Genomic DNA, 118,585 nt, shown 5'->3' on the forward strand with positions numbered 1-118,585 from the left:
CTCGTGTTATGTGCCCACCCACCCATCGTTGTGACTTCTAGAGAAGTACCCCTTAGCTTTATATAATCCATTATTTATTTAGTTTCCCTTTACTACATTTTATTTACAACTCTTTCACAATCTTCGTAAAATCAATCTTTGCCGTGTTAGCCCAGTGTACAAAGGCCTTATGCCAGTCTCTTTTAAACTCTTCTACATCATTTCCATGTAGACTATTAGTTAATTTGGCCATTTGTACAAAATAAAATATTTTACCTCTCCAGTCCTTTAAAAGAAGCCTAGTTTCTCCCTTCCAGGTTTTAGCTATTATTATTTTTGCAGCCGCAAAACTATAATGACAAATTATCTTATCTGCCTTCTCCATTCCTTTTGGTAATAGGCCTATTAGGCAGGGTTCCGGTTCCAGTTTTATGTTCCCGTAAATCAAATTGTTAGTTTCTCTTATAACCTTTTTCCAAATTTTTTAAACTAAATTACAGGTCCACCAAGCATGGAAAAATGTGCCTTTTTGTTCTTTACATCTCCAACATTTATCAGAAATAGATTTGTCAATTTTGGCCAATATCTCTGGGGTTATATACCATCTGTAAAACATCTTATACATATTCTCTCTTATACTACTAGCAATTGTAAATTAAATTTTTTTCCCAAAGTCTTTCCCAGTCTTCCAGATGAATATTATGTCCTAAATCTGTTGCCCACCCTATCATAACCTTCTTAACTCTCTCTTGTTCTAGGTTATAGCCTAATATCAGTTGATACATTTTGGAGATCAAACCTTTATTTTCCGATTCTAATATTACCTCCACAGTTGATTTATTTTCTATAAACCCTAACCTTTGATCTTTTTGAAATATAGAATTTAATTGGAAATTAAATATATATTTCCAATTAAATATACCCCTCTTTTTCTCTACCTTTAAGGAATCTCAAATCGGCTTACAATTGCTTTCCCTTCCCTTTCCCACAACAGACACCTTGTGAGGTAGGTGGGGCTGAGAGAGTCCTGAGATAACTGTGACTAGCCCAAGGTCACCCGGCAGGCTTTATGTGTAGGAGTGGGGGAAAACCCCGGTTCACCAGATTAGAGTCTGCCACTTACGTGGAGGTGTGGGTAATCAAACCCGCTCTTAACCACTACACCACGCTGGCTCTCTAAAGGCTAAAGATTACTGGCATAGAACATTTGCTGTGTAGACTACATGACAAATTACAGTGGTTATGAATAATACAGTGACAAACTCTATGTTTTTGTTTTACAATGCAATCCTAAACAGAGTTGCACATTTCTAAGTTCACGGAAGTCAACAGGCTTACAAGGGTGTAACTCTACCTTGAACTCCACTGTTACTGTGCAATCCTAAGAAAACCTTCCTGGGAGTATGTCCCATTGAGCAGGATTCTAAGTAGACCTGCTTACGATGGCGCTGTAAGTGTACTGTTATAATCACCAATACAAGCATTGTGGGCAAAATGCTTCTTGCAAAGGAAGCCAACAAGATAGTTAAAACTGGTAACACAACTCTTGCTTTACATTCTACCTCTCTAAAGCCTTATCTAGTTTGGTTGGTCTAAAATGGACATCGCCACCAGCACGTATACATTTTGCACATAATGCTGAATGCTGAAAAGAATGTGATCGTGACTAGCTGAGGCCAATAATACTTCTGTATATGAGCATGTAGACATGTCAGTTAATGGAGAAGATGGAGCTTACGAAGGAGTTGCACGCTGGCATTTGAACTCTGGCACAAAGGCAAGACACCTGTACAAGTTATAATCTGCTTTCTCTCCACCCGTTACATTACATGTAGACTGCAGTACCTCTAGTGAAGTATCTGCAACCTATTTATGAGAATTTTGCAATTAACTGGCAAAACAAACAGCAGTTAGCTGTCTGCCCAGAAACTACGTAATCAAAAAGGATGAATAGTGTTGTAAAAAGCAACGTTTGAACAACAACAACACCAGGCTAAAGAATGGAACAATAGGTAATGAATTAGACAAGAAACATGCACAAAATACTACAATGTATCGCAATCTATATAGTGTCTAGGCACACATGTAAACAAACATTACAGTCCAACCTCACGCGGGGGTTAATAAGACAGAAATGCAACAAGTCATGAAGAATACTAGTGGTCAGGTAAGTGTGGATGCTGAACAATGATCCAAAATGGATCAAAAAGGTCCAAAGGAGAGCAAAGAAGGAGACGGTCGCTCCAGATACAAATTAGGTGTAAAGTGCGATGCTTTGAATCTGATATGGCAAGAGGCTTAAATGTCCTATGAAAGAATTGAATACTGTGCACAGACTCTTCCGAGATCAAATGACTGATGAAGCCTTTGGCAGAAACGGATAACAAGAGACATAGAAATAGGGTTCCCTCTGGCAGTATCCGCTTGCTGTTACTGAGTAGAGACTAATTACTAGACCAGCATAAAAATAGCCTTTGATATTTAGCCTTATGGAGAAAAAAAAAGTGTTTCTGAAGTCTGATATGTCAATATTTAATAATTAGTGGAGCTGCAGAAGGAGAAAGTAAGCTTGTCTGAGCCTTTGTCGCCAAAATTTAAAATCATTACAATTGGAAATATAAGGTGGCTTTTCTGTCTTCTTCTGTAGCACTGGTATAAACCCCAGTCCTACACACGGCTTCTCCACCCCAGCCTGAATAAGGTTTAGCATAATAACGACTCCTCTCCTTTCAGACACAACACCTCTACTGGATGTCCCACGGCATCCAAATCAAGTCCCATGCCACTCTAGGCTCCTATGACAACCAGAGCCTCTGTTTCCACTTGGCGCCTTATAGGACAACCTATCAGTTGTGAGTAGCCCAAATGGCTTCACCACACTGCCCCCCGTTTCCCCAGAAGTATCTGTCTAGGCAGGACACCGCTTGAGCTATCTGCCATGTGTTGACGGCACTTTTCTACAATGCTCAAAGTCACTGATGTTGGGACCAATTCACACATTACAAAATCCTTGTGGATGCCACAGAAACTTACAATCAGACATGCTCAGGCAGTTCCCTGTAGGGAACTTAATTCCTGGGCATGCGTGAGGCCTCATTTGGATTGGGACCTTGGCAGGTCTTAAACTTCCCACATGCACCATTTTCCCATCTTGAAATGGCCATTTGGAGCCACTACGTATCCCACTGGGAAACTCCTCCCTCCCCCCCAGCAGCATCCTGGGGCCATTTCAGATTGAGAAATGGCATAAGGAGAAGGATTAAAGTCCCTTTTCCCCACACACCACAGTCCTGATCCAAATTTAACGTGCATACACTGGGAGTTAAGTTCCCAGCAAAGAGGCTCCAGAGCATGTCTGACAAAAGTCCACGGGTGGTGGTGGTGGGGGAACAGGCAGACTCTGTAACCAGTGCATTGGCCCTTGGACTTTATAGCATCATAGGGACTGTCTTCTTGGCAATCTTATTCTTTTTAACGTTTTTTCTTGCATATTACCAAACAGACCTCAAGGAGGCTTACACAAAAGAGTACAATTAACACAAAGGGTCAGAAGACGAAGCGGTCGAGCAGGAAGCCGTTGAGGTCCGGGAACTCGCAGAACTGGGACGCCTGGTGCAGGGCGGCGAGGTAGTTGGCAGCAGACTCGCCCGGCTCCTGGTCTCGGAGGTGGAATGGCAGGCGGCGAGCGAGGCATGTTGGCTTGGGCGTGAAATGGTTGCCCAGTGCAGCCATTATCTTGGCGAAGGGTGCCTCGATCACCTTGGTGGGGGCCAGCAGGGACTGAGCGAGCTGGAAGGTCCGTGGCCCACACATGCTGAGGAACAGCGAGCGCTTCTTGCCGGCGTCCTCAATGTCGTTGGCATCCAGGAAGCATGTAACTTGGTCCGCGTAGCTCTCCCACTCGCTGGGGTTGGCAGAGTCGAAAGCTTCCAGGGATCCTCGGATGGCCATAGTAGCGAGGTGTTTCGTCTCAAGTTTGTCGAAAGGATTTCAGCAAGGCGAGCCGGACTGCCTAGCGGGCACCGTGAGGTCGCAGAGAATCGACGGGGATTTCAGCGAGAGTGAATTCGGTAGCAAGCTGGACTGCCTACCAGCCTTCGTCGCCACGGTTAAGTCCGCGTGGGGAGGACACAAGAGGTCGAGACGGAGTTCCAATAACAACGCTTTATTGTAGAACAGAACAGAACTGGAGAACATAGTGCAAACGGCCCTGCTTATATGCTCCCTTGGCCGCCCACGGCCACTCCCCCCCTGATCCGTGATAGGGGGGAAACAACCCAGGGTTACCAATGGCACGTGCCGGCTTAGGGCCAATGGCACGTGCCGGTTTGGACCAATGGCGCATGCAGGACTTAGGATCCTTCGTCCAGGACTCAAGCTCCTAAGTTCCCCCTGCATATTGCCTAACTATACATACATAACAGTCAAGATGCATGCTAAGGATGCCTCGTATAAGCAGTTGCTGAATTGCAGTGGCTTTCACCGTGACTCTTCTGTATCCAGCATTTCATGATGCAGATCTGATTGTACATGGCTAAGGTGGGAGGGAGGAGGTCCTGGCAAACTGCCCTGTGGCTGGAGGGCGGCAGCGACATTTACAGGTGTTGTTAAGTTAATGTTTGTCTCTGCTGCTGTTGTGCTCCTGGTTATGCTGACAGCTTAGCAAAGGATCGTGACTGCATGATATTGGCCTAAGCCTCAGCATATTGGCTCCCAAGCATACTCTACCATGTTCTCCCCCTCTGCTTTATCATCACAACAACCCTGTGAGGTAGGTTAGGCTGCAAGAGAGTGGCTGGACCAAGCCTTTCAGCGAAATTCATGGTTGAACTTTCAGCGAAGTTCATGGGTGTGAATGTGGGTCTCCCAACACTTCAACCCCCACATCACAAAAGGAAGAGAATTATCCAAGTGTCTGATTTACAAAATGTACTGCTCATGTTAACTTTTACACCTGAGGTTGCACTGTATGTTGTTTGGCAAAAATGCAAAGCTGTGAATGAGAAGCAGCAGTCCTTATGCTCACTTTTCTTTTTTGTGGCTGCAATAAAAGCCCCTCTGCTGTTCTCTCCAAGGGAACTGTCTGTCTGCCTGAAAAGTTCTGCCAATTTTGGCCCTGGAGGCTGAACCCCATCTGTCAAACTCATTCAAAGTGTTATCTCTGTTCACACATGGAATTTTAATGAAGTTAACTGAAATCTATTCTGTCCCCAAGCAGCTTTGATCAACTTCCTGGACTGCACTCTAAGAATATCAATATTCAGTGATCAGGATAGATTCATCAGGAGGTGGAAATATCAAGTATAAGGCTGAGTTTTTAACAGGTGACTGCTAACTTGAGCTAGCTTACTTGTTCTGAAACATCTCTTGTTCAGAACAGTGGTTCTCTACCTTTGCCACATTGTCAAGACAAGAAAAAAAGTTTAAAAACAGGCTGCTGCCTGACAGCCTCCCCCCCCTTCTCTCTTTGTTGTAGTGACTAAGAACGGTGGGTTTGGAGCTGTGGACTCTGATCTGGAGAACCAGGTTGGATTCCCCACTCCTCCACATGAGCAGCGGACGCTAACCTGGTGAACTGGATTTGTTTCCCCACCCCTACACATGAAGCCAGCTGGGTGATCTTGGGCAAGTCACTCTCTCTCAACCCCACCTACCTCACAGGGTGTCTGTTGTGAGGAGGGGAAGGGAAGATGATTGTAAGCCAGTTTGATTCTCCCTTAAGTCAGCATATAAAAACCAACTCCTCCTCCTCCTCTCTTCATAGTGAAGAGATATAGAAGCCAGACTCAGGCCCAGGCCCTCCACTGCCGCTTGGGAGACGCATTCCCAACGGCCCTACCCCAATGACAGAGAGCGTGACACCCTCCCGAACAACATAGGACCCATACCTGGAACTACAACTCCAGATGTAGGTGGAAAAACCACCCTGGGGCCCAACATGGGAGTAGGCAGAGAAGATGGCAGCCTCCACAGCCTCAGCAAAAGCCAGGTTGGACCGGACCGACCTGCACAAAGGCAAGCCAGGATAGAACCCAGGGTGGGGCCAGAGAACCAGGCACAAGGGCAAGTAATACACCCCAAAGCAAGGAAAGGCCAGGGGGAAGCAGGGGCAAGGACTGAGGGCTGGCAGGCTATCCCATCCAAACCCTGGGATAACCATTACGGCAGGAAGGAGGGCAACTGGGGGTTGTCCTTTATTCTTCAGGTGTGTGATGCTTTCAGAAGCCAAAAAACCTGATGCTTTCAGAAGCCAAGCTCCCATGTGAAACGGATCGGCCTCTGAACATCACCGGACACTGAGCAGTTGTTGATCGCCAGCAATCCATCACAACTGGATTGGTTTGTCTACAGAGCAAGATCCAGCTGTAAATTAGTGCCATAGGGGCAGTGCAGCATCCACCACTGTGTGGGCGCACCTTTACGTGTAACTTTGCTTCTCACCTACTTCACAGAGCACAAGCGCTTTCCCTTTCAGCCACCCTCCTGCTCTACAGTCAAGCATTACATTTTGAACGTGGGGCAAATGGATAATTCCCAGAGGATACTGTTAGATAATCAGCAGCAGTCATGAAATTTCCTTATTCAAACAGGGTTATATGAGTGGTATTCGCAGGTGAGAAGCAGCCTGCAAGAGGGTGTGTGTGCAAATGGTGCAAAATACTGCCCTCTTGGAGCAGCTACACTGGATATCAATACACCATGTCCATTTCAAGGTGCTGGTCATGACCTTTAAAGCCCTACACTGTCTGGGACCAGCTTATCTAAAGGACTGTCTCTCCAGTTGTAGAAAAGAGCAAGAGTCCAGCAGCACCTTAAAGACTAACAACATTTCTGGCAAGGTATGAGCTTTCGTGAGTCACGCTGTGACTCACAAAAGCTCATAGCCTGCCAGAAATGTTGTTAGTCTTTAAGGTGCTGCTGAACTCTTGCTCTTTTCTACTGCTACAGACAGACTAATATGGCTACCCATCATGATCTGTCTCTCCAGTTCACCATCTGAGATCTTCTCCTGGTTGGGCCCTCCCTTCAAACTGTCAGATTGGCTGCAATGTTGGACTCATGGTTTCTCAGTGGTTAAGCCCCAGCAATGTGCAATGCTTCCCTTAAGGAGGTGCATAAGGCGTCCATGCTTACCGTTTTAAATTAAAAAAGTAACATGATTATTTTCAGATTAGTATTTGCCAGGTAATTTTATTGACAGACTTGCCTTGTGAGAAAGTTGTACTTTTAAATTTTTTTTAATGTTGGTTTACTTGCTTCCTATAGGTTAGCTTCTTGTAATCTGCCTCGACCCACCATGACTGGTAGGGAAAGGGAGCATATACGTGTTTAAACAAACAAATAGACATTTCACCCTCCTCTCCCTTCACTTTTCCCCGACTCTGGTTCTGAGACAGGAGCACTAGGCAGTTGTTAAATTGTACATACACTGATGGCGTGACACCTGTTAGCCCCTCCACCTCCACCACCCTGAAGGTCTGCACCAAGTCCAACACATGCAGACTTTCCCACTCAGTCACGAATGCGACATCCCCAGTCGTAAAGAGGAGGCTACATCATGCACCTCATGCACATAGATATTAGGGTTCCTGGTTAGGCAACAACAAACTGGTTCACCTTCCTTTCCTTTTCCAGCTCCCATGACCCAAAGGTCTTGAGCAGTAAATGGGGAGCCTTTATTTCTTTAAGGAAAATATGGTGGAGAGATACTTGGCCACTGCCAATATTGTTCTTAGATCTCTATCCAAAGGGACTGTTTTATCTTTTGCTTAGGTGGCAGGTAATTTAATTAAAATACAGGTAATCCATTGATCCCAATAAACAAACTGTTCAAATGAAGTCCCTATCTTACAGCCTTATGTTCCTCACAGGGTTATGGAAAGGCTCAAAATACTCCCCCGAGTTAATCAGAGCCAAATGTACATACGTAGACAATGTGTTGAAGATATACTGTAGCTGAGTTTCCGCATTCTCTCTCTGAAAAGGGTATGTTATGTTTCCTACAGAGTTCTAAAATGCCCTCCGCTTTATAACTTTCTTTTATAAGTAAGAGAGGTCTTAGAGCAAAACTGATCTGATAACTATGGAACAGTAATTTATTTATTTATTTTAATTTATAGGCAGCAAATAGTAGTGATAGAAACCAGGGATACAAAGAATGAGTGTGATGCTCAGCCAAAGGGCTATACTTTAAAATGGCACAGAATGGGAAGGAGTCATATACTTAACACTCCCATTGAAATACCTGGGCTTTGTTGGGATGCTGCACAATATTTATAAATAAACCACAAGCAGAGTATTAAACCAAACTGCTTTGTCTTCACTTGACCAACAGCATACAGAGAATGGGAACAAATGGAATGAATAGTGGGTTGAGCAGGTTGCAACGCAGCCTTGTAGCTTTCAAATGCCTGAGTACGCAGCTGCAGTGTCTCCTGCCTGGGCTGTCTTCTCTTCCCCACCCCATAATCTGCAGGACTGCAGGTGTGGCAGGTAACAGGTAAGAGAGGAGTGCATGAAAGGAAAGCATGGGCAAGCGGTAGCTGTTTTGTCAGCCATCCTAACGTGACAGTGCCAGATCTCTGGTTCGCAACTTGACAACCCAGCAAAACAATCCTATCCCTTTAACACGCCTCTGCCTATGGCAAAGAATGCAGCTCAAGGAAGTCCATCAGCTCTGTACAGTGCCGAGAGCTACCAACATGACCGGAGATCCAGGCAGTGTAAATGCTCAGACTGTCAGAGCTCAGCAACCTCAAAGCCTTGACAGCAACAGCAACCGACCACGACCTCACCCTCTGCTGCTTACAATCTGCTGCTCTGCTTTCCACTTCGAAGGGCTGGATTTTTTTAGAGTGAGCCACACGGTGCTTGCATAAGAGTGGCAGCAGCTTGATAATGCATATGTTCCTGGCTGGATCTTGCTCACAAAGGAAGGTATTGCAGTGCCCAACAATCATGACAGTTGCTTCTGCAGAAGCCCACAAGCAAAGCCATGTATTTGCTTTTACAATATTAGTTATGAACCTGCCGATCCACCTAACCCACAAGAATCACATGCCCACCTTCTCTTTTCTTCTGCTATTGAGGCACACACAGGAGAACTTTGCTCCATAGTTTTAAACACGAATGATGCGCTCTACTGGGAAATCCCACCAGTTTACAGTTTCACCAAATTACAACTTCTATGCTATTGATTTTTTTTGTCTCTCTTTTTCAGGTTTTGACCCAGCTAAGTCATCTGCAGTTAAAAAATGCAAAAGTCCTGTGGTGCACCCGCCCCAATTCTGTAGCATGCAATTAACGATCCTACTTATTCAATGTTTACACTGGGGCAACACTGCCCTCTGCTGGAAAATGAGCAAAGGAGGCATACAAAAGAAATGTTGGGGGGATCTGCATTGATTACAGAAGACCACAACTTTCTCCTGTATTTCTTGAGTTATGCTATTCCTGATTACCTACTCTGACTTTATTGCATGGGAAACCAACTATTGTCCCATCATTCCACCATCTGCCTGTATCTGCAAGAAAGAGGACCGTTTTTGCACTATAATTGTTAATTCTTGTTCCATAATTATGCATTGTTAGAGCACTATAAGAACCGAAATGACTGAAAAGCACTAGTACTTGGACAAACACCATTCCCTTCACTTTTATATCCACTAATAGTTTCTGTAAAAAAATGCTGAAATCTTCTGAAGGGCTGAAAAATCATTACTGTCACATAAGAGTTCTGCATGGCCAGAAGAATTATTTGGGAAGGGGGTTAGGATAGACACATGCAAAAGAACTCTATTCAGACACAGGAATGAGCCAAAGGGAGGGTCAGAGCCATGAGCAGGATGGCCAGAAGGTTCCAGAAGCCTCTGACTTCTCAGCAGGCCTGCTTCTTGGCTGCACAATAACCTGAGACCAAAAAGCAGCCCCCCCCCCGCATCAGCCAGGGTTACACATAAGCTTTGCCTCCCATTCCCAGCCAGTGGCGCTGCTTAAAGTGAACATGAGAAGAGCCCTGCTGGATCAGACTGGAGGTTTGTCTAGTCAAACCTCCTGTTTCACACGGTGGCCAACCAGTGAGCTGGAGGTGGGGGAGATCTCAAATAATGAATGTTGGTAGATCACCATAATAAGATTGGTTCTTGTAGGTTATCCGGGCTGTGTAACCGTGGTCTTGGAATTTTCTTTCCTGACGTTTCGCCAGCAACTGTGGCAGGCATCTTCAGAGTAGTAACACTGAAGGACAATTGCCTTCGACAATACCATAATAAGATGTTTGGGGAAATGTGCGTTAAAAATACCCTAGGGGTATTACCTAAACTAGGAACTATGACATATCTAAGTAAATATGTGCCTTAACATATCTTCCACTTGCTAAGAAATTTGGGTTAACATTTGCTCTCTTTATAAAAAGGTAAAGGTCCCCTGTGCAAGAACCAGGTCATTCCTGACCCATGGGGTGACATCACATCCTGATGTTTACTAGGCAGACTTTGTTTATGGGGTGGTTTGCCAGTGCCTTCCCCAGTCATCTTCCCTTTACCCCCAGCAAGCTGGGTACTCTCTTTATAGATTCGCCTTTTTGGAGTCCATTTTCAGGTGAAAGAACTGCCGTACAGATGGCGTTAAGATGATGAAGGAAAACCCTAAAGAAGACAGTAGATGTTATTTTCTCCCCAGTCCACTTTCTCCTTGAAAAACAGTGAGCACAAAGCCCTGTTAACTTAGATGAAATCAGTTACTTTTAAGAATGTACACTTCTGCTGAACGAACTCCTGAGATTTTAAACTGGGTTAAGGTACAGCAGAATAAAGGGTAGGTTTAAAAACAAGAGCATAAAGTAACATTTGGAACCACAGATCATATGAACAACAATTGTCTATAAGAAACAATTCCATTAAAAATTAATGGTACTGAATAAAACAGTTTATTCTATGTGCAGGTTTACAGGAAAGTTTATGGATACACAGTAAATAAAACAAAATGGATTGATTAGCACTGAATATAGATGTTAGAGGAAAGGAAATCTAATTTTTGATATAATAGATTCTGTTGATCTGATAAGATTTTTAGGTATATGGCTGCTATATAATGTAACATATTTATCTGCAAATAATTGCATAAAATTGTGGAGCCCAATTAAAGAATTACATAGCTGGTGTGAAGTTCAACTATCTTGGTCTGGTAGGATAGCAAGCATAAAGATATTAAGTTATACAGCCAAAAACCTTTTTGTTTGATCCCATTTTCAATCCCAATGATGGTGCTACAAAATTGGCACCTATGTCCATTTGACTGAATTTTAAAAAATAGCATTTTGCACAGGAAGAAAAGTGATGGAGGTGCTCAATGTAGAGATTTGCACCAAAAAAAATGATATTTTTTTGGATCTGGGCATTGGGGAGGGCATAGTTATTGGCATTCTGGGTTATTTGCATCCCAAATAGCAGTTTGGGATCTGGTTTGGGGGGGATTCTGAAATTATCCGGGTCCATTATTCTCTATAGGGAATCTTTCCGGGGGGGGGGGGCTGGAGGGGATGTTTCTTGACAAAATGACATCAAAATTGCAGCGGAGGTAGTGCTGCCCTGTCCACTAAAGACCTGCCAAGTTTATAGTGGTCCCTGAACAAAGCATCCCCAGCCATCCTCCATTGTTTCCGATGGGGAAAAAATCCCATGCTTTCTCCAGGGCAAAGAATAACCAAACACACACAAGGAAGCAACCACTGGCCATGCAAACAGAACCAACAAGACCAAGCCTGCGAAATCTACAAAAAGCAACAAAAAACCCTCAAGTCTGGTGCTTTAAAACACCAGCCCTGGATATTCCCCAATATTTCCAGGAATATTTGGGATCAGGATATGGGTATTGACTAGGACTCTCTAAGGTGTATCTGGATCTCAAATATACCTGAAAAGTACTGGTAAGGTATTTTTGGATATATTTCCAGACTGGATATATCTAAGCGCTCATCCCTACTTCGGTGCCCTAATATTATGGTATATTATGAAATATCTAAATATTTGGATGGGATATCTAAATATCTAAATATTTGGATGGGAGACCACCAAGGAATACCAGGATTGCTGTGCAGAGGAAGGCACTGGCAAACCACCTCTGTTAGTCTCTTGCCATGAAACCCCCCCCAAAAGGGGTCGCCATAAGTCGGCTGCTTTACACACACACACATGAAATATCTAAACTGCAAATGACATTTCAATGGGTACATACTAGCAGATTCTGCCTATATTTATGAGAACAAGTTAGTTTTAAAATTCTACTTCATCACCCCTCTTGGTATATTATATCAACTAAAACCATATAAGCAAAAATGCACAGAATATATGGTATATGCAAACCCTTTTGTTGCTGGTATTTGGAAGTCTGGGCCAAATCTGTGTGTGTCCTAAGATATCACCATTATCATCTTTTGCCTATAGTGTTGAATCTAAAATACTAAATCCACCTCTCCACCTCAAGATGGTGAAATTATAGGATCTACATGTTTTATTAATGCCCAGCACAGAAGGCAGCATATAATCTTTTTAGAACTACAGGGTAAAATTCCATCAAGGCTTGGTTTCAATATTTTCAGTATTGAATACCTTCAGCATATCTCAAATAGTTAGAAATTACTAAATAAGTACTCTTTGTCCTTATGGGACATACACTTTAATTTTATAGAATCAAGGGGCTGATTGAGTTATTTGATAAGGACAAATCTGATCTTCTTAAACACTGGGAAGTGATATTGAATTGTGATACTGAATTTCTGAAGCAGAACAAGTTAATGCCTTTCCTTTATTCCATTCTTTATGCTTGTGGACCAACAGGTCATAAGCAAAACAAATTCAATACATTCTGTAATACATAAATAACCATACATACAAAAATATAATATCTAAACAGTACAGTTAAAAAGAGGTATAATTAAAAACCATAGATAAAAATTTTGCCACAGCGAGGGTTACATTTGGGTCAGTATCAGCCAATAACTTTGCCACTATATCTTGCTTTAGGGCAGGTCCCCACCTCTGAATGTATATTGTGATCCACTTGTCTCTGGTGAGATCATGCTTTTTACAATCTACAATGAGTCAATGCTTGTCACTTGCCCTGCAAAGGAATTGGGGCTAATATCTAAGGGGTTATAGATTACCTAGAGGTTGAGTCCCCTGGCTGAAGACAACTTCCCACAAATGCTGGAAGTGTGGTTTAAGGTTCACAGATTATTTGCACATGCAGAGGCTATGTCCAGTAGTAGACAAATTGAAGGGGAAAGTTATTACAGATGTCAATCATACGTTAAAACTTCAGTTCTCCCCAAATCCCAAGGTTGCAGTCTCTTGGGACTTGTATCTCATTATTGCAAAAAATGGGTTAATAACATTTGGCAGATCGCGAAGTGGTTAAAGCTAAGTGAGGATGTCCCCATGAGAGATGGCAGACAATGGAATCCTTGTTTCTCAGTAACACAAAAATGATTTTTAGCTTACTGGCAGAAAAAGAAAAAAAAGAGATTGAACTGTAATTAACTGTTATACTTTGTGAGGTGTTGCAATTTTTGTTGCTGTTACTATTTCTTTGTAAAGTTAGTTTTATTATATTATTTCATGTATGTAATTACAAAAATAAAACGTAAAAAAAGAATTAGTGGTGCTGGGGGGAATGTAGAGGCTGTTCACGCATGCAGGTTCATTATTTAATGACGATAACACGCAGTGGCAGCTGATATCTGCGAATGACCCATTACAGACTAAACAGTACAGATAAAGCTTTCACCTTGCCTCACAGCCCCCCCAAGCACAGCCCCCCTCAACAGCATCAGTTTTCGCCATCATCTGGTGATCAGCAAGTGTTGAGTAATCAAATGATACACATGAGCTTGTGAGCCCGACGGCCCTCTTCCTGACTTTATTACTTTATTAATTTTCTAATCCAATTAGGTTCCTAATGATAAAGAGAAAGAGATAGAGATCCCCCTTGGAGTTTACAGTTTTGACTTACACCTGGACATTTCCAGTGCCGCAATGCACTCTTTAACCAACCGAGTTGCCTCTTGGGCTGTACCTTGATGCACTGAAAAGCCACCACCGCTGTGCCCATAATTGTGGACAACATGTAGCTTTTCACTGCCTCGAACCAATACCTCTTTCTGCAGTCTGACAGCTGACCTGGACGGCCTCAGGCCTACCCTCACTTTTACATCCTTAGCTGTGTGAAGTGAAGGTTCAAGAGCACAACATCGGCCAAGGATGCCTTTGCTGGTATTGGGATCAGGGGAGAGGTTCCAGTTGTCTTTTTGTCTTGTCCCACCTAAAGTTACATCATGTATCCCTGGATAGATGTATGTTAATCCATCCCCATCACGAATGAAGTGTCTGATCCAAGGGGCATGAACTTTGAGAACCTGACCTCTGATGGGGTATATCTCCCGGTCACGAATGAGCTTCTGAGAGCCAAGGCCAGAGCAGTTCACTACGATGTCATAGTCACTGTGCAGTTCCCACAGGTCTTCAATTTTTCTAACATGCACATGGCCTCCATTTTCTTTCAGCCTGCAAAGAAAATACCAAAGGTTAAGCCATGGTAATGACCTGTTAATGTGAAATAACTTTTTAAATTAGAGTCTGAAGCATTTTTAAATAGTTTTAAATAGTTGGAACACTGACAAATATGCCAACAAGATATCCACAACACAGGCTACTTGAATTAACACATGCATACGAAGCTTCCTTATACTGAATCAGACCCCTGGTCCATCAGTCAATATTGTCTACTCAGGCTCTCCAGGGTCTCAGGCATCACCTACAACCTGATCCTTACTGGAGATGGCAGGGATTGAACCTGGGACCTTCTGCATGCCAAGCGGATGCTATACCACTGAGCCACGGCCCCATGGTGTTGGATCCATATTTCAGCTTCCAGTTTGGTCACCAGATAAAGAATCCATCCACACTGCTGGACGTCTCTGTTCCCGCCCTGAGCCTGGTCTTGGCCAGAGAGGCCGGGCTATAATTTTCAAAGTTTAAAGTTCATTTATTTACAGTCATTTGACCAGCAGAAATTTAAATAAATAAATAAATAAATAAAATAGTCCAGTTAGTGAAATAAAAATCGAAAAGCATATATTTTTTTCCAAAAGAACAATGCCCCTTCTTACAATTGAAAGAAGCCTGGTTTGGGGAAAATAAAGGGGGAGGTACTATGCCCTAAAAAATATATCCAGAAGTCACAGATTTTACAGCTACTGCTAAGATCTACCCTGATCTGCGGCATTGTATAATACAGGACAGTTTAATTTACTGTTTTAGAATGATGTCCAGCAAACACATACCTTAAGAGAGCTATGCCGGCATTCAAAGAATCTCATTAGTCTGGGGTTTCTTACGCTTCTGTTTCTTGAACGGCAGACTCTCGTGCTATATGGCAAGCTTTTGAAACTTAGGGGCAGCAGAATGAAAACACAGCAGGGGCTGGTCAAGAGCTCTGTTTGCAGGCCCTAACTGGAGATTAGGAAAGTACTTCAAGGGGGGGGGGAGGCTTCTGCTCTCACCCCACCACCACCACAATAAAAGAACTTTCTGCCAGTGAGGTTGCATTTCAGCAATGGCTCCTACTGCCATCACTAAGTGACCTTGATGTTTGCACTTGGAGCCAAGTATGGAACAGACACCAGCATGGAAGATGAAAAGAGAAAGAAGTAAAAAGAATTGATATTCAATGTGTGAGTTTAGGCATCATTAAAACAGTAGACTTGGAGACTGATCTCTGTCTCTTTTCTCTGAAGACAAGGAAGTAAGAAACCTCTATTGGGAAACGAAATTACAACTGTATTATTTGAAATACTTTTGTTTCTGCTTTGCCTATTGAATTTTAAAGCAATTTCCACACCTCTTAAGATGCCAATCCATATTAAACTTAATGAAGTACTTCATCATGTGGTTCGAGAAATCCTAATGAGCACAACAAGCACTGCTGATCTGTTGATTACAATCACTGAGGGAATTGGGCAATTTATTCTGTTAACTAAGGACTATGAAACAGTGCCTGTTTTTTGGTGTAGTCATATCCTCATCACTTAGCACTGCTGTTGTAAGAATGGTGTCATTATAAAGGCAATCCTACAACCTAAGCTGTTGTTTATAAATTGTATAATAGTTTTTTTCTATATGATGGGGCAGCACATTCTTTATAAGTGCAATTATAAGAACTGTGGAATCCTTATTCTCAGAGCATGCAAGTTTTATTGGGGAAGTCACTTTTTGATAACTTAGGGTAGCCAAAGTCCTAGGGTACATTTGCAGACCCAGAGCTACAGCAGCCTTACTGAAGCAGAACAGGTATTGGCCTGGCTGGAAGACCAACTCTGTCTTCAGTTCCCTGATGGAAGAAAAGTGTGGTGCACATAGAGGGTTGGCTCAGAAGGTGCATCACCCCTGGTGCCACAGCAGTTAAGCTAGTAAAATAGCACATCTGCTGGTGGAGGAGAGTAGTGTTTTGTGCTGAATGCCCCTCCCATTTCACCCCTCCTCCCATATTGTTCATTAGGGTTGTCCACTCTGGGTTGGGAAATACCTGGAGATTTTGTGGGTGGAGCCTGAAGAGGGTAGGGTTTGGAGAGGGACTTCAATGCCATAGTTGGCAATTGTCAAAGTGCAATTGTCAAAGTGGCCATTTTATCCAGGGGAACTGATCTGTCATCTAGACATCAGTTGCAATAGTGGGAGATCTCCAGCCACCACCTGGAGGTTGGTAACCCTACTGTTCATGGGAAAGGAAAGGCAGCATGGTATAGCCCAATCTCTTCAGATCTCAGAAGCTAAGCAGGGTTGGTCCTTGGATGGGTACCCATCAAGAAAGACTCTGCAGAGGAAGGCAATGGCAAACTACCTCTGCTTCGCATTTGCCTTGAAAGCCCCTTGATGGGGACACCATAAGTCAGTTGTGGCTTGACAGCACTTAGGTATGTACCATTTGTGGGGGTTCTCTAACTCCCAGGAGCAGAATTTCAGGAGATTCAGTGGGTTGTTGCCGGAGAGGGATGACAAGAATGTCCTTTTTTCCTTCCTTCACTCACCATATTTTGGATCCAACCCATAATAAATAATAATCAAGGTGGATCTGTTCTATCATTGCAATCATTCTATTGGGTCATGCAATATCAAAGCAAAGCAAGTATTGCAGGGATGCTGCTGTTCTTTATATAAAGCCTATGTTGAATTGAAGATAGGAATTCATAAGGGAACCATTTCTTTAGGGCACATTCACACAGCCCAAATAATGCACTTTCAATCCACTTTCAATGCACTTTGAAGGTGGATTTTACTATGTGAACTGGCAAAATCCCCTTGCAAACCATCGTTAAGGTGCACTGAAAGTGGATTGAAAGTGCATTATTTGGGCTGTGTGAAAGTAGTAACTGGGGGGAGTTTCAAAAAGAGTTTGGGATATAGCATGAAGGTCTGTGGTTTAAACAAAATGAGACCAAAATCGTACTGGGTGCATCCAAGCCTTTATTGCATGCCTAATGGAACACTTGGATCCCTGTACTGGTTCTTAAAATATAAGATTGACTTCTTGTACTCAAGTACTGAAACAACTTCCACTGGCTACCAATTTGTTTCCAGGCCCTGCTCAAAGTGCTGGCTCTTACCTTTCACACCCTAAAAGTTCTAGGACTAGAGTAGCTGAAGGACCACCTAGTCTCTTATGAACTTGACCAGTATGATGTAGTGGTTAGAAATCTGGGCTAGGGCCTGGGAGACCCAGGTTTGAATCTCCAGTCAGCTCGAAGCTTACTGGTGACCTCAGGCCAGTCACTCTCTCTCTCACTTTAATCTCCTTCACAGGACTGTTGTAAGGACAAAATAATCAGAGGATGAAGTTCCAGCATCCTAAGCTCCTTGAGTAGACAGAGAGACTGATAGATGATTCAAGCTTTGTGTGCCCCCCCCCCCAATATTTGGAGATGATGAGAGAGGCAAGATATAAGACTTTTTATTTTGTGATTATCTCATTTATGGAATTTCATTTCACAGTATGTCTGGCACCTAATGCAGAGGTTTTCATTTTCCAAGTTTCAGTTGATGGTTAATTATTTCTGCTGGTTTCTTCCCCTTAATTTGTGCTGCTGCAGCTTTAAATGATTTTACTGCTCTCACTGTTCATTGTTCTTGCTACAACTCTTACTAGGAATATTTGTATATATTTCATTAGTTGATATTTTATGCTCTTGGTCTTCCTTTTTGCATTACATGGTTTTATTGTGTTTTATAACAGGTTGTAAACTGCCCTGAGAGCTCTGTCTATGAGACGGGATGTGCAGTCAAATAATGAATAAAAAAGTGAGCTAAGCACGTTCTGCTCATTAACATCAGAAGTGTAACTGATCTGAATGAAACTGGTTTTGATTTTCAGACCTAAACTGACAAGGACATTTGTAGTAGCTTTCCCAACTATGCCATAACACCTGAGGGCACACTGCTTTCAGTTTCTACTTCTCCATGCTTTTTTGAAGTTTTTGTTTTCTGGGGGGGGGGGGTGCTAGAGCAAGGAAAGGGAAGCAAGAGTCTCTGCAGCTATGTGCTTGACAGGTACACTTACCAACCAGAACCCTTAGCCAATGTTAATGTCATCAAACTGACTGGAATTTCTATGCACAGAGTTTTCCCAAACACCAGTGCTCAACATGGGGTGGGATGTCATCTCAGCTTTTTTCAAGCAGACATAAAACCATCCTACTTCTTTTTCTATGGATGAAACCCCTCCTGGGATGGAGCAGAGTTAATCCATACTGCAAAAGAAAATCTCTCATTCTATCTAGGTTTGCCTAGGACACCGTTGTATGCAGACCTGGACCGGGCAGAGGCAGGCGCTTGGAGAGACAGCTTCCTCTTCCTCCCCAAACTGAAGACCCTCTCAAAAAGGACCACCTTCAGCAATTAAGGAGGAGGCCAGGATGAGGCAAACTTCCCTTAGGAGGACATCCTATGAGCAGCCAATGACCATTTAGTTGGCCCTCAAATTATAACGTGTCTGTACTCTACCAGAGCATTCTTACATGTTTTAAACATTTTTTCCTGTATTGGATATAATACATCAGCAGATCATATTAATGCACTCCCAGCTGCAATAAATTACCATCAAATATCAGGCTCACAGCGTTGGACCAAAACAGGTGATCCCTTAGAGGGGAAAATAGCACAGGGGACGCACTCTCAGTTTCAACTGAATACCCTTGGCCTGTGTCCAAATTTGTGCTATGCTTTATAATGACACCCCCACAGTGTATTTGACAGTACTCCCAGTGTTGCTAATGCAGCTGTCTCTGCTGTGTAATGTCCTGGGCTCAATTATGAACCAACACTAATGCTTCAAGTTGTGATGTGAACAATGCAGCGCTCCATCCCAAACCCTCATTTGTTACAGAGGTGGCTCATGAGTTATGGCCACGCGTTTATTACTGAGTTCGTTTGTTATTTGACTATCATAAGTAGTACTTAGGAGGTGCACTATAAGTGACCCGTTTAATGGACACTCTTTAAGATCCCTGTGGTGGAAAAAATCTGAATTGCTGATTTCCACAGCCTGGACTCCATCCTTCAAACCCATCTGTCAGCACAACCATCACTCCTTTCAGTGGAGTTTGTATCAATGTTATCACTCTGAGGATCAGGCTGTTCCACTGGGAAATTACAAGAGTGTAAAACAGAAACGAGGAGCGTCAGAGGCCTCTGCACAGGCAGTCTGACAGGTACTAAACAGATTCCTCAATTTAGCTGAACTCCAGCACCATTTTCAGTATTGTTTAAGAAATGAAACATGACAGGAGCTGTGTTCCCTTCAGACAGCTCTTGTGTCAGAGAGCACTGGAGGAATAAAGAGTACTTAGTCTAAGATTACTCTAAAGCAATAAATGTTAGCCCATGGCTTTAGCAGCTAAATTTCTTTAATTATCTTTCATTAGACTTTGCATTGCATCGCTCAGATTGCAACATTTCAATGTATGTAAAGGGAAATTCATCTCCCTAACTCATAATGCTACCCAGACCTGGATGGCCCTTTCTCATCAGATCTTGGAAGCTAAGCGGGGTCAGCCCTGGTTAGTACTTGGATGGGAGACCACCAAGGAAGCCCAGGGGTGCTACACAGAAGAAGGCAATGGCAAACCACCTCTGTTTGTCTCTTGAAAACCCTACGAGGTCACTATGAGTTGGCTGCGACTTGACAGCACTTTCTACCATCAACTCATAATGCCAGAAGATGGCCTCACCCACTGATGCTATGCTCAAGGCTAATGATAGTATGAAACATAAATAACATGTAATTCTCTACCACAAGGTGCAGTAAGGGCTACTAGCTTAGATTTCTTTGAAAAAAGATTAGACAAATTCGTGGAAGATATGTTTATCAATGGCTATGAACCACAACAGCTAAAGAGAACCTCCATTTACTGAGGCAGTGTACCTCTCAATACCAGGTGCTGGAGGCAAACCACAGGAGACTGCCATCACCATCACAACCAGAAACATCTGACTGGTTGCTTTTGGAAACTATATTGGGCTAGAGAGGCTTCAATCTAATCCAACAAGACAGTCCACAGATAATTTATGTTTTTATGGATTAGGAGCTGGACCCTAAGAATCTGTTCTGCTAGCAGCAGAGCCTTCTGGAACATGCCTCCTCCACCACAGCAGGACCAGCCAAAGGCTGCTTGCCCTGGAGGAAGAAGGCTCTGCCACCCTCAAAACAGATTCAGACGATTTACCCATATAGGTACATGTCTTATCATTAAGCAGAATGTCTTATCATGTAAAAAGTTCAGAAATGCAGTCAAAATCTGAATGCAGCCAAATAAAACCTAGAAAGGGCTGTTTTCTTTCAGGATTTAATGAGGAACCAGGTGTGAATGAAGCATTTCCGGACTAGACCAGATCAGATCAGGTAGTTCTACAAATGCTTAGAACTTTCATCTGCCAGGTCAGACTGAAACATGCCTGAGGTTCAAGATTCAGACCAAGCACACTTTAAAAACCGAAGATCCAACACAGGATGGACTGGGGTTGGATCTTACAAACCAACAGGGCTTGAGGAGACAGATCTTCCCTGCCTTCTCCTCCCTCCAGAAGCCTGCTGTGGCCTCTGAAAAGCCTATGCTGGAGGCTGTGGGGGCTTTATGAACAAAATGCTACACAGCATGGGGGGAGCTGCAGTAAAGAGGGTGAACTGGGTGAAAGCATCACTGTTGCATGGGTGGAAAGTCTGTTCTGCTGAGTTTCCTCAAACAGAAGAAATGGGGGGGCTATTTCACCTGATTCTCCCTCCTCAGGCGGCACAGCATTTTATCCATAAGGTGGCCCCAACTGCATACTTTCAAGGCATTTAAGGGACCTACTGGGAGAAGGAAGAGGAGATCCACTTCCACAAGTGCACTTGGAAGATCTAACCCACTATCAGTGGGCATGCTAGCCTAAAAATGGTAACCTTTCAGCCCATAACAGTCTCAAATAACTAACTTAAAACCACTTTAATTGTCCTGAATTCCATTCAAGGAACTTTGAGAACTATTGCTCTGTCAGGGTATTGAAAAGTTGTAGACAAAAACTTTCATACTAATGGGGAAGCTGTGACAGATAAAGCAATTTAAACAGATGTGTTTAGGAATTAAAATTTATTATTTCTTTACAGTAGTTTTAGCCCACCTTTCTGCCCTCATCAGTGCCACCATGGCAGCTAATAGATTAAAAACATACATAACAAAAATATGTCTTTAAACACCATTAAAGCCAAACAAAAACATCATTAAAACCATTTAAAAACGAGCTAAAATATACATAGAAAAACATAAAAACATTTAAAACATGAGTGAGGAAGGAGGGATCACTGGGGGAATGCCAAGTGAAACAAAGAAGTCTTGACCCACTGACGAAAGATGCCAGCAGAAGGGGACAGGTGAATCTCTCTGAGGAGAGTTCCAGAGTTTTGGTGCCATAACTGAGAAGGCCCTAATCTCAGAAGGCAAGGGCACCCAAAGATGGGCCTTGGAAGATTACTGCAGCAGTCGGGTAGGTTTGTAAGGGAGTAGGTGGTCCTCAAGTATGCTGATCCCAAACCATGTAGGACTTTGAATCCCTACGACCCATTCCAGTCAACATCCTGGCTGCAGCAATCTGCACCAACTGCAGCCCCACACAGCGTGAATTGCAGTAATCTAATCTAGGTGTAACCAGGCTACGTACCACAGTGGTCAGATCCTTTCTGCCCAGGCAAGGCACAGATGGCTAACCAATCAAAGCTGGTAAAAGACCCTCCTGGCCACAGCTGCCACCTGCTCATCCAGCAGTAGCTCTGGGTTCAAGATCACCCACAGACTATGGACCTATTCCTTCAATGGGAGTACAACCCCATCCAGAACAGGAGATACCTTAAGCCCTGGATCAGGCCTTCCACTCACCAGTACCACTTCCATCTTGTTGGGATTAAGCTTCAGTTTATTAGCCCACATCCACCTCCAAACTGCCTCCAGGCACTGGTTCTTGGTTTCTACAGCCTCTCTGGAATTGGCCAGAAGTGTGGGATAGAACTCAGCATCATTTGTATATTGCTGACAAGCCAGTCCAAATGTCCAGATGACCTCACCCAGCAGTTCCATGTAGATGTTGAAAAGCATAAGGGGACAAGATGGAGCCTGGTGGGACCACACAGGGCAAAAGCCCAGTTGCTGAGCATAAGTCCCCCAGCACCATCTTCTGAAACCTACCCTCCAGGTAGAACCAAACCACTGCCAAACAGTACCTCCTAGTCCCACCCTGGAAGGGTGGTCCAGAAGGATACCATGATTGATGGTACTGAAAGCTGCTGAGAGTCATGGTGTGAAGACGAGGGGAAAAGTGAGATCATGTTGCCCCATAGGCTGAAAACTCTGCCCCATTCAAGTTTAGGAGGTTGATGTAGCCTTTCCAACATGGTGTGATCCTTATTTGGAAACTAAGACTTGAAGGATTTCTATGCACAGGAAGGAAATCTTTTTTAAAAAGCAGGAATAAGGGACCTTTCCTGTATGATCATCAGAATATAGTAAAGTGCTCATCAAAGCATACATACCTTTTCTCTAACCAGAGCAGGTAGGGTGGGCAGTCACATTTGAGTGTAGTAAAGGCCTGACCACATTTGTGCTGTGGGAATTTCTTCATCTCCTTTTCAGTCATTGAGCGAAACCCCAGAACAACATCAGACCAGAACGGTGTCTCCTCCTTAGGAACAGTTTTAAAGATCTGCCAGCTCATATACATGGAAGAGAACAATTATATATAAAGCACAGTAAGTATTTTACTGTGTTAATTTTTCCTCCCAGCTTTAAAAATATTATTTAGGAACTGATTTAATTAGCATATCCAAACCATGTCATATGTTACACAGTAAAAAATGCCCCAGTAGTCAATCCTTATATATGCTAATTAAATCAGTGTATACATATGGGTACATCTTAAAAAGATATATGAACATCATCAGCATACTCAATGTTAAATATACTTTTTTTAAAAATGGCAAAAGAATAAAAGCTACAGCAAAACATAGAAATGGGGCTGATTCCTGTCGTCTGCCCTATGGATGATAAACATGGGGTTTTATACACCATGACCTATTGAAGACTGTGAAGAAGACAACAGAAACCAGGAAGCTGTTCTTGCCTTAGAGGCAGCTCATTTGACAGCTCTAGGGAGTCCTGGTCTGTCACTCTGGTTCCGGTAGGAGTAGTGGAACCTTCAGTGAGCTCCTTCCTTACCCAGATACCAAATGAATCCCGGCCTCTGAAGCCTGAGAGGAATTACAGATTTCCAAAAGGTAGTCAAAGGTCTCCCTAAACCACTGCTTCTGTTGATGAACTGGCGTGCCTGTACACAATAAACCAAATTTGAAATAAAAGGTTAACCAGAACTGGAACCTGTAGGAAAACAAATACATTCAAAACAACAAATATTAATACTCCATATGAGCAAAGTTGTATAACTGTAAAATTGGTTGCATTGAAATCAATAATTTTATACAGTGATTTGGGATGGGGCCATGGCTCAACAATAGAGCCTCTGCTTGGCATGCAGAAGGTCCCAGGTTCAATCCCCGGCATCTCCAGTTAAAGGGACTAGGCAAGTGAGTGTGTATAAAGTGCCTTCAAGTCGCAGCCGACTTATGGCGACCCCTTTTGGGGTTTTCATGGCAAGAGACTAACAGAAGTGGTTTGCCAGTGCCTTCCTCTACTAGGCAAGTAGGTGATGTGAAAGACCCCTGCCTGAGATCCTGGAGAGCCACTGCCGGTCTGAGTAGACAATTCTGACGTTGATGGACCGAGGGTTTGATTCAGTATAAGGCAGCTTCATGTGTTCATGTGTACTTTTATACAGACATGTAATAGCCAGATATGGTGATACTTGGGTATGCAATATGATGGTCACTTCTTCCTATAAAGTACTGGCTACCTTCAAAAGCAGCTTTACCTGATTCCGATAAAAGGTTTCGACAAATAGTTAAGAGTACACATAGAATCCAGAATAAGGGAGAGATCTTTGATTGTAGCAATAGATGCATAGAAGGAGGCACTATGTGCACAGTGTGCAAAGATCAGCCCCATCCTGTTAATCTTCCGTAGATAGCATGCAGATAGTTCACAGACTGGCTGAAGTATACAATCTACCAGATCTGAGTCCAAGGCTTTCACAAATGCAAGACAATCACCTTAACATTTGGAAGGAAAATGACGTATTTAAAATGTGTTAAATTTTTCTCATAGAAGTACGACCAAGTTCTCCTGAGGGAGAACTCCAGATATGTTTCTCCTGTCCTACACCCATGACCCTGGCATTACCTGACAAGCAACCAATTGATCAAGGATGAAATTTTAACACTAACTTAAGAATGCAAACAAAGGGAGGTTGATATTGCAGTTCCATATTTGGGGTCCAGTGACAACCGTCTGAATCGGTCCCAAGGAAAGGGAGGAGATGTGACACCCCTGGGTAAAGATCTCAGGTGTTGGGAAAGGTCTTTTTCTTCCTGAGGCACAGGAGAGGTGCTGCCAGTTGGCGTGGACAATACTGAGCTAGATGGGATCATCGGTTTGACTCAATACAAGGCAGTTTCATATGTTCACATGAAAGGAAGTGTCACAGCCCAGGACTCCTTGGCCCTGGGGGAGAAGGGGTGGGGAACAGGCACAGCCCCAAGGAAGGCAGCAGCCCAGTGGCAGGGCTGAGAAAAGAGCCAGGTGGGGCAGCAACAACAAGGGTGGCACTGTCAGAAGGGAAGCCCACCAGTATTAGCTCCTTGTGGAGCAGAGTACTTCTCGGGGGTAAAGACCTTGAGAAGAAAGGCTTACTCAGGAGGAGAGCAGAGAACTAGGAACTAGGAATGGCCCAAAGGAAGGAGGATAAAAGGCCCCAGCTGAGGGAGCTGATTGAAGCCTGAGAGAGGGCTGTAGGAAAGCAGTCCTGGGGCCTTTACAGATGGGAAGGTGCCATGCCTCCTGCAGTGTCAGAAGCTGCATTCCTGGTCCCAATGGCAGCCAGGAAGAAAGAAGCCCTGGCAGTGTGGTGTAAACCACCAGAGGCGAGGAAGCTTGAGCTGGCTGAGCCACAGGGTGGTGATTGACTTCTGCAGTTGGCAATGTAAAGGAACCAGCCATTAAAGTACCTACTTCACAGTTCTTGTGTACTGCCTCCTATCTCACAATGTGGGAAAAGATGGCCCCACCACAGGGGGATGCAGCCCCTGGTCTTGGGGACTTCACAGAGGGCTTAAATTGAGGGCACATCACCTTTCATCTTCATAGGTACTAGGGAAAATGCTTGCATACACACAAATGTTATTCATTTGACTATTTTTGTTACATGCATACATGTTAGAGCCCTGCTGCCAAAGACAACTTCCCAACATTTTTGGGAGTGGTGGGAATTGAACAAGTAATATGGGCAATGGCTACATGTTTCATGTTCGTTTGTTTTCTCAAAATCATCCCCCACCACCACACACACATATGCAAGCAGAGTGACATACATCAAGGATTAACCCTGACACTTACTTTGAAAAACATATAGGGAAAGCAGCATGTATGCAACGAAGCAGTTCCAAAGACTTAAGGGTACATGTATATCTTCTTAAGGAGTCGCTTGGTTGGGATCTACAGTGGAAGGAGGAATTTACAGAAATTGCCACCACCTCCCTAAGAAAACAAGTACCCTAAGTCTTCAGAATACGGTTGTATACAGGCCAGTGTCTCTGGCCATGTACAGAATATCAGCAGAAAAGAGCAAGAGTCCAGTAACACCTTAAAGACTAACAGAATTTCTGGCAGGGTATGAGCTTTCGTGAGCCACAGCTCACTTCTTCAGATACAGCTAGAATGTGAGCATCTATCCTTAAGTAGAGAAGAGTGAATTAGACACACAATGGCAACATAAATGTCAAAAGCAAGTAAATGACATTAGCAGGTGTGATTGGGTTAGGTGTGATATGCACAGGCGTGGAGAAATTAGCATTGGTAATTAGTAATTGATAATAAGATAGGAATCCCATATCTCTGTTCAATCCATGAGAAAGCATAGTCTTGAGTTTCATTATTAGTTGCAATTCAGCAATCTCTCTTTCTAATCTCCCTTTGAAATCTCCTTGTAAGAGAACTGCTACTCTTAAATCAGCAACTGAATGTCCTGGAATGTTAAAATGTTCCCCCACAGGTTTCTGAATGTTGTGGTTTCTAATGTCAGACTTATGTCCATTTAATCTTTGTCACAGGGACTTTGTCACAGGGACTGACAATATTGACAAACTAACACGGCTACCCATCGTGATTTATCTCCATGTACAGAACAGATTCTCTTCACTGCAGAGTAATGAGATCATATACCTAGGAACAGGACAGAGGCCGTCCAGATCAGAAACGTCAGGCACTCTGTGTGGCAAATACAACAACTGCACAAATCCATGAACCTGCAGCAATTATGTTTTCCATGGGGAATGTGGTGCCACAATATACCTTCTAGAAGCTGGATAACACTATCTTTCATTATAGAAAATAAGCACCAACCACTAAACCTTGTTGTTCAGCACATGCTGAATTCATGGGTCATTAAATCTGCCCTGAAGATCACACTTATTTCTTTTGGGAAACCATCTGGAGGGGAGGTGCACAGAAATAGTGAAAATCATAATTCACAACCTTTGCCTTCTGCACTTCAGAATGGAACTTTCACTTGCCTGGGAAAACATGTGGAATCAGCATCCCAGCTGCTACATCACTGGTCGTGTTGGGAGTAAATCTGTCAGCAATTACAGTCACAGTGCAGCTTGGAATAGAGTCTGAAATGCAGACGGCGGTGGAGAAGCCTATCAGCCCAGCACCAACAACTGCAATCTTGGCCTTGGTCATATTCTGCTATGAGAATGGGAAAGAAATGTCTAAAGGACAGATTAAAAATCCTAAACCAGCATTATTTTAAAACTTTTCTCTGCTGATTCTTGTTATCTATTTTACAAAGAAACAGCCCCGAGCGGTGTAAATTCTGGAGAGTTCTTAATTCATACATCCTTCTGCTCCTACATCATTCAAGCACCCCTGCACTTGACTGAACAGGCACTTTTGGGTAGAAAGAGGTGGCGCCAAGTGTCATTGTTTAAATACCAAGCAAACTAGCTCAATACATATTCTCTTCCCGGAATTAAAGCACAGCATCTGCAAAGAGAAAACAAGGGAGTCCAAAATCTACATCAACAAAACTTGTCTAATTTGTCACACTCTTGCATATCTATGCCAACCCAAACATCCAGAGATTTTTATTTATTTATGCATGCCATCAAGTCACAGCTGACTTATAGTGACCCCATAGGGTTTTCAAGGCAAGAGACATTAGGACAGGGTGGGGAACGTCAGGCCCGGGGGCCGTTTAAAGCCCGCAAAATCATTTGGTCTGGCCCTTTGTAGGTCCTGGCAGATCTCTAGCTCAGAAGGATCTAAGACTGGTGATCTACCCACTCCCATGGACAGGAATAGCCTCTATTCAAGGAGGATGTGAGTTTGTTTTGCTGAGAAAAGGAACCTTTTCCGCCCTTGTAGAAGAGTCGTTAGCTATGGAGCTGCTAGGACAGCCCAAGAAACTGTGTTATTTCTTTCCCACGCGGACCATGGAGAAATGTATTTCCTCTGTACAAGAGGGCTGGGGGCACAAGTGGCGACAATGAAGGGGTTAAAGGGGGCAGGGGCAGAATGCGTGGGGGGGGGAGTTCTTAGCCAGTGTGTCCTCATTTCATTCCTGCAGGCAGAGGTAGCAGGAACCGGCTATAGAATCCGGCCCCGACCATGAGGAGCAGGAGCAACTCGGGCGTGCGGCTGCACGGCTATGCCCGGCAGGTACAAATGATCATCCTGTGCCACCAGGTGGGCGGGTGCACCACCGGTTGGATGCCTGCCTGCTTGCCTGAGCGGGGGGGGGTCATCTGGGGCAGCTGCCTGCTTGGGGCTTGGTTGGCTAATTTTTAAGTTGATAATTTTGTATGGCCCGTGAATAATGTTATAAATATCCAAATGGCCCTTGGCGGGAAAAAGGTGTGCATTAGGAGGTGGATTGCCATTGCCTGCCTCCACGTCATGACCCTGGTATTCCTTCGAGGGCTCCCACCCAAATACTAGCCAGGGTCATGGCTGAGTGTGTGTGACTGGCCCAAGGTCACCCAGCAAGCTTCCATGGCGCGAGTGGGGATTTGAACCTGGGTTTCCACGGTCCTAGTCCGATACCTTAACCACTACACCACGCTGGCTCTCAGATTTTATACCGTTAGGTAATGGTAGAATTATTTATATTTAGTTTTCTAATTTGTGGCCAATTTCTTTTCCTAAACAAGTAAGCAGTTATAACATGCCGAAGCACACATGATGTTGGGAGAAGTTAACTGTTCTCCTAGTAATATTCCATATACAATAAGGCTAACTGGTTGTAAGGTAGCCCTGAAAGAAACAGGGTGCCCACGGCCAGTGTGAGACACTGTGAAGCCGCTCAACCTACGCCTGTTCTGAAGGTGGCCAGAAGAAGAGTCCAGTAGTCACACTGATATCTTGGTCCAAATATCAAGCTGAAGATAACTGCCCAAATTTATGACATGTGTACCACTCACATTAGGATAAGCTATATCAACCCGTGCTTCACCTCAAAATCACAATATCATACAGCTTTGTGGCGACATTACTTTAGTAGTCATTTGTTACACCTGAATCCTACCCTTTGCCAGGGGTAGCACTGATTGCGGTACCACATTTTATTATTACAGCAGCACTACAAGGTAGATTGGGCTGAGAGAATGACACCATCTAGAGCAGCGGGGACACCCTTGGGCGGTTACAAGATGGTTGAGGGCTAGCAAACTGAATCCAAACAAGACACATAGGTTGATGGCAGGCTGATTTGGAAACAAGGGGGCTGTGGGTTTGCCTTTCTCAGTGGGGCTGCACAGCCCCTGAAGAAGCAGGCTGGCAATGTGGGAGTGCTCCTTTACCCTGCAACTTGAATAGCAGTGACTACGAACTTAAACGGTTAGAGAGCTTCCTTTCTCATGGCAACCTGTCAGGCATCCATACTTTAGTTAAGTTTCCATTTGGACTACTAGAAGGAGCTTTATGTGGGGCTGCCTTTGCAGAAAGTTTGTAAGTCCCAGCTAGTACAGAATGCTACATTCTGGAGTGACCCAAGGGGTCAGGAAGCAATTTTCCTCCAGGCCCGATATCCTGGAGGAGTCCCCCCCCCCGCATCTTCTGGGCATGGAGAAGGGGTCAATTGGGGTGGGGGTGGGGAGATAGTTGTGAATTTCCTACATTGTGCAGGGGTTGGACTAAATGACCCTGGTGGTCCCTTCCAACTCTGATTCTATGATTGTGTCCCGTCCCCCACACACACACACTGTGTGTGGAATTTGTTTCCATGTCACATGGCTTCCTGACTCCCCACCTTTTATCTTTCTGCAAGAAACTACATCTTTAAGCCATTCTTTGTCAAGTTGCACTGTAGTATTATAGAATGGCTCAGGGAGGAAAGAGAAGGGAGAGGGGTGTTCTGGGCCACTGGGGGGCTTTTGGCCAGCCATGATGGAGAAAAGGGAGGAGAGCACAGGTGGGGGTCGCAGTAGCAGCAGCAAGCCAACTGAGAACAGGTGCACAGACCCTGCTCTCACCCATTTCTTCCCCATTTGCTGCTGTTGACACAGCAGGAGTACATGTTTACACCTCTGTGTAAATGCGGTCTTCGGTTGTTGGAGGGGTTTTTGGGGACACACCCCTTTATAACTTATTTTATAATTGCCTATTTTATTTTCTGTGCTATTTTGAGAGTTAGTTTGTTAGACAATGTGGCCTGTAATTATTTGAAATGTATACACATGTACATACAAAAATACTTAGAATTAGGATATAAGAGTACCCTTCTGGGTCCAGATCCAGCCCCTAGAGTGCTTTCATCATTGCCTTCAACAAGGATAGGGATGAAATGCATATTAGCTGTAGTTTAATTATCAACCAATTCGTTTTGTGAGCAAAAAAGGGCATCAACCTTTCCCCCCGCTGTACCCATTTCCAAAACAGCTTCGATTTTTCTCAGCACCTTTCAAGATTTATTTTCAAACAAGACTCGTTTTTGCTTCATAACAGCATACTTTCACTCCTTATTTTAGATTTAATCCCTGTTTACCATAACCTCACTGATACTGCATACCAATTTTATTTTTGGAAGGTCTTCCTGTTCTTTAGAGTTACACAATCTGTTGTGCAAGGGAGGAAAAGGGAAGAGAGGAAAACATGACACCTTTAGCCCTGCCTCAGATCTCTTAAGCATCCCCAGCACAGTTTGGGTACAACAGTTCCAAGAGTTCCCTCAATATGGACTGGCATTATGTTTCTTTTTTCAGATCTTTCTAAAAACTATACTTTCCCAAGCAAACAACAAGAGCAGAACAGTTAATTTTATAGAGAAATGATGAAGTGGCTTTGCACCAGAATTTTTGCTTTGGTTCAAAACTGAATCACTAAGACTCAGGAATAAAAAATGCAAGCACTAAGAATTAAGCAGATTTTTCCAGCCACGTGTTCACCTTCATAAATACCCTGTTCATACAAATCCTGTGCATTACAGTCATGTGAATTCAGCATACCAATTTGGAGTTACTATCTTGAATCAACAACACTGTGCCCACCCCCAGAAAGGAAATCCTAAGGAGTCCCAGTTTTGCATCTGGGGTTGAAGGATCATGGCTGACGCTGAAAACAGCAGCCCCACATCTCCTCCTCCTCCCCGCTTTCCCTGGTAACATGTAATGCTACAAAACATGTGATGTGATATCACCACAATGCCCAGTGTCCCTGCCCTATTCCACCTGTTATATGCTAAGCTAGAGAAACACATAGTCACGTCATAGCATGGGTGGTATAACACTCCATGTTGCCAGGGGAAAAAGAGGTGAGGCACTGCTGGTTTTAACTTGCCTCATACCACCCATAACATGTACCTCCTTCCAGCCTCAAGTCACTACTTGTGTGTGTGTAAAGTGCTGTCAAGTCACAGATGACTTATGGCGCCCCATATGGTTTTTCAAGCGAGAGACATTCAGAGGTGGTTTGCCATTGCCTGCCTCTGTGTAGTGTCCCTGGACTTCCTTGGTGGTCTCCCATCCAGATACCAACCAGGGCCGACCCTGCTTAGCTTCTGAGATCTGATGAGATCAGGCTAGCCTTGGCCATCCTGGTCAGGGACAAATCACTATTTGAACTAAATCCTTAAGCTAGCATTCCTCCTTGTTACAGTGATAATGGCCATGCTATTATCAATATGGTATCTTGACTCACACCAAAAAGTAAGTTATGAGCCCCTGACATCCTTGCGTTCAGCTTTTCACTAACTCTTTTGTTCTTATGAATATTTTATGATGATAAAATGCTCACACAGATGAGAAAACATACGAGGGAGCCAGCTCCCCCCGTGCAAGGTGAATTCTCTACATAATGGTTTGGTGTGTGATTGTTCAGGTCCAGGGATACTTAAATGACCTTTAACCCATTTTAAGGGCTGTTCTACACATGCATGCACATCACTTGACAAACATGTGAACACCATGGTCTACACTTGCTGGCAGCACCACCACCACTGATATGGATGCTCTGAGTACGATTTCTGGGCTCTCCCCAGGAGAAAGGAGGGGTAAAAGGAAGTCAGCACCTATCTTCAGACCAACAAACAATGAGGTGAACCTCAAAAGGTGTTGAAGAAAGCTGCTTCATTTACTTGTAGAAGCATTCCAGTGACTGTCATGCCACATACAGGGAGGCTAGAAAGAGATTCCAAAACTATGATTTAAACCAGTGGTTCCCAAAGTGGGGAGTACCACCCCCTGGGGGGGGATTACCTAGGGGGCGGTAAGAGGGCAGCAGGGGGGTGCTAGAGGTGGGCCCCTTCAACTGTGTTGTTCGCTAATTTACAATAGACCAAGCTATGGCATCATGCTGTCAAATTTGGTGGAAACTATCAGAATTTTCCCCCAGACTTTGAAGAGCTGATACCACTTTATCAAGTTCATCAGTTTTGTTGAATAAATTTCAACTAAAAAGTTTTAATTTGATTTTGAATAGATGTGCAATTAATTGTTGCTGTTTTGGAATTTTATTATTATTATTATCTTTAGTGAGTCATGCAAACCCCTATTTTGAATAATGCTTTGTATAGGATAGGGTAGGGGGCGCTGGGGTTGAGTTTGTGGAACTAAGGGGGCGGTGGCCCGAAAAGTTTGGGAACCACTGATTTAAAAACCTTCCCTGGAGGTTTTTAAGAAGAGGTTAGATGGCCATCTGTCAGCAATGCTGATTCTGTGACCTTAGGCAGATGATGAGAGGGAAGGCATCTTGGCCATCTTCTGGTCACTGGGGATGGGGGGGGGAGGTAGTTGTGAATGTCCTGCATTGTGCAGGGGGTTGGACTAGATGACCTTGGTGGTCCCTTCCAACTCTACAATTCTGATTCTATGAAACCATGTGTCATATCATTTAAAACATTATTAACATTACATCCAGCTTCTGTACATTGATGTATTTCATTTCCCTATTTGTTTTAAAGTTTTTGAAAAGTTTATACATGACACCATTATTAAACGTGGGGGGAGGGTAAAAGAATACTTTAGGGCTGCAATCCTAACAATACTTTCGGTGGAGCATGCCCCATTGGATGAAATGGGACCTACTTCTAAGTGGATCTGCTGAAGCTTGCTTCCTAAACAAAACCCTTTCCCCCCACCCCATTTTGATGTTTATCTTAACGTTTGTGGATCGCAGGATCTACCGTTGTGCTGGCTCTGCCTTGAAAACCGGGGTTTCACATAGGGTTCGGAAAACATCCCCTCTTCAGAGAACACCCGAAACCCCTTTTAATGTGTTTTAAAATGCATTACAATTTTTTGAGCTATAAGGATGGATAAATTCGATCGTTTCTCACGTTCATCCCTGACCCAAGACAGCGGCACCCCATTTCATCCTCAGGCAGCCGAGAAGACAGACATCAGCCGAAAGTAGAAAAGGGCAAGAGTCCAGTAGCACCTTAAAGACTAACAAAAATATTTTCTGGTAGGGTATGAGCTTTTGTAAGCTAGCTGTGGCTCACGAAAGCTCATACCCTACCAGAAAATATTTTTAGAAAAGAGCAAGAGTCCAGTAGCACCTTAAAGACTAACAAAAATATATTTTCTGGCAGGGTGTGAGCTTTCGTGAGCCACAGCTCACTTCTTCAGATACAGCTAGAATGTGAATCCATCTGTCTTTAAGTAGAGGAGAGTGAATTCAGACAAGCATTAGTATGTAAATGTTAACTGTATGTAAATGTGAATAGCAGGCGTGATGGGATTAGGTGTGGTATGCAGAAGAGTCTGTGATGTCCAGGGGAGAGATGGGTGTTGAGAAATCAGCATTGGTTATGAGCCATGAATGCAAGGTCTTTATTCAGCCCAGGTAAACGCATTGTCTTTAGTTTGAATATCAACTGTAATTCAGCAGTTTCTAACAAAAATATTCTTGTTAGTCTTTCAGGTGCTCCTGGACTCTTGCCCTTTTTTACTACTGCAGACAGGCGAACACGGCCACCCACTGGGAATTATCAGCCGAAAGAAAAAGGGAAAGCGCTGCAAAAGCAACCACAACAACACACCCAGCGGTGTACATTTCTGCTACAGTACTTAACTCGGGCTCGTGAGTCATCCACGAAGTTTGATATCCCCGTAAAGACCCCCCACCCACCCCCCGAGAGACCTAGAAGTACCTTTCTGAGCAAAAGAATCCGGGTTCTTTTGCTCCCGCCACAAGGCTGGGAAAGCAAGACAGGAAGCAGGACAAGCATCACGTGCCGCCACCCCACCCCTCGCCTCTGATTGGACGAAGCCGACGGGTTTGGGCGGCGCGCGAGTCGTCTCGCGGCGGACTTTGCCCGCGTGGGGCCGCGGGGGGGGGGAGGGGAGCGCCGGCTTCTCCGTTCTCGTCTGGGAGGCGGGGGGGGGGAGGCCGGCCCAATGACCCGGAGTGCCGTCGCACGCATGCGCAATAGAAACCGCCTCGTTAAACCGTCACCCGTAGGCTTGAGTCCCCCTCAGCGCCGGATTTCCCAATAGGCTTGGCAGGCTGAAGCCTGGGGCCTCAAAATCTCGGGGGGGGGGGGCCTCCGGCCAAAGGGTCTAATATATATTTTTTATAATATTTTTTTTTATTTTTATAACATAAACACATAAAACAAAACAAAAGCAGTAATAAAAAGGAAATACGAAAGAATATCAATTATATCATCTACTTAATATAATCAAAATTGCAAAAATTCATAATATCCTTTTGATCCACCACCCACCAAAAAAGTGACCCATCACCAGGCAGCTTAAACAGTTTTAAAATTACATTATTAACAGTAAAATAAAAAAAAAGTTAAACTTATTTCTTTTTTTTAATTATTTTTTATATATTTTTTAAAATATTTTTATTGGTTTATAATATTAAATAGGGATACAGGAGAAAAGAAAAGGGAAGGGGAAAACATCGAGAAAATACATATTTCTACCCCCTTATACGGTCCAAATTATCAATACTTGGTAGCATAATATATATAGTCCTCGTTTTAACTTTCATAACATTTATAAGATTTTATTGTTATTTTTTGGTTTTTATATATTCATAGAAGGCATACCATTTGTCTTTATTTACTCTGAGTATTTGTTTGCAATAAAAGTTAAACTTATTTCTATAACTCATTAACTAATATAGTAAAATCCACTTTTGCCAGTTTATCCCAATATGTGACGGCCTGCATCCATGTTTTTTTAAATTCTTCCATATCTTTTCCATGTAGGAATTCTGTTAATTTAACCATCCTCATATAAATCCATAATTTCTCTCAGGGTATAATATTTTTGACACTGTCATAGGCCTTTCTATTTTGGAAAGTTGCAGTGCTGTCACTGAGGCCCTCGGTCATTTGTGCGCCGATGCTAATAAGGGTGATACCAGGCTTCAAGCGAACAAGCTTTTGCAGAAAATGGAAGAACTGGAATTTGTGTTTATGCTGCATTTTTGGAACTGTGTGCTTGGTCATTTTCAAACAGTCTTCCATTCCCCCACCATCAGGGCTAGAGGAGGATGGAAGACTGTTTGAAAATGACCTAGCACACAGTTCCAAAAATGCAGCATAAACACAAATTCCAGTTCTTCCATTTTCTGCAAAAACTTGTTAGCTTGAAGCCTGGTATCACCCTTCTTATTAGCCCTAGGCCCTAGGGCCTCTCTTCATCTAAACCCGGCACTGGTCCCCCTCCGTAAATTGTGTGGGAAATTATTGTCGAAGGCTTTCACGGTCAGAGTTCATTGGTTCTCGTAGGTTATCCGGGCTGTGTAACCGTGGTCTTGGTATTTTCTTTCCTGACGTTTCGCCAGCAGCTGTGGCCGGCATCTTCAGAGGAGTAACACTGAAGGACAGTGTCACTGTCCTTCAGTGTTACTCCTCTGAAGATGCCGGCCACAGCTGCTGGCGAAACGTCAGGAAAGAAAATACCAAGACCACGGTTACACAGCCCGGATAACCTACGAGAACCAATGTGTGGGAAATTGTTTCATCATAGATTGCAGTAGGACATGGCCGAAATGCAGCATAAAAATAAGCAGAAAGAGCCTTCACTCTTTGTGTTCTTTCATTTATTCGTTGCATTATTTCTTTCTAATCTATGTTTGGGCCAAGCTCGGGAGGATGGGTGAGAATTAGAACAAATTTCTGCGTACAGTTCTCCTCGGCAGGTGGAAAATCCGGAGGAATACATTCTCCCCATCTATGGCTTTGAATTGTACATGCGATAGAAGGTACATGGACGCCCCCCCAAACACACACGCACACACAATTCTCTACTGTTCTCAGGCATTAAGTTTCAAGTGGGCTAACATCTTATTACCACTTGAAACTAAAAATCAGCAGAAGTCAAACACTTTTTAGTCAATAGCAAAGTCTTTGTAATAATGCCTTGCAAAATAACTACAGGAATCAAAGGGGGCATATAAACCTATGGATAGAATCTACTTAAAATGTCCCCTGTGCAACAGAAATGCTATTACCCCCCTCCCCCCAATCCTGTTAACCATCAGTGCTAGTGATCAAACATTGCTGTGCATTCAATACCAGCCCCGTGCCGGTGCAGCCTTAACTGCCTTCAGTTTGTTCGGAAATCTGAGTAGCCCTATGCTTGGGAAGTTTCTTAAGTACACTGAATAAATAAAAATTAACTCTTCTTTTGACATGTTCTGGGGCAAATAGATAAGTCTTGTCAGTGGAATGAGAATATTGGCCTTGCACCAGGCACTCTGATTGGCTTCACCAATGCCGTTTCAGCTGTGCACATAGGTATGTGTGTTGCTTCCCAGGGCTTTTATCGGGGAGCCTATAAAGGAATCTATGTAGTTCTCTTTCCCCATTTTTATCCTGATATCCGTTATGCTAAAATAGAGTGACTGACTAGCCCAAAGTCATCCAGTCAAGCAGCTGGGTGGGGTTCTGTGAGATTAAACCTTCTTCATATCTCTAAAACTAGAGAGACCTTATACCAGCCACTCTTTTTTAGCATCTTTGCCTCTCTCTACGGTGGCATCTCCAGCAGAGGAGGGGCTGTGGCTCAGCATCTGCTGGGCAGGCAGAATGTCCTAGGCCTTAACTCTGGCATCTCCAGTTGAAAGGATCAGATAGTAATGTGAGAGATCTCTACCTAAGACTCTGGAGATTCACTGCCAGCCTACACAATACTGAGTTCGATGGTCTGATTAAAAATAAGTTCGATGGTCTGATTAAAAATAAGGCAGCTTCCTGCATTCATGATAAGGCAAGCAGGCAGACAGGCTGGGGGACACAACTGCCCATACAGGTGCATGGTCTTTTGTGGCCTCCACCTTGTGGAATGGCCTACCTGATTAGGTCAGGAAGCCTCCCACTCTCCTGGATTTCCACAAACCATGCAAAACGGAATTACAAACGTAGTAAGGCTGTACTTTAATGAAATAGTTCAGATGCTTTGGTAAAGGGTTGGAGACTGTAGACTATACTACTGTGTACTGTCTGCTGCTGCAAGTATGGTCCTGTTGTGTAATTTCTACATTACTTAACATCTCATGTTTAAATGCTTATGCTTTGTTTCAGATTTCTGCAATACAAATCCTATTGGATGTTCATTGTAATGTCCCATCCTATTGATCATACGGACTTATATTGTATAAAATACCTTGAGTCTTATATTCAAGTGGCTACAAGAATTTGAAGGGTAGGGAGAAGATGGTAGTGGTATCTAGAAAGCCAGCATATTTGCAAAGGAGCTGGCTTCAGCTCAGTCCACCAGTTGCCAATCCCAACACGAGGTAAACTCAAATTACAGTAGGGTCAGGTCTGTGCCATCTCAGAAGAACACTGTAACATAGCATCCTGTTTGAGAAATAACTTATTATTTTGAGCACTCATGCAATTTAAATGAACCTCTTGCAAAACCATTTTTTTGTTTTTGTTGTATAGCACTGCATAAAATCTCTTTTGTTAGCTAGCATTAAGTTAGGCTGCTTCCTTCTCTACACAGTGAAACATCCATTAAAACCCTCACCTGGAAGTGGGATCAAATTGGTCGAGAAAAGTGGATAAAATTGATAAACTTTTTCTGTCTTGTACAAATGTATTGTAGAACTCCATATACCATATATTCCTCAACTGTAATGAGATCAGTTGCCCTGAAATGTTTCATACCCCTCCCAATACTTGTGGTTTTTAAATAAATTGCAGTTTATACTCTTAATAGTGCTGTAGGTCATTTTTAAAAAATCAATGGCATATATAGGATGAAGAATACATATATACATGGTATTTTCTTATTTTCTTCCTATTTTGCTGCTGTTCTATTCCTGTATTTTCAAAGAGAAAGAGTTTATAAAATGCTGATTTTTTTAATGGCAACTGATGCCATACTCAATGCAAACTCATATTTTTTAAAATTCCTATGACCCATTTTGGGTCTTTTTAACCTGCATACTAGATTAAGTAAAAGTGTACTTTTTATTCACAGTGAACAGTGCTATAAGTATTTGGAATCCACAAAGCCAGTCCCCACCCCAGCTGGAAAGCTAGGAGGAAACAGGAAGCTGATATCCTTACTACTGGGTAGGTGACCCAGGGAATGACCTTGTTGAACAGGTAGCACAAATTCCCTGAATGGTATCCATCTGAGAAGCTATAGCTATTCCAAGGCAAGAAAAGAGCAACAGGAAGTAGGCACCGTTGGGGAGCTACTGATAAAAGTAAAAGAAAGGGAGCGGCTCAAGAGGAACCCCTGCAGCTGTAGCCTGAACTGAAGGGGGAGGTGGTGGACAGAGGCTCTTTGCCAACTCGTTTCTTTCCATCTGAGACTACAGAGAACTGTTGTGAGAACCAGAGCTTAAGACAATAGCCGTAAATCCCCTCTGTGTCCTTCCCAAGCACAGCAGACGTAGCTGGTGTTGCCAGTGGAAACATACCAGTGGTGGGAGAAATGCAGAAGCCTCAAGTTAGGGCATTCGGCATCACAAATAGAATTCGAGAATAGACAACAGCAATTGTTTTAAAGTCTTCAGTCATATGAATACCTTAAAATGTAGATATGCAGAAAATATCCCACAGCTCTACAACATCAGTCATGGAAATGAAGACCTGTGATCTGGAGAGCCAGGTCCCTCTCTGCAAAGTGCTCTGGTGCATGCCTAATCTAACACATGCCACATTTCACATCTGTTTTAACTGAATGAAAAAAGCTGTTATTCATAAAGTCCTCCTATGGGTCTCTACATGTTTTAAGAGGTCTTTAGTCTCACAAATACAAGATTTTACTAAAGACTATGGGGTTGATTCCCGCCATCTGCAGTTATTTTCTTCATGTTCACCTTCTCCTAAAGAGCTGCTGGTGGTGGTCACGGTACTTACACAGAGAAAAAGCCATGCTGGTAGGGGGGCTGCAGTGAGGAGGAAGAATCTGGGAAACGGCCCTTCCTGCCTGCCTGCCTGTCTCTTCTGGCAGTGCAGCCTTGAAGCACCATGCGTGGGAGCGGCTGCTTTCACTCACCCCCCTCACCCAGCCTGCATGCCACTAAGGACCCCCATGACCTCCAGCATCAGCTGTTTGGTGGTCAAAATGGACTACTGAGGAAAGTGGAATGTGGAGAAAAGCTATGTCTTCCAGCACATTTTGTGCTGGAGGCTGATAGGATACCATCCAACAGGACTTATATGAATTCAGAGAATGTGTATTGTGGACCATTGATCAACTGTAATCAGCCGAGAGGAATGTCTGCAAATTTATTTCTAAGTATTTTCATGCCCCCTCCAAGACTTATAGACCTGTATCTCCAACCTGTATAAACTGTTTTTAAGACGTTAAGTGAAATGAAGGGAGGGGAAGAAAAGGCTGGTGGGACATCTTTTTAAGGCAGTCATTTTACCTGTGCTAAGCATATATGATTAAGACCAAAGTACAGTCAACATTCTGTTTGACTAACAGAATATCTCCTTTAATATTCAAAAAACATGAATACCATCTGCACATCCCACAAATGTAGGTTTCCATCAGACGTTGTAGCCCAGCTACTTAAATAACAATGCCTCTAAGAATGGGACAAAAGTGTAACTCTGTACCTATCACTAAGAGATCATTGCCCAATTTCAATAGCTTTTTCCTCCACTCTACAAGAACTGTCTCAATGCTTCAAGCACATGGAAGTACCATTTCACAATCCTGCCCTTGTTGTCAGTACAGGGTTTTTTAATGAGGTGACAAAAAAGACATAAGGATATAAAAGATAAAAGTGTTAAGTATTTTTTATGAATCTCACAAAAATACTTTTTAAAATAAACATTATTCACTCCAGATATTAACAAGATACTTCAGGGCCGCTCCAGAACATTTTCTACAAATCTCTGTTTTTATATCTCCTTTGCTGATATAGCAAGAGAATATATCGAGTACAGCACATGTGTTATCCATGTTGTTGGATAGTACCAGTAAAGGAGCTCAATACAATATACGGTAACAAAGATGAAAACAGAACTCTTATTCATCGATGCCACGTGTCTCCGGGCTCAGCATCTCAATCTTCTCTGATGCTCCACCACTCTGGGCTGGAGGAGGTTTTTCTGTGCTGCTGTTTTTGGCACCCAGTTCTATAGCTTCTGCCCAAGTATTTGTCAGTGGTTTTCCAAGAGTTTCTGGCAGCATCAGTGTTAATAATCCACTCAGAAAGGCCATGATTCCAACAATCATCTAAAAGAAAATAGAGTTAATGAAAACAATTGATGTGAACTGCAAAAAAGAGGGGGACTGGGTTGTTTCTTTGCTGTGGAGTACTCTGGTTTTGGTACTGCCTGATTCCTTAATCTCATGTTGCCTTTTAAAAGGTTAAATTTAAGGTGGTGGGTCTCAGTATATTTTGGGGAGGTAATGATTGTTTGCTGCAGGGTTTTTTTATTACTGATTACTATGTATTGTTTTTTATTGTTGTTGTTTCAAAATTATTAGCTTTATTGTAAGATGCCCTGAGTGCTTTTAAGTAGAAGAGTGGAGTATAAATTTTATAAATAAAGACACTGGGCACAGGTCTTTCCCAGCACTTTTAGCTACACACTACAGGGACTGAATCTGGATATTCTATACCCAGAATATACCTCTGAACTAGAAGCCCCTTCTATAAGAACCAAATGAACAGGACATTTTCTGAAACATCCATGAGTCAGGATAAATAACAATAGATGCATAAGTTAGCATAAGGGTAAACAAGTTAATGGTATTCTTCGGAACATTATAGGTGATGTACGTAGAAATAAAGTGTGCCTACTGTAAAAATTTGGTGCAGTATGGACTTCTCATTGTGTAATTGGTGTAAAGGTTCGCAAGATCCTGACTTCTATATATCTTGTCCATATATATGCTTATGCCTTTGTGTGAAAAGTTGTTAGCATCTTGATCTTTCTTAGAAATACATGCTTTCCTTGATCATGATCAATCAATAACTAAAAGAGTTTTCTACACCAGTTGTTAGTAGTGTTTGGACCCCTTCTTTGAATCCAGCTGAAATTGGTTTTTCTCTGTCATAACACACTTTCAAATTTACCTCTCCGTAAGGGCTAGAAACTTCTGCACTAATACAGCGTGATCACTGAGTTGAGCAACATACACAGGTAAATGGTGGGGATTAGTGGCAGAATACCTGTTTTGTATGCAGGTGGTCCAAGGTTCAGTTCCTAACATCCCCAGTTAAAGGATTTCAGTTGCTGGGAAAGACTTTATATGATTGAGACCATAGGAGAGCTGTTGCTAGACATAGTAGACAACAGTGAACTAGATGAACCCATGATGTGACTTGATATAAGGCATATGCAAATCCCCACTAGACTTACACATTTGAGTGAATAATTATAGATGGACCTACCTCCAATGAGCCACAGTGGCTCACAAATTAAAACAAAATATAAACAGCTTTGGCTGCAAGCTAGAGATACACAAGTGGAGTGTGTTGCACTGCTCCTGCAAACACACACAGTTGTTCCTGCACCTATCCACCAGGCCCTTTGGTTGACGCAGTCAGGCTTGACAGGCCTAGTGAAACAGACACTTACCTGTGGCATAAAAATCCAAACACTTGACAGATAGACACAGAAAGGTGCCACCACACTTCCTACACGGCACATCATGCTCCCACTTCCAACAGCAAGGGACCTGAGTGGTAAACAGACCGCCTGTTTTAAACAGAGACTGCTGTGTTTTCCCACAGCTTTAACTGCAAGGAAAAATATGGTCACCTTACCTTACGACTGTTGGATAAAGCTCTGCTGTATACAGGTAAATAAGGCCAAATGCAACACCTATTGCAAACTTTCCGACCATATTTGCTATGATATTTAGAATCCTGGAATCCTGTTAAGAGGAAAAATAATTTTTAAGGCAATTCCACACACCCAGCCCCCATTACATTCCAAAATTCAGATCATACACCTGATTATTTTTAAACACTATAATCTGATTACATGGTTAACCGTTCATAATAGTTAATATTTTTCTTTTATTAACCCTCTTAATTCAAGTACTGTATTGAATCATGAAAGGACAACATTTTTCATAACAATTTTAGAATTAGTATTGTGAAGCCAAAGACTCCAGTTTGATTAAGTTCCAGCTAAATGTGCACAGTATCACCCTCTGCAAAGGATCAGTATTGCACCTGTTTCATACATGGATTATTGTGACTGTTAATGTAATACCTTTTCTAGCATTTGGCCCAATACTTTAAGCTATACTTTAAGCAATGAGTTAGAATTGGTTGCAGTGACCACCAACCAAGCCAAGATATCATCTTATAATTTCTGCACCATGACCCTAGCCAGGTACAGCACAGCAGCATCAAACTGCTGTCAAGGCTGAGCCTGCCTTGGTGCAGTAACCTAACCAAGCTTTACCTGGGATTGGTCTCAGTGACTCCCCAAGCAACACACACCATAAAGCAAAAGAAGGGTTTATTGAAGACGTTCAAGAAAAGCAATTAAAACAAGGCGTACAGTTCAGTGGCAGTGGAATTTGCAAAAATAACAAAACTGACCAGCTATCCTAACACAGCATAGTTGGTTCTTAAAGCAAAGAATTCCAGAGCATAATACAAATATCTTATTGGCAGCAAGGAGGTGCAGGGAGAAAAGGATAAAAAGGAGATAAGGATTCTTCTCTGCTGGCCATAAACTCCTGACCTCCTCATCCAATACCTGGGCAGTGTCCATGGAACTTTCCAGGGTGAAAGTGACACACACACCCCATTCACAGCTAAACTGTGTGAGCTAATAAACAGGCCTGAGTAGATGGCCTTGATGAGTGACCATCAGTGTGTGTGTGGGAGGGGTGATTGCAGCTAACACCTGCAGAGAATCAGAGAACAGTGAGTTTAGCTGGAACTAACTGGAAAATTCCTCTAGGATGGCTTCTCTCTTAACAGTTACATGGCACAGAACTGGCCTGAGATGAGAGGAGATGTAACAGCAACTGGGGACAATTCATTTCCACAACATTGTTGAAGGCATTTTGGTTCTTTCAAGGTCTGTGAACATGGTGTGATCATTTGAACCCAATGTGTACTTTAGCTTTTCATGACTGAATTGCATCTGACAAGCAGCATCACAGGGTGGATTTGAGCCTCTTGCACTGTAGAATAAGATGCAGTATGTTCTGTGTATTTCTCTATAGGATCCAGGCGCAAGTCACTAACCTGAGGTATCAACATTAAAAGAGCACAGATCACAGCACTTGATATGAGGAATGGGATCAACGTATTTCTTCTTCCCACTCTGTCCATTCCTATGCAAGCAATGACATATGCAGGAATTTCCACAGCACCTGCCAGTAGAGAATGGACTTTAATTGCCTTTAAATGCATAGCTATTTTTATGCTTGGCATAATTTTGATCTGCTCTCTATAAAACATTTGTTTTATTACAAGATCTGGCATCATGTAGTGCCTAAGAGCATGCATTGGAAGCTCCTTGTTCGAGTCTCAAATCAGCCATAAATTCACAAGCTCTGTTCTCCTCATCTGCAATGTGCGGGTAATAATAATGATCTGCCTTACAGTGCTGTACAGATTGCTAAGGTAATGAATGTGAAATACATTAACCACTCAACAAAAGTGCTATATACAAATACTAATTACTAATAACTAACTTTCCTCGCATGAAACAGTTACCTGTGAAAAGAAAAAAAGGGCTGCAGCACCTTATATGCTTTTGTTTGCCTCTAAGAGGCATATCATTGTGGCATATGCTTTCATTTGCTAGAGTTCATTCCATCAAAACTAAATGCAAGCACACAGAAACCCCTTCAAGATTGCTGGGTAACTGGAGCTTTTATGGCTACCAACCCGATCCTAAACATGTCCAAATAATAGATACAAGCTTGTCAAGCAAAGTGAAATACTCTGAAGCCTAGGCTACTTCAACAAAAGTGACTGACTCGCATGCTTAACTTGGGCTTGAAAATATTTCCGTTTGGGTGGATTGTACCTTGAGTGTTTTAACACACAGAGGTCAGCAAACATCCAGTGGGTTTCACACATCTCTTTTAAAACTCTTTTTCAGTCTTGTAAATTACACTTTCACAAATAATGATTGTTAGAACATACTCAAAAAATACTGCAATAAAAAACTTCTTCATTAATTTTCTCAAGGAACCCCATAAAATAGCAACTGATAATGCCACTTTGAGGGTATGTGGCAGCAAATCTTGTCCTCTGCTTCAGATGTTATGACAAAGATATTTGTGATACAACAGCATCCTATGCAAGAGCAGTTCAGCATCTCATAGCTCCTCTACCCTTGTTATTTTCTCTCTTTGCCATCATATGTATGCAGCAGAGCTTGGTGCCCAGGTCCCATTTCCATTAAGATGCTGTCCTATAGGGGTACAGGCAGGCCTGCACTTTATTCTCAAGATCTTTCCACTCTGAGGGGGAAGGATTTGAGGGTGCACAGCGGCACACATTCACATACCCCTACACAGTGTGGAAAGGATGCTGGCCTGATGCCTTATTGTGTGGACAGGGTTCTGAACAACTGTGCATAAAAGCCCTAAGTGAGGCTATCTGAAATACAACTGCCCTGAGTTGTATGGTCAAACATGTGTGTGAAGCTCTGCATTTGAAATGGCTAATATACTATAATTTGAATGGGAGAATTAGGTTTACCTTGGAAGTCATTCACGAGGATAACAATCACTAGACATTTATAAAATAAATGATTGTATTTCTTTTGCAAGTAAATTACATCAAAAATATTTACCTATGAGAAAAAGATTTAAATATTCATTGCCTCCAAGGTTCACGGAACTGAGGGAGAATACATAATATCCTAAACTCCCTGTGAACCAAACCAGCCAAACTGTAATGGTCCTTCTTGCAATGTGCCAGTTACAGAACAGATCTAAGATGTTGTGCTTCTTCACGGGAGAATGGCCATTATCACCCGTTGCGCTATTGACTAGGTCGCCTTGGAGTGAACACAGTTCAGAAATTTTACAAGGAGTGCTTACTTTACTCCACCTTGCCATTACATTAATTACTTTTTGGGCTTCTTCGTATCTTCCTTCCGTGAGCAGCCAGAAGGGCGTCTCTGGGAGCATCCAGCAGCACAAGATAAAGGGAAGAGTTGTTAAGGAGAGGCATATCTGGTAGGTCCACCAGGTCTTGGCCAAATAGCCTACCAGGGCCACAACCATAATCCCCACAGCAAAAAATGCATGGATATGCATGGATGCCCATGTGCGATACTTTATGCCAACATATTCAGTCACATAAACAAAAACTACAACTAGATAACCGCTTGAGACCTGAGGGGGAAGAACAGAGAAAGAAAAATGGTTTCAGTCCAGAGTCCTTGTATTACAAGAACAGAAGGCAAACATCAGCATTTCTAAGCTTCTAAATCTTTAGTGTTGCAAGATCAGCAATAAGGAGAAAGTGATGATGTAAACACAAAATGAAGAAATTGTGCTGGATGTGTCTGTGTGTATATAAATATAGGATCCCATCCAGCCAAAAAGAGCTTATGTGGTAAAGTGCATAGTTAGACTAGAACCAGGGAGACCTGAGCTCTTATATCCTCTTAGGGGCCAACAAGACATGACTGAGATCACGAATTTGCACTAGTCTCATAGACTCAAATTACAGTTGCAGTCATCCCCAATTAGATCAGGGCAATGTGGGGAGGGAGAGTGTGCTGAACCATTTCACCCTTGCCCTGTTTTTTTTCTAATCAAAACTAGGACCAAAACACATTTATTACAGTGCATTCCTGAGGCTTGAGGCCAAACACCTTAGGAGGCGACATGGCCCCTATGCCGGCATCCATGCCACTTGCACCATGCAAACTGGCACGGATGCCAGGATAGTGCCACTTGCGCCGGCCCCTGAACAGCTGCAGCAGAGCTGCCCTCAGATGCTGGCTCAGCCTCCTGCCAGCGTCCTGGGAGGCGTTCCCAGGGCATTCCAGGGGGTGCAGCTGCCGGTAGGCTGCTTCCTAATCCTTTTCAGCCTTGGAATGCCCCCTTAAACAACAGCAGTGCGGAGCCAGCTTTTTGCTGGCATAGCATTGCTGTTTTGCTGGCGTAGCATTGCTGGGCTTTTCCCCTTCCCCCTTTTCTAAATTTTACTTTTTAAAAGCCCTTTCCCTCCCCTGCAGTGGCCAAACCTCTTTAGAGGCACCACAGCACCGCCATGGCCATGCCGTCCCCAGCCGTTGCAGCTCTCAGGAATGGGGTGTAAGTCTTTCGAAGGAAAAAAGATTCTCCTCTTTAGCCCACTTGTTTTCCTTGGCAGGGCTATAACACTGCTGTGGCTCCACTTGCAACCAGAGAAATGGAACAGCAGTGAAAAGCTTAACCCCTCTCCCCTCCCTGCGCAGCCCTAATCCGAAACAAAAGATACAGCACAGTGGGAAATAAGCTTTAAAAGATTGTTGGAAGATCTAGTCCATTCATGGGTCTCGCAGCATCTCATCTGTTTTGAGCGTTGCTTAAGAAACCCCCTGATTGATTTGTGGCCAGCCTTATATCCCTGCTTAACTCGCCTCACAAAATTGTTGTGTAGGAAAAAAATAGGACAATCTCATGTTCACTACCCTGTCTACTTGGAAGTGTGGTATACAGGTGTAATAAAACATTAAACATTTAAAGTCCTGTTAACTCTGCAGCTGAAATCAGTGGGATCTTGGCTCAACTGCACCATATACATTAAGGTATATTCTATATCAACTTATGTAAAAGAGGTAAGCAATAATCTACAGATAAAACAATAAGCAGTTCCTGCCTGTGCAGATTTTCATATATATAGTGAGGTACCTGAATATAAATAATATAATATAAATATAAATAATATAAATATATTTTACAGTGCAATCCTAACAGGGTTACACTCTGCATATCCTAACTCCATTAAGGATTACACTGTTTGTCTATTGGGTTAATTTAATTCGTTTTAAACCCACTAAACCTATTTAGTCTTAGTTCAAATACTTTGGCATAACAAGTTTGGGGACCGCAGCCACTTTGGGAAGAATAACAAAGATAGAATAAATGTTGGTTCTTACCATTGCAAGGAGGAAACGGACAATCACAAAACTATAGTAGTCAAATGTGAATGCCACTGCAACACCAAATAAAAACTGTCCAGTGCTTGTAAACCACATTACATGTCGTCTCCCCATTCTGTAAAATGCATATAAAACACAACCATAATTGTTCCAATGCACGGCATTAGAAAAGCATTTATAACTTAGGGGCTTGCATTGCCCTGATTTAATAGAATGTTCCAACAATGCCATATTTGAAGCTGTCTTACTACAACAGCCCAAAGTTGTAGTAAGAAAAGAAATAGCTGAAAACCACAGGATAAAACAGATTTCTATTTATCTCTTTTTAAAGAAGGGAATTATTTCAGTGATTTTTTCTACTTTGACACAGAGTTCATGGCATACAATAATAGGCTGCATCCCCAGAGCAAGCATTCTCCGTTCTGCATTGCTACAACAGAGCTTCCACACAGGAGTTTTCTGCACACTTTCCTCCATTAAGCTGCCATTCACACTTCATTTTTCCATGCCATGCCACCAGAGGGCTTTAAAAAACTGTTTAAGCACTATAGCAATTACCATTTTTAAAAAGCCCCCCCAAAGCCCTCTGATGGTGCAGCAGGGGGAATGACAGCCACAAGGAACTGATGGAAGGGAAATGGTACCAATGTAGATGGAACCTTTAAAAATTGTGCACCTTCCCATCCAGATGACACACCAACTCGCCTGGGCTGCGTTCTTTTGGACAAGATCATAGTACGCCAAGTCTGAGAAACAGAATGCTGAGCATGGGGAAAATCTGAAAAATTGATAATTAGAAGGCAACCTACTGTGGATGCTCCCAGATCCTGTGAGTTGAATCCAACCAGCTTTTCCACTGGAGAAAAAAGGACAAGACATACCCTTTGGCCAACCAAAAAGGCTATGCTGAGGATCATAAGACCTGCTTGGACAGAAACCATGTGGGATGAAAAGTATAGTAAGAGGGGAGAATTCAGCAAGATTGCGCCAAATTGCTGGCTGGATTCAACCCTGTTATTGGATCAGGAACTGTGCACCCCACTAGGTTCTCTATGCCTGCGTGCCTGGTTGCAGTCAGTAGATTAACCCAACTGTATGACTGATAAAGAATAGATGCTCGTCCCCGCTATCGGTTCTAACAGTGTCAGTCCTTTGTTTGGAGGGGTGGGGGACTGAGTCCAGACCCACTTTAGCAGCCTCCAACAAGTGACAATAATTATGACAATAATCTTTCTGGCACTGTGCTGATCAGCAGGTAGACCTTGCAGAGATGCAGTCAGCACACTGCACTGGCCACAGGGGTCCACTGGAAGACTTTGATGTCACTTGTTTGCAAGGTTTTGTTTGATATTTTCAAAAGATGCAGATATGTGCATTTGCAGCAAGTACACCAGTGTGAAAACATTATTACAGCTGCTCTTCCAACTGGGATTGTGTCCCATGTCCTTCAGACCTTGCCTCTGCCCCATGAAGCCCTTGTCAAGAATCACCATGAGCAGAAGAGAAAGGGCTACAGGACCAATATTTCGACTGTTTGATTGCTCTTTCTTTGAACATCTTCCCCATCTGTCCTTTTGGAGGTTGTCCAATAATAGGGAGGTTGCGGAAAGGAAAGATAGAAAGAATTCTGTATTAGGACAAAAAGATCAGTGAAGCAAATGAGCGCCCAAGGAAGGATTTCGATTGAATCCAATGATTTCCTTTCACTAAATAAAAGATTTCTTCTGTCAGAGGAAGCCTCTCATTTAGCAGAAGGGAATCCTTTGGGGCCAGACTTCTATGTGTGCAGAAGAGGAAGAGTGAAGGAACTGAACTTCTCAGCCACTTTTATTTTCTTTTATTATCTATAATATATTATGTTCAGTCCCTTATTTTTGCCTTCACCTGCCATTATTCCCCAAAGCTACTGACATTATTTATGGCCTGGGCTGCTTCCACACACTAATGGTTCTTTGTGTATCTCTTGTTGCCACTGTGAATGCAGAAGCATTCGTATTAGCAACAAAATATCTACATGGAAGTTTCCCTTGCATTTTCCATGCCCCAGACCTCTGTGGTTGTCATCTTTCTCCCTTACACTGGAGGACTTGTTTTAGATTTTTTTACAGCAATATAACAATCTGTTGCGAAAGTGTACTCATTCCCAGCTTTTTAAAAGTAAGTATCCAGCCCTTTTGGTTGAGGAGTAATAATCAGACACACAAAGGCTTAACATTTCTCTTTATAACTCCACAACCACAAGGTCTACAGACTTACCTTTAAAAAAAAAATTAAAGCTGGGAGAAAGGCAGACTACTAAATAACATAAATAAATAGATACGTCCATTTTTGCAATGTTTTGACACTGTAGAGATACAGTTACTACCCTCTGACTGCAACTATACGGATTGATGTATTGAAAATGGTGCTGATGTAGGCAGAATATGCAAAAATGCACACTTTCCTGTCCACACAACGTCCAAAGGTGTTTTGACTGGGATCTTTCCAAAAAGATCATTCCAAAACAGGTTTGGGAAAGATTACAGCAAAGCAAGGGAAAACACAGAAGCAGCATGCACTGAGGATTTGTTATGTGGATGTTCCTGAAACAGAGCTGCCATACATTTTTTAAAAATTAAATGTATGCTGTTTAGAAAAACTCTACAATATATTTAAATAAAAATATAATAGAAATGAGCTCAAGAGGCTCACTTTGGGGGCAAAACTATGTGGATCTGCTAGATGAGAAGAACATGCTGTGCATAAACAACATGGAAAAATTTAAAATCAACATGCTGAATAGAAAAACAATGACATCCTGGCAGAGAAAACAATATGCTTATAGAGCAGCCCCTTTCTGCATTGCATGATAGTGGAATGTTGCATGATAGTAGTCTGCAAAATAAAAATTGGATGGCTTGTTTTGACTAAGCACAAATGTATGGAGCCTTGTCCATTTTATTACCTGAAGTATGCAGTTGCAAATAGAGGAATGTATCTACTGTAAAAAGCATTGAAGAATTGAAGGAAGTATTGGAAGATGTACAGGAAAAAAGATGGGGCAACATAATACATTATTCACATAATTAATGTGAAATACGCCAACACTGCAGAAGATAAATTATTCAGGATGGTGAAAAGCTAAACAGATTAAGATGGATTTCAAACAGGTGTCTCCTGATTCAATGAATAAGCAACAAAATGCCACATGAGATCCAGTGAAATTGTCAAGTGATGCACAATGGCAGAAAATACTGACCTTCACATATACTCATAGAATCAGAATTAGCTGTGACTTTTCAAGAAAGATTTTGAGGTCTAGGTGGCTAGGTCACCAAAAATGTCAATTCATTATGCAGCACCAGAGAAAAAGGCAAATTCCATTAAGGACTATTACAGTACAGACCAAAGGAAGTAATGTTCCACATACTGCATGATAAACTTATGGAATGCCACAAAAAGTGGGGAGAGAAACTAACTGGCATAGAACTAACTGGCACAGAGGACAGATTTATCAACGGCTATTGACCAGCATAAATGGCTATTGACCATGATAGCTAAATAGAAACTCTACGTTCAAAGTTCACTCATACTGGGAACAAACAACTAAGAAAGGTTCTGGTCTTCACATGCTTCGTGAAGGACATTTGGCTGATCATTGCTAGAACACTGGACTACAAGAATCTTTAGACTGATACAGCAAGTGTGTTCTTATTTTCATTTGATGTGGTGGGAGTTTTGGATGGGTGGAAGTCAAAAAAGGGGCAGCTGAGAGATAAAGGTGTTAAGAAAAAAGAACAAAGTGTATGTGCAGAGAGGGAAGGAAGAGAAAGAGAACAGAGAAAGAAACAGGAAAGGCAGAGAGGACAAAAAAAGAAAAGATTTAACAGAGAATGGGTTCAATGAAAGAACTGGGTTTTGAAGTATATCAAAAATGCTTCCACCATAGAAAGGAAGGCTGATGCTCCAGAGGGACTAGATCTACTTGTGATGGAGGAAGTGGAGTTGGCATTTACACAGAAGGGTGAGAGCTTGCTGTTTGTATAGCAGGTTAGTGCAGTGGCCAAGAATGCTACCTGTAAGGTGCATTTGGTTCACCAACTTTCTTCTTTCTTAGACCATTGATCTGGCCTTGCTGATCCATTCTTTGGTAACCTCAAAGTTGGATTATGTATTTTATTTATTTCAAACATTTTTACGCTGCCTTTCCACCCAATCAGGGCCCACAAGGTAGTGAACATAAAAACATTAAAACATCTAAACAATTAAAAATACAGTTAAAATTATAAAAGTCAATTAAAAACAAATAAACATCACTGTAATGTGCTTTTCCACTGGCAGCCTTTGAAGACATCCCTGAAACTGCACCTGATTCAAAATGCAGCAGCCCAACTACTGTGAGGGGCTAGCTATTGAAAAACTGCTACACGGGCTGCCAGTTTGCTTCCAAATTCAATTCAAGGTGCCAGGGATCTGGTTTTGACCTTTAAAGCCTTTCATGGCCTAGGACCCACATCTCTAAAGACAGCCTCTTCCCCATTTTCCTGTGTGCCAACTACAGTCCTTAGGTTGCTACCTATTGGCTGTTTCTCCAGTTAAGGTAGCCTGAATGGTATCAATCACAGCATGTTCTTTCCTACTGTAACTCCCACTCAATGGAACTGGCTCCCTGAGGAGGTGAGGAGACACCGTTTCTAGAAATGTTTAGGAGGTGTTGAAAGGCCATTTTATTTGCTATGGCTGTTAATGGGCTGTAGGCTGCAGGCATTTTAGGGGAATGGGTTGTTTGGGGTATAAGAAGCAGCTGCTTGACACAGATGAGATGGGCTACCTGACATGCCAGGAGCTCCAAAGTCAGGGGTTAGGTGGCATCGTATTCATTCATTCATGAGGCTATCTCCCAAGGCCGCCCAGTGAATTTCTCTGGAGAGTGAAGATTTGAATCTAAGCCTCCCTTCTAGTTTAGGCAAATTCAGTACTATACCTGTCAGCAATGTCTCCAAAAATCACAGCTCCAAAAAGGACTCCCAGCATGAACGTCGGCTGGGTTAGTTTTGCAAGCCATTCCCGCTGACAGACTAAATCCCACTCCGTGACAATGGTGCTCTGCCATTTGGTCCGGTCATAGATGAATCCATCAGTACATGCAAAATCAGTACTATTGCCACTGTATTTGTAAGTGAAATCCAATGCATCGTCTCGTCTGGACCTGCTGCACTGATTAAGTTCCCAAACTTCTCCATTTTCCAGGAGGACCAACATATAACTTTGTGTTGATGTCCACAGTGTCCAGGCATCCTCCATTCTTGAAACAGATGAATTGTAAATCAGAACATTGCTCACATTTCCAAGGACACCACATACAAATTTTGGTGTAACAGCCAAGAAGACAGAAGATAAGTAGTGGATGCCACAAGAGATAGCCTGAAATGCAGCTGCCAAATAAACCCATGCCTGGTATCTGAAAATGAAAACAAAATCATTTGTTATAATTATATATGTATATATACCATTTGGGGAGGGAAGGCAGCATGGTATAGCCCAATCTCGGCAGATCTCGGAAGCTAAGCAGGGTCAGCCCTGGTTAGTATTTGGATGGGAGACCACCAAGGAATACCAGGGTTGCTGTGCAGAGGAAGGCACTGGCAAACCACCTGTTAGTCTCTTGCCATGAAAACCCCAAAAGGCTGCGACTTGACGGCACTTTACACACACACACACACATATACCATTTGAATCACACTGTTATACCCTGAACATACATATTTGTATATGAGAAAATTCCATTTAATTCAAATACCTGAGAGATAGCCATGTCTGTTGCAGCAAAAACAAAAATTGAGTACTGTGACACCTTAAAGACAAACATATGAATTGTGGCACAAGCTTTCATGGACAGGAATCCACCACATCAGGTATATGAAATATATTCTACTTGCATAAAGAAGAATGGTAACAGTGGGGTCAAAAGGCAATGAAATGCAAGAAGTACGGACTGTGACAACTCTTAAGCAACACTGATATATATTCAAGCAAAGGAGCAGCAACACAATCTTTCTAGAGTTGCTAAGGTAATTTAATAGCTGTAATGTGAGGGGAATCTGTGGTCACAACTGAGCTCTAACTGGATAGTGTCAAACTTCCTGATGAATTCTAATTTATCACATCAGAGTCTCCCAGAATGACATAAAGTACAACTGAAAAGTGCATTCTACATCCTGTGAAGCAAACAGCATAACTCACATTGATTTTAGTGGATCCAATTTGCCTTTGTGCACGTTTTTTAAATGACTCTTTTCTACATTAACAAGTAACACCATCCAAAGCAAAAAGGTATTTGATGGGCGCTTTGTTAAAGTGCTTTATGATAATATGGGTTGGGATCACTGAAAGGGTTCATGGAAGAAACATAGAAACATAGAGCTGGAAAGGACCTCAACCCCTCCACAATGTAGGAAATTCACAACTATCTTCCCTCCACTCCCCCAGTGACTCCTGCTCTATGCCCAGAGAAAGCCAAAAAATCTCCAGGATCCCTGGAGGAAAATTCCTTCTTGACCCTAAAGTGGCAACTGGCATTACCCTGGGCATGTAAGAAAGGGCCACAAGAGCCAAGTACTGACTCATTCCTTCCTGCCCTTGCTCTCATGATCTGCCTAAGTTCACAGAATCAGCATTTATGACAGATGGCCATCTAGCCCCTGCTTAAAAACCTCCAAAGAAGGAGAGCCCACCACCTCCCAAGAAAGCCTGTTCCACTGAGGAACTGTTCCAACTGTCAGGAAGTTCTTCCTAATGTTTAGCCAAAAACTCTTTCGATTAAATTTCAGCCCGTTGATTCTGGTCCAACTTTTGGGGCAACAGAAAACAACTCCACACCATCCTCTATATGACAGTCCTTCAAATACTTGAAGATGGCTATCATATCCCCTCTCATTTGTCTCCTCTCCAGGCTAAACATGCCAGCTCTTTCAACCTTTCCTCATAGAACCTGGTCTCCAGACCCCTCACTATCTTCGTTGCCCTCCTCTGGACACGTTCCAGCTGGCAGAGTTGAACTTTCCCCACTTTCTCCTTCCCCAGGAAGTCTGCCAATCCTCCCCAAACTCCACTTTGAGGTTCAGGAGATCCTTGTAAACAAAATACACCGGGGGGGGGGGGGGGGCTGCAGCAACAAGAGGGAATGAAGTGACAGGACAGGTGGCAGGTTGCTTGAGAAAGAAGAATGATCTGTTCTGCCAGCACCTTCCATGAATTCTTCTGGTCTTATTACTACTCCACACATACACACAAAATACAATAGCTGGCTAGACAGCATCAGTATTTAAAAGACTTCGCTCAAGAAAAAGTGATGTGCCGGAGGTGACTGAGACACCTGGATTAAAATCCCAAATAGAATATAAGCTTGCTACCTGGTGTGATATTTCTGCGTTTTAGAAAAGTAGCCCGGAGTATATTTGCAAATGAGTACCGCAAATTAAGAAATGGGCCCCACTTCAACAAGTTTGAGAACCAGTGATCTAAGTGGCAAGTATAAAGCTTACTTGGTAGTGGTGCTGCAGGCCTATAAAGTTTCTTGCATATGTTTAGAAATAACATTGTGCAGCATTTCCCTCCTACTGAGAGATGCTGGGAAGGGCCATTCTTTACTGCCCCAGCAACAGGGTTTCAGTCAAAATTAGCCTCCCACCCATCTATAGCGGCTTTTAAGGGAAATTAAAGATACCTGGCAACTCAATCACAGATCTTCAGCATCCTGCCCATGCCACCTGCCATTTGCAATCTTACTGCAAGGGCAGCTTGCCTGCAATACACCAGGTATGCATCATTACATTTTGTGGCACAATCAGGGAACGGCTCTGGGGCTGGGTACAGAAATAACATTTTCTCATTAACGAAAATGTGGTTGTCTTGCAGCAGAAAAATGATTATTGTTCTCCAAAACTAGAGAGCAACAAAGTATTCATTGATGTCATAAATGTGTATACACATCCCAAGAGACACACACACAGTCATGTGGAAATGCCTCGATAAAATACTATCCAAAACGTATGGCCACGGAAGAAGAAACACAAAAATTCCACCAGAAGGTGTTGTATTTATTCTTCTCTAATCAGAAAACCTCAAACCATCCCACAGGATTTATACAGCACCAAAAATACTTTTATTACTTCATCTGCCCTACAAAATTGCTTATTCTCAGACAGGCAGGCTTCTGTTGGGCACTGCAGTTTTGAGAGGTGTTTTCAGGGGGAGGAGAACTCTTTCAATAACAGATTACCAATGTAAAGTTTTGCTTTTTATCTTTTTTTAAAAATGATGAAAAGTGTTCTTAACCCAAGTCAAAATAATTTTATAAAAACATATTTATAAATTTCTTCCATTGGTGTACAAAATTATCTGAAAGGCAGAGTTGGACGTCATTGAGTTTGGCAGGCTACAGAGCCTGAAGACTTTACAAGAGATGCTTCTTCGTGTGTTACTCTGGATGTCACAAAAGCCTGGCTTCATCAGGGCCAGCCAGCCCAAGGGTCTTTGGTGCCCTAGCCAAGCCAGGTACCCACCCACCCGAGGGAGGGCTGGCTTGGCATCTCTCCAAAACAGAAACAGGCCCAAGGCGGTCAGTGGAAGACATAAATATGTACTTTGGATTTTTACTTCAGCAAATAATGAGTAATAATTAACAACATTCAATGGGTCTGGCCAAGTATAATCCTAATTTCTCCCTCAAGCCTTATTGTTTGCTGGCACCCCAGGATTTTCACAAGCAGGTTTGCCTTTTCCAGAACTCAGTCCCAAAAGTTTGTCTGTCCCTGGTCTATCTCATGGGTTTAGGGCAGTCAGCGTGGTATAGTGGTTAAGAGCGCTGGACTCTAATCTGGAGAACCAGGTTTGATTCCCCACTCCTCCACATGAGCGGCGGACTCTAATCTGGAGAACCGGGTTGTTTTCCCCACTCCTACACATGAAGCCAGCTGGGTGACCTTGGGCTCTCTTAGAGCTCTCTCAGCCCCACCTACCTCACATGGTGTCTGTTGGGGGGAGAGGAAGGAGATTTTAAGTCAGTTTGTTTCTCCTTAAAAAGTAGAGAAAATTGGCATATAAAAACCTCTTCTTCTTCTTCTTCTATCAAATAACTCATCTATCAGTCACCAAAGAAATATCCAGAGCCTGATACCATCTTCCATAAATGCTTTCTTTAAAAACCTTACCACATAAGACCAGTCATATCTCTTGTTACTGTGCATAAAATGGATTGCAACTGTGAGGCAGACTACAAGATATTAACATGCCTAAGGTCACCAAGTAATAGTCATGGCTAGGTTAGGATTTGAACCCAGAGCTCCCTGGTCCAAATCCAACACTGTACTTCATGCCATATAATAGCATCTCAATGGCTAGCCTTGTCCAATTCAGCTTCTCTCATTCTAATTGGACTACTGGAACAATAAAATGAAAAAGCCCTATGTACCCTGCCCTGAGATCGGAGCAATGATTGGTTAACAAATGTAACAAATTAGTAAACTCTGTAAATAGTCTTGGTACAGAACAAAACAATGGGATAACCTTTTGGATCTTTGCCGGCCTATGATTCCATCTATGACTGGATAAGCACAATATCCTGTAACGACGAGAGAAGATAAATACGATATCTTGATTGAAATCAGATTTGCTAAAGGGGTGTGCCAACATCAAAAATAAACTTCTCAAAATATGAATACGGAAAGTACATCCTGACAATATCTCATAACAGAAAGGCAGTGACAAATCAGACTTAAGCGAATTGTCCCTTTGGACTTCCTGCATTTTTATTTGTTAAGTATTTAAGGAAGAAGAACATGCCATCAGGTCAAAACCAACTCATGGTGGTCCCATGCCACAGGGCATTCCCTTCAAGAGTCAAGCAGAGGTGGTTTGCCACTGCTTTCTTCTGCATAACAACCCCAGTCTTCCTTGATGGTCTACCACCCAAGTACTGACCATGGCCAACCCTGCTTGGCTCCCAAAGCTCTAACAAGCTCAGGCTGCACTGAGTTATTGGGGCTGTGTAGTTGAGGATCTGACACAAATATTCACTGCGTCATGAATAAAGCCTCAGGCAGCCTTTTGATTGGAGGTCAAGCTCCCATTCTCATAATGAACTTACCAGTACTCTACAAGCTACAGACGCTAACTACCGTACAAGTCATGAGTTAGGAATCCTGTAGTAGGAACAGTGGTGGACTCTGATCTGGAGAACCGGGTTTGATTCCCCACTCCTCCACATGAGCAGCGGAGGCTAATCTGGTGAATTGGATTTGTTTCCCCACTCCTACACACGAAGCCAGCTGGGTAACCTAGGCAAGTTACAGTTCGATTAAGAGCTCTCTCAGCCCCACCTACCTCACAGGGTGTCTGTTGTGGGGAAGGGAAGGTGATTGTAAGCCGGTTTGAGTCTCCCTTAAGTGGTAGAGAAAGTCAGCATATAAAAACCAACTCTTCTTCTTCATATATATAACAATCAGAAAGGAACAGAAATTGTGTTCATTTTTAGTATCCTGCCTCCCAGGTTTACCTATTTTTCTGAATTTTTGTATTTCTGGGTTGCTTTTTTGTGCATTGGATTTGGGCACAATTATGCCTGAATCAAAACATAATAATTTTGTGTCAGGTGGGAATGATGTAATGTACACATGATTCATTCACCACTTACCAACATACCTGCAAGTACCAACATACCTGCAACATACCTGTACCCAAGAACAAAATGCAGTGTTAGAAACAATGCACGAGGCTTGCACATGAAACAGCTGAGATGCATGTGTGTTCACAAACATGCACATACTCAGATTTTGTTTATTTATGGAAGGTGCATCTCACCCTTTCTCCAGGGAACTCAGGAGTGCCCTGGAAAACTATTCTAAACAATGATATGAACCCAAGGGCTCTTTCTGAGCTTGGTTTATAAACCAGGACTTTTCTTACATAAGTTCCTTCAGGATTTAAAATAATACATGAAGGATTTATTAAATCAGCTATTCCGACATGCATTAGGAACCACCAACATGGCTGAAATCAAATTTTTAGAACATGGAATTATTTGGAACCTGATTGACAGCCATCCAGCATGAGGCAGAATGAACAGTTTCCCTGTTTCACCTAAAGATTTTAGACACATGGATGATTTGCAGGAATGCTCCCATTTAAAAAATTTTACATGAGGAGTAATCCTTATCAGACTACACAGTAATATGCCAGTAAACTAACCTGCATGCGAAGTATAATAAAAAGCTTGCAGATTGGAAAAGTAAAGATGATTATTACTAGAAAATAATCAAAGGTCAGAGTTGTCTATTCTCTTTAAGCTAAGCAAATAATATAAAACATGAAATCAGCACCAAAAACATACATTACGGAAGCTAAAATGGTGAAGCTGTAATTTATTGCAAAATGTTTGCAATATTATTTTTTAAAATCTCCTACAGGAGTATCATAAACATTCCTTAGAATTTCAATCTGTTTTCCAAGAATATACTTCTACAGAAAGCATAGAATATGGATAGAATGATGGGCTAGTAAAATAACTGTACAGGCAATTTGGGAGCTACAATCCTAAGAACACTTTCTTGGGAGTAAGCCCCACTGAATACAATGGCACTTACTTCTGCACAGACCTGCTTATGATCACTCCTGCAGGGATTTAAAAATGTATGCATACTCTTAATATGATTCTCATGATACTAGAAGCCCTTCTCACAACTGCAGTTATCTGCTGCACTCCCCCTTATGCATATGCTTCTAGTCGGCATATACAGATGTTTGCTCCAGCTGAATTTTAATTAGAATCTGTTTTGCTGTATTTATTGGTTTTATTGTCTGTTTTAAGTTTTGATGCTGTGTTGTGTGTCTTGTGAACCGCCCCGAGTCCTCTGTTGAGAAGAGGGTATGGGTTATAAATTGAATAAATAAATCAATAAATACATTCTCCTTGACAGCAAGAGCAGGCAAGCCCAAAAATGAACAAACATTCAGAGATTCAATTGCACAGAAGGAATTCAGAAGCACTGCTGAGTTAACCAGCCCAGATACTTCCTCACCTTGGCCAAAGTAATGTACATATAATAGTTACAGTTTAATAAACCTATCAAGAATGAAGCAGAAGACCTAGGCATGGCCAGCATGAGACCTGTTACTTAATTCCACATAATGCTAATAAGCACTTCACAGCCCAAGGTCAAGCATATGAATTGTACCACTCATCCGGTAGATTCTGTGGCAAGTAAACAATTCCTTCCTAGGACCCACAGATAGGCAAAATACCACTGCATTGCATTATCAATTGTTTAGCTTAATTGCTAGCTAAGAGGAACACATCTTAAAGTGCCACCATATGCTTAGTATTAAACAGAGTAAAGCAGTGGTGACTATGTGCAAGCTGCTCTATTACAACTGAAGGCTGGTCTGGGGCTCCCCACACACCTGAGCACAAGCCACCACCCAACCCAGTCCCACTGTCACCCAGCCTGGGAAAGCTGCACAGGGACTGCCACCTGGCCCAGTCTTGCTACTTCCAGCCCAGTCGCAGGGCCACCACCCAGCCCAGTCTCACCGCTGGCAGGTCCAGTCCAGATGAGTAATGCAGCTGTGCTACTTACCCAGATGGAGGCCACATTGCCTGTCCAGCCAGTCAGCCTGGTGGCAGTGCTGTGACCAAGCCAGGCAATCTAATAACCAGCTTATAAATTATCATTGTATTAATTACTTTGCTTTTTCTTCATTTTCCCTTCAACTGCCAACTACTATCTTAAGACAATTTCCTAGCATGGTACACCTTGGTTTGTCTGTCCCACTAAAAACACAGCATATATTGAGGTGTCAGGGAACCTTTCAGGACTGAGATGTATCCTTGGAAGGAACTGCACCAAAGCATAGAGTAGCTCGAGTCTTGAAAATGAACAGCACAGAGAGCCTAACAACATAGTTATCATAACCATGTTGGCAAGATGTGTTCCACTGTAGGAACCGTCCGTCGTATTCCAGCCAATTCCATCAGATCCATTGTATTCCAGCAGATGCAGGGTGCAAAGTTTTCTCTCTAGATGGAGCCAGTTTTTGCAGTGTGACCCCATAGCTGTCAGCCACAGACCAGACAGTTCCTATAGTTGTGGAAGAAACTCAAGAGAACCTGACTATTCTATTTCTGAAGTTCTGTGGTTTATCAAATGTTTTGCTACCAACAGTTCAAGAAGATAACATGTCTGCAGCTATCTTATAAGGTAAAAAGGAAAGAACTTCTCTCGCCCACCCTGCACATTAGCATGCAGGCCATCTGAATTGGACAAGCAAAGGGTATAAGATAGCAACAACAAACAACAACAATAAAAAGGTAATCCAGGCTTTCTGAGTGCCAGTTTTCTCCTTCATCTTTCTGTTTAACACCACATTGTCTATTAGTCATGTTTCAGCATGACTACAATTTTGCTTTGTTAAAAATAACGTATTGACTCAAACTGCATTGTTAATTGTGTTTTTTAAAATCTCTTGAAAATATTTCAATTATATATAAATAGTAAACTTGGAAATTTTGTCATTCCAGCTCCAGTGCACAAAGAGCACCTGTGTGCAAATAAGCATCTAGGCGTAACTTGCTTATAACTTTCGGCCTTTCTTCAAAGCGAACATTAAATAATAAACTAGAGTAACAGCCTTATCTTTACATGACAGCAGATAGATTAAATGATAGTTGTGAGAACAAACAAGCAAGTGTGAAATCAATGGCATAATAAGAGAAGATCCTACAGAAGAATATAAATCAGAACTGAATAAAAAATGGGTGTTTCTGTCTTTGCCAATTTTATGATTGAAATGTAGATGTTCTTGTTTGGAGGTTCTAGCAGGGGAGCGCAGCTATCGTATACCCTTGACCGAAGCACGGTACACTCTGTCTATCTGGGATGGTCGTCCTCTTCCACCGAGCGCACAGCTTCGGGAGGGACGCACATGGAGCGGTGAGGGAGGTAGGGGACACCCGCCTAGCCAGCCAGATCAGTCGAATCAACCCTGGCGATCAATGGGGTGACAGATGTTGCAGCCAGATCGCCCTCACGAATCATCAGAACAGTTTAATGATAAATGGCAACCATTTTACAACTATTTTCTACTTAGTTCATCGATATATGTAACTGGATAGCATATTAGTATGGTAATAAATGTTTAATGTGATTTAACCCACACGCAGCAAAAAAATACACCCAGTAGAAGGGTTTTTTAAGTGTTTTATGAACTTACTAGATTGATAAGATTTCTTTTTTTATCTCTGTGTTTATGTATATTACTTAAGTCTATTGCAGACGGATTCCTTTTCCCCTTTCCCCTTTTTTCCTTTTTGTATCCCATAATTTCAAAATATCAAAAAAGAAATGTAGATGTAATTCATGTAAGAAACTGGCAGGATACTTCTGTTTTCTTTTTACACTGAAATATTGTGAAGCCGCATCTCACTTACTGTGGACCAGCTCCTTTGGCTTCAATGACTACCCACCAGGTTAAGTGGTCTGGGTGTATGTGCCTATACTTCTGGCTGCATGAAATTATCACACATATCTAAACCTCTGCTACCAGAATAAAGATTTATGCTTTGGGATGGATAATCTGTGAACTAACAAACACATGACAGGCTTCATAGAGGGACAGAATGTTTTACTGGCAAACAAGTCAGAGATACTAATTAACCTGAAAAAACAAGTGACTGAGGAAATACATACTCAAAGGAACTACAAAGGCCAATGTTTTCTTAGCTGTAAAACAAAACAGGAGTCTAGCAGCATTTCAGAGATTTACTCCAGTATTTCTGAGTCATTGAACTGAGCTTTGACTCGTGAAATCTTATGGTGGAATAAATTCTAATAGTCACTAAAGTGCCACATGACTCCTGTTTTATTTTGCTGCTACAGACATAAGAACATGAGAAAGGCCCTGCTGGATCAGACCAAGGCCCATCAAGTCCAGCAGTCTGCTCACACAGTGGCCAACCAGGTGCCTCTAGGAAGCCACAAACAAGACGACTGCAGCAGCACCATCCTGCCCATGTTCCACAATACGTAATATAATAGGCATGCTCCTCTGATACTAGAGAGAATAGGCATGCAGACCAACATGGCTATCTTGCAGGAATTTGCTTAATAGTGGTTTTGAAAATATGTGGTTAAAGTTTAACAGCCCATTCCTGAGCCTTCGGGGGCCGGGGGGGGGGGGGGACGGCGTGGCTGAAGCTCCACCGGGTGCCTCCAAAGCTGTTCCCCGACCACTGAAAGGCTTTAAAAAGCCTTTTAAATGTTTTTTTGTTTGAAAATGGGGCACAGCAACACTGTTGTTGTAGACGGTGTATCTGGGCTGAAAGGGGTCAGGAAGCTGCCTACTGGCAGCTTCGCGCCCCAGCACGCCCCGGAAACACCCCCTGGGACACCGGCGCAGGGTTTCGCACTGGTGGGACACCGGCAGGAGGCCAAGCCAGCGTCCCTGGGCCATGCTGCCATGGCAGCGCAGGGAGGCAGGCATGAGTGGCCCAGCGCCAGCAGCCCTGCCTCTCACAGCGGTGCAAGTGGCCGGGGCACCGGCTCAAGCAGCCCGGATGCCAGCACAGGCACTTGCGCTCCTCCTGAGTTCTTTCCCACCAAGAGCTTAAGAATGGGCTGTAACTGTGTCCTGGAGATTTAACTGATCAGATTTGGAACTAATCCGTGGGGTTTTCCCCCTGACTTTTTATAATACCAGGTATCTGCTAAGAGTACAGCTTTCAGCAGAAAACTAACATGAGAGAAAGAGAGAACTTCTTAACCTTCTCTTTGTGCCACTTTCTCCTTGAGCAGAAACTTGAAAGTATCCTCTCTACCGACAGCTTTTTGCATTGTCCAAGTAAGAAACACACCTTTGAGTTTCAGGTTCCTATATAATAGAATGCAAATCCAGTACATGCAAACAAGCACACCTTCTCCCTTCCTTCCCTTCTCCTCCCCCTTTTCCCTTCCTCTCTTTCTTTGTTTCCTTCTTCCCTTCCTCTCCTTCTCTTCCTTGTCTTTTCCATTTCCTATCTTCTCTTTGCCTTTATAGTTCCTCTTTAGTTCTTTTGATAGACCCTAATTAGACCTCATGCTTCCCTGTTATTTTTTAGGTCTCCCTGTTAGGTCCCTTCGGGACCAGTCTCTCTCCCTGATTAAGAATGATTCCCTCAATTAACCTGCTTAAAACAAAATGAGGGACCATTACCAGGGTACCATTTTAACGATTGAGTTTTTAAGTCTCATATGGTTGAGAAGATTTCATAACACATTGCTACTCGTTCACCCCACTTCCCAGTGTGGTGAGAAGTTCCAGTGTTCAGTTTCTTTTGGATGAATGGAAACTAGCCCTATGGTGTCAATCTAATATTTTTTTTGGTAATATCTGCCTCATTTCAATACAGTTTAAAACAGGCTATATATCCTCAGAGAGCAAACGGTGTAACTTCTTCAAGACCATGCCCCCCCTTCAGCTCACTCCTGCTACAAACAGCTCCCTTTTTGGGTCACCCTGCCCTCCCTTGCAGGTGGAATTGCCCTTTACCAAACCAGCCGCAGCATTCAGAAACATTAACTTATTTTGTCTTTCACAGTGATCAAACTGTCCAAATGATCAACGCTGTTGTGTCACACGTAATTATTTACTTGGAAATTATCCACGTTAAAAAAAACAACCCGGTGTGGAAAAATCTTACTCTGCCAATGCATATCCACTCAGGGAAAGCTGTTGGCTCCTATAAGTAAACACATAGTTCTATTGTAGTTCCCAAACTTTTCGGGCCACCGCCCCCTCGGTTCCACAAACTGAACCCCAGTGCCCCCTTACCCTATCCTATAAAAAGCATTATTCAAAATAGGGGGTTTGCACAATAACAACAATAAAATTTCAAAACAGTAACAATTAATTGCACACCTATTCGAAATCAAATTAAAACTTTTTAGTTTGAATTGATTAAACAAAACTGATGAACTTGACCCAACGGTACCAGCTCTTCAAAGTCTGGAAAAAAGTGCTGATAGTTTCCACCAAATTTGCCAGGGTGATGCCATAGCTTGATCTATTGTAAATTAGTGAACAACACAGTTGAAGGGGCCCACCTCTAGGGCCCCCCTGTTGCCCCCTTGCCTCTTAGTGCCCTCCAGGCAATCCCACTGCCCCCCAGGGGGTGGTACTGGCCACTTTGGGAACCACTGTTCTAGTCCAAGAACTTCACAAACAAATGCCATTTATGCATGGGAGGTTTTGCCTTGGATCTGTTGCTCTCCAGATGCACATTTTCCCCATCCGAATTCTCAAAACTCAAGAATAAGCCCCGATGCAGAGTTTTGAGAATCTGGATGGGGAAAACGTGCATCTAGAGAGCAGCAAATCCAAGGCAAAACCTCCCAGGCATAAATGGCCATACTTTTCCGAATTCTTCCCTTCACACGAAGTCATCTACAGCCCTGTTTCAGAGCTCCATACACATTCCTTTGCTCCATGCCGACTGAGAATCCCCCTTCCCCCCAAATTCACACACATTCCACATTGGCGTGAGCTGCGCCCCTAATGCTCGTGCTGAGGGCCAGTGTGTAAGAAACTGTGTCAAAAGTATGTGGGACCATTCCCCATCTCCTGGGTTATCAATGAAGTCACAGTAAAGTTGGATCTGCCTAAAACCTTGCAGGGGGTACACCCGGTATTCCACGTAAGTTTGTCGAAACCCTTTGTGCCGGCCCCCGAGTGGCACCCCGAACCCGCTGCGGCAACCCCAATCATGGTTCAAGGGGAACAGCATTTCGAAATCTCCAAGGTCTTAAATTCCAGGGCATGGAGAGGCCAGCTGGAATACCTGGTACACTGGAAACATCTGAACTCTAGCCATGACGAATGGGTGTCCGCTGTACACGTGAATGCCCCCACCCCGATAGCTGAATTCCACCGTAATTAGCCCGCCAGACCGAGAGATCCCGGGGAGGGGTCTTTGGGGAGGTGAAATGTCAGCTATGGCTTCCTGGCTTCCGGCCTCTGCCCATCCCACCCACCCCCACATCTACACCTCAATGGAGACCTGCCCGGCTAATCGTTACTGAGTCACCAGGGCCCCCGGAACAATGCCTGGGAGCCCTGGCAATCACCTAGCTATTTCACACATTGGTTTCATGTATGGTTTCTCCTGTGAATAGTTACCGGCTGCTACCTTCGGTATTGTTTCCTTACACCTAAACTATCAAGGCAACTCTGCCTCAACCCGCCCCTTTTATATTATGTCCTGAAACGAATCAATCCCATTGTAGGAATCCTTTAAACGTCCTGGTGTTTCCCCGCGTCCGCATTCTAGCCTTATGTCTCAACGGACCTACTGAACCCGCCGGCTTTCTCTAATAAAACTTTTCAACTCGCGATGACGTCTGGAGTAAAGTTCCTTAGGAGAGAAATGCCACGAGGTACTGAAGTCTCACACAGTGTGGGGGGGGGGACCCAGTTCCTTGGCGCGCCTGAAGCCCAGCCGCGGCGACATGTGGGGCGAAGGGCAAAGGCTTCCGTAACGAAAGGCGCGCCTCGAGCCCCTGGCGTCAAGGGGGCTGGGCACAAAGCCCAGTCTCTTCACCGACCAAAAAAAACTCTCCCCCCCCCTATATACAGGCGGCACGCCGGGGCTCAGGCTCTGCAGCGGGTCCATTCCCACGAAAGAGAGAGAGAGAGAGAGAGAGAGAGAGAGAGAGAGAGAGAGAGAGAGGGAGAGAGAGAGAAGGAAGGAAGAAAGAAACAGAAAGAAAGAAAGAAAGAAAGAAAGAAAGAAAGAAAGAAAGAAAGAAAGAAAGAAAGAAAGAAAGAAAGAAAGAGGGAGAGAGAGAGAGAGAGAGAGAGAGAGAGAAGGAAGGAAGAAACAGAAAGAAAGAAAGAAAGAAAGAAAGAAAGAAAGAAAGAAAGAAAGAAAGAAAGAAAGAAAGAAAGAAAGAAAGAAAGAAAGAGAGAGAGAGAAGGAAGGAAGGAAGAAAGAAAGAGGAGAGAGAGAGAGAGAGAGAGAGAGAGAGAGAGAGAGAGAGAGAGAGAGAGAGAAGGAAGAAAGAAACAGAAAGAAAGAAAGAAAGAAAGAAAGAAAGAAAGAAAGAAAGAAAGAAAGAAAGAAAGAAAGAAAGAAAGAAAGAGAGAGAGAGAGAGAGAGAGAGAGAGAGATTCTCCCAACTCTACCCGGGGGCTTTTTTTGGGGCTCTGGGAATGCCGGGAGGGGGGGGGGGTCGTGCCTCTCGGGAGTGGCCGACCCAGGGCAAAACCACTCGTGCGCCTGAGCCAAGAGGCCGGAGCGGCCAGGCCAGGCCGGCCCAGCGGCGCCCTCCTTGACCGGCGTTGCCCTCCTTTACCTGCCGAAGTGTCCCAGCGAGTCGAAGAGCAGCTCCAAGTTGCGCGCCATGGCGGGGGCGGCGGCCGACGTGCGCCGGGGAAGGACGGAGACCCATCTCGGGCGCTGCCCGGCCGTCGCCCCCCGCCCCCCTGCCTGCCTGCAGCGGGGTGGGTGGGAGAAGGAGCCGCCCCTTCCAGGCAGCTGGTCCCAGTCCGAGCGGCTCCCTCGCGCGCGCGAGAGGCGTCCGGGGGGGGGGGGGTCCGGCCAGCTGGGCTCTGTTCGCCAGTCGCCCCGCCCCCACGCGCCCCCAGCAGCAGGAGGCCCGTCGGCGCCCCCCAAGCCTGCTGGCCTTTCCTCCCCCCCCCCTGCAGGAAACGCAGCTTTGGGGCTTCCTCCGACCCCGCGCTTTGTATTCCCGGCGCTGTGTTCAGAGTTGGACAATGTCCTAAAAAACACCGCTTTAAAAGGGTTTTGGGATACTGCAGCTTACAAATGGTTGGAAAACGGCGTCACGGCGAAAGGGGCCAAGCAATGGGCGAACAGTATTTTTTATTCCCAGTGGGTCGCCGCGTCCGTCTGTCTGCAGTAGTAGAAAAGGGCGAGAGTCCAGGAGCACCTGAAAGCAGGGGGGGGAACCTTTTTCCCCCCAAGGGCCATTTGGATAGTTATAACATCATTTGCGGGCCGTACAAAATTATCAGCTTATAAATTAGCTTGACCAAGCCCCGAGCAGGCAGCTGCCCCAGATGACCCCCCACCCCGTACGGGCAAACAGGCAGGCATCCAACTGGAGGCGCACTCGCCCACCTGATGGCACAGGATGGTCTATTGCACCAGTCAAGCGTAGATGTCCATCCACACGCCGGAGTTGCTCCTGCTCCACATGGTCGAGGCCGGATTCTACAGCTGGCTCCTCCTACCTCTGCCTGCAGGGGTGAAATGAGGACACACTGGCTAAGAACTCCCCCCCCCCCGCGCGCACATTCTGGCCCTGCCCCCTTTAACCCCTCCATTGTCGCCCCTTCCGCCCTCAGCCCTCTTGTAGTACAGAGGGAATATGTTTCTCCATGGCCCGGGTGGGAAAGGGTTAACACAGTTTCTTGGGCGGCCCTAGCAGCTCTATAGCTAACGACTCTTCTGCAAGGGGGAGAAAAGGTTCCTTTTCTCAGCAAAACAAACTCACATCCGCCTTAAATAGAGGATATTCCTGTCCGCGGGAGGGGGCGGATCGCCAGTCTTAGATCCTTCTGAGCAAGAGATCTGCCAGGACCCACAAAGGGCCAAACCAAATGATTTTGCGGGCTTTAAACGGCCCCTGGGCCTGACGTTCCCCATCCCTGCCTTAAAGACTAACAAAAATATTTTCTGATAGGGTATGAGCTTTCGTGAGCTCACAAAAGCTCATACCCTACCAGAAAATATTTTTGTTAGTCTTTAAGGTGCTACTGGACTCTTGCCCTTCTCTAGTATTTTTTATAACGTTTTCAAACTCTTAATACATCGGTGGGAATACATAGAAAGTGCGAACGGTATTTTTTAAAACATTTTCAGACTCTTAGTACATCGGTGGGAATACCAGTGCGGTAACAGCCATCGATCCCGTGACCGAGTAGTCGGTTGACCCTTATGCAGGGGAGGTTTTGCCTTGGATTTGCTGCTATCTAGATGCACATTTTTCTCATCCGGATTCTCCAAACTCTGCATGGGAGCTAATTTTTGAGTTTTGAGAATTTGGATGGGGGAAACGTGCATCTAGACAGCGGCAAATCCAAGGCAAAACCTCCCATGCATAATTGCCCTGTGTGTCTGGCAGGGTATGCGCTTTCAAGAGTCACAGCTCCCTTCTTCACATACAGCTAGAAAGTGAGTCCATCCGTCCTTAAGTAGAGAAGAGTGAATTCAGATACCCAAAGGTATCATGTAAATGTCAGTAGCAGGTAAATGACATTAGCAGGCGTGATTGGAGAAGACATTCTCCAAACTGGAGCAGATCAATGGTCTCATGATCATGTCCTGAAACAACAGCTCCCTTTCTTAGAATCATAGAGTTGGAAGGTACCACCAGGGTCATCTAGTCCAACCCCCTGCGCAATGCAGGACATTCACAACTACCTCCACCCACCCCACCCCCAGTAACCAGAAGATGGCCAAGATGCCCTCTCTCTCATCATCTGCCTAAGGTCACAGAATCAGCATTGCTGACAGATGACCATCTAACCTCTTCTTAAAAACCTCCATGGAAGGAGAGCTTACCACCTCCTGAGGAAGCCTGTTCCACTGAGGAACCGCTCTAACTGTTAGAAATTTCTTCCTAATGTCAAGACGGAAACTGTTTTGATTTAATTTCAACCCACTGGTTCTGGTCCGACCTCCTGGGGCAACAGAAAACAACTCGGCACCATCCTCTCTTCTGCCGTCCTGCCCAATGAACAGTTCTGAACGCTGGCACACTTTTTTTGGATTTTTTTTTTAAGGCTGTGGTGTTGCTGCTGCTCTTTTGTGACCCCGTTCATTTGTTTTGACTGCAGAACCAATGAGGCAGTTAAATACAATCCCAGCAGACTCCCGGTTAATGGCTGCTTCACACTTTAATCATATCAGAGCATATAAATTTAAAATGAATGTACATTAAGAAGAATGATTCATGGCAACCCCATCCCAGGGCATTCCAGGCAAGAAAAGGCCAGAGCCGTCTTCCTTGGTGGTCTCCCATCTAAGCACTTACCATGACCAACCCTCTACTTAACTCCCAAGCTCTGACAAGCCCAGACTGAGCTGGGCTATTTCAGCTACTGGGATTTATATTGAACAAGCAAATAAATCTGAACCTTGAGCCCCATATACCAAGAATGGGACCCAACAGGGAAAGAGAAAAGATCGAAAAGCTCCTACAAGGGTGATAACTCCTTTATTATCTCTCAGGTCGCAAAATTTTGTATGGCAGCAATGAAAATACATCGTCATAGAATATTCTCTTAGCCCAAATGCTAGAGGTAATCTGGTTGATATTTTAAGTGAATTAAGACTTGGACTGTAAATTGTTGTCTGTAATTTTATCTGGCTAAGGGCCGTAAATAAACAATCTACCTCTATCAATCTGAATCTTGGTGTACAGATATGTCAGGCTAGCTTGTCAGATCAGCTTTTTTGTTGAGAGTTGGCTTGCAAGAAAAACTATCCTTACATTTCAAGGCCAATGCATCTCTGAATTACTCCATGCATAATGTGCATCAGCACCTTACAAGAGCACCAAGAACGCCTAGGCTAAGTAGATTACCACAGGATGTGGAAAAGATGCTGAACAGTGAAGGACGGTGGTGCTTGGTACAAAGCCAGGCCTGACATATATGGATGGTAAGTATAAAGTAGGTTGGAAACTCCAGCAGGATCTAGAATGTGGGCTTTGGCTAAAAGTCGTACGAAAGAGAAGCTGCAAAATGGCTAGAGGTGGGTTGGGGGATCTGGGAGTTGCAGACAGCCCATTGCCACTGCAAATGCATTGGCAGCAGCCATGAAAACAACATGGAGGATTATCACTAATATTAGGTAGTTGTATCAAATGTACAAAAAACATTTATGTAATATCTTTTTATTAGGCCCAACCAAAATAGTACAAAACAGGTGAGCAAAAGAGCTTGCTGTTCGTTAAATGGTTTGGTTGGTCATAATAAAAAGGTACTATATGCCTGTTGTTTTGAGAATTATCCTACTGACTAGATACAATATATATATATATATATACTTTTATTTACAGCCATCAGCCAGCACAAACTAGATACAATCTGCTTAATGAAATCAGATGAAATAGGCATATATGCTGCTATTTTAAAAAGTACCTTTTGTGACGGGACCAGACTCGGGCCGTCCCACCTGCTGTTCTTCGAATGCCTGCAGAGGGCGGGCCAAGGGAGCTTCCTCGGCCTCAGACCAGTCAGAGGGGGAGTCTGAGTCGGACTCCTCCTCTGACGAAGCCAGGGTCTCGCCACTGATGGAAGCCAGCACGGAGCCTCCTGACCTTCCTCCTCACGGGCCTCGGCTTTCCCACCTTATATTCAGGTTGGGCCCGGCCCCGCCCCCTGCAGGCCCCGCCCTCGCCGGAACTTCCGGGCCTCCGGCCCTCCCCTGGAAGCTACTTATCCCGGGCCTGCCGGCCTCCCACCGCCCGTTCCCCAGCTGGGCGGCGGCCGGGTTGTCTCGCCCCCGCCCGCCCCGCGCTCTGCCCCTGGTTCTGGCCACGGCCGGGTTTGGGCGTCGGGGGTCTTCCGGCGCTGTAAGACAGCGGCCTTCCCCGCCATCTGGCCGCGCGCCTCCCCCGGGCCCCCCCCCCGGGTGTCTGCCCGGCCCACGTTCCGGTGGGTCGTGAGGGCCGTTGAGGTTGGCTCCTCCCTCCTGTCGCCGGTCTCCGTCTGGGTCTCCAGTTGGGACGTCGGCACCTGTGGGAGAGAGAAGCTTGCCAGCTATGGCGGCGGCCCCTGAACCGCTGCCAGGTTTGTCTGGGTTTTCTCCTGGGCTTTGGGTAGGTCCAGGGTGGGGAGAGACGGTCCAGTCCTGGCGGACCCGTCCAGGGGCCGTTTCAGGACACCTTTTAAAAGTGGGACTTCATTTGGTACCACACAAAGCAGCATCTGTAGTGAACACTTCAGAGACTGTAGCCTGTCAAATCTGTTTACATCCTATCTTTTACAAATATAGTTTGGTGAGCAGTTATTAAAAGAATGTCCCACCCCCAGAAATACCCCTAAAATTTGTGATTCCCAACACTACCTTTCCAAAATGTTTTCTTATCACTTTTGTCTTTTAAGGGTGTATTGTGTTGTGTTTGTGGCTTTTGTTTCTTTATTTCGAAGATGGGGGTAGTATCTACAATGGCTGGGAGAAGGGTGTGAGGAATTATGAGAGCGTCGCATTTATGCCAGTCCTCATCTCTAAACTAAACCAAATAGGGAGTGGACATTTTTAATGGAAAATTACACCATACTCTGAAAGCACTGTGGCTTGGATGGTTTCATACAGGTAGGTAGCATACAATGTATTATAACAGTATTCTGTATATTAACAATGGGACCGCAGTTAGTAATATAGTGGGACTCTCATGTTTTCCATAGATAAGACTACTAAGGTTGCATCTTCCAATGACTGGCACACAGCCAGCTTTGAGTGTATTAAGATAAGCAGCCTATGGTGACATCATTTATTTTCAACAATTACTAGGAATCACGTAAGTGACCTCTAGCTTGGTCAGCACACTTTACACTCATGGTGATCAGATGCAAAGGAGAGGGGGCTGATGTATCTGAAATGCCTGTGTAAAACTGGAATTTCACTGTTGTAGGCATTTTTGTTTGCTTGTTTGTTTTTTAGAATCATAGAGTTGGAAGGGACCACCAGGATAATCTAGTCCAACCCCCTACACAATGCAGGAAATTCAGAACTACCTCCCTCCCCCCACACCCCCAGTGACCAGAAGATGGCCAAGATGCCCTCCCTCTCATCATCTGCCTAAGGTCACAGAATCAGCATTGCTGACAGATGGCCATCTAACCTCTTTTTAAACACCTCCAGGGAAGGAGAGCTTACCACCTCCTGAGGAAGCCTGTTCCACCGAGGAACCGCTCTAACTGTTAGAAAATTCTTCCTAACGTCAAGACGGAAACTGTTTTGATTTAATTTCAACCCGTTGGTTCTGGTCCGACCTCCTGGGGCAACAGAAAACAACTTGGCACCATCCTCTATAGGACAGCCCTTCAAGTACTTGAAGATGGTTATCATATCCCCTCTCAGTCTTCTCTTCAGGCTAAACATACCCAGCTCCTTCAACCTTTCCTCATAGGACTTGGGACTTTTGCTTCCCTTTAACAGATGGCAGTCTTCCAAAATCCGCTTTTCCACACAAATATCACACATACATGAACATTCTTCTTCCTTGCATTTAGTAACCTTACATGCCCTAGCACTTGGTCCATAACTCATTACCCTAAATCATCTCATTTTTACTGTGATTAAAAAGTTATACAAACTCTGTAATCCAGTGTACCACGTATGCTCCTGAGAACACAGAGTTCCTCATTCATTTAAATGGAGCTGGATCCTTGGCACACATGGGAAGCCGCCCCTCCATTCAAATAAAGGTATGGGAAAGCACTTCAATGAAGGGAGGATGGCAGGAGCTTGATATACAGTTTTAGAAACAGATGTAAAATACCTGGGCATTTATGTACAGGTCAGGTATAAAATGTTCCTTTTGCTTTCCTTATCCAAAGCTCTATATTTTGTGGTTTGAATACTATTGTATGTTATTGTTTGTATGTCACTTGGCAAATAATGTAAATCTAATAATAAATAATATGCTCTGCTTCAAGACTTTACTAATGCTTGTCTTTATGGTCCTGGCTTCCTTGACAAGGCTCTCATTTTCTGAGCCAGCAAAGCATACAAAGCTGTCAGTCTTAGTAGGTATGAGGGTATGTTTAATGTCCTGTGTCTGTGTCTAAATGCTGTCTGTCCCACATGCCAAGACAAATATTATCTCTTCCCTACTTGTTTCTCCTGGGATTCTCAAGGTAAATGTTATTAAAAGATGCAGGGCCAGACTGACAGGTAGGGCTGCCAACCCCCAGATGGCACCTGGAGATCTCGTGCTACTAAATTGATCTCCAAACGACCAAGATCAGTTCCCCGGGACAACTGCTTTGGAGGATGGACTGTATGGCATTATATTCTGCTGAGGTCTCTTCCCTCCCCAAACCATGCCTTCTCCAGGCTCCACTCTTAAAATCTCTAGGTATTTCCAAATCCAGAGCTGCATCCCTACTGACAGCACTGAAGATTAGGGGGTGGGGGTGGTATACTTTCCCTTTCTGAAATGACAGACATCATTTGCGGTGCCATCTCCTTGTGCTTTTGCTGCAGTCATTCAGAGAGAGAGAGAGAGACAGAGAGAGGGAGGGAGAGAGAGGGGGAGAGGTCTCCCATCCAAATACTAACCAGGGCGGACCCTGCTTAGCTTCTGAGATCTGATGAGAGCAAGCTAGCCTGGGCTATCCAGGTCAAGGCTTTTTGTATTACATCTACTATTTTTAAATGGTTAGTGTGTTGTAATGATTATTGTGTTAGATTAGGATCTGAGAGACCTGGGTTCAAATCTCTGCTATCTATGGAGTTTACTAGGTGATCTTAGATTAGTCACTATGTTTCAACCTAACCTACCTCACAGGTTGTTGCAATGATAAATGAGAAGGGGGGGGATCATGTATGGTGTCCTGAGTACCTTGGAAGAAAGGCAGAATTTTCAAAAAAGGAATAGACAAATATTAACAAGGCAGAAAGTTTTTCCGTTCTAAGCATCACATATGAATTTTACATTGTGAGCAGAGTACATTTCTCAATATGTGAATCAGAAAAATAGATCTACCTTATCAGGAAACTGAAAGATGTTAGAGAAATCCCTATTTTTGACTGTTGGTGGATCAGTGGTGTCTTTATCTTAACAAATGTGATTTATTACAGATGTTCTTCATTTTGTCAAGGAACAAAGAAAGATTATATGTACACGTGACAAATCTTTGAGAGAAGCTTAGAAAAAAATCTGGCAAAGAGTAGGCAGCGCTTAGGCGCTCTCTCTCTCCTTTCTGAAAAAAGGGAGAGAATCTGTTTTTGGTAACCTGCATGTTCAGTAGCTGTTTTTGACTCTGGGAATCTGAGGGTTCAGGTTTGCCTAGTCGGTTGTGAAACAACTCCTGTGGAGTGACAGGCAGAGATTGGGAGGAAAGGGACCCTTTCTCAGGTCACTGAAAGGGAATAGGCTCTGGGAAGGAGATATTCCAGATACAGAGTTTTGTTCAGGGATTACTGCCACAAAAGTGGGGTAGATCTATAGAGAGAACTGGAAGAGAGATTTGAGGAACAATCTCAATACTTCTTTGTTCTCTGGTGGAAAGAGATTGTATAATCTCCATACTTCCCTGTTATCTAGGCAGCAGAGTCTGAATAGGAACACCTATAGCAGGGGTGGGGAACGTCAGGCCCGGGGGCCATATCAGGCCCGCAAAATCATTTGGTCTGGCCCTTTGTGGGTCCTGGCAGATCTCTAGCTCAAAAGGATCTAAGACTGGTGATCTGCCCCCTCCCACGGACAGGATTAGCCTCTATTCAAGGCAGATTTGAGTTTGTTTTGCCGAGAAAAGGAACCTTTTTTTCCCACTTGCAGAAGAATCATTAGCTATGGAGCTGCTGGGACCGCCCAAGAAACTGTGTTAACCCTTTCCCACTCGGGCCGTGGAGAAACGTATTCCCTCTGTACTACAAGAGGGCTGGGGGCGGAAGTGGCAACAATAGAGGGGTTAAAGGGGGCAGGGCCAGAATGCGTGGGGGTGAGTTCTAAGTTGATAATTTTGTATGGCCTGTGAATGATGTTATAAATATCCAAATGGCCCTTGGCAGAAAAAAGGTTCCCCACCCCTGACCTATAGGAAGGTCTGTGAACTGAATCTGGAAATTTAAGAATTGTAATTCTGTACTAACTAATTAAGCCATCTAAAATCTATGCCTTCTCTGTAGTAAAACTTATAAACTAGCTCTGGTTCTATGCCTACCCTACCTACCCTTTTCCCTCCAAGGCCATCCCTTGTATAGTGTTTAATAAATCTCCATTACTTGGTTGTTAACTTGAAAAGGCCTCTGGTGTCTCATTTCTACTGAGGTAAAATAAGTAAAGGGACTAAGGAGAGAAATTAAAACTCGAATCAAACATTTCGGAAAGCAGTCTCTCGCCCGGTACGCACAGATCGTGATAGTATGTAAAGAATGGTTGGTTGTCACTGAAAACTTAGTATATTTTATAAAATAGTCATAGTAAAGAAAACTAAAAAGAACATGCATGCTTTCATCATTTGTCAATATTTACTGCTATGCTCAATTGATTAATTGTTTACAGATTAGCTACTGAGACTTCTGTCCCATCAGTTGTGTCAGAGGTGGTCTTTGGTTTCTTCTTCACTGATGCCTGTGTTGCCCATACTAGCCGTGCGGGAGTATACAAGCGGCCCATACAAGCAGTCAGGCTCTTGACATGAGTCAGGGCCCTGCGGGGTGTTTACATTATTGCTCTACTGTTCCCACTCCCGGTTTCCCCCCGCCCTCTGCCTTGGCCTTGAGCGGCTAACAAGCTGTAGTCTGTTTGGGGTTGCTTCGCTCTCCTCTCCACCAGACACTGTTATCAATCCCTGTGCTGTTATCAACCCCTTTCCCAAGCCTGTTAGTGTTCGCTCCTGTGATGTAATCATGTAACCATGCTTTACGTGTTATCCTGTAGCCTGGTCCGCCATTAGCAGCTTTGAAACCTGCAAGTTACCTTAGCTGTACCTGATGCTTCTACAATAAAGTTTACCTGCTTCTGACTTGGCTGTCTGAGCGAGTGGCTTTTTGGGAAAATTCCCAGGTTGGCTGGAGAACCTGACAAGTTGTTCCTTTATCTGTTGACATTTACATGTAATAATGTTTAAGTTCATGTCATGGAAAGTTTCCCCTGCTGGTTTCTGAAGATCATGCTACTAAGAACATAAGAGTAGCCATGCTGGGTCAAATCAATGGTCCATCTAGTCCAGCATTCTGTTACACACAGTGGTCACCCAGATGCCCGCAGAAGGCCTACAAAACAAGGCACAACGGTTGAAGTCTCCCCCTGTTGTTACAAACCCTCCATGGTATTCAGAACATGAAGCTTCTTAGTAATTTGTCTATCTGCTATTAAAAGCATAAGAGTAGACAAGACAATTTTTTCTCATCTGCTGGCAACCCTATTTAAAAATTCCCTACCTTTATGCCACCTTGACCTGGATGGCCCAGACTAACCCAGTCTTATCAGATCTTGGAAACTAAGCAGGGTCGGCCCTGGTTAGCACTTGGATGGGAGACCACCAAGGAAGTCCAGGGTTGCTACGCAGAAGCATTCAATGGCAAACCACCAGGGTTTATCTCTTGCTTTGAACACTCTGAGGGGTCTCTATAAATCAGTTGCGACTTGATGGCACTTTCCACTACTACCCTTATGCGTTGTAATTATGTACTTAGGGGAGGTTTTGCCATTGGAAATATGCTCATTTCCACATACATACTATCATTTGTGAACTGAGTCCTGTTCTGATTTCTACATGTTTCTCCAAATCAGTACAGAAAAAAAAATCTAATTATGATCACAGAATCCTCCTTGCTCACTGTCCTTTCCCTCAGGCCACCAAGGAGTGAGGAATACTGCCTGGTGGAAAGCATTCTAGAGTGATGTTACTCAGGCAATTTCTCCCTGGTGGCGGTGGAGTAATAAATCATGTCTCCTCAAAATAACCTTATTCTATAATATCACTGTCACTTGTAGAGAAGGAACATACCACACACACATACACCACGCAGCCAAGGTTTAAATAAGTACTTCAAGATGGAAAAACAAACATACACATGATTAGGTTGGACACTCTCTGCGCTCAAGGTGCATTTATACTAAAGAAATCTTAATTGATCAGGGCTTCTGAAGTTCTTGTTTACATCTGAGAATGCATTGGTAGAAATTATTATCAGTTGCAAAGATCAAAGACTGTAATTATGTTATTACAAGCCTCCAGCAGTTACTGAGCCCAGAGAAACTATTTTAATTTGAAATATGTGATAGATCCCAGATTAAAGCTACTATGGATACACTAGGAAATACCAATCGTCTGCTGTTCTAACATGTCTTGCAAAATCCATGCCCTAGCATAATTTGCTTTGACACACTTGGCTGTATGTGTTGTGACGCAATGACCTTGGTTAACCAGGGTGTTTTGCAATAGCATTTTATTTCACTTGGTCTAATTCTTCACCTATTCTGCATGCTAGTGTACCTTATGCAAGGGACTCTGTGTGCTAGACCTATGAGAGGACTCAAGCTTTCCTAAAATCTACAACATTGTGTGGATGTTCTGTCTTTTAAAATTAGAGGTATGAGAATGTGTGCTTTTGTGGTGTTAAAAAGACACTTTGCACATGCACAGAGATGTTGTATTTACTTGTTACATTCTTATATCATCCTTTCTTTCATGGAGCTCAGAGTGGCATGTATGAGTGAAATAGGTTACGCTAGGAAATAACCAAGGACTTGATGTGTAGCCAGAAACTGGCCTACTCATGTCAAGAGCCTTTACTCCTGCTAACAGCAAAGGCCTGACAAGAACTGCCTTGAATTTCCTTGTCAAGATTTTAGGATTAATAATTTAGAATTCCCTCTGGTACTGCCAGTGGTCAATATTGGTTCAAAATATGATTGGTATCAGACTGCTATACATATTTAGGTAACTGAAATTGGTGTGACTCATTCTGGCTGCATTTGGTATGTTAGCAGGAATGTCTGTTCAATGTTAAGTGCAAGGGTTCCGAATGTGGTGCCTGTGGGTTCCTTGGCACCCGTCAACACTTTTCCTTGGTGCCCGCCAAATGTTTGCAGAAAATGGGGAAACTGGGTAGGGCGTTTGCCTGGTAGGGCTTCTTATTGGCCATTGGAGATCTGATTGGCTGAGCTAATTAAAAAAACCATTGCTTTGGGCAGCAGCTGCTACCACACAGCCCAAGGATCTTCACTGTATAACTGAAGGTAAGCGATGTATAAGCAAGAAAATACTTGTAAATATGCTCATTTTCAAAGGCACCCTGTTAAGGAGAGCTTCTGCCTGAAATGTAGAAGATTTGCTGTTTGAGTTATGCATAACCTCCCTTCCTGTGGTTGGCTGCACCTTGCAGCTATTTTGTGATTGGCTGCTCCTCCTGCACCAGCCACTTTGGGGTTGTGTCTACCACCCAATGACAACATCCCATTGAATACATTGAGCCTGTAGGCTCAAAAAGGCTGGGGACCCCTGGTTTAGTGGAAAGAGAGAAGTATATATAATAGCCAGTTTCCACCAGTCTTTTCCTCAGTCACATTTATTTTCAGCATTTCATCACACTCTAGAATTAGTAACAAGGGGGTGGAAAAAGCAGGAAGGAGAAGATAGAGATTAGGGGGCTAAAATAGAAAGACGGGTCAGGGGTAGGGACTAGAACTTTTCATCTGTCTCCCATCACCTGCCAATGAATCTTTAGCCTGTCTTAAATAAAGACAATAGCTGGGATCAAAATCTTCCTGTGCATGAACAGAAAGTACTTCTGCACACACCCAGCGCTACGCAGATTCTCTGGTAGTGAACAAATCTAAAATATCAGCAGTCTTCACAACATCAGAACTTTTTCTCAGAGCTCAGGGGTAGAATTCCATTCCTGTGCAGTATAAATCTTGGTTTGCTGCACACATGATCACAATCAATTTGCCCTCCAGTCTTGCCAAAACTCTCTGCAGTGCACCTGCTCTCTGCTCATGCCACATTGTGATCTGGATGGAACAAATTGCCTTGTAGGAGACAGGCAGCTGTCGGCTGCTGCATCATCGAACGGGGTTGGACCAATGGCTTCGGAGTACTCTAGGATTTTGTGAAAGTGCCAGGAGGGTCTGGTGTTAGTGAACATGCATTCTCAGATCAATAGGAGCTGTTGGTTGCTCCCCAGTGACAATGGAAAAGCACTCTGCATATCCTCAGAGGCCCCTTTGTTGCTGCTTAGTGTCTGAGCCCTGATTAGATTACTCGCTCACTGAATCAGTGGGAATGCTTAGGATGTAACATAACACTGAGGAGGTCCTAAGCTGAGCCACGAGCAACAAGTTCACGGAGGTGGCTTCAGTTGCTATTTCTTCTCCTTGGCCGGCTGCTATAGTAAAAGCTCCTCCTGCTGCAATCTGTCAAGACCCCATTTTAAACTGGCACAAAGAATGTCTTGGGCTCTGTTTCAGCAGTTTTTTTTTTTTTTTGATGCTGGCAAATGTAGGTCTGTGAGGAAAAGGGAAACACACATTCAAAACAGTTATTTTTTACACGTTTGTACTTTCTGGATTTGCCCACAGTGGTCTTTTTGTTGGCACTTTGAAAGAACAAAAATGTAGCCATTCATTCATCTTGAATATACAGGACATTTGAGATGGGTTACCTAGAATAGCAGCTGCCCAGAGCCAACCTGCCTTCAGTACAGAGCCAAAACTTACTTTGAGAAGGTTTGACTTGCTTCTCCAGTTACGAAGGCAAAATAGATTGTTCATTTGCTTTCTCTACTACTGTTTCCTATGTGTTTTCCCAGGCACTTAGTAAGGTGGCATTTGCCCAGCATGCATGTATGAATCTCATCTCTTCATCTAACCAAAGAGGTGACAGAAAGTACTGTTCCTTTATAGGGGGGAAGAAAGGAGCTGCTGGAGGGACTCTTGCTCTTACTCTAGATCAGTGGGGAGTGAAGTAATATAACAAGCACACTGAATGAACCTCTCTAGGCTTAAAATAGGATCAAAGAAGACAGATCCCTCACTCCAAATGGAGAGCAGGAATGATTTCCAAATGGCCTTCTGCGCTGAAGCAGGCCAACCCCCAGGAGAGCCATTTCAGGTTTCGGTGGGAGGGGAAGGGGAGAAGGAGATTTCAGAGGGAAGCAGGCTTCACAGCAAGCTTCAGACGCCTGAACTTGATGTGCTCAAGATTAATTTTTTAAATGAAAAATTTATTTAAGTGCATTTAATGTGGTTACTACAAAAATATGTTCTCCTGAAAGATAATCACATGTGGTTGAAAATACGAAGGTAGGCCTGACTGCCTTCCAAGCCTCCATTAATGGCAGTCCCCTACTGTCTCAGTAGGTTGCCAACTCTGGGCTTGGAAATTCCTGGAGATTTGGGGGGGGCTGGGGGTGTGTAGTTTGCAGGAGAAAAAAACATGTCAGTGGGATATGATGTCAAATAGTCCACCCTCCAAAGCAGCCACTTTCTCCAAGGGGAGCTGAACTCTGTCATCTGGAGATCAGTTGTGATTCCAGGAGATCTCCAGGTGCCCCCTGGAGGTTGGCAACCCAAGACAATATTGGTCAGCTACATTTGCTAAAATAGAAGAAAGTATATACACACACACACGATCCATATTTTTTAGGTTTCTGACTCTCTCTGGCCAGATCAGCTGACACAGAAAAGAAACCAAATTGTGGACAAAACAAGACTCCTTTACATTTCTGCACCATGTTTAAAGTAAGAGAGGGGGGAGATTAATTTCAAAGTGAGAATCAGATAATAAATAACTATTGAGGAGAAAACTCTTCTTCTCTTTCCCCAGCTAATAAAACAAATGATTAAGCACCAGGATATATATCACTGCTGTAACACATATTTGTTCACCTCACTTTAAATGGTGAACAGGTGGCATGCATTTCCTCAGTCTTTACAGGAAACTTGGCTGCAAAGTATACACTGTTAAGGAAAATGGGCTTTTAGTATAGCACAGGCTTATCTGTAGAAAGGGGGCAGTCAAATCCCGTGTTATACCCCAGGCAGTGAGTGAGAGGAGTACCTGGTGACCAATGGCGCTGGGTCGAACTTAATGGTTGAGCGATTTTATATTTATACTAATTCCAAACATGTAATATTTTTTAATTAAGCGCTTAACGGCTTTTATGAGTGAGAGATTGTAAGATGTTATAGGGGCTCACACTTGATGCACTTTTATATGTGTTATGTTATGTATGTATATCTAGTATATTTTTATGCTGGTCTTGGACTGTATTAAACTCTCTTTGTACTTTGACCAATGGCGCTGGGGAAGGAAAACAAATCCCAGACTGTCTGACAGCTGCCTTGTTAGGAAAAATATATTGTCAACCATATTTAGAAGAGAGACAGAGTATGGTTTTCATTAGACAATTAAAAATGCGTTAAAACGTTGTGTGCAAAGTATGTGCAAATATAAGGCATAAACAGTACTTCACACGGTGCATGCTAATGAAATAACTACGGTAAGCTCAAATCTATTAGAAATGTCAAAATATTTTTTTGCTGGGATTCAGTATTAACACACTACCAAAACAAATGATGGAAGCACATGTTTAATTAAACTGGAATGTATTTCATTATAAAAGAGTTTACTAAAAACAATACTAAAAACTTGAAGGGAGGCCTGCCTTTGTTGGATGGGAGAGACATTTCCCCTGGGTGCTAAAAAGGGCTCCAAGAAATGCTCAGATGCAAAGAAGGGGATGATGGGGCTGGGTGGCCTCTCTGTGGGCATGGAAAGGACTTACAGGAGGGAACACGTATATCTCAGGGGGGTTATAAAAGGAATGTGTCCCAGGAAGAATGGAGAAGTTGCACAATAGGTAGATTTGAAAGGGCAAATTACTGTGTTCGCGAATTGCTAGAAATAAAAATAAAAATATCAGACTCCTAAACAGTCAAGATTCTTTGATCCATCCTGTGTCCAAGAGACCCCTCACTGCAGAGATGAACCAGAGTGCAGACCTAGCCACTTGCAAGATATATGAACAAGCTGTTCTGCACTCACCGATGAGAAACAGTTCTGAAGAATTTTCTAATGACCAAATTGGAGTGTTTCTTATCCACTAGGTACAGATGGATTCCTGAAAGTATGGGAATTGTCTTAGAGCTAGGTTATACCTTACACAGAAGTGGAGAAAGGTGGTGTAGTGTATGTTTAACTTCCTAGTTTATGCTGTACTGTGTAAAGTGGGTCTTGGGTCAAAGCTACCATGGGAAATCCATTATTAGATCTCCTGGCATATTTCTTAATATTAAAAAGCATCTTGTGGGGAGAGGATATTTGGATCATGGCTGTGGTGCAGTGGGAGACTCGCTGGGGGAAGACTGATCCACCATGGGGGTTGTCTTTTTTCTCTACCTGGGCAAGGAAATGCTTGATGGTAAAGGTCTCGAGGAGAAGGATTAAATCCTCTCCCATACTCCATGTCCAGCATGGAATAGCAAATGGAATGTCAGGCTAGGATCTGGGATACCCAGGTTTGAAACCCCAGTCTGCCATGGAAGCTCACTGGGTGACCTTGGGTCCGTCTCACCCTCTCCAACTAACCTACCTCACAGAACTGTTGTGAGGATGAAAAGGAAGAGGCAAGAATAATGCTGTAAGCTTCTTTGGGTCCCCATTGGGGAGAAAAGCAGGGTATAAATATCTAAATAAATAAATATAACCCAAGTCCCAGTCTCCTATCCCACAGTGGTTTTAAATGTTATAGGGCATCATGATTCTCCCAGGTAATACTTCTGTTTTCTCTGTGGTGAGATCTATGAGTTCCAGGGAATGTCTGAGGCTTCATGAATTAAAGTTCAGACATTACAACATACACCTGGGAAACAGAAACATGTATACAGTTCTACAGAGGAATGGGGGCTGCTTCCCTGAATTGTTCTCTTGAGGAACTGTTCCTGGATCCTATACATCAATGGCAGAGCAGCTATACAATGAGGGGCTTTACAGAATCGTCTGGCCTTTGGTTTCTTGTCCTTTCTTGATAGTGGTGAGAAAAAGTGCCAATATTTCACAGAGCTTTTTTTTTTTTTTGCTTCACCATTCCTATGTTTGGAATATTCTGATTTTATTCATTCATCTGCCAGCAGATGGTGCGTGTAACTTCATTTACACCAAAGAGAAAAGAGAGGACGAAATAGTAGGTGCCATCTGCTGCTTTCTTTCCTCCAGCACATCACCAAAGGCAGAGCATCGTGAGCCAGGTTGCGTCTGTTTTAATCCACTCCAGAAATGCTTCAAATGCCCCAGAGATTCAGGCTCATTTATAAGCAGAGCAAAACGGAGTTGCCCTTACCTGTAACTGTTGTTCATCGTATGGTCTTCTGTGCAGGCACACATGGAAATACGCGTGTGCAGGTCAGCTGCAGAGGTGAAGCTTCTTAGCTTTCCAGTGCTCTCCCTCCCCTCAACTCGTGTCAGATCTTCCCACCTAAACTGACACGTGACCAAGGGATGGGAGCTCTCTTTCCCTCACTCCACCCTTTGCTGCCGTGGAGCCAAATGCAACCTCTGTGGGGAGAAACCCATGGCGAGGAGAAGAGGGAGGGATGTGGGCCTGCACAGAAGACCACTTGATGAATAACAGTTATTGAGAAGTGCAACGTTGTTTTCATCTTCGTGGCTTCTGTCCAGTCCCACTTGGGAGAATAGCAAGATTACCTGACCTAAAGGAGGAGGAGAGTATGGTCCAGTCAGCAGAATAAACTTTGTAACACTGCTCTCCCCACAGCTGCCTCATTCCTAGACTCAATGTCTAGCGAGTAATGCTTCATAAAGTTGTTGGGGGCCTGTCAAAGATTGCTCCAGCCAGTCTCCACCAGTTGGGCAGTCTTTGGTTGGGTGTTTAGGGTGGTTCACAAAGCAAGACGTTAAACTCGGGTCTTTAAACCCCAGGTTAACGGGATAGCTGCCACCAACCCCGGGACAAAAGGTGAGCCTTCAGGCAAGGAGCCCAGGGTAACTCCGGCCAAGCTCCAAATTCAGTGTGACCAGTCCCCTGCCAGGTTGAGACCTAGTCAGGCCAGTTCACTCTGTTCAAAAAGGCTTACACAAAAGATAGCATGGTCAAAGCCAGTACAGGCACTTAAGATTCAGCCTTGGGAAACCACAGAAATCACTAGACACTTTCAATATTAATACACTTAAGGTTTATTCAAAAGGTTTGTGCTCGTTTACAGAAGACAAAAGTTACGTGAGGCATATAGCATTTTAAACAAGAAAGCTTCAATAATCTAACTACACATTTCAGTTGAAAGGCAATTGGCATAGAGTCAGGCAAATCAGGCAAAAAGCTAAAGCATTCAGTTTTGCACAGGAGTTACCACAGTCCAAGAGGTTAGCATCTGGAGGTCAGCATGCTGGTCTCTTCAGTCAAGCATAGATTCATTCTATGAGATACAACAAAGTTTGATGAAAGGCTCAGGATGCGCCAGCGCATCCCAAAACCTCCATAGTCTTCTGATCTCAAAACGGATCATTTTATCCTTTCCATCTTACCGGCCTATGGCCATCTTAGCCAATAAGATAGCAAGGATTTCAATTAACCCTAAATTAATTTGTCATGTCATCTCTTAGTCACGAGTGTTACACGTTGCCTCGCATTCTGCAGTTATGCGAGACACCTGGAAAGACTCAAACTTAGAGATAACGCTTAATGGCCCTAGTTGTTGCCTGGGAGATAAATCGTTTATCTACCATCTTGAGACCTTGAGGAGTACTTTCCAAAATCGAAAGCACATCCCACAGTAATTTGTGAGAGGCCTGCTTGTTATTCCAGGCCCCCCAATGTTTAATTTACCAGAGTTTAATATCAGAGAATACTAGGCCTGAAGCCTGAACCAGTGTTTCATAGAAGGAAAGCCAGGTGCTTGGGGTGCTCTTCCTTCACAGGGCCATGGACCAAGTCTCTGTCAGAGATGGAGGCCTTACCCAAAACAGCTGCTGAAGAAGCTTGTGTTCTGGTGGAATGGGCCTTCACAGGGAATGGACGTGGGACCACAGTCCCATAGCATGCGTGTTTAATTGCCGTCACCACCCAAAGTGACAGTGTCTGGGACGAAGGCACTCAACCTTTATTGGGACCAGTGAAGCATATGAATAAATGTGGATCTTTATAGAAGTCTTTTGTCTGTTGCAAATATAAAATTAGAGCCCTTCTAACATGGAGTGTTTGAAGGCTCTTTTCCGCCTCTGAAGATGGGAAAGGGAAAAACAGTTGACACCACCTTGGGGAGGAATGTAAGGCTTGGTCTAAGTACCACCTTGCTGGCATGAAACCTTATGAAAGGAGGGTCACACCCTAGAGCCTGTAGCTCTCCCACTCTGTGGGCAGATGTTATGTGTGTGTAATGTGCCATCAAGTCACAACTGACTTATGGCAACCCTATAGGATTTTCAAGGCAAGTGAGTAAGCAGAGGTGGTTTGCCATTGTCCTCCTTGGTAGACTCCCATCCAAGTACTGACTCTGCTTAACTTCTTATATCTGATGAGATCGGGCTGTACCATACCATTCTACATCACCCAGCACATGTTATAAAAACCAAAAAAGTTGCTTATATGAAAGGAATGACAAGTCACATGTGGCCCTGGCTTCAAAAGATTTATATAAGAGTGATGACAGAACCAAGGATAAACCCCACTGAGGTACTGGATGGGACCCTGGTGGGTAGAGGTTGGACAAACCTTTCAGAAATTTTTTAGACATACTGCTTGAAAACACGGTGGAACCTGCAAACCCGACATGGAACGCTGATATCACAGCTAGATGCACATTAATAAATGACATCACCGAACCGAATCCTTCAAGGATAATAGGTAGGAAAAGATAGCTAGTGAGCAAGATTCTGGTGATATCCTCTGTTCAGATGCCCAGAAGGAAAACCTCTTCCAGTTATACCACCTGTGAGCAGATGGCTTATGGACTGAAGTTAAGACTTGAGCTAGTCTGGATGGCCAGAGCCCTGAAACACTATCCTCCATGCCATTAGAATTAGAGCTCAATAAAGCAGGCACCCACTTACTTGCTGAACGGAAGGAGTCAGACAGGTCCAACAAATGCTTTTGCTTTGACTTCACCTTCTTCAGAGGTGGTTCAGAAATGCTTCTTGGAACCTAGGCTGATCTATGAGTCCACCGGGTAGATGGATTCAAGGTAGGAGCTGATCATGCAGACACCACCGAGGTTTTTTTTTGCCTTCTTCAAGGCACTGTGGCTGGGCCTCAGGGGCCATAAGAGCCTTGTCCCACTTTCAAACAGGAGGCCCTTTCATGCTGGACTTTGGGAGTGAACTGCTTGCAGGCTGTGCTTGCATTAAATATTATGGAACTTGCCCAAACATAAGGGGCACAATGATTGCTCGTTGGATTGTGCCATCTTGGTACTGATTTTGGTACATTTTTTGAAGAGTGCCATCAAATGAGCTCACCAAATGAGATGACAACAGACAAAGCTCAAAGATGAATTCTCCTCCAAAATAAATCTCAAGTAACAAACAAAGAAAGCCGAAACCCCTTCTCTGTGGTGGAGGAAGGAAGGACTGAGGGAAGGAGTGCTCCTGTCCCTCCATCATGTGTTGCTTTAGATGGGAAGATCAGACAAGGAGATGAGCCAAGGGGAAAGGGAGCACTTTTAGTTCTGTAAAAAGCACTAGAAGGCTAAAGTAGTTTCACCTCCATTACTGGCCTATGCATGCACAAATCCATATGGGACTGCACAGAAGCCACAAAGATGAACAGTTCAGTTATCAAGTTATCAAGAAGCCAGAACAAAGCTAGGAATTTAACCAATTTACTATCATTTTGTTAGAAGAAAAGGTTTGCAGTTATGGAACATTTCTTCCAAGTTTTTTTTTTTAAATAAAATTTTATTGGTTTTTTTTTTAGGAAATATTAAATTTAACATTTGTTTAACAACATTTATAATAATAATCATTAGTAAATATTTCGGTAATGTTGTTAAAAATACATAGTAATGAATTAACAATGACTTCCCCATCACCTCCCTCTGCTTCAAAATGGATTAGTACATTTCTTTCGTTTATTATATTGACCCTAATATTAAACAAAAACCGTCAACAACTAATAATCAAAAAACACATAATGGGTCAATTCAATTTCTTCCGATTTTTTAAAAGAACTTTTGCATAATTCGAATCATCTGTAAATTCTCTCTCTTTCCCCTCCCCACCCCCAACTGAACTGGACAAAGTACTCTGCACAGAGTTAGGTGCAGTTGCAGCTGGTACTGAGGCTTCATCCAACAACCTGACTGTGGGAGACATGTCCATGTTCCCTAAGCCCAATGAAATCCTTGCTATAAATCATCCAGCTGCTCAAAGACTGTCTCCTTCCCATGCCACAGTATTTCTTGTCCCTAAACAGCTGCCAAAATGCATTCCCATTAGCTATATTGAGACTGGCACAGGGATTACCTATGAATAGTCCACACTTCCCTAGTATATCTCTCTCTTTGCAAAGCCCACAGCCAGTGTGCAGTTGCTTTGCACAAGGGTCCTGGCATAGTTTTTGTGTAACACACTCAAAGCCATTTCCTACTAAATCTGAGATGGTTGTAACACAAAGATTCACTCCTGTGAGCCAAACACTTTTTCTCCCTATGATCCATCCTGATTATCCCTTGGAATGCGATTGCATGATGGGGGAACGTAATTTGGAATGAGCAGTCTCTACTCTGCAGTAGTTTCTCTGACTCCAAAAGATACTGTCACCATCACAAACATGTCATTCAGGGGCAGATAGCTCTTTTACAATTTACATATAACATTTCCCCCCTGAGATCTCATACCTGGAGAGGGTCAAGAGGAATTATATGGGCTTTCATGGGTGAACCAGTCCAGTGTTCGTCTGACACCATTCCAAGAAAGTAAATCAAAGTGTATGCCTGCTTTCTTTGGAACAGATGATGGAAAGAAATCAGCCTCTGTGGTTGTTTATTTGTTTCCTCTCTTGAAAAACAATTTTAAAATATAAAAGGGTTTTTTTTGTCAGTAGGGGTGCTGTGGGAATTTTAATGAAAACATTCTTCCCACAAAGTCAACATTGAACTCCCAAGTAAATGAATGACATCTGTCAAATCAGTCCTGACATAGGACCCAAGGAAAAGCCCGTCATCTTCATTAATCTCCTCTACCAGGGATAAATTTAAAGAATTCTTTAAGTGTTTCCAGACTATGGGCAAAATACTCTTGTCCCAGACTGAAATGATAATATCAGCAACATTCCAGAACAGCGCAAATAAATCCGCAAACATGACTAAAGACACAATTAGATTTATAGCTCACAAATCCCTTCATTAGATGCTCTTTCACAACAGTAAATTTAGTACAGTTGCAATCCATTTTGATTCTATAACTTCACATTCATGGCCTGTCTGCATCCGATTACTGGCCTCACATTTTTCTCTATGTCACCCGCAGGGACTGGCGCGTTCCCTGGGACCCCACATGAAATCTTTCAGAATCCTTCCTGTTGAGCCTGATGGATGGAATTCTTTTCCACTGAGAGCAGCTATATCCCTCTTTGCACACTGAGGTGGACATTATTGTTGAACGAAGTAATACTTATGCTGGACTGGTGAAAGAACAGCTATAGGAAGTGATCTGGTCTTTTCCCACTGAGTAGAGCCATTTTGTAATATTATAGCGCGCGCGCACATGTATGTGTGTCTTTAACTTGAGAAACACTTTGCTTTGGGTATTACAGTTTTTAAAAGATAAATTTGGTCCCTTAACGTATTTGCTTCCATGCAAAAAAAAAAAAAAAAATTATGTCACCACAATCCAGCAACAATTATTTGTAAATGGAAATAGGTTGCATCATATGCATCTCCCACACTAGGAGACAAAACAGCTGCTGCAGAAGGCCTTTGATTCCAGCCCACAATGTATTGCAGTAATTGCCACAACACTGGGAGGAAAAATATACCTCTCCTGAAAGTGTGACCATACCCACGCACATATATCTAGCATCTTGAAATTTATTTGCTCACATTAACACTGACAGAAACTCACTGGTGGTAGGAAACAAGCCCTGTCAGCAATCTCAGCGTCACTACTTACCTGATATTTAAAGGCAACTGGAACAGTGAAAATGTCTTTTATTACTAATTGGTTTATCCACACCCCTAAACTGAGGCAAAATGCACACTTTAATCTCCCCATACTAATTTCTCAATTATACTCACATCAGGGCTACACACATGTCCATCACTCTGCTCACAATCAACCACTTTGAAAGCAGGACACACAGAGCCGGGCAAATTCACAATAGAAGCACTCTGCGGGATAAAAGGTGAAGCTTGTGCCCCTTCTCCGTCATGCTATTTCAGTACTGCTTCCAGGGTCACGTAGGCCAGGACCCGGCATTGTGTACTACTCAGAATTAGCATTTTTGTCTTAGCCACATTTTCCTTAAAGTTGATTTTCTCTCTTTGGGCTATTGCAAATGATTGTTTGTTTATAAATCATCTATGCCACCCCTCCAGAGACCTGCCATACATACGTTTTTACAGACTTCAGAGAAACAGTGTGTTAGATCTATTGGAAAGAATGGACGGTGCAGTGTCGCTTAATGCTAGCACAGACTTTGAAGTCTCAGGGGAAGGCAATAGAGAGTTAGTATAGGGATAGATAGGTGCTCTCTGATCTTTCCTTTGCCCACTCCTGCTGCTGTCCCTTGGGGGCCCTCAGAGATCTGTGTTGGAACCAGTGCTTTTCAACCTGTTCATCGATGACCTGGAGCTGGGGGTGAACAGTGAGGCGGTCAAGTTTGCAGATGACACCAAATTATTTAGGGTGGTTAAAGCAAAAATGGACTGTGAAGAGCTCCAAAGGGATCTCTCCAAATTGGAGGAATGGGCATTAAAATGGCAAATGAGATTCAATGTGAGCAAGTGTAAAGTGATGCATATTGGGGCAAAAAATCCCAGCTTCACATATTCACTGATGAGATCTGCGCTGGCAGCGACCGTCCAAGAAAGGGATCTTGGGGTGATAGTGGATAGCTTGAAGAAGATGTCTACCCAGTGTGTGGCTGCTGCGAAAAAGGCAAATTTCATGCTGGCCCAATTAGACAAGGAATAGAGAATAAAACTGCTGATATCATACTGCCCTTATACAAATCTATGCTGAGACCACACTTGGAATGCTGTGTACAGTTCTGGTCACCACACCTGAAAATGGATATTGCAGAGCTTGAAAAGGTGCAGAAATGAGCAACCAAAATAATCAGGGGGCTAGAGCAACTGCCCTATGAGGAGCAGTTAAAATGCTTAGGGCTTTAAGAAAGAAGTGGTTAAGAGGAGACATGATAGAGGTCTATAAAATTCTGCATGGTATGTAGAGAGTTGACAGGGAGAACCTTTTCTCCCCCTCTCATAATACCAGAACACGGGGTCATCTGCTGAAGCTGGAGGATGAGAGATTCAAAACACATAATAGGAAGTATTTCTTCACACCACACATAGTTAAATTGTGGAACTCCCTGCCCCAGGATGTGGTGATGGCTGCCACTGGAAGGCTTTAAGAGAGGAGTGGACATGTTTATGGAGGAGAGGGATATCCACGGCTACAAGTCACAATGAATACTAGTCATGATGCATATCTATTCTCTCTAGTATAAGAGGAGCATGTCTCCCTTAAGTGGTAGAGAAAGTTGGCATATAAAAACCAACTCTTCTTATTATTTTAGAGATGCATTCATTTAAACACTTTGAGGTAAATATACCCTTGCTAGTCAATCCCTATTCCTAGACAACCATTTTAGTCTTTGCAGATACCTTGCATTAACAGGAAATCCTGATTTCTCATGCAATAGCATATCAGTATATGTTCTAATTTAATATTTCACACAAGTTGTGCATAACTTGATGTCTCAATCTTTAGCGCACAAACACTACTTAAAAGCTTTGCATTTGATGTGGTCCTAGACAAGATGGAACTCCTGCCTGTGGTGTTTGATCTGGGATGGTCCATTAATGCAGGCAAGTTTCCACACGATGCTCTAGTAATCAGATGTTGCACCTGCAACATATGACTCTATCCGTACATTCAGGGGTACAGGAACATGTTCAGAGCTAGCTGAGCATTTCATATGGAAAAAGACAGCAACGGTCGTCTCTGGATACACACCTCTAAATCTGGTTTGTTCTTCTGAAAGCTCAGGGCTATCCTCCTGTCAGTTTAAAACATATGTTTAGGGCATTCCACCTGAGTCTCAAAATGCACAAAATCATGGGGCGGGGGGTGAGGGAATTCCATTTCAGAGAGAAGATTTGCACAAGGCAAGCAAGCATCTGCTTTTGTACAGCTGCTTGAAACAGATGCCTGTATTACCTGTCTGACATGATCCTACATCCTAAGGGGTAATTCACATCTTACTGTTCTGAAGGTGTCGGCAAGCGCAAGCATTGCTCAAGTCTGCATACCCTCCAAGAATCAGGACTTTTTAACAAAGTAGAACCTGGCATACTGATCCAACATTAACATGGGCGGAGGGGGGATTGCTACATCCTGGATGGCAGGAGGGTAAATCATGCCCCAGCTATTTCACCAGCTTCGGGTGCTGATCTATTACAGAGATTCTATTTGGTTAGATTAAAAACAGAGGTCCTGTGTTTATAAAAGGGGTGGTTCTCATTTGTGTCCCTTGGTTTTCTGCATATATGGTGTGGACCTGGCCTGGCCACCGTAGAATCAGCAACTGACAGTGTCAGAGTTCCTTACAGAGTCTGCTGACTCCCACCTTTTAAATATCTATTATTCTTCTCTCCACCCTCTGCCCCCCCCACTAGATTCACCAGCAGGTGGCACCCAATGCTTGTGAGAGCTGCTAAATGAGCCACACCTTGACCAATCCTGATTAAAAACTCCAAAACCAAAATTAACCACTTGGTACAAATGTGAATGATCGGCAGATGTTTAATAGAGGGGGAAATTGGGTCCTCAAGCATTGAACGTACCGGCAATTCTATTCCACATATTTGGGCTCAACAGTAATAAAATGACTGCACGATTTTCGGAGAACTCTGTTGGACAGACCTTGGGGGTTACCGCATTATGTATTCCCAGCGATGTATTAAGAGTTTGAAAATGTTATAAAAAAACATCGCTTTAAAAGCGTTTCTGGATGCCACGGCTAAAAAATGGTTGGAAGACATCTTCACAGCTAAAGGGGCCAAACAAAGTGCGAACAGTATTTTTTTATAACAGTTTCAAACTCTTAATACATTGATGGGAATACATAGAAAGTGCGAACAGTATTTTTAATAACATTTTCATACTCAATACATCGCTGGGAATACATAGTGCGGTAACCCCCCTGGTGACATCTTAGTGATTATAACAAAAAAGAAGAAGCAAGGACATGGAAAATGAACAATGGGCTTAATACAAAAATGTTGGTACTAGTATATGCAAAAATGCTTTGAAATATTTTTGTAAAGAGAAAAACACATAGAATCTAACTATGCATTGAGATCAAAAGAAGATACACAAGTATTTCACAGAGAAGCTGAATTTGAAATGGCAAGACTTTGACTTTGAGAGGTAGGATTTCATTCTCTTTCACTGAATTTCAACTGCAACAACAGTGAAGAAGCCATGTCCTCTGATGCTGAACTGCTGACAGCAGGAATATTTAGGTCCTTTCTGTCTTGAGGGTAGGGTTGCCAACCTCCAGGTACTAGCTGGAGATCTGCTATAAATGGCCGCTTTGGCAACTGGACTATCTCTCCATGGCATTGAAATCCCTCCCCTCCCCAAACCCCGCTCTCCTCAGGCTCCACCCCAAAAACCTCCCGCCGGTGGTGAAGAGGGACCTGGCAACCCTACTTGGGGGGAAGGGGGGGGCGGAAAAAGTGGGCCAGCATAGCAAAGATATCCCTCTGCACAGCAATGCTTCCACCATTTTGTGAATGTTTATTTTTAATCTTGTCTTTATTTAGAAGCAGAGAGTATTGTGTGCTTCCATTCTCCAGAGATAGATTACATTTGCCAGATCTGGGTTGGATAGATTTGGGGGTGGAACCTGAGGAGGGTGAAATTTGGGGAGGGAGGGACCTCAGTGGGATATAATGCCATAGAGTCCACCCACCAAAGCAGCCATTTTCTCTGGGATAACTGATCGCTGTAGTCTGGATATCCGTTGTAATGCTGGGAGATCTCCAGGCCCCACCTGGGGGTTGGCAACTCTGTAAACACATCCCCCCCCTTTTCTAAAGTGAGCAGTGAGCAAGACTACGACTGTCCTCCTCCAGCAAGGCTAGGGTTTCCAGGTGGCAACCGCCCACCAATCCTCCCGGCTTCAAGGAGTGGCAATCCCTCGCATGAGCAGCCGCGCGCAACATGATTAGGCATTTCTGGGTTTATCCCCTGAAGCGCCGCATCGTGGCAGGATGCTTTAGCACTCAACCCCTCCAAAAACGCTATGCGTTTGAGTGCTAAAGCCTCCCGTTGCGATGCAGCGCTTCTGGGGTAAACCCGAAAGTGATATAATTGCATCACGTGTGCGGCTTTGCCGCCCCAGCCCTGCCTCCAAAACCTCCAGCCGATGGAGAGGGGGGACCTGGCAACCCTAAGCAAGGCTCCCTTCCTAAATTTCATGGGTGTTTTCCACATAGGGCTGGCTTGTGTAGTTTCCCGTTGCTGCTGCAGCTGCCCATACAGCCCAATGGCCATGGGGCAGGTTTCCCTGTAGTTTCCCTGCCCCAGGCCCCCAGCAGAGACCATCCCTACATGACCAGGTCTTTCCAATTTTTTTAATCAGCTGGTGAATATTGTTGTATATGAGCCTCTCTGAATTCCCAGCTTTCATTTAAAAATGAAAAGTATCTTTTCATTATTGATATAAACCTTTCCCCTTACATCTCCGTAATGAAAGAGGCTAGAGAACTCAATACACAGATCGTTATAATGTTATAACAATATTCAGTTGCTGATTTTATCAAGAAGCCCCCTGGTGACAGGAGGAGGAAATGGCCCTGCAAGGACAAGGGAGAGAAAATGGCTACTGTATAAGCGGGACTAGGAAAATCTGAACTTTCCATCCCATACAGAAGCCATCCAGGCTTTGCTGTGATCTTTCCTGAGACTTTTCAGAAGATCAGTTTGGGGAAGGATTGGAGAAAAGCTGCCAGGAGCTGCATGAATGCACCACAAACCCACAGGAGCTGCATGAATGCACCACAATGCCATGAGGAACTGGGTGCCGAGGGACCCACTTTCCAACAGCATCTAATCCAGAACAAATACCTTGTGTGGAAATGGCCATGGAGATACGATTTTATCCTAATGGTGTTGGGCTGGGGCTAAGCATAGCATAGGTATACCTTTCAGAAGGAATGTAGAGGGTTTATTATTATCATTTATTAGGGTTGCCAGACCCCTGCCGGGGGCGGGGAATCCCCCACTTTGGGGCCCCTCCCCTGGTGATATCCAGCTGGCGAGGGTCTTACCAGGCTTAAAAAAAAAAGCCTTCAGCCGTCCAAACATACAGGAAAGGTACTCTCCTTTATGCACTGAATGAATAGTGCACGGAAAGACTGAAGGCTTGAGAAAGTTTACACGAAATGGAATTATACCGGATCTCCATTGTATCACGTTTCGTTTCCGTTGCCTACTAGGTGCAATATATATGGATTTCTTTAAAACTGACTGAATAAGAATTGAGCCTTTGAGCCTATTTACTTTCATATTGTGTTATAACTTGGGGTCTTGTTTAGACCAATTGTTATATATCTTTTTGCTCAACAAGTGTGACTGTATAAAATTGTTCTCAATATATGTTCCTAAAAGCAAGATTTGTATTTTTGTTTTCCTATTTTTGGAAAATATTGTCTTGTGCCATATTTTGAATTCCATACTCCTGAATAGCACTTGTAAGCCGTTATTTGATTACAACCTCCAGGTACTAGCTGGAGATCTCCTGCTGTTACAACTGATCTCCATCCGATAGAGATCAGTTCACCTGGAGAAAATGGCTGCCTTGGCAATTGGATTATATGGCATTGAGGTCCCGCCCCTCTCCAAACCCCACCCTCCCCAGGCTCCGCCCCAAAAATCTCCCGCCGGTGGTGAAGAGGGACCTGGCAACCCTACCTAGTGATGATGTCACTTCTGGAAGTGACGCCATCACATCGAAGAGGATGAAGAGATGCTTTGGTACTTGGGCAAAACTCTACGGTAAAAACAGCTTCTACCCTAGAGCTTTTGCCCAAATACCACAGCGTCTCCCTCATCGTTGTCGACATGATGTAGCCACTTCCAGAAATGATGTCATCATGGAGACACCGTCAAGGCCTAGGCCTCAGTTTAAGCCTGGAAAGATCCCCCTACTCCCCCTTCCCCACTGATGGCCAGAGGGGACCTGGCAGTTGTTGTTGTTGATGTTGATGTCAGGAAAGGCTTTTGTTTAACAAAGGCGGCTGACACCATTCCTTCCAAGATTTGCTCTGGAATCATAAGATGCAAGTAATCTTATGAACGGGCTCAAAAGCTGTTCCTGCAGCTACTGGTGCCATTTTATTTCAAATCCATGACGTTTGTGGTGTTGTGGACCTCTGGAGTCAGACACAGCTCAATTTAAAGGTCCCCCTTTACAATGAATTAAACTGTTGTTTCAGGACCATTCCACATGCCAAGTAACAAAAGACCAATACCAATACCACACTGAGTATCCTTTCTTGCTGTTTAGCATGCATCAAACACCTTTCTCCAAACAAAGCAAAAGGTTCTTACAGCCTGATCTTTGGCTGTCTCCATCCTGATGGTTATAGGATGGTTTATATTTGCCCTTTAGCACTTCCTACTAACTAAATCTGTGGAGGAAAAGAAGACGTTCTCACAGCAATGTACTGGCATTTCTCGCTAGTCTGCAGCAGGTCAGTTCAGAAGCAGGATTCATTTTCTCACTCAAGAGCCTGTGCACAAGGTAGGAACTAGGATCTGCAAGGCTATGGCATGTCAATTCACACGTCAGACAGCAGGTGAAACCCATGAGGGCTTTAATTGACCCTCTCAAACTAAAATCAAGTTGTAGAAAATAGCCAGAGTCCAGTAGCCCCTTAAAGACTAACAAAATTTCTGGCAGTGAATGAGCTTTCGTGAGTCTGAAGATACCCAGAGGATATCCATTGCTACAAAACAAAAGTCCAGTGGCACTTTAAAGATTAACACCATTTATTCCAGCATGAACTTTCATGGGTCAGAGTTGGCTTCTTCAAATGCAACCTTACGAAACATAGACTGTTTATATATACTTAGCAAATATATACTGACAGGCTCTGAACTATTATAAAATTTAATACCCTTTCCTAGCGCACCAACATTTTGAGGGTTTGGGTATATTGTCTGTATCGGACAATAAAAGGCCACGCCCCAAAGCTCCTTGTCTACATGATACGAGCAGTCCGTCAGGAGTTTCTTTCAAAGTCTGAATTCCTTGTTCTAAGTTCTAACTTCCTCACCTTTGTTCTCACTGCACGGCCTTGCTACTTTTGTCTGAAATTCATTTTGTTCGTAATAGGGTGAACAGGCTTCCCGGGTGGTTTGTTGTGGTCTGGCAATGCAGCTTTTTCCATGCTGCTGTCTTGACTGAATCCTCTTTCATTGCTTTCCCATTCCTCATATGACACCCTGTAGTTGCTGCCAACAAGAGAGGAAGTACATAGCCCATAAATTATTTACACAGTGGAAACATCTAGAATCTGAGCTGCAGAAAACCAATCCTACGGCAGTGATCCCTCTGTAAAGACACAAAGGGGAAGAATGGAGCTGCCCCAGCCGAGTCACTGGGGAAATTGTACTCTTTTGCAAACACTGGAGGAGGGTTTCACTGGGTGACATCAGAGTCACCAGCTGAGGATGGAAATGGTTCTTTGCTAACATTTTCATTAGAGATATGTTGCACACAAGCAGATTTGCTCCCCTGGTTACAGGAAGCCAAAGTAGATGAATATTTAAAGTAGCAGAGTGATATCTATCCATCAACTCCCCAAAGGTGATTCTTTTTACAGCTTTTATCTTTGCAGCATACCTGATCTGATTGTGATATCGATGCTATAGATTGCTAGCAGTGGAGGGAAGTGGAATGCTTTAGGCTTGCTGCAGTGGATTAGACCAGGGACAATTCCTCCTTGTAATTCCCTCTTCCTCGGGAAATCTAAGAGCAAAAGAAAAGCCATGCTGGATTAGACCTGGAGTCTTATCGCACCCAGTGCAAGAAACGTGTGGAAAACACCTTAAAAGCGTTTGTCCTGGATGCAAGTTCCAATTCCCCCCCCCCGCACTCCTGCCCCATTCTAGCGTCTCTGAAACGTCTGCTTTCAGAGTGCACCTCCAATAAAATAGCACTCACACAAGAGAAAGGGGGGCATGGAGGGAGCAATATGTAATCGTGACGTTGCTTGGGTTCCCCTCTACCTCCCCCCCTCTGCACTTTGGTGTGCCTGCACGGGATCGTCGTTGCAACGGGACGATAGGATTATGGGATAATTTCCCCCACGCCTCTAGTTCTCGCACGCACACAAACCTTTGTGCACACACAAGCTCTGTAATCAGATTGCATTGTAACCGACTAGTGAAACTAATGGGGAGTGGGGGGAAGGTGCCCTAGAAGTTGGGTGGTTGGGAAAACAGAGGGGTCTTGCAATCAATCGGGACCCAGAAGCAGAATAGGGAAAGTCCTTCTGCCTAGAGATTGGGGGTGGGGGTGCACTAGAAGTTATCATGGTTTAAATAAAGGGGGGGCTTGCAAGTATACACTTTTATTTCTCCAATTACCAGAGACTGCCAGGAATGCTCGTTGTGGTGGTTTGGAGGTTAAGAAAGGGTTTTTTTTCCTCCAAAAACTTGAAATTCCCGTTGAGGCTAGGTAGAGAGCAGACAATTCCCCTATGTGATGGGGGGGGGATGCTTGGCAATACAATCCCCTGCTCATGTTTAAGTGATGATACAGTCCAAGCACAAACCAATCAAAAGGAGCGTGCACAGCTGAAACGGTCCCATCTGGGATCCTGCAGCCTGCTCTCTTCCACCCGCTCCCCTCTGTCTCAACGAACAAGCCTCCCTTTGACCCAACGATAGCAAAAGCAGATGGCCATAAAAAAATAGAGGACGCAAGCAAATAAAAGAGGAGTGACCACAAGACTGACCAGGAGGGGAGGAGTCAGAGGAGCTGGGAAAAGTGGGCGTGGGCAGAGGGAAGGGGGTCCTCAAAGCGTCTGAGAGTTATCGCACCCAAGGCTAGAACATTATGGGAACGGGGTAAGTTTTTAAATCGTCATAAAACTGTTTTGGGATATTGCAGGCTTTATATGCTTCCAAAACGGTTTCATGACCAAAACGGGAAAATGTGGTGCGGGGGGGGGGGAGGAATGTTCAGTGTTTTAAAGGGTTCAGAAACGTTCCCTGGACTGGGTGCGATAAGCCCATCAAGTCCAGCAGTCTGTTCACACAGTGGCCAATCAGGTGCCTCTAGGAAGCCCCCAAACGGAGGTCTACAGCAGCACCTGTGTTCCACAGCACCTAATATAATAGGCCTGCTCCTCTGATCCTGGAGATAATAGGTATGCATCATGACTAGTATCCATTTTGACTAGTAGCCATGGATAGCCCTATCCTTCCATGAACATGTCCATCCCCCTCTTAAAGCCTTCCAAGTTGGCAGCCATCACCACATCCTGGGGCAGGGAGTTCCACAATTTAACTGTGTGTTGGAAAGCACAGTTCTGTGATGGCAGAGCAGGGAATCCTGAACACCCAACTCAGTCTCCCAGGATGGGGGGGGGGAATGAAATTTAAAGTGATATACAGTTAATTTTATTTTGCAGTGTAAATAAGGCCTAGGTGGGCTATCAGTCCTTTCCAACTCAGCTTCTGTGTCTGGGGGGGGGGAAATCAGCAGTAGCTGGCTTCAGTATGGCCACAAGGACCAGCCTGCTTGGGCCGTACACAGTAATATGCTGGCAAGATATTGTGTTCCAGTTTCATTTTCCATATGTTTGCATCATGCTAATAACATACGTTTCAACTGCTCCCGTTTAATAGGGATTGTCCTTATTTTCTCATCCCAGCCCCTGATAAATACCCTGGCCTTTGTTTGGGGGGCTTATGCCAGTAAATGTTTGTTGGTTTGGGTTCCTAGAATTGTTCTTAAGGCTTCAACTTTCTCCATGTCAACTCTCTGAGTAGGGCAGGGGATATATCATGTATCTAATACGCAAACACATTCATGTGAACATTAAGACTTCGTTGGGTACACAGCCAGTCATGTCAGAAGCTGCCGAGGCTTATTTTGACTACTGTTAATAAACAGATTTCAAAACAATTAAGATGTTCTAGATTATCTTTCATCCAAAGAACAAACACTTCCGTGGCTTTTGAAATACTTCAGCATAGGTCTATTGCAGAATGAAGGAAGAGAGCATACAACAGAATGAATAGAGCTTTCAGTGATTTATAATGGGAGGTAGTGTTTGGATGGTAATTCTTGGTATGCAGATAGGGGTCCCTATTGCCACCTGTTTGTCCCTATTGCCACCTGTAATAGGGACAGTAAACTTTTCCCAAAATGATGCAATAAATATGGAAATGTGAAAAGTCACAATATTTGACTTATTTTTTTAATGTATTGTCTGCTTTTTTCAAACCAAAGGCAATTACAGCAATCCATAAACACAAGATATCATACTAAAATCTTTAATTAAAACCATAAAATGTTTGATACAATAAAACTGATTCAGCAACATTTGTAAAAAGGCAATATAAAATGCTTTGGCAGGGCCATTGGAGGAAAGGCTCAGAAAGAGGGAATTCTGAGCTGGGTCTTCTCTGCAAACAAATGTTACAACTAATAGGAAGGGGGGAGAGGAGCTCTGCTACAGCTGGGACACATGCCTGAGATGGGAAAAGGACAGGGAAGGATTACCTGACTTCTTCACTTTGAGAACTGTGTTCATCAAATGTATACTGTGGTTGTTTAAATCCTCCATATTTTCATTCTTCCAGGTTCACTTTTTTCGAGTGGGCTGATGTGAAGTGGAGAAGTTACATCAAAACCAAAAGTTGTATCAATCAAATCTATGGCAGCTTTGAGCATGAGTCCACTTCCTCCATCCTTCTTCTGACTTTTGCAATTATAGGGAAGAGCAGAACAAACTGCAACCAAATGGCTCACACCATGCAGTTAAGGAATTTTTCTCACACTGGGAAAAACCTGAGTTTGGGCTCTAGTTTTCATATGATATTTCCCCTGTCCATCTGCCTAAAATACATTTAGGCTAGATCTCCACTGCAAGCATATCAGTTTTATTCCCTGTCACTGAATCCCCCCTCCCACAAGATTCCAGGGACATGTAACTTTGTTGAATGGGTTTGCTGAGACCTGTCTGCTAGAGATCCTGGATTTCCTAGGGAGAAGGAATTACTATTACATCTGCAATTTAGGTACTACTTAGGGAAGCAGTTGAAAATGGTGGGAAAGGTGCAAGTCATCAGGTTCAAGACTGAGATGAAGAAGGTGAGGGCAATGGAGATGATCATGTGGTCTCAACATATTGACTGCTTGGAGACACCTAGAAGTTTAAGGATTGCAAGTAATGTTGTTGTTGTTTTCTTCTTATTATAGAAGAATTAAAAGAGTGCTTGAGAAGAAACTGTCAATTGAAGCCAGAGGGGAAAGATAGCGATTTCCACAAGAATCTGCTTGGGGGGATCAGATGAACATTTGGGATACATTTAAAAGGCAGAGAGTGATGTGCTTAACTCAAGCCATATTTTATTTCCAGCAGTGTTCCTAGAACACTTGAAATCTAACCCATCTCTCCCATGAGCAAACACAATAGAACCCTAATCCAATTAATGTAGCACAGTCAAAACCCTCCTTTATTGTCAGAGTGACCAGTAAACAAGCAAGCAGAAATTGGAGGGGTTTTGCAATAAGCTCTTGGTCTAGTCATAAACCATTCAGAGGACATTAAAATTAATCTTTGGGTCTTGTCCTCACTTTGTGCTATGAGGAAACCTTATTAGTTTGGGACAGAATGTGGAAAAAAGATTGAAAGTACAGTGTCAGCCATGTAGAACTACTTGGGCAATTTTCCATACACTTATTTGTTCAACTTGATTGCACTGAGTGAAGCTTATCTTTGGAATTTCTATCCCTGATATTAGACTCTTCCTGTCCCTTCCTTTCATTTCTCACAAATGTGGGAAATTGATTTACAGTATTCACTGGGTAGGTAAGGAAGAAAATCCCTGGAATCCATGGGTTTGAAAAGGAATGCATACATGGATATGGAATGTATACATGGATAACAAAGAAGATAACTAGCTAATAGAGGATTTGCATAAGACTTGCAAATGGCCCATTGTTGTATTTGAGGGCTTTTTTCCGCTGAAAAAGAATGTAGGATTTTCCAGATAGCAAGAAAGAGAGCTTGAATTAATTCAGATTAATATACTGGCATCCTAAGCAGAGATACACCTTCTAAGTATGTTGAAATTAATTGTCTTAGAAGCATGTAACTTTGCCTAGGATGGCTCTGCTAGGCTACTAGTACTAAGAACACTTTCTTAGGAATTAGCCCCACTGAATAAAACAGGATTTATTTTTGAATATGAATGAGGGCACAGTCCCATTAATTTTTTAAATGCTCACATTACTCACATCAACATTTACCTTTTGATTGCCAAGCCGAAAAAGTCTTGATTATTGCTATTGTTATCTTTTTGATTGGCATGCGTGACCAAGAATGCAAAGTCCATCCCATTCATTGCTACTTGTTGAGAGAGATGAAAGGACAGGGACAGGGGTCCTCCTGGTCTTGCGCCTGAGGCTGTTTCCCTCACAGTCTGACTCACAAGCACTTGACTTGAACCACCGACTGTCCATCCAGGGACAGAAGAGACACAGATGCTCTGCTCCTTTTGGGACAACCACACTTTTCATAAGCATTGCTAAGAAATACCTTTGGATATCAGTATCGGATAGTTATAGCAGTCCTTTAAAACGATGTTCACACTGCTAGTAAAATAATGTTCATAATGTGAGTTTTCAAGTGATACGGGTGGAATATGTTTTCCCATCTCCACTCCACACCGTTGGTTGCTGTTGGTAGGGACAGAAAAATGCACATTATGACGCAGGTATGCCATTCTTTGGATGTGTTCTCTCCTGTAATGTGGGCTGCTTCCACATAGATGCTTAGCTCTGCCTTTCCGTTTTTCCCCCTGAACATCCATGCAGCACCGTTTTCCCCCCATTAAAAACATTATTAATATTACAACATACAGGTAATAATAAGTTTGACATCTCTATATACAACTTATTACTTACATTTTTAATAATTCACTTCTATACTGTAACATTATAGTGCTTTTGCGATATAGGAAAGAAAATTCCAAGACCATGGTTACACAGCCCGGATAACCTACAAGAACCAATAGCTTAATATTGTTTTCCTCTACATTTGTTTCTCAGAAAAGTCTCTTATAAAACATCTCTCTTAAATCTTTCCCTTTTTACTTTAATTCTCATCTGAACTTCCAGCCATATATGCATAAAAAAAAATTCAGATTTTCCTGAAATTCTGATCTTGGGCTGTTATGTATATAAGATGTTAGATTTGCCATGACAACATAGTCAGCTAATTTGTTTTTCCATTCTTTTAGACTTGGACATTAATCTGCTTTCCACTTTGCTGCAAGTATTGTTCTCGCAGCTGACACCATATATTTGAAAAGTTCATTATATATTTTCAGTATATTACTTGATAGTATATGTAATAACATACTTTTAGGGTCCATCATAAACTTAATTTTAAAAATATTTTGCATTTCACCATGGATCTCTATCCAATACTTTCTTGCTGTCTTGCATGACCACCACATATGATAGAAGGATGCATCCATGTTTTGTCATTTCCAATCCTTCCCTCTATAGTTACTATTATGTATGCGTGGGCGATACACGACACTGGAGACGGAGTTCCAACAGCAACTGCTTTATTAGGTGAACAAAACAGAACTAGAGAACTGTGCACAAACCCCTGCTTATATGCCCACTTGTCCGCTCGGGGCCATGCCCCCCAAGTCTGTGATTGGGCAGCTGCAAACTCCTAGAGCCAATAGGGACACACAAGCCCAGGAACCTGGAGAGGCTCCAAGCTCAACATGTTTCCAGCTTCCCACTGCATACATTACAGTTACTATTAGTTTTTGTTATATCTTTAGGTGAAATATACCATCTGTAGAATATTTTATACCAATTCTCTCTTAATGTTTGACAGTCTCTAAAGTTGATTTCTTTAGCCCACAAATCCTCCCATTGCTTCATATGTATGTTTCCTCCAAAATTTTGCATCCATTTTATCATACAGTCTTTTACTTGCTCGGTATCATCTTGCAATATAATTTTATAAATGTTTCCTAACAAATATCCTGTATTTGTGGCTATTAATTGTTCAAAATCTGTCTTCCTTCTCAGTTTGCCTCCCTCTGCAGCATTTGATGATAAGAGCCATTGTATAATCATCCGTCCCTTACGTTTTCCCCAACCTCACTGCATTTTCCCCCATTGGACTATGATCACCAGGGGTCAAGAACTGGTAGTTACAAGGAGATGCCAATGAAAACACGGAGACCACTCTGAGTACACATGTGGACACTTCCTGTTGCTGCAGCAGCAATGAAGCACAATGTGAAGAATTGCCCCCCATGCAGAGGTTCTCATAGTTCTGGCCTAACTATTAAGAATACAACGGAGAAAGGCCTTGCAGACTAAGGGTCAAATTAGACATTACAGGGAGAGATCTGTGCATGGATCACTTGCTGATTAAAAATAAAAACTTTAAATTGAAGCTGCTTGAGACCCCAATTCAAAATGGGGCTGTGGGATTTGGGGAGAGGCTTTTAACTCTCCACCCCACTCTATTTTGCTCCTCCAGGATTGTTGGGGAGGGGGGAAATATAGGTACTGTATGGTAAAAAAGTAATCCCATTTGAGGCAATACTGGTCATGGAAATGATGCGAGAAAGGGGTTAACCTCCCCTCCCCACATTCCCATGCTATGGCCCCAGTCCAGGTCCTCAGCCAGCATGGTGTAGTGGTTAGGAGGGCCGGTTCTAATCTGGAGAACCGGGTTTGATTTCCCACTCCTCCACATGAGCGTCGGAGGCTAATCTGGTGAACCAGGTTGGTTTCCCCACTCCTACACATGAAGCCAGCTGGGTGACCTTGGGCTAGTCACACTCTCTCAGTCCCACCTACCTCACAAGGTGTCTATTGTGGCGAGAGGAAGGGAAGGAGATTGTAAACCAATTTGATTCTCCTTAAAAGGTAGATAAAGTCGGCATATAAACCCAACTCTTCTTCTTCTATGTGGTTGCAATATAAAGTTTAGAAAACATTAGGGTATCTATTAATGAATGTCCCATCATTACCTCATGTTATTTACATCTTGTACTTTATGATTAATCCTTTATGCTTAACACAAAGATATACTAAGACAAAGAAGTAATTGAGGATTTTCCTTTCCAAACAAAACCTAGTAATTAGTCATATCTGTTTCTAGCACTATTCAGTTGTACACACAAGCCTTTGTAAAATATGGGTTGGAGATGTGCACAAAAATCCTTCTCATTCTTGTTTTCAGAAGTTATTTTTTTAACCCCCTGATTTGGTTTAGTGAAATTTGTTTTTAAAGCTAATTGTCATTGAAATTGTGTTTGTTTTCTTCCAGTTACTTTGATGGGAAATGTATTCCTGGCTGTTTCTCTCCACCTGGCAACCAACTGGGGTGAAATTCTCAGGGATCCCCATTTCCAAGGGATTCTTTCAGACAGGTTGGGAAAGAACCTTGCTCTGTCATAAGTTAAAATTCTTGTTTTCATAGTGGGCGCAGGGAGAGGTTTAAAAACCAAGAGAGCAGGCAAGCATAAGTATGAAATGCTGTTTGGCAGGCACTGCAAGAATGTGGGGCTCTCTCTGGGCCTGATTGGCAGAGAACAGGATCAGGCAAAGGCGCTGCTCACCCAGACATCGGCCAATCCCTCTGCTCACTCTGTCATACTGGAATGTGAGGTTTTCCTCCTAAGGGCAGACCTACAGGTGACGTGTTGTTACATGAACCTTTAACTTGTGCCAGTGACTGTTTTTAATTGGGTGGAATCATGCCCACTGGGGCGCTGTAACCTCTTTGTGCTACTAATTGCTGTTCTCAAGATGGCAGGGAGAGGGATCACTGTGGTAACATTTGCCTCTCCCCAGTTTTGCAGCACTTCCTCCAGTTACCGAGGCACAAGTGATCTGTTGGCTTCTGTCTGCCCAATCTAGTGCCAACACTTATCAAGGATTGGGGTGGGTGGGTGGGGGAAACAGAGTTGTACTTATCTGTAACTGTTGTTCATCGAGTGGACCTCTGTGCCGGCACACATGGGGACTGCGCTTGCGCAGGCCAGCCGCGGAGAACTGACTAGAAAGCTTTTAGGAGCTTCAGAACGCCTGGAGCACTCCCCCTCCCCACCCCTGTCCCAGGCCGAGAGCGAGCCGGCTTCCCGCCCAATGGTCATGTGACGGAGGGAGGAGGGGCGCTCCCCACTCAGTTCTCCTGTTGCGTACAGGCAAGGACCAGGCTGAGGTGCTTGGCCTCTGACTCCATTCCCAGCAATGGAGGGTACTGGGGGGGAGCAGAGCCTGTCACGGTTTACTCTTCCTGGTAGTGTGGGTGGACTGAGTGGGTAACCAAGGCAGCACTCTCAACAAGGAACAGGTTCACTCACCAGCACGAGTTCCTTTGCGTCAAGGTCTAGGCTCGGTCCTCCCAGGTTCTGCAGGGATGCCGGAAGGGCAGGAACTGGTAGCTGGCACCTAAGCAAGACAATACTGTGCGCAGAGATCTCAGCACGAGCAGCAGAGCTTGTAGTAATTAGCAAGTTGTTCCCACACTGACTGACTGGCCAGCCCAAGATTTATGGCTGTTCCTCCTCACTCCCTTCTCAGGCTAGCAGTTCTGCATCATTCGCTGGTGTCGGTTCTTGTAAACACTTATGACCAATTGCTTGTAATCTCATGCTGCGACGCCTCTCCTGCAAACTGAGCCGAACCTTTGATCTTTGCCGGCTAACTGGGCTGGGCGGGTCTGGAGGTGATAACCTTCTCTGTTCCTCTGCTCCTTCCCAATATGCAGCACCTTCTTCTGCATCTGTCGTCTTTGCTGGTTCAGACCTATGGTCCAGTCGCCCTGGTAAGACTTCCACCGGTGCATCACCCTGCTCTGCCACCCCTTCCTCCTCTTCTTCCGAGGAGAGTTCAGGCTGACTCACGACATCTCCCTTCGCCGCCGTGGAAGACCACCATAGCCTCCAAGCAGTAGCCCACAGTGGGGAAAGGAGGGAGGGATGCATGCCTGCACAGAAGGCCACTCGATGAACAACAGTTACAGGTAAGTGCAACTCTGTTTTTCATCTTCGTGGCTTCTGTGCAGTCCCGCATGGGAGAATAGCAAGCTCACCTACCACGGAGGTGGGTGTGGGCTTATCACCTAATTAAAAGGCAACTCTCCCAAACAGCTGTTTCCTCCCTGGAGACCACATCTACAGGGGAATGCCAGGGGTATGTGGATCCAAGGACCAGGTTGCCACTTCAGAGAAGCCTCAGAAATCTGTCATGGCAAGGAAAGCAGTGAAAGAGACATGAGCCCTGTTGCAAAAGGCCTCCATATGGAGTGGACAGCATAGTTCAGCATTGCTATAAACACAAAGGCTTGTAGTGTTCACCCATTGGGGAACAGTTTCCAAAGAAGCTGCTGGTTCAGCCTTCCATGCACTAGACCAATAGGTTGTTTATGTGCTGCATGGAACCTGAAGGACATGGTCTTCAGGCACTTGATTGTATGAAGAGATTGCTCAGTTAGCGACAGAGGATTTAGAAGAAAACAGGTTCGGCAACGGGACCTTACCCAAGGTCGAACTCCAATCTAGGTAATACTACCTTAACCCGATGGAAAGTGATCACAGACCAATAAGTTAAACAGGTTAAATGACAGCAACCAGAAACACCACCTTAGTGGATAAAAGAAAAACAGGTTAGATGTTGCCATTATACCGGTGGTTTAAAGCATAATGCAAAGAATAATAAGGGCATTAGCGTAGGAAAAAAATAGACTAGCCAAGTCCCCCAAACCATTAGCAAACTGGTGTTGCAAATATTGAATAAGAATTAATCAGGAAACAGAGGGCTGAGATGACCACCAGATGTGCTTGACGGGAATAACAGCCAGGCTAGAATCATTTAATGAGTAATGACACACCCCATATAAAGGTGAAGTAAGAGGTTGCAAACAGTCTGACCCTGATCATTCAAAAAACTGAGCCCACTTGGCAGCATAAGATGACCATGTGTGCCGTATGCATAATACTATTAACAACCTTGTGACTCTAGGTAGGTCCCGATCGATGGTTGAGATGACCACGCCACCCACTGTAGTGAAGGGACATTGTGGCAGAGAAGGAAGGGGCTATACCCTGATCAGCTAGTCTTCTTGAGAAAGTACCCCAAATCCCCATCAAAAGTAATCTACAGTTTGGGAACACAAAACATTGTGGCCAATAGGGACCTATGAGCATCACTGGTGTCCCGGGTCTGTGGAGCCAGGGAACAAAAATGCAGCATAAAAAGAAATGTGACCAGTGAAACTGGAAAATCTTCCCGAAGGCCTCATGGCAGCCAGTGTTCTGTAGGAAGCAGGGACATATTGCATCAGCACTTGAGATAATAGGACTCTACCAGGGAAAAAACCCATTCCCTTAAAAGGGAAAGCAGGGAACATAGAGTGAGGGATTACTTGTGGGTTGATGAAACCTGTCTGCTTGGGAATCTGAGAGAGCAGACTTCTCCCACCACCTGGACGTCCAGGAAGGAAACGTTGTGCTGTTAGGTCCTTTGCCGCAACCGGAAAAACCTGGGACAGCAGGACAGGGAACTCATGCTATAGATATTTACATTGCCATGCTATATACACTCATAGCAGTGGCTGAAAAAAGGTACAAAATGGTACTGGATTGTCCTGACTTCCAGAATAATAATGTGATTTCATGAAGGAAAATATTCAGGTAAACACCCTTGCACAAGTGCTTGTGAGAACCTTAGTACTGGAGAGAAAACAGCACAGCTCTGGATATAGGAAGACTATGTCTTCAGGTGGTATTAGCATAGTTGCCCTGTCAGACAGGATTTGTACCACTAGTCTGGGAAGGAGCTGGAACCAAAGGGATATGCAATAAAACCAACTGTAGTAGGGGACGATGACTGGAAACATATGTATGTATGTATGTTTGTTTGTTTGTTTTTGGTAATGTATGGTTTTTAATGTCCTCTTGAAAACCCTTGTTTTGTAAATTCGGGTACCAGAGGTCTAATGTTCTTAGACTGATGATCCACGATACACACAGAAAAGTATTCCCCAGTCTCAGAACCAAGCTGAAACCCATTAGTTGTCGGTCTTGTTTTTGTTTTTTAATTCTAATATTATTTTATTTTATTTTGAAGCCACTAGGTAGATACCCTAGGATATAGACCAGTAACAATGCTGATCAAAAATATTCCTTTTAAGAACTGATCTACACTTGCACATAAATCATGGAGCTACAGGGACAGAAAAACCATGGGCCCTTGAGTTGTTAAGGGCTTGAAGAAAAAGCATTCAAAGTAGTGAAAAGAATGCTCTCCTTTGAGTAGGGAGCAATTGGGATTACACAAAATCAACTAGCGAATCCAACGACACATAGGGCTGACGAGGTTAGAGACGGGCAAACCTGCATGACTGGTAAAACGAATTGTCCAATAGTGAATAATCCAATTACGGATCAACAGCACCACCTGCTGACAGCAGGAAAGCAAGTGCAACAAGCCTGTAACATACTGTAACATACAATTAAGATAATTGTCCTTAGATACAGGACTACAACCAAAAAGGCTCCCAGGCAACGGAGTATGGACATCTGAAAAGGGAAGTATCCTGAAATGTGGGCACCTGTGGATCCATATTAAAGAGTCTGAGGTCCAGTCGGGATCCCTTATCAGCATTTTCCTTTATCCAAGATAAAAATACATAGATTAAAATTTGCGTGTTCCTAAATAAAGGGGTTTATTTGCATTGCAATATAGAGATCTCAGCTTCAATGAACTCAGTATGGAGGGAACCCAGTGCCTTGGATGGTTAAGAGCACCATTCAGCACCTAGCATAAATCTACCCAGGAGTTAGCATTTATTATTCTATAGTCATGCCACCTGTTTGTCCCTGTATGAAAAGTCCTTGGAAAGTCAAACACCCTGTGAGTTGGGGAAGTCTCCCCTGATGCTGGGTAAATGCAATATGTACTAGACTTATCAGTGTACATAATTTGCTTAGCCTAATTACGGCCCTAACACTGAAAAGTGTTCTTAATGGGAGATTCAGTGCTTTCCAAGGAGCCTGTTGACGTCGAGGCATCATCCATGCACGTCATGGGGGCCAGAGCCCCTAGTGCCACAGTAAAACGGCTTTCTACACAACCTTTCGACTTCGAGGTCTCATCCATGCACGTCATGGGGGACGGAGCACCGAGCCCCTAGTGCAACTGTACAATGGCTTTTCTCAGAGCCTGTCGACTTCGAGGTCTCATCCATGCACGTCATAGGGGACAGAACCCCTAGTGCTGCAGCATATCCAGTCCTTATCACAGCCTTTGGGTTTGAGACCTCTTGCCACACACGTCGTGGGGGAAACCTAAGCCCCTAGTGCATTAGTAAAGCCGGATTTCCTCACAGACATTCGAACTGGAGCAACACAGCCTGAATGACTTGTAAAAATGAGAAAGAGACAAGATTAAAACAAGTATCTGAAATAGAACAGACCATTAATTTGTGGAATACTCATTCTCCATTTGGCAGAATTGTCAAAGCCATATTGGCAAAACAGACATCAAATGCTGAGGGAAAAAAAAATTCTGAGGTGGAAGAAAAGACACAAGTCTCTCAAATAGAACAAGCATTATTAATGTGTACCATACTATTGTACATTTGGCACATTTGTTAAATAAAGCCACATTGACAAAAGAAAAGAAATCAAATCCTGAAGAGAAAAGCTTTTCTGAAGTAAAAGAAAAAGCACAAATCTCTCAAACGTAACAACAGTCATTATTTTGTGCCACACTATTTCTACATTTGGCACAGTTGTTAAATAAGATTATATTGGCAAAAAAGAAATAAAACCCTGAAGAGAATTTTTTTCTGAGGTAACAGAAAAGACGCTCTGAAACAAAGCTAGTGCTCTCTCCACGGCGGCGAAGAGAGAACTGAGTGGGTAGCGCCCCTCCTCCCTCCGTCACATGACCATTGGGCGGGAAGCCGGCTCACTCTCGGCCTGGGACGGGGGGGGGGGAGGGGGAGCGCTCCAGGCATTCTGAAGCTCCTAAAAGCTTTCTAGTCAGTTCTCCGCGGCTGGCCTGCGCGAGCGCAGTCCCCATGCGGGACTGCACAGAAGCCACGAAGGTGAATATGGCATTCATCTCGACCTCCTCCCAGTCTGCAGCGCTGCCGTATGCCAGCATGGGCAAGTAAAACAGTTCACCCTTTGCCTAGTAGGCACGGCACCAGAGAAGAGAATCCCAAGCAAACTAGAGCTTTGGTGCGCATAGAAATAAATCAAAGCCTTTCCAAAGTTTGTGAGCCAGCCGTGGGTTTCATGGAAATTAGTGCAGTCGTCTTCAGTGACAAGTAACTGAAGTGTAACTCAAAGAGTCATTGACTGGAAAATGTTTCTATCAGCCACTTATCCATTGAGTCACTCTCTCCATTCTGTCAATTTTATCTCACCTACCCTCCAAGGAGCTCAGGACAGTGTACATGGTTTTTCTGTGCCTGGGTCTCCCGTAGGGTTGCCGACCTCCAGGTGGTGGATGGAGATCTCCCACTATTACAACTGATCTCCAGGCAATAGAAATCAGTTCGCCTGGAGAAAATGGCCACTTTGGCAATTGGACTCAATGGTATTGAAGTCCCTCCCCGCCCTCCTCAGGCTCCACCTTCAAAATCTACAGGTATTTCCCAACCCAGAGCTGGCACCCTAGTCTCCCATCCTCTATTTTGGGTTAGGCTGAGCCGGTGATGGGCCCGAGGTCACCCAGGGACATCATAGCCAAATGGGAATTTGGACCAGCTGGTCTTAGACCAGAACTCTCCCTACCATACAAAGGTGTCAAATTGCATCCTTTACCCCTTCCTTGGCCTTCTTGAAGTCTAAGCCAGATAGCCAGGCAGCAGAACACGGGAAAAATCCGAAGGTTTCTGGATATTATTTCTTTATACCCTGTTTTTCATTCCAAATGGTGGCTCAGAGCGGCTTACAATACTGTTCTTCTCCCGTCCATTTTTATCCTCACAACCCTGTCAGGTAGGTAAGACACCGTGGCTCAATGAGGTCCCATGGCAAAGTGGGGATTTGAATTTAGGGTAACCAGCTCCTTGTCTGACACAACCAACTGCTGTTAACATTTAACTTCAAATGAGTCTTAATAACCATGTTTATCAATAGAGGGTTTTTTCCTCTGCATTTAATCCACTTTCAAAGCTGCAGGTTATAGTAGGGTTGCCAACCTCCAGGTACTAGCCGGCGATCTCCTGCTATTACAACTGATCTCCATCCGATAGAGATCAGTTCACCTGGAGAAAACGGCCGCTTTGGCAATTGGACTCTATGGCACTAAAGTCCCTCGTTGCTATGGGCCGGCATTCCAATCTTTGTATTGAAGAATTATTTGTTGGTATTGAAGAATTCTTTGTAATTTGGCTGTGTAACTCGGCTTATATTTGTATAGAATCATTACTTACTGTGAATTCATTTCTTGATGCGTGACTTTGTAAATACCGGTAGCTAAAATTTTCACACATTAGGTATTGGTGTAGTGAGAGATTGTCATATTGTGACACAAATATATTTGTTGTCATATTGTGACACAAGCTGACCAGTTTGATGAAAGAGAAGACAACTGATGATTTTCAACGAAAATGGGAAGGGTATTTAGATTGTGTACAACAAAAGGGATAGATTGTTAGAAGTAAAACTAAGACTACATAAAACTCAATTTAAATAGATGGAATTTATTATATAAATCACGAAGATAATGTAGAAGTCTTTTGAGATATAAGATGAAACAGACTCCCCGAAGGAGTATAAACTGTATGAATGTGTGGTTGTATGTTTGTTTGTTCATATATATTGAAAATCTAATAAAATATTAATATTAATTTATTTATTTGTGTATTTCACTTTTCATAAATTTTATACACATTTTTTGCATAATTCTTTTTTCTTTGAATTCTTGTTGTTGACCTCTGGTACTGTGTACCTTCGCTTTTCTTACTTTCTGCTAGCCATAGCAATTGACAGGCAGCAGCACATCCAGTTGAAGGAAGTACTAATGTTGCTCCTTTTGGAATCCTGAGATAGTCTGTGTACATTTGAAACCTTGCTGACGTACAAGTGTCAAGAGTAGCTATATTGGGCTATGGGTTTGGCAAGGAGAGGATACTACCCTCTTGAACTTCATTTTCAGTTAACAGATTGTCTAAGCACCACGTTTGGACCTGCTTATGAGAAACATGTCAAGAGAAGGGGGGAACACATGCCCACATGAGGCAGAAATTAAGACACTTTGTCAGGTACTAGCGTAGTCTGGGAACAGTGAACCAGCCTGAGATAGAGATTTCACAACATAGTTAGGGGCTCTCCAATTTCCTGAGAGGTGAGAACTTCCTGGGGTAGCACTGCTGAGATTATTTTGGATGAGAGAACACTGGAGTCCTTTTATGTTTGGTTTATTTAGAAGTATTCAAGCACAGCATAAGTAGAGGCAAACAGGAACTCTTCCAATATAGAAGATCCCCAAGACAGAAGCTTGGCCTGTCCCGCCCAAGGATCTCTCAGTGTGTTTGCTCTGCCTTTCCACTTTCCAAACTGCTGTTTCTCTTCTCTCTGTCATTCTCTCTCTCACACACATACACTACCACACACCTGCTTCCTCCCTTCAGCTAAAGTATGTGTTACTTTCTCTAGCCTCTCCCCAATGAGCCCTGGGTCAATCACTCTGGACTACTAGCTAGTAATCTTCCTAAAAAAGGAATGACCGGCCAGTAGCTTGTGTGTGCACTCTGAATCTGGCTGCAGAGAGAGTTGGACAGAAAGCTCAAACGTCTCTTTTGCTTGCCACAGTAAAAAATACTGATTTGAATGGGGCTGGTAGTTAACAGCTGGCCCCCAATCTTCATGAGCCATGTTGGAACCATCAGTTTACCAGCAGCAAGCATGACAAATTATTGATGGCAACCGAGAATTGCATAAAACTGAGAGTAAGAAAACCAAAGACATTCAGTTTGAACAAATCTTCAGGTCTGAAGGCATCCTAAACTAAGGGGAGACAGAGCTGTGAATCGTTGCATCATATGATGAGTCCCCCCTCCCATTACCTCATACTCTGAAGTTACAATCAGGGATTAAATTATGTATATTGTCTGTTCTAGCTGTCACAATTTACAGACAGAAGACATGACTCATTAAGATTAGGATATGCAGTAGCACCATGTGTTTTTAATTGATCCCTTTTTTGAACTGGTAGCTTAATTTTTAAAGAAAGATTCTCTTAAGGTTTTGGTTCAAACGAAACTCCCCAGATTCCGTTCTAGATAAGGGGAGAATAACATCTTAAGCCAGGCATTGGTTCAGTCGGGTTCTCGGTTTACAACCTCAGGTCCTTTGTCCCAGTTCTAGTAGTTGATTTTATTGCTTGCTGTGCCTTGATTTCCTGGTGCTGTGCGTTATGCGTTTCCTGTACATGGGCAGTTCCTCCTCCTGGGGACTGAAGGTGCCCTTGGTTGAGATGGATTTCAAAATCCATAGTGCAGAATATGCTCACTGCTGTTTACCCTACTGTGCTGCTAGGACACTCTCTCCCCTTCAAAAGAGGAAAGGATCTTAAGATACTTCACTTGGATGAGAAAGCAGCAAGCCCTGTGTTTGGAAACAACTCCCTCCTTCAAAATATGAGAACAAGAGCCAGGATCCAAATAGCTGTTTTAGACATGCCCGAACACTTAGGCGTGCCCAGTGGGATATTTTTTTGTTACTGCTTTCCTTCGAAATACAGCCCCACCCCTACGCCAGATCACAAACTGCTTCTGAATGTTCCCCCAATTTTAAAAGTGATGTTATGCAGCCTTAGGAAGCGAGTTGCTATTTGAGACAAGCATACTCAAATGCACATAGAACTAATTACATTGTTGAGGTGTCTACTGCCCAGTAGGTGCATAGGTACAAAAAGAGGTGACTATTTTTTTTTTAGAAGGATAGCAATCACTAACTTTTATGCAAAGAAATCTGGAGAGGAGCCTACATAACAAACAGTTCTTAGGCGACACTTCATACCCAGAAAATGTTCAGGGACATCGCACACAAACATGCCCTAATTTGTTAACATGGGGGATGTGTTAAAATCTACTCGGGTTACTGGATCTCATTATTCTAAATGGTGACTTTTCTAAGAGCAATAGGCAGTATTTCACAGCAGCTCGGCTATTGTATCACACTGCAAGAGGTGTTTCTGAAGGCTTCTCCCGCCCCAGTTAGATTTATATTGCACAGCAGTCCTCTAGCACTGCAGTGACATTACTGAAGCCAATTAATCCCCTGTGTTAACACAATGCTGTCAAGTACAGTTTGTTGTCTCTCTCAGCTGCTTTTAAATGCAAGGATATACAAGAGCGGAGTGCCTAAAAGGAAATTTGGCTGAGGGAACAGTATGTCTGATGTACAGCCCAATTGTCTGTCACAAATGAGGGGTGAATGTAATGAGGGGGAAAAATCACACTTATGTGGATATGAATTTCTGCAGTCTGTAGAGCTACTGAGAAGAAAACCCTGCATGTAATGGTCCAATTAAAGGTACAATCCAACTATGCCAGGAAGTATTGGTTTTTAAAAAATGTTCACCTTAAATGTATCTCTATGTATACAAGATCAGTGTGTTCTGACTTGGCAATGTGTTGACTGTCACATTGAATCAATAGAAAATTCATTGGATGTTTCAAGCCACACAAAATCTTACAGCCTCAGATTCCTAGTCATCAAATGGAGATTACAATAACCTGCTTTCAAAATGGGCCCTCTAGGCCAAAATAAAAGTAAATAATGTAGGGGCCACATTTATGTCTGCTTACTATTACCTGTGTGCACTAAAATGTGTCTGGGGTTACATGATTCCCCCTAAGCATCCCAGCCATGCCATACAGGCCTTCTTAATCCCATTCAAGTAAACCCATAGAAGGGAAGCATAAAGCATAAAGGCCAGCATAGTGCAGTGGTTAAGAGCGGTGGTTTGGAGCGGTGGACTCTGATCTGGAGATCCGGGTTTGATTCCCCACTCCTACACATGAGCGGCAGAGGCTAATCTGGCAAACCGGGTTGGTTTCCCCACTCCTACACACAAAGCTAGCTGGGTGACCTTGGGCAAGTTACAACTCTCTTAGAGCTCTCTCAGCCCCACCTACCTCACAGGGGAGGGGAAGGGAAGGTGATTGTAAGCTGGTTTGAGTCTCCCTTAAGTGGTAGAGAAAGTCGGCATATAAAAACCAACTTTTCATCTTGCCAAGAGTGCTGGATAGCCAAACCTGTTGAAGCTGCCGCTCTGGGCTTCTCCTACACCACATGCCTTGAATGCTCTGGTCGTTTCTGCATGGGTACTTTCACTCACGTTCGCTAGGGTTGCCAGGTCCCTCTTCGAAACCGGCGGGAGATTTTGGGGGTGGAGCCTGAAGAGGGTGGGGTTTGGGGAGGGACTTCAATGCCATAGAGTTCAATTGCCAAAGCGGCCATTTTTCTCCAGGTGATCTGATCTCTATCGGCTGGAGATCAGTTGAATTAGCAGATCTCCTACTACTACCTGGCAGTTGGCAACCCTAATGTACACACACGGTCTGTCTTGGTTGTTCCTTGGAGTTATGCATGAGTTTTCCCTCCATTAGAGATTACCTTGCTGCCAGCTCTCACAAATCCTGGACTTTCCCGTTTCTCCGTTAACCCGATTCTTCCTTCTCCCGAGTTCAGCCTGGGTGAAATCTCCATGCTTAAGGCAAAGTGCAGGACACACAAGCTTAGTTTCGCTCACAGACAAAACAGCATGCCCAGAGGAGGGGATTCAAATACTTCCTGCTTTCTGGGAGCTCTTTCTGAGCAGAAGAAATACTTTTTAAAACTGAGGCTTGGATTCCCCCCCCCTCTTTCAGATTGCTGTTTTCTGCTTTTAAAGTGCTTTTTTATGTGGCAATTGGGATGGGGGGGAACATTTCTCTCACTACATCCAATTACAAAGCAGCATTTCAAGGGGCGGGGATTCAAATACTTCCTGATTCAAGCTTAGAGACTGCTAGTGCACAGACTCCCAACAGGAAAGCGTGGGTCCAGCAAGCAACGAGCCTCAGGTAAGACTCCCATGCATAAACTACCTGTGTTGAATCAGCTGCTGCTTCCTCTTTCCAGCCATCTCAAAAGGACCTTCCAGAGCCATGATGCTCAAACCTTAGTCCAAGAATGCCTTTCCATCTACCAGCTCCCTTCATCTCACCTACCCATTTACCCTCCCCCCACTTCGTTTAGCTATTGCCAGCATGTGCCGGTTATCTCAGGATATCTTGTAATTCACTTTCCCTCTATTTCATGGAGCCCAACAGCTAGATGTTTCAGACAGGAAGCCAGATGGCTTTCAGCTTGGTGACATGGCCATGAGCTGAATGCCACTGTGGAGTGTTGTGATGGAGAACCCACTGCTCCTCTTCCCAGAATGTGCCACAACATGGAGAGAACAAGGATGAATAACATGTGGTGGCTGATCCATCACAAGATCAGAGTCAAACTTTCATTAAGCAGGAGCAACTGGAGAGTGAACTGATAGCATTGTGGCCTTTTTTATTCATGCAGAGCTTCCTTGCCTTTGAAAGCTGAATGACAGGCAGACAAGGGGTGAAGCTTTTACTTTCACTGTATCTCCATGCTGGATATAGCTGAATTTGTAATAATGGTGACCATTATGCATTCCAGAAAGGCACAGGACTGTACAGGAGTGCTACATCATAAAAATGGCAATTTGGAAGAAGAGTCAACTGTGCTGTTTGAAAATCTTATTAAAAACATATGAATCCACTTTGTATTCCTGGAGAGAAATGTCATTTGAACAGAGACTTCGGGATTAAGTGAAAATCCCAGCAGAATAATATTCTCAGAGGAAAAAAAAACACCTTTATTTTCTTTCTCTTGTCCTAATTCAAAGCGCTCAGAAGCAACATAAAACGTGTGTTAACATAGTTTTTGAGCTTTATGAGAAATAAGCCATGAGAGTATTGGCTTGGATACCAACTATATTTCTGTGGGCATAAGAAGGGTTGTGATTTTAACCAAATCCTCTTCCCACAGGAGATCTCCGCTGACCCAACCATTTTAGGATGCTGTGGGAGGGGAGAATTGGTGAAAATCCTCTCTGAGCTCTTGGCAATCTGAGGATCCAACCCATTATTCCACTCCAATCCTCCAGTTCAAGTGATGGTTAAAAAACCCAAAGCCAAAACAAGTCAGTCCTTCAAGCCTTGTAAACTAGTAGAAATGCCATGAATAGTTCTTCTGTTCTGAGGAATTCATCATATTTCCATTGCAGCCCAACATTTATCAATTGCCTATCTATCACACAGGCGTTTGACTTCAACTTTTTATTATTATTACAAATGTATAGTATTTTTATTAAAAAATTCACACTGAAGCAATTCAATGTAATTACAACCAAGAATAAAAAATATACGCAAAGAATGAAAGCGTAGTTTTTAACAGTCTTTCAAGAGCAATATGATGACATCTTAAAAACAGTATATGCAGAGCCTATTGGTCTGGTTGCTTCTCATAACCAGCTACTGAGCACAGCTACCTTTGCTCCAACAGGTCAAATGGAGAGGTGAGCGGATGGCAGCAAGAACTAGGAAGCAAAACTCCCCCCTCCCCCTCACTTTGGGAGCATGTTGGGTAGTTAGTTGCCAGTAGAT

The 118,585-nt window shown here is 43.5% G+C and overlaps 2 protein-coding genes across 2 annotated transcripts; both read right to left on the reverse strand.

The window, feature by feature from the left end:
• Window positions 1-13,970: 13,970 nt before the first annotated feature.
• On the reverse strand, window positions 13,971-27,408 carry DDO (D-aspartate oxidase). The gene is made up of 4 exons (XM_056856557.1): window positions 27,235-27,408; window positions 23,771-23,879; window positions 23,089-23,265; window positions 13,971-14,540 (listed from the first exon to the last, which is right to left on the reverse strand). Exons 1-4 carry the CDS (start codon window positions 27,404-27,406, stop codon window positions 13,973-13,975), a joined length of 1,026 nt encoding a protein of 341 aa, XP_056712535.1. The 5' UTR covers window positions 27,407-27,408; the 3' UTR covers window positions 13,971-13,972.
• Window positions 27,409-40,623: 13,215 nt separating this feature from the next.
• On the reverse strand, window positions 40,624-67,120 carry SLC22A16 (solute carrier family 22 member 16). The gene is made up of 8 exons (XM_056856488.1): window positions 67,052-67,120; window positions 52,654-53,130; window positions 47,688-47,805; window positions 45,384-45,930; window positions 43,820-43,947; window positions 42,374-42,483; window positions 42,186-42,285; window positions 40,624-40,833 (listed from the first exon to the last, which is right to left on the reverse strand). Exons 1-8 carry the CDS (start codon window positions 67,099-67,101, stop codon window positions 40,624-40,626), a joined length of 1,740 nt encoding a protein of 579 aa, XP_056712466.1. The 5' UTR covers window positions 67,102-67,120.
• Between the last annotated feature and the right edge of the window lie 51,465 nt (window positions 67,121-118,585).

This window comes from Euleptes europaea, chromosome 10, assembly GCF_029931775.1.
Source record: "Euleptes europaea isolate rEulEur1 chromosome 10, rEulEur1.hap1, whole genome shotgun sequence".
Classification (NCBI taxonomy): domain Eukaryota; kingdom Metazoa; phylum Chordata; class Lepidosauria; order Squamata; family Sphaerodactylidae; genus Euleptes; species Euleptes europaea.

Bases quoted from the DNA above. Each gene is read 5' to 3' on its own strand.
- SLC22A16 (XM_056856488.1), bottom strand. From the start codon at position 67,101: ATGGCGCGCAACTTGGAGCTGCTCTTCGACTCGCTGGGACACTTCGGC. The intron at 47,806-52,653 runs GTATAGTACTGA...TGCATTTTACAG, and splicing joins TTTGGAGACATTGCTGACAG to AATGGGGAGACGACATGTAA. The intron at 40,834-42,185 runs GTAAGTGTCTGT...ATTTTCTTTTAG, and splicing joins TTTGGATTTTTATGCCACAG to ATGATTGTTGGAATCATGGC.
- DDO (XM_056856557.1), bottom strand. From the start codon at position 27,406: ATGACCAAGGCCAAGATTGCAGTTGTTGGTGCTGGGCTGATAGGCTTC. The intron at 23,266-23,770 runs GTAAGGAAGGAG...CATGTATATGAG, and splicing joins GGGATTCATTTGGTATCTGG to CTGGCAGATCTTTAAAACTG. The intron at 14,541-23,088 runs GTATGTATGCTT...TTTTCTTTGCAG, and splicing joins CTGCTCTGGTTAGAGAAAAG to GCTGAAAGAAAATGGAGGCC.